Source organism: Atheta coriaria, unplaced genomic scaffold (genome assembly GCF_025399875.1).
Source record: "Atheta coriaria isolate IRGN ID8LTWV9N9 unplaced genomic scaffold, Caltech_Dcor_3.1 hic_scaffold_1_pilon, whole genome shotgun sequence".
NCBI lineage: Eukaryota > Metazoa > Arthropoda > Insecta > Coleoptera > Staphylinidae > Dalotia > Dalotia coriaria.
The window spans coordinates 3,887,410-4,020,618 of record NW_027045443.1 but is presented as its reverse complement, the minus strand read 5'-3'; the positions used below and the strand labels follow the sequence as shown (position 1 = coordinate 4,020,618).

At 42.6% G+C, this 133,209-nt stretch overlaps 17 protein-coding genes and 3 long non-coding RNA genes across 29 annotated transcripts; 11 read left to right on the top strand and 9 right to left on the bottom strand.

Annotated features, from left to right (window-relative positions):
• Positions 1-22,069: 22,069 nt before the first annotated feature.
• Positions 22,070-40,553, bottom strand: LOC135794642 (uncharacterized). The gene is made up of 3 exons (XR_010548928.1): positions 40,361-40,553; positions 33,728-34,022; positions 22,070-22,129 (listed from the first exon to the last, which is right to left on the bottom strand). It is a non-coding gene; the product is annotated as an uncharacterized lncRNA (long non-coding RNA).
• Positions 40,554-44,440: 3,887 nt separating this feature from the next.
• Positions 44,441-53,506, top strand: LOC135793821 (uncharacterized). 2 transcript variants are annotated; one of them, XM_065304963.1, is made up of 5 exons: positions 44,441-44,680; positions 50,078-50,191; positions 51,651-51,750; positions 51,810-52,426; positions 52,682-53,506. In XM_065304963.1, exons 2-5 carry the CDS (start codon positions 50,125-50,127, stop codon positions 52,732-52,734), a joined length of 837 nt encoding a protein of 278 aa, XP_065161035.1. In that variant the 5' UTR covers positions 44,441-44,680; positions 50,078-50,124; the 3' UTR covers positions 52,735-53,506. The 2 variants fall into 2 exon arrangements, with proteins under 2 accessions (XP_065161035.1, XP_065161106.1); XM_065305034.1 differs by lacking the exon at positions 44,441-44,680 and adding an exon at positions 46,860-46,999.
• A 3,095-nt stretch (positions 53,507-56,601) lies between these two features.
• Positions 56,602-58,863, top strand: eIF3d1 (eukaryotic translation initiation factor 3 subunit d1). Its single transcript, XM_065317850.1, has 4 exons — positions 56,602-56,891; positions 56,955-57,442; positions 57,523-57,661; positions 57,907-58,863. The coding sequence occupies exons 1-4, from the start codon at positions 56,687-56,689 to the stop codon at positions 58,764-58,766; spliced, it is 1,692 nt and encodes a 563-aa protein (XP_065173922.1). The 5' UTR covers positions 56,602-56,686; the 3' UTR covers positions 58,767-58,863.
• A 167-nt stretch (positions 58,864-59,030) lies between these two features.
• LOC135804103 (uncharacterized) lies at positions 59,031-61,539 on the bottom strand. The gene is made up of 6 exons (XM_065317863.1): positions 61,162-61,539; positions 60,486-60,560; positions 60,246-60,415; positions 59,929-60,149; positions 59,577-59,710; positions 59,031-59,521 (listed from the first exon to the last, which is right to left on the bottom strand). The coding sequence occupies exons 1-6, from the start codon at positions 61,406-61,408 to the stop codon at positions 59,211-59,213; spliced, it is 1,158 nt and encodes a 385-aa protein (XP_065173935.1). The 5' UTR covers positions 61,409-61,539; the 3' UTR covers positions 59,031-59,210.
• A 4,986-nt stretch (positions 61,540-66,525) lies between these two features.
• Positions 66,526-67,018, top strand: LOC135793696 (uncharacterized). Its single transcript, XM_065304763.1, has 3 exons — positions 66,526-66,539; positions 66,596-66,865; positions 66,973-67,018. The coding sequence occupies exons 1-3, from the start codon at positions 66,526-66,528 to the stop codon at positions 67,016-67,018; spliced, it is 330 nt and encodes a 109-aa protein (XP_065160835.1).
• A 386-nt stretch (positions 67,019-67,404) lies between these two features.
• On the top strand, positions 67,405-73,643 carry LOC135790134 (zinc finger protein with KRAB and SCAN domains 7-like). Of its 3 annotated transcripts, XM_065300308.1 has the most exons (5): positions 68,478-69,743; positions 69,844-70,296; positions 70,588-71,547; positions 71,675-71,785; positions 71,953-73,643. In XM_065300308.1, the coding sequence occupies exons 1-5, from the start codon at positions 69,732-69,734 to the stop codon at positions 71,986-71,988; spliced, it is 1,572 nt and encodes a 523-aa protein (XP_065156380.1). In that variant the 5' UTR covers positions 68,478-69,731; the 3' UTR covers positions 71,989-73,643. The 3 variants fall into 3 exon arrangements, with proteins under 3 accessions (XP_065156465.1, XP_065156380.1, XP_065156300.1); XM_065300393.1 differs by lacking the exon at positions 68,478-69,743 and adding an exon at positions 67,405-67,553 and having other exon boundaries at positions 71,675-73,643; XM_065300228.1 differs by having other exon boundaries at positions 71,675-73,643.
• Positions 73,644-73,650: 7 nt separating this feature from the next.
• On the bottom strand, positions 73,651-75,906 carry Arp8 (Actin-related protein 8). Its single transcript, XM_065300114.1, has 2 exons — positions 74,331-75,906; positions 73,651-74,271 (listed from the first exon to the last, which is right to left on the bottom strand). Exons 1-2 carry the CDS (start codon positions 75,499-75,501, stop codon positions 73,769-73,771), a joined length of 1,674 nt encoding a protein of 557 aa, XP_065156186.1. The 5' UTR covers positions 75,502-75,906; the 3' UTR covers positions 73,651-73,768.
• Positions 75,907-76,586: 680 nt separating this feature from the next.
• LOC135790296 (zinc finger protein 444-like) lies at positions 76,587-78,864 on the top strand. Its single transcript, XM_065300520.1, is given in 3 exon segments — positions 76,587-77,540; positions 77,543-77,962; positions 78,024-78,864. Coding segments are annotated over 3 exon segments (1,251 nt in total). The 5' UTR covers positions 76,587-76,903; the 3' UTR covers positions 78,218-78,864.
• A 2,061-nt stretch (positions 78,865-80,925) lies between these two features.
• On the bottom strand, positions 80,926-84,697 carry Mipp2 (Multiple inositol polyphosphate phosphatase 2). 3 transcript variants are annotated; one of them, XM_065302819.1, is made up of 9 exons: positions 84,606-84,697; positions 83,002-83,281; positions 82,818-82,943; positions 82,576-82,748; positions 82,354-82,479; positions 82,150-82,303; positions 81,679-81,779; positions 81,293-81,591; positions 80,926-81,225 (listed from the first exon to the last, which is right to left on the bottom strand). In XM_065302819.1, the coding sequence occupies exons 2-9, from the start codon at positions 83,150-83,152 to the stop codon at positions 81,057-81,059; spliced, it is 1,299 nt and encodes a 432-aa protein (XP_065158891.1). In that variant the 5' UTR covers positions 83,153-83,281; positions 84,606-84,697; the 3' UTR covers positions 80,926-81,056. The 3 variants fall into 3 exon arrangements, with proteins under 3 accessions (XP_065158891.1, XP_065159023.1, XP_065158964.1); XM_065302951.1 differs by having other exon boundaries at positions 83,002-83,272; positions 84,606-84,687; XM_065302892.1 differs by lacking the exon at positions 84,606-84,697 and adding an exon at positions 84,332-84,502.
• LOC135792526 (uncharacterized) lies at positions 84,460-84,855 on the top strand. The gene is made up of 2 exons (XR_010548383.1): positions 84,460-84,562; positions 84,615-84,855. It is a non-coding gene; the product is annotated as an uncharacterized lncRNA (long non-coding RNA).
• Positions 84,856-85,225: 370 nt separating this feature from the next.
• Positions 85,226-90,237, top strand: LOC135792068 (uncharacterized). Its single transcript, XM_065302721.1, has 4 exons — positions 85,226-85,641; positions 85,847-86,195; positions 86,416-86,620; positions 86,913-90,237. The coding sequence occupies exons 2-4, from the start codon at positions 86,051-86,053 to the stop codon at positions 88,561-88,563; spliced, it is 2,001 nt and encodes a 666-aa protein (XP_065158793.1). The 5' UTR covers positions 85,226-85,641; positions 85,847-86,050; the 3' UTR covers positions 88,564-90,237.
• Positions 90,238-90,367: 130 nt separating this feature from the next.
• LOC135792393 (uncharacterized) lies at positions 90,368-91,566 on the bottom strand. Of its 2 annotated transcripts, none has more exons than XM_065303127.1 (2): positions 90,928-91,566; positions 90,368-90,860 (listed from the first exon to the last, which is right to left on the bottom strand). In XM_065303127.1, the coding sequence occupies exons 1-2, from the start codon at positions 91,391-91,393 to the stop codon at positions 90,847-90,849; spliced, it is 480 nt and encodes a 159-aa protein (XP_065159199.1). In that variant the 5' UTR covers positions 91,394-91,566; the 3' UTR covers positions 90,368-90,846. The 2 variants fall into 2 exon arrangements, with proteins under 2 accessions (XP_065159199.1, XP_065159123.1); XM_065303051.1 differs by having other exon boundaries at positions 90,368-90,836; positions 90,928-91,564.
• A 1,069-nt stretch (positions 91,567-92,635) lies between these two features.
• On the bottom strand, positions 92,636-93,125 carry LOC135792593 (uncharacterized). The gene is made up of 2 exons (XR_010548405.1): positions 92,965-93,125; positions 92,636-92,849 (listed from the first exon to the last, which is right to left on the bottom strand). It is a non-coding gene; the product is annotated as an uncharacterized lncRNA (long non-coding RNA).
• Positions 93,126-95,280: 2,155 nt separating this feature from the next.
• Positions 95,281-99,665, top strand: dor (vacuolar protein sorting-associated protein 18 dor). Of its 2 annotated transcripts, XM_065317603.1 has the most exons (8): positions 95,281-95,474; positions 95,563-95,746; positions 95,816-96,034; positions 96,494-96,558; positions 96,626-96,673; positions 96,744-97,052; positions 97,109-98,879; positions 98,933-99,665. In XM_065317603.1, exons 1-8 carry the CDS (start codon positions 95,403-95,405, stop codon positions 99,172-99,174), a joined length of 2,910 nt encoding a protein of 969 aa, XP_065173675.1. In that variant the 5' UTR covers positions 95,281-95,402; the 3' UTR covers positions 99,175-99,665. The 2 variants fall into 2 exon arrangements, with proteins under 2 accessions (XP_065173675.1, XP_065173685.1); XM_065317613.1 differs by lacking the exon at positions 96,626-96,673.
• Dgkepsilon (diacylglycerol kinase epsilon) lies at positions 96,103-102,236 on the bottom strand. 2 transcript variants are annotated; one of them, XM_065317624.1, is made up of 7 exons: positions 101,781-102,236; positions 101,540-101,708; positions 100,982-101,478; positions 100,610-100,924; positions 100,138-100,443; positions 99,959-100,081; positions 96,103-96,366 (listed from the first exon to the last, which is right to left on the bottom strand). In XM_065317624.1, the coding sequence occupies exons 1-7, from the start codon at positions 101,943-101,945 to the stop codon at positions 96,262-96,264; spliced, it is 1,680 nt and encodes a 559-aa protein (XP_065173696.1). In that variant the 5' UTR covers positions 101,946-102,236; the 3' UTR covers positions 96,103-96,261. The 2 variants fall into 2 exon arrangements, with proteins under 2 accessions (XP_065173696.1, XP_065173705.1); XM_065317633.1 differs by having other exon boundaries at positions 96,103-96,335; positions 101,781-102,234.
• Positions 102,237-102,430: 194 nt separating this feature from the next.
• LOC135793482 (SET domain-containing protein SmydA-8-like) lies at positions 102,431-104,395 on the bottom strand. Its single transcript, XM_065304473.1, has 4 exons — positions 104,240-104,395; positions 103,868-104,178; positions 103,686-103,808; positions 102,431-103,624 (listed from the first exon to the last, which is right to left on the bottom strand). The coding sequence occupies exons 1-4, from the start codon at positions 104,384-104,386 to the stop codon at positions 102,523-102,525; spliced, it is 1,683 nt and encodes a 560-aa protein (XP_065160545.1). The 5' UTR covers positions 104,387-104,395; the 3' UTR covers positions 102,431-102,522.
• A 476-nt stretch (positions 104,396-104,871) lies between these two features.
• LOC135793741 (zinc finger-containing ubiquitin peptidase 1-like) lies at positions 104,872-109,668 on the top strand. The gene is made up of 8 exons (XM_065304851.1): positions 104,872-105,009; positions 105,163-105,557; positions 105,613-105,806; positions 106,026-106,224; positions 106,278-106,844; positions 106,997-107,222; positions 107,275-107,498; positions 107,566-109,668. Exons 2-8 carry the CDS (start codon positions 105,201-105,203, stop codon positions 107,608-107,610), a joined length of 1,812 nt encoding a protein of 603 aa, XP_065160923.1. The 5' UTR covers positions 104,872-105,009; positions 105,163-105,200; the 3' UTR covers positions 107,611-109,668.
• A 530-nt stretch (positions 109,669-110,198) lies between these two features.
• On the top strand, positions 110,199-111,107 carry LOC135793688 (uncharacterized). The gene has a single exon (XM_065304753.1). It carries the CDS (start codon positions 110,199-110,201, stop codon positions 111,105-111,107), a length of 909 nt encoding a protein of 302 aa, XP_065160825.1.
• Positions 111,108-112,826: 1,719 nt separating this feature from the next.
• Positions 112,827-113,735, top strand: LOC135793680 (actin-2, muscle-specific-like). The gene has a single exon (XM_065304741.1). It carries the CDS (start codon positions 112,827-112,829, stop codon positions 113,733-113,735), a length of 909 nt encoding a protein of 302 aa, XP_065160813.1.
• A 470-nt stretch (positions 113,736-114,205) lies between these two features.
• On the bottom strand, positions 114,206-132,744 carry Tk (Tachykinin). 2 transcript variants are annotated; one of them, XM_065303172.1, is made up of 4 exons: positions 132,436-132,744; positions 115,635-115,908; positions 115,123-115,559; positions 114,206-115,065 (listed from the first exon to the last, which is right to left on the bottom strand). In XM_065303172.1, the coding sequence occupies exons 2-3, from the start codon at positions 115,900-115,902 to the stop codon at positions 115,123-115,125; spliced, it is 705 nt and encodes a 234-aa protein (XP_065159244.1). In that variant the 5' UTR covers positions 115,903-115,908; positions 132,436-132,744; the 3' UTR covers positions 114,206-115,065. The 2 variants fall into 2 exon arrangements, with proteins under 2 accessions (XP_065159244.1, XP_065159234.1); XM_065303162.1 differs by lacking the exon at positions 132,436-132,744 and adding an exon at positions 130,681-131,045.
• Positions 132,745-133,209: the final 465 nt, after the last annotated feature.

The window sequence follows — 133,209 nt, the reverse complement described above, 5'->3', positions numbered from 1 at the left end:
AGTAAAAAGACTCGCGGGAGCTTGATGTAATTTACAAGACTTTGCGCTGGGGGGTGGAGGTCTTTAGCGCTGGCACTTGGCACTCGTAGCTCTTTACATCATTCCGGCGGCGGCGGAGGGCGCGCGCGGGGCCGAAAACCGCGCTTTAAGTCGTTACAAATCACAGTTACAAAAGGCGCGCACTTCCAATAAGTTCGAGCGAGCCATTCCTTCTCGTCCTCGTCGTCCGTTCATATGGCCCCCCGCTGCCGCCGCCGCTGGCCGGCACACGCGCGCGCGTTTTTCGCCGCTCGTCTCCCGACTTCTTCGCGTCTTGTTACCGATTCCAACAACGATTTCGGAGCGAAATCCGCCCCTATCTATAACTCTACAAGCCACCATTACAACGTCAATGATGTAATTTACGATCGGTCGATTCGCTTTAACCCGAAACCGATTCGCCGAACTCGCATTCGGTAACTCACAATTGCATAATGCAAAATGCCATTCTTTTCTTACCCGGAGCGCTGGCATTACTTACTTGAATTATAGCAATAATTTTTCTAGTATCACCGATATTTCATTCGATTTGCCGGCGTTTTTGCATGCAATGCATCTACAACACGTCGCCGGCAACATCAAAAGCAGCATCAGACGCTGGAGGATTTAAATTGTACACTAGTAATCATGTTACCGGAATCACAACAACCGGAAGCGCCAAGGGGCTGCAGTTAAGTGGGCGAAATGAAGTAAACCAGCCACCGCCACCGCCGGAAAAAGAGTTGCGAGTGAGTGGCCGGTGGTGTAACGCGCGTCTCGTCTCGTAGTTTATACCCCATCCAATTTCACGTACACCATTTACCTTCGGGAACATCTATGGCGCGCGCGCGCCGTCCGTCCAACAAGCAGATGGCTTCAATATTCGAGATTGGCCACTAGTAAAAGCACGAAAATATATATCGTCGATGCACTCGCTACCCACATACTAGTGCTGTACTTATGCCCCTCGAGCACATACACGCCATCCGCCAAGAAGTGCAAAGCGGGAAAACTACTTCAGATAAAAATATCAGAAAACTCGCAAGCTAACCACTCTAATTGAACCGAATACAATTCGCTCGTAACGAAGTGGAATGGATACCGCAAATCGGCCTCCTAACAAGTTTAACTGAAAAGCCAAGTTTATAATAGTCTCTCGTCGAGCCGGGTTGATGCTCGGATGGTATTAGAAAGATCACGGATGAAAAATATTGGACGGACGCACCAGTGGCGCATATGTGTGTATATAGGGTATACAGAAAGCAGAAGGTAAGAGTCAACGTTATCCTGACGACGACATCGCACGTTTCCTGGGTGGGTGGATGATGCGGGATGTGGATTTCTCGGTATCTGGCAATTTTCTATATTGAAGCGGCCGAGGAGTCCGAAACGAGATTAAGACCGCCGGAAAAAACTTGAAAAACTACACACACTGCCCGAGTATGCACACAGCAATACTAATTCAACATAAAACTCTCTTCAGCAATAACTTATTCGACTTATTTTTTTAGTTTTTAGATTTTTGGATGATGAAATGTGCGCAATTCGCAGGCGGCGAATTCTAGCACTCGGTTCGATATTTTATTATGAAATTTACAGCATTCCACTATCGTTCGGTGCAGTGTTTCGCCGCTTCGCAGTTATGCGCTTATGAACGTTATAAGATTAAACCGAGTCGCATTCGCAATTGCAATACATAATACACCCAACCGTGAAAGTTTGGTCGCTTTGTTGCGTCGTCGCCGGGCGGCTCGTGTGTCTCGCTTTTGTCGGCGGCGGCGGCGTTATCCACGCCGCTTGCACGTCCTCCTCGCGCGACCATACCGATTGTCTCGGTGGTTAATCGAATAAATCTCATAATTAATTCCACGAGTGCGCGCGCGCGCTTTTCGTCCGGAATATTTAATTCCAACTTACAAGCAAACTAGTAAATCTATGCCCGCAAACACACCGCGTGCCATTCGAACGCAAGCGGCTTATTGTTGAGGATACTTTGATCAGGGAGCGACGCGCACCTGAACGGTGGATCACACGAACAATTGGTATGCGTCGGGTCGCAGACAATCGCGCGCAATTGTATTCGGCGCACTTCTACTACTTGTAAACGTACTTATTGCATTTAGCGCGCGCGTATGTGCAAGATGTTGTTCGAAGCATTAATTATCTGGCTCGCGGAAACTTGGGCGCGCCCTGCGCGAGGGACTCCACTGTGCTCGGCATTTTGCGTTTTGCTCTCCCCCGGCTGCTTAGCATCATCGCTATAACTGGGTGTAGGCATGTGTGTCGAGTACGATGCGGAACAAGTGCGTCTAAGTGTTGGGGTGGAGGCGCCGGGCATACAGAGACAAGCAGCGCGAGCTGCAGGTGCGAATTTTGTTATTAATTCGCTAAACTATGTTACCTATAACAGCTTATTAGTGCTCGTAAGTTTGCGCTCCGATGCTCCGTCGCCAAGGAAGCTGTTGTTCACTGGCGGCTGCTTTCAGACGTAAAATATTCGCTGCGCAATTTTATTTAATTTCAAGCGCAGACGGCGCACGTGCGCCCAGCGGCGCGCTCTTGAGACTATTTTAAGTAATTTTTCGCGCCGACATTATCACAAACAAAATTTCATTCGGGATGCATTTTTTTATCGCGACATGATTTTTGACACTCCTGGGCGATGTGTTGTTCTTCGATCGAGCGACCGTCGTCGCAAGTCCGTTGTCGGCTTCAATTTATTCGCGACCATGGCAACGCCATTTATCATCGGATCCATACAGGAGTGATTTATGGTATTGATAAAGCGGCGAGAGATTGCCGCCGCCGGGCGACGCACGAAAGTCGACTCGGGCGGCACGCCGGATAGGCGCGCACGGATTTTACGTGTTTGCGGTCCGGAGGCAGTCGCGACGACACGTTTGTTCTTTTCTGTATCGCCACCCCCGGGCGAAATAATCACACAAGTTTAACACGACGGCGGCGGCGGCGGCGGATAATTTCATTTCTCCGTTTTTCCGGTGATGTTGCCGAAGCATAACGAAGGTAATGATAGAAAATAGACGCTGTTTGTGATTTGCTCGCTTGTTCTGAGCCTGTCGATCCTCCAACGCGTCACATATCAGCGTTGATAAGGGTGCGAGCGGCATGCGTCAGCAACAATATCTACCTAATTCTAATAGACACGTAAAATATGTTTTTACAGCTGCCTGGAGTCGGCGCGGATCCTTTCTCAAACGATTCAAACTTTCTTTTCGGATTATTTATTCAATAGGCAACCAGACAGGCAGATATACTTAATTTTTGATCTCAGAGGGATGCATTAAACTGTTTAAATTATTTATACCTTTCTGTTTTATCAGTTAGAGAATAAAAACTGATGCAGTATGAGATACACGTTAGGTAACATTAAGGATCAGTTTATTTTGTTTGTTCTTTACGTGCCGTTCGCTTATTTTTTTGCACCGATTGCAATCGGGCAGTAAGCCGAAGATCTTTCTCGTTTGTCCGAAATTCCAAACGTAATTAAATCTTTTCACGATTCAATTCGATTTTTTCTCTCCCCCGCGTCAATCCGTAACGACTTGATTTCGGTTGTTGCGATTTCAGTTATGTTTCGCCTCGCGGCAAACTTTTATTGTGTTTATTTCGTTAATTTTCTGCTCGGGGCTCGAAGTCACCACACACTGACTAAACTATCATTTGTGCGTAGCAATCGTCGCGAACTCGAGCGGCACGGATATTAAGTACAATTTCTTCGCCACCGGTTTTCTTCGTTTTCCTTTTTTTTAACGAGGACTTCTTCACCGGCGTGGCTTTTTGTTGATTTCTATGAAGTTTTCCAGTTTTACGCGAATTGAATGAAGTGAAACGAACGGCCACGGGCGGCAAAGATGCCGCCTCGGATGGGGCGGAAAGAGGTCGCCGGAGAGTCGGTAAATTCATTTACCAAATCAAACGACAAAATGAACTTGTCGAACTCGACCGCCTCGGATTCTTGTATTTCTCATTTCGAGCGCGACGAGAAGAAAATCATTCGATTTTCTCTCCGGATTTTTTTCCGTGTCGTGTTTTTCGCTGCCACGCTTTTTCCGCCCAAGCGATGATTGCTTTTTAGTGCCAGCGGTTTTTATTTATTTCTGCAGCGGCGGCGCGATGTTGGCTGCAAGTCTCCGCGCGTGTCAAATTGGAAGATCATTAATCATTTTAAATTCTGCCGCTGTGAGCGCTCGGCTATCATGAATAGTTATCGTGTTATCGAGGAGTGCTTGAGTTAATCTCACAAGCAGTCGTATTATTTCCATGATTCGTTGGTCTTTTGCGGCGGTGGCGGCGGTTTTTGTGCGTGTGCCACCTAAACACACGTTTTTCATTCTTTGCGCTCGTGCGTCTTTTTTTTTTCATTTCCAACAGTGTTGTGTTTAGACGCGTGCGTTTTTAGGACGCAATAAAGCGACGAAAAAAGCGAGCGCCCAATGAAATCCATCCGCTTTTAGCCGTTTGCCTTTGCGTGTGTGTGTGTGCGAATAAAATGAAAGAGTGCCGGGCGTCCAGGAATGGCAGCAGGAACGAGATGAGGGACAAAGTCGAGAAAATAAATCCGCGTTATACGAGTATGTCGCGTGTCTTATGGAGTTTTCGGCGTGCAGTGAAAGAAGTTCTCGACGCGAGCGAGCGCTCGAGTGCCGGCAAGAGGAAGGAATAAAAAGGAAAAGCGGGAAATAAAGAAGTGCAAGGCGGGTGGCGCGCGCGAGAGGTGCGAGCTGGCCGCGAAAGGAATGGAACGAAAATAGTGAGTAAATCCTTTTTTCGGCGAGGGCGACTTTGCATAACCGGAGGCGGGGGTGGCCTGGACCGGAGCCGGGGGGTGTTAACGCCGCTGCCACTGCTGCCGCCTTTTTTCGCACGCGGGCACGCTATTTTCTTATGCAAAATTCAAATACACGCGTTCGCATTGTGCCGCCGGCAATATAAACGAAGAAAGCGGCCCCCGCCGGCGGCGGTTCGCGACGGGCGCCCCGCGACGCACCGCGGAGACGTCGAAAAGACGCGGTTGAGTTATAACCCTTATTATTGCAGCTCCACGAGACCATACAAGATGAATGTCGTTCGAAATGAGCTTTCCACACTCTAATGCGACGCCGCCGCCGCCGCACGTACGCTCCCGCCCGTCTAATATATGTGTGTATAACAGACTTATAGACGATTCCTCGAGACGTCGCCGCGAACTCCTCACGGCCGCCTGCACACAAATCACGCTCCCAAATTGCCCGCCGCATACTCACGCGCACGCCGCCCCCGCACCCCTACGCCGCGAATGTATTAGCTATTAGAAGAGTGTGTCGGCGCAGGGCGCGAATGCCATGAAGGGAATGGATCGGACGATCAATTGACTGACAAGACACTCACTGACTCATTGACTAAAACATTCCAGTACCAGTTAATCTTAATAATCATCGATGGAAACACAGAAGACAAAAAAATCGGTGATGAATTTTTATTTGCTTGAATTCTGAACTTTGTCGCGCCATATTTCGGCGCGGTGGCAACCTTGACACTTCGTGAATTACCCGATAGAAAAAAGGGACTAAAAAAGCTAACAAGAGATTTGAACGGACCCCAAAAGGTTTAGCAAGGGTTTGAAAAATGACGCTTTTTTGGCCTTTCGGCTTTATTTTTGTTTTCTCGACCGCACGCATCAAAAATTTAAAATGAAACGCGAACTATCACAATATTTTTTCAAAAACCCAAAAATATATTCACGATTTGATGAAATTTTTCGCGCCGTGGAAAAATCTTTGACAAGCGCCATTCCTTACACCTACCTATCCAACATATAATATAACCCTTGCAGACCGCACGTAAAGCTCGCCCGATATATTTTTATTTATTTTTTTTACGCGCACGCATTTTCTCCATCTTATTCATCTCACCGATGGTGGTGGTGTTTCGCCGGCGTACTTATGGCCTCGCCAGCACCGTTTTTCACTATTCGTCGTACATATTTCGACGGCAACGCGCGTCCGCGATAAATAAGACGCAACCTTTCGCCGTTTTTTTTTTTTGCTTCTCTACTTGTGAGAGCGTCTGAATACGTCCGGCGTAATGCGTGCGCCGCTGAAAATATATAAAGCACGGAATCGTAAATTTTATTAGAAATATATGTTCGGCGGCGGACGATTCGGCCGGGAATTGGTTTGGTTATGCGCCCACGAAAGCGATGCGAGCGAGCGAAAGGTGCGTCCTAAGAGGCCGGCCCAAAACGCGCGGCGGCGGCGGCGGGCGGACAAGGTGCGAGGAGTAAATTTGAAAAAATGATTTGTTGTTGACTTTTATGATTGAGTTCTCCGCGGCCGGCGTCGGGCGTTTTATTTATACGCAGGTGTTGTCGTCGCTTGCTTCCATCATCGCCCTGGCGCCTCCACCATCGTGAAAAGAATAATTGTTTAATCCGTGAAATTTATAGCCGACAGCATTGAGATTGCGACGACATATAAAAAATCACGTTTATTTTTATCTAATCTGGTATTCATGCATTTAAATGATTGAAGCGTTTCGTTGGGATGCTGGTATAAAATTTCAAATATCATATATCAGATGGTAAATATTGATTAAAGCGACAATAATAATTCCTTTTTTAGTCAAACAGGCAAAGGAAGCGGATATCTCCGAGACGCTCCCGATGCGTCGCACTTCGCAAAAGGCGGAATGCATTGAATGCTTCTAAAAGGCCCGGCATTACACGAGCGGGAGGTAAACCGAATCGCATTTCGTGTATAAAGAGGTGAACAGCGAAATGAAACGGTGCGCATTGCCTTCGCGCGAACTTGCGTCTCGTTTCACTGCGCAATCACATTTCTTCCGATCGAACGACGCTGGTATTCGGCGTTCGTCTTACACGTCGTCCCAAAGCGGCGTCTTTTTGTCGCATAGACCTTGAGCTAAAAAACCAACGCAAGCCTATATTAATTAAGTCCTGATTGGAATCGATGGCGGAATTTGGTTGTGGCAGTCGTGTCGAGTTGGTTGAACTCAATAAAACAAGAAATTCGCGCCGCTGAGAAAAAATTCAAAGCGTGCACACGCCGGCGAGCTGTGTGGATGCCTTCGACTTCGATGCCTCTTTGATCTTTCCAGGACATATACCGTCGGCGCTATGAAAGACGACGCAGTAAGTGACGGCGGCGTCGACGCCGCATCGTGAAGTCATGAAATCGTGAAGTGATGAAGGCAGTAACTTAAAAGTCAATTCTTTCCGGTATCGCGGCGAACTATGGCGCGCGCTGTGACAAAGCCCTGCTCGAGCGAGAACGGATTCCGCCCCGCCCGTCGTTTCGGGATTTCGGACGATAAACTCGACCGCGTAATGATTTTCTAGTCATTTAACGCTTCGATAAGATACGCCGCGCCGCGACAAAAACCGCACCACCAGCCGCAGGAGATGGCAAAAAAGCGAAGACGGCGAAAAAGCCGAAGCTTAATAAGACGGAACACGGAACTTAATTTTATGCAGAGAGCGAACACTTGGGAATATGCACATTGAGCCCGTAGAATATGTGCCTTGTGAAACAAAACGGTCGCGCGAAAGAAAAGATTTCTGCTCGCGCTCGCGCAGAGACAACCGGAGAGACTAATTTGGCACGTTGTAAAAAAATAAGAATCTAAAAAGTAACACGAGCAAAAAGAAGTTACAAAAGGGACCCTGGTGAGAGGGCGCGGCTGGATTGGCCCACGGGAACCCGCGCTGAACAAAATGCAAGAAGTGAAACACTCAACGGCGAAGTCATAAAAACAAAAATTAGCCTGAGCGTCGCTTCATTTTTGTTCGTTCATTAAGATTGTATTTCGAGCGCAGGGAAAAGCTTCTTATTTAAATAATAGCTACTAGTTTTTTTCCTCTGCTTCCACTGTTTAACCAAAGACGAGCGGAGTACAATGTAAAGCTGCGGCAAGAAATATTTGATTTCTGCAATCGTACATTATTACCGCACATAGCTGCTGGTCGAAATCGAAGAGAAAAGTATGCTTGTTGTATTAGGACGCAGTTTAACGTACGTGGGGCGCATACCGTCCGAGCGTTTCAATATAAATCACCAACGAACGAAATTTCCGAGCGCGCTGGATTTTTTCATTTTTCCCTCTCACATATTTGCTATCGAAACCGATCATGTAGGAGTATATACGTGCGGCAACGACGCGCGCTATTGTAGCGCGACGCAGCAGCCTCGAGCTGCAGCAGCAGCAGCAGCAGGAGTACACCCCCAACTATGAAGTCTCGGGAGTAAGTCAAAAACCGTGCCGTCGTTTTTCGCCGGCCAGCCTCGAGCGTTCCACACAATTCAATGGCTTGCGTCGTTTTCGTTTCGTTTGGGATGTGTGTGCGGCTTTGTGCCCACAGTCGCGGCAGCTGTGGCGGCGGCTGGCGGCGGCTGCATCTTCGCGCAGGTCGGCGGCGAAACTTTATGTGCCAGTCGTGTCGTAAGAAGACGCCGCCAGTTTATGAAACACTATTTAACCCTAAGGCGCTTATAATTTCCAACTCAACTATCTGTCGCTGCCGCCGCCCCCGTTTAAATACACATAACCCCGATATCATGCCCGCCCCTTGATCCTGGCGCGTGCGTAAGTGATTTTTGCTGTAAGCCATTGCGATCCAATGTAAATCAGTGCGGCAATAAAGTCGTTAGAATGAATCGCTCCAATCGCGGTCAGAAAAAAAAACTCAAGGTCGATTTGATCATGACTCGTGTCGACGGGAAAATAAACCGGCCGATAAACGGAACGGAAAATAGAATTTTCAGTGTGCTAATGATGTTTTCACACCGCTGCGAGTGTGCATTTATTTTTCTTCCATTTCTTCGCCTTTGTTTCACATTGTTCAGCAAGGCTGATTTTCACTGCGTTGGTGTTTAATGGTGAAACATTTTTTACTTCTCCTCCACAGACGTATTCGATTTCCTGTTCTTTTTTTTTGAAAATTTCGAGGGTAACGCTGATGATCACGAAAACAGATATTGAACGTCGAGTCAAGCGCACACTGAAGGACACGACGTCTGCGCGAGCCGGGTAAAAACTGCACTCGAAAAACCGAACCAAGAAGCGAGATAAGAACGTGATGGCGAACACGTTTCAAATCGGTAACAATTAAGTCGACACAATGCGGCGATTTCTGAGTTTAATCGCTGGTAAGGTCCGCGCGAGAGTTTTCAATCGCCCGGCATTCATTCATTCATTGACCGCTCGGACAAAAAGGCCCAAAGACGTCCGTTTGATTTAATCGCCGGGCGTTTTATTTAATTGCGTCAATTCGACGCGCCGTTTGGGTTTAATGCGGTGATTAATCATCGACGCAAGTGGCAAAAATCACTCACGCACGACGCCCAATCACTCAAAACCTCGTCATACTAGTGCACAAGCTCCGCCCATGTCTCAAAACCCGCCGATTCTATTTACTCCGTGCTGTATGAAACAATAACGACGTGAATAATAAGAAAAATGATGGTATTAGTGGCGTGAAGCGTCTGCTTAGCAACAGCAGTGGCAATGTGCAAATATGGAAATCTGGCGCGAGTGGCGCGGATCTGCAAATCCGCGTGCCGCCCGTGCTGCGTCTTTCTTGACGGCGGCGGCATGCATATGCAGCACCGCGGAAACTTCACGCCAAAGATATATGCGCAGCGCCGTGAGCAGTCGAGACACAAACGTCGCTAACCTCAAGAACCCCAACGAGCACAAGAACTATCATCTCGTGCGCCGGCTTGTGGCGGTCGCGTTGCTGCCTCCGAGCGCTTCCAACTCAACTCGATGTCTTCCCCGACCGTAAGACCGCAAATATTATCAGCCATAAGCATGACTCGTGGAAAATTAAAAGAGTATGATGACGCTCCAACTTCGACAAGTTTAAATCTTGCGCATCAATTCGCTGTGTACACGGCTAATGGAAATCGTGCACGTCGAAGGATTAACGTCGATCTGTCCGGGGGCATGCGTACAACACACGCTGGGATGGCAATCAGTTTGTTTACCATATTACAAACTTGTCCAGAGAAGCAGGAACTAATTAATCAACAAGTGTCTTGGTCAAACTAATTAAGCTAATTAATATTGGCAACGTACTTGCGGGCAACATAGAGACACAAACTAATATGCAATATTTACTTGAATACCGGCGACGGCTGAATGCCGAGACTCGCGCAAAGAGCCGCAACATGTGTAGCTGAATGGCGGGAGCCAGCGAAAGCTTATAAAAGTTTACACCCCCGTTCAATGTTTGCGCCGCGTCGAGTACTATTAGCTAATTAATTAATGCTAGAGTAATTGGGCAAATTTCGAACAACACTAGTGTGCACCAATTGAAGAATCTCGTGTGTTAAACGAGATTGAATGCAGACGTGCAAAATGCACGCCGAGTGAGAACTTAACATTTCAATAAGTGCGCTGATGAACGAAGTCTCTGGAATGTTTAAAGCATGAAAAAAAAAACGCGAAGAGCGAAAATTGCATATTTGAATTAGAAATGAGCATAAAATATTTTTTAAATATTTTTGCGCCGCCAATGGCACGAAAATTGGATTATATTCTGCGAGAGCGTAACATTACGTGATTTCCCATCGCGCTGCCTAGTTTTTTTCATTTAATGTAAGCCTTTAATCTTTCACCTAGCGGTTTTATATTATCGCTGTTGATTCGGCTGTATTCAAGAGTAACTTCCTTAGGCGAAGTGCGCCAGTCGGCGAGTGCAGAGAAGAGAAGGACATCTCTTTATGAAATTTCTAAAACGAGCGATGTTTCTCAACGCTGCGAACTACTTACGCTCGGCTGGCGGCGGCGGCGGCGGCGGCGTACGTGCGCCGCTTATGCGTTTAAACTTTTTTCCTCTCTCTGCCTGCGTTTTTTTTATAACCGCCCGCGGTTTTTGCCGCCAGCGGCGCATCAACTTCAACATCGGTACGCTTCGCGTATGTGACTGAATATAAACAGATAATTTATTTCTGCGCGCGGCACAGAAAAAAAGCTGCACAAGTTTATTTATAAATATGATACCCGGGTGAAAATGCGCAAGGACGCGGACGGGCTGCCGCTGCTGGCAAACGATGAGACTATGGGAAACCGACTGGCGGTAGCAGCGGCGGCGGCGAAAAAGTGTATAGCGCTAGTTACTTCGGCGAGCCGCATAAATTTACATCTCATTCGACTGGGGCTGCTTTGCTGCCGGGGAAAGCCCCACATATATATCTCAATACAAATATTACCATTCAAACCTCAATGCGCGCCCGCGGGGCGCAAACATTTTTATGAAAAATCTTGTTTTCATTGTGCGCCCCGGCTAACTTGTATTCTATTGCGTCGCGCTCGCGGCAGATAAATTGATTTTCGACGTCGGCATCGTTTGCCAAGAAATTATGACTTATGAACGCGTGCCCTGCGCCCACGTCGAACATCAGTGCGTCATTTAAATATAATATACAATAGGTACTTATAGGGGGGAAGCGAAGAATGTGCAAAAAGGGATGAACGCCAACGCGGAAAGTAGCTGCAAAGTGTAGAAAAAGTCGAAAAGTCAAGCCCAAGACGGCGATTTGGCATTTCCAGCGTTTCCAGCGTGCATTTTTATTACACATTGTTGTGCCCGCGCCGGCGGGTACACGCGCGCGGCCCGAAAATGCGCAAATTCCAGCCATCGCTCCTCGCCGCCCCTGCTGCCACCCTTCTGCGTTCTCTCCCCGCGCACACACACGCGCGATTTTTCTTTCTTTCAGCCTCGGCGAAACTTTTCTTCCGCGAAGTCATCTTGTGTAGGTGTAGTTATTGCGGAAAGTGTATAAAAAAAGCCATAACACATATCTTAAGTAGTATGGGAGTATATGAAGTAAACTTTCCTCTTTTATATACGAGCCGCGAGTCGCGCGCGTCGTATATTTTTTCGTCCGGAGCGGAGTTTTTTTTTTTGGCTCGTCATTTTGTTGCAGCGAAATAGCAACTGGTCCCTGGCGAAATCTCGGCCGGGAGCCTAAAGCGTCGTCCGAAGTCATAGACTCAAGGATGCGCCCGAGCCTACATAAACTTGCATAAGTTTTGCGAATACGCGAATATTAATTAACGCCATTATACGCTTGCTTAACATAAAATCTACGCGCTTTATACCGACAGACACCAGCAGCGGGGTCGAGATTGTTGATCCCCTGCGCCGTAAATTAAGTGCTGAAAGCGATTTGTGTTTCTGAAAAGTTTGCGCCGAGTTGTATCGCCGCGGCGACACCAGCGCTATTTTATATTCTTTCCTTCATGTTTATGGACGGCAATAAAGTATCCCGTTAATATGGACATAGATAAGTTGCATAATAAATATTTATAAATTATATTCTTCCACTGGCAGTTGCGACTTTTTGTCGCGGCCGCTCTCTTTAAAACTTTTAAATGTTTTGCATCTATTCGCGTGTCGGCACGCGCGCAAAATAATGAAGCTCGCGCCAAATCACGACAAATGTAAAAGTTTCGCCATTTGTTGCGGCGCGTTGCTGGAAATTAAATTGTGATCCGAAATATGGAAAAGTGCGCGCGGCGCGATGAATTATGGCGAAAACAAACCCTTTTAACCACTTAATGACAAATGAAGGTTTTTGTACAAGTTGCGACGTCGTGCGCCCGACTCGTAATTGTGGTAACTGCCGGTTACCAGTTGGTAATGACAGAGTTGTTGACCGAAGTCAGCGAGGATACTCAAGTGTAATGCCGGCTGAATCCTCGACGTTTCACATAACTTCTTCGGACGCAATGAGTTAGTGCGTTTTTATTCATAAACAGGTTTATTCTGGTGTGATTTTCCGATTTGGTAGCGCGGCGTCGCCTTTCTCAAAATGCTAATTTCGCTTTTATGACGCGATCCGATATACGATCAGTATTTCGTTTGCGAGGCGAGAGGGATGAACGTTTCGTTTACCGACGCGTTTTCAAAAGGAACGCCCGCGCATTGTACCGGGCGTCGACGTCGTCCTTTATAGAGATCAACTTCAATAGTTTTCCACGTTTTCGAGGGGCGGTAAGCACTCGCAACAATGCGGCGCGGAATAAAATGTGCTGAATTATGTGCATTTTGACGTTCCATCTCGCAATATCGACGCGTAATAAATAAGTAGCCACGCTCCACCGGCTGCTGCTGCGCTGCGATGACAAATGAAAACGAAAATCGCGAAATTGAATGCCTGCACGCCCGACCGCATAATCTCAAATTACAAGTTGAATAATTTATTGTATAAATTCAGTTATCGCCGGCGGGGCGCGCGCTTTTTGTCTTTTCATTTTTCATTTAAGGGTTGCGAGCGCGGTTTTTCAACGCGCGCGTTCTACACGACGCTCAATGCTGCTGGTTGCGCATTAAAACGCGGTGCGGCGAGTCAGAGAAAGATGTGATTCGAGGATAATAAATTACCATGAGTCAAAGTTTTCCCAGTTTGCCGTCGTCCCCGTCGCGCGCGCCCGCAGTCCCGATCCGCCGGCACTTTCGGTCGCGATTCAAGAAAACCGCTAAAAAGTTTCAATTATTCGAGCCAGTCCGTGAACCCACTACTGATTCCGCACTACCGGCCCGACCCCAAGGAACTTGATGCCAGGAACGTCGCCGGGGTTGTTCTCGGCTGGTCCGGTTTCTGCTGACTTAACTTCGTCGGCGACTTTGTTTCGCGTACATATGCTTCGAGCAGAAGTTTCGCCGCGTAAACAGACAACCGAACTTCGACTTTCGGACCCGCATCGCTTTCTCCGCAATTAAATAAGACTAATAAATGTAGTATACTGGTTTTTCTTCAGGAATAAGAATGTTTGAGGGAAAAAGTTTTAGCGGAGGTGGAGGCGCCGGGAAGTGGCTTTGAATTCACGTGGAAATTCATAGGGCAATTATTTGAAGATAGCGCAAGCGCGTTGAAAGAGCGTCTTCTAACATATGCGTTCGCAATTCCATTTGCAATTGCAATTGTAGGGCAGTAAAATCCACTCAGAGTGCTAAATGTTCTAAATGGGGGCTAAATGCGCAATAAATGTGCAAAGGAAATGAATGCGAAAGAAGCGGAATACAGAAGTAGCGCGCGCGTGGCGGAACAGCGCAAAATTTCGCTTTGAACTCTCGCGCTGGGCCTGCTGCGAATAATCAGAACTCCAGCGCGTTTGGATGGAAATATATGAAGCATTTCGGGTGTTATGTTTGACTCTATTTTCGAAGGCGTTTTTGGCGACACGCGCCGCATCATGTAATTAATTTTTAATCCGTGCTTTTAACGCAATCATCATACCAACCAAAAATGCGCGCGCAATTTTATTTCCGCCAGCCAATTTCGATCGTTTCCTAGTTTTGCATGCAAACGCCGCTGTGCGCAGCATTCTTTTGCTCTCGTTCGGCAATTTCGTTTATGCACATTGCGCAGTGTGAAAAGGTATTGGCTGAAATATGTGCTCGCCATTAAAGAAATAAGCATTTCGGCGCGACGCCGGCGGTTGGCGCAAATAATCGCGTCAGGATTTGCGCTGGCGAAAGAAGCGGCAAGAAACCTTCCTCATACCCACCACCACCACCACCCCCGCCAACACACAAAGAGCGCATCTATCAACGTGTGCACTTTGCGGCTTTCGTCCATCTAACAGTTTCTGCGAATGCATTACCGGCCTTTGTTCGCAATCGAATGTCCGACACGTCCATTACTCTTATCGGCCCGTTGAGCATAATCGGATACAGCCACCACGCTCACCTTTGTTGTGGTTGATTCAGCTGCAAGTGACATAAGCATTTTTAATCAGCCGCAGTTCAAATATGTATGCATGTTTTCAATTCACGATAATTCTGTCACAAGTAAAGCTACAAAGCGAATATTCACTCAATAACAAAATAGCAGAGATATTCTTCTGACTACGTGATGAACCGACCCGGCTAGAAAACATGCATCCCTCATAATTTGCATTTATTGAGGTATGTTTTGATGTAACAAAATTAATGTCCGAAACGGTCGAAACGCATATTCATTTCCATACATGCTCGATTTGAAAGCGGGGCCGTATCCGAGCCGAATTTAATCCAATCGTGAGTTAATATTCGGAAAATCTATATCATTCTATGATGTGGTTTGATATGTTATGTTATGTGGGGTATTTAATTAAGGGACAGGTCATAACAAAGTCGAAAATCAATTTGTGCTGCGCGTTCGGCGGTTGCGAGTTTGTAAATCAAGCCCCGGTTTGATAATACACAATTTGCCATGTGTTTTAATGGTAATGGCGGGTTGTAAGTGCGTTTCGGTAGCATCTGTCCGACAATGCACCTCGCGCCGTTGTCGGTTAGTTTTCGGCCGACGGGGTGGAAATGTGGGGAAGAACGCCGCGCGAAACTATAGGGCCTTTTATCAGGTGACGGGGATTAACTTTACAAGGCTTTTTATGGCGCGGCATTATCCGGATTTAACCGTACGAATTAATGGCAACGGCGGCGGCAGTGGCGGCGAGCGCTTGGCAATTTCGCGCCGGCTCCCAATTTTAGTGCGGCGTCGGGTCCGGCCGAACGTCCAGCCGTGAAAGAATCACCAACGTATTGGCCTCTATATTCATAGATTAAAAGATTATGCGGGATTTACGTACGACCGACCGACCGAAAGCCGCAACGGATCTTACCGCCCCCCTCTCCGACGGACGTTATTGAGGAAAGTACAAAAAAAATATATATATATATATTCTCCGGCGACGCGACGCGAGGAGTGGATGGACGGGATGTGCTCGCGCCGGAAAAATTAAGTGCAACCGATGCAGTTTTAGCCGATTTACAGGTATACTTACGCCGAATTGCTGGCTTTCGAAGGCAATTCGGGCGAGTTATTGGCCTCGGATTCGTAATTTAATGTCGCTGAGATTAAGAAACTCCTGGCAGAGTTTTTCACCGCCCGGCGAAGGAAGTAAAACACGCGTCCGTACCCTTTTTCAACGTCGTCAGAGCGGCCGATTATCGAGGGGACTAAGAAAATATGCCTGCCGATCGAAATTAATTACTCAATTAGCTAGTGAATTAGTTAATTAAGTTAATTAGTGGAGTATTGGCCGGCGGTCTGATTTGGGGTCGCTTCGGCGGCGGCAGCAACGACTCCCCGCCCACCAGACGCCGTCCGTGACTGGCTAATTGTCTTATTATTTCAAAGTTTGTTTCTTGCACACGGTTATTACAGTCAGTGACGCCTCCCGCCGACCCGACACATGCACACACAAGAGTTTGCTAATTAGTAATTGAAACTTGCGCCCGATTTCCCGATGCGGTGGGGTAGGGGAGGATGAGAAGAAGAAAAAAAACGACGCCGGAGAGATTTGTTTCGACGAGTCGAAACGCGCGGATGGCAAAAAGCGAGGTGATTTGTTCGAAAAGTGCGTTTTCGGGGCGAAATCGGGCTCGGGATCGGAGGGCGGACGCGCGGCGAGGAAGTTTGGCGCGCACGCGAGGGACCGGAAATGGATAAATGAGCGCGCACGCCTGTCCATTGGGCATAGATTAAGCATTGAATTAATTTCCGGATAAAGCGCGCCGACCGGCGGAGTCGTCATCCACTTCGGCCTCGATTCCCGGCGCTGCTCTTTTCGGGCACGCACACAACGCCGACGGAAACGGCAGCGCAGACTCTCCTCGTGGGACCCGCGACCGACCAAATAACCGGGTGGTGTGCCCACCGGGGCGTGAGCGTGTCTTCTTCGGGGCCGACAAACAAACATTTGCGTAAGAAGGAAAACAATTTTAATAAAACTCCAGCGCGTGCAATTCAGGCTCGTACTCGTAAAACTGAGTTTTATTTCATCGATTAGTTTGTGCACGGGGCAGCAATTTGCCGTAATTGTAGCAAATTTGTAGTAAAACTCATATCCATCGTGCAGTACGCTCGTGGCTGTCGTCGCTTTTGTGATGTGTTGAAGGCATTATTTAGCGCTGCTGCGCGAGTAAAATATACCGGCGTCGTTTTATGAAAAATACATAATGAGGAATGATGAACGCTTTACGTCTCTGGGCGCATTATAAAAGTTATGAAAAATATCGCGCAACGCGTCAAGACGCCGGTGTACTTTCAGTGCCGCCACCGATGAGGTATGCGATACGGCGGCGGCGGCGGCGGCGGCGCGGAGATATATGAACTTTGCGAATTTGCACTCGCCTTATTTCATTGCCCGTATTATATCCACTCCGGCCGGGCACGAAGCCGCGAGTAGGTACATGCAGCGTGTGCAGCCAGCCTTCAGCCCTCAAAACCCTTGCCTTCGACTAAATCCCGGCTTTTTCTTACCGGCTTCCACTTCGACTCGCCTTCCACCTTACTGTAAGCGCAAGCAAGAGAGGAGCGATTCAGAACCGAGTCGCAGGACTAAACAGTTTTTGCGCCGCCCGCTAAACGAGACTAGACCAGAGCTAAACGGCGGCGGCGGCGGGCAATTTATTATCTTTAAACCTCATTATTAAAGGCAATAAAAGCCGACGCCAAATAAAAATATGCGCGGAATAATTCGCGTTTGTGGAATATAAAAATTACGCACGCGCCGCCCCCGCACACTAAACGCGATCATAAATATGTACTTTTAATCATAAAGTTTCATTAGGCGCCGAAATTAATTAACGCTTCAGCATCGAAATTCAAGAAATTGAAGACTTTGTTGTTTCGAGTTTGTTTTTGGAAAATTTAATACGATTGAATTATGGCGGGGAGGAGGCCGGCGTGCCGTACATCGCGAGCACGCACACGTTTCGAATATAAATTACATTTTCAGGCGCACGGGCGGGCGCTCTCCTCCTCGCGCGCCGGGCGCGGTAAATTATAAATTTGATTGATTTACTTGCCGCATTATAATATGAACCGCATGCAGGTTCGCGCCACGTATGCAATTACGTTTAGCGAAAAAGCGTCGGTACGTAAATATATTTATGTTTCAGGCGGGGTGGCGCGCGAGATGGATGCGGCGCCGTCGCCGCCGCCCCCGCGTGTCGGGAAATTGAGAAGTTGCCGGCTACCCGAGACGAGCGATGATCATGATGAAGATTAAGAAGACGCAAACGAAGGTGCGGCGTGTGCACGCGTATGTGCCGCCACCAGCGCGTGAAAAATGAAAACGGCGGGCGGAAAAAAAGCGACGGGGTAATGAAAAATGACAACGCAAATAGAACATGCACGCGGCGCAATCAACAGCGAAAAAAAAATTGTTCATTTCTCATCCAGGGTTTTGAGAGGGTGATACAGCCGCCCCTCACCACCGCCTGTTGAAGAGAACGCAGGCGGGTAAGTTGTTTATTCGCGTCTCGGGTTTATTCCTCGGTTTGCTTTTTAAATTATCCGCGTCGCGCGAAATGTATCGGCGGTAACAAGAATCGGCACGCGCTCGAATCCAGATTGCTCGCCGGCGCCTCCACCACCTTCACGCGCAGGTGATATATGTATGTCGATGGTGCACGCGTATTTATATTTATATCGACGCGCGCATTCCTGTGTTTGTGTAATGGGCACACAGCCGGCACATGTGTAAAATACGGCGCGGATTTTCGAAGCGCCGCCGCCGAAAGCAATTTATACGAAATTGAAGCCGGCAATAAAAATGCGCGAAAAACACGAAAACATGAAATAAGAACCATATGTAACAACGGCGCGCCGGCAATCCGCGGCAATTCATGGCAATTCCGATACGATGGTTACGGCCGCCCGCGCGCGCGCGATCTTCCGCCATCCGACACTGTGTTATGCCAATCTATATCGCGCGTATGCGAAATGAGGAGCGAAAACATCTTTGGAATGATCTCAATATTTCTGCCGCACGGTTTCGATCGGCTGCAATTTATTGCCGGATTTATTCCACGCCACAATACATAGTGTATCGCCAGTAAACATTTTTTTCCGAAAAATCATTTACGCATGCAACGCATTAGTTGTTTCATGCGCCATTTGTTGTCGTACGCTCAAAATCGCATTAAAATCCATTCGACCAAAGAAAAAAACCAGCGCGCACACAAACGAAATGTTTAATTTAACGCCCAAAAAGCGAATTAATTGTTAATTGAATATGGACGAGGCGCGCGGCGCACGTGTTTCGCCTGCAATCAATCAGAGCGTATTATGCAAATCGCGTCGACGTTTCGGCGGCGCGCGGCCACGGAATGCACGTGCCACCTGCGCGGCGGCGGCAATTGTTGTGTCTGTTATCGCAATGAATACATCGCAGTCGGACGTCGCATCTACTCGACGACGAAGTACTACTAATCACATGCCAAGTAGTCCCGCACTCCATAAACACCTCCCACTGTCATAAAATACAAAAATCAACGCACAAATAAAATTTAACTATTGTGTGCCGTAAACGTTGTCATTTTTCACAATTGAGCGTTTGATTTGTGCGACCTGGGATTGCTTTCAAATTGATGGATGGCGACGCCCAGTGGATGTGTCGCTGCGCTATCAACATTACTAACGTCAACGTCCAAACATCAGCAGCGTCGCAGATAGGGCGTGCGCATCAGCACACCGCCGCCGCCGCCGCCACCGCACGAAACGACCAGCATTCAACCGAAAAGGTAGTAAATGAGAGATAACAGCCAAACGGTTTCATGCAGGATACGCTTTCAGCCATCGGGCGCAATCCTTGATAAATAGTTCAGTTATTCAAACAAGTCCGGCGCACGCTTTCGCATTTTTCAACCGGTTTTTTGCCGCAAGCGCTTCTTGCGCCGGTGGGGGCTAAATGTTTGTTCCGCATCACATCATATGGTAATGAGCAATGATCAATCAATTCAGACGTATATAACTTGCTACAAACAGATATGATTACAATCGTAACAAAGATACTCAACTGATAGGGGTTAATTTAGTAACAACTGATATGCTACACATGTAATAGACCTATTCACAACTAAAATTTATTAATAATTACCTTGGTTCCTTATTAAACAGGGTGTTCATCGTGAGATTCGTAGGATTAAACGCTTGTTTATCCGAAATTAAAAACTTGAACCTTCATTATTCATCGATAATATGAATATTGAATCGCGTCGACGGACTGGGAGTTGGCGCGACGAAGGCAGTTTGCATGCCGATCGCTGCCGGTCCCTATTAGTCAGTTAATTACTTGATTAAGGAGTCAGAGAGGAAGAAGTTGGCGGGCGGGTGCGAGCGAGCGCGCGACTAAGTAAGCGCGCAAGGACGGCAAAACCGCAGTTGATGCCATTATATGACGACCGAAACTTGTATTAAAAGACAATAACGATATTATAGAAAGTTTGCGGGCTGGGGGTGGCCGGCGCGTCGAGGATAAATTTCGGACTTCGAATTTAATTAAGACTCCCAGTTTTCGCGCTAGTTTTCCCATTTTGAATGCGGCGCCCCCCGGGCGATATTAACGTCAACACTGGCGCAACTTTGCGTCTCGCATCTCGAATGTGCCAATCTGGCCGGTGGCCGGCGCCGCAGAACGCGCACGCAAATTACATAATCGCGCTGTGGATATCGGGCGAGATTGAGCGATAAATAATGATGGGACGAGCGACAACGACGACGACAACGCCCGTCGTTGATTTATTAGCTATTGTGTGTGTATCTTGCGAGTAATTTCATCGGCGCCTCCACCAACGTCACTTGAGTCGTGGGTGGGTTTTTCGATTTGCTGCGTTTCGGGTTTAATTACTCGCGTGGACTGCGTGGTGGTGGTGGTTATGAAGTTCAAAAGAGTAATCGGCGGCGCTGATAAATCGCCGCCGCCGCCGCCGTAATCACTATCGCGTTGATTATGTGCGCGTTTGTCCCCCCGCACGACGACTACTCTGTGTGTGTGTGTGCACGCGGGCCGAGGGCGCGCTTTTAATTACAGTTATTTGTTATTCGGCGGGCGAAAGATAATAAGAGCTTTATTTACATTTTGGCAACCGCACTCTCCCACCCTGCTGCTTTCTTCGTCGTTCTTTCCACTCTTGCCCTCGACACCGCCGCGCAGCTTTATCCGTTAGCATAATCCGAACAACTAATATATGTATAAAGCTTTGCGGTTTTCTTTATGCAAACAGAATTAAAATTCCGAACAATCCAGCCGGCAGCGATACGCGTTCAGCGCTCGTACGCGTGCGCGTTAAAATTTATTTTTCAATCGCCCAACAAATTAGTTTCTCAGCATTAAGTTAACGCGTTTTTTCAACAAAAACGTAAAAAATAAAGATTTACAATAGGAAATCTGGCGAACAAAACTCTGCATGAAATAAAACGTGATCCTGTTAAGTGATCTGAAGGTAAAAGCGTTGTTTATGTTCCCTTCACTTCACTCGTTCTTCATTCATTCAAACCCGTTCGCCGATTCATAATCCACTGCCAGCGCTGTGCGCCGGCGAAAAGCGGGCCTTTAATCTATTAGCGAAAGCGCATTCGTTAAATGGTCCCGAACGTCATAATTGAGAATAATTAATATAAAGGCGGCGTCTCCGACCGCTTCAGCTCGAGCGCGCACCATTTGCGAAAGTACCGACCATCAAATTAATCTTTAACTTCAACTTCTTGTGCGATTCGTTGCGAGCTAAATAATGCATTCAGCGACCGCTTAAATTTCCATTTTATATGTGCATTGCGAGGTTAATATTTGCGCGCGGATTGCAGCCGGATACAATTCGGCGGGTGCGAAGTTGATCAGAAAATTATCGATTCCTTTGCGCGCGTGGTAATCAAGCCGAGAAGTCCAACAATTAAAACCGCTGAAACGTCAAAAGCGTGGAAATAATTCCGACCGAAAAGTTTTCGCGCAATCTTCGCTTCTTCGCGATATCGCTTCGATGTCTAATTGTTGGCAAACTTCCTTATTAAGTCTCTATTAAGTTTCAATTAACTTACTGGCAAAAACCGCTTTAATGTCAACTTCAATATGAGCTTTTTTTTTGTTTGAATTTTATTGTTTCACTGCGCACATATGAACTTCACTCAGTAAATAAAAAGTTGTGAAATAAACGCGTTTGTCGCGACTTTTGAACATTAAATAAAAATGTGCAGTTAGGGTATGATCTAAATTAATATTAGATGCATGCGCCTATAAAATAAAACATTCCCATTACCTATTCTTGTGCGAGAAGATTAAATCTGGTTGCAGTCATCCGTTATTTCTGTCCCATCAACTGAAAACAAAAAATTACAAACAATTTTAATATCGCGCTGCATTCAAACATTCAAACAGTAAATAATGCCCTGCTTCGGCACACAACGCCGCATCAAGTTTGTTGCGCAAAGTGTATAATTAATATTTACGCCGGAGTAAAACTCGCCTTTGTCAAAATTTGTAAATTACACCGATACTTCATTAAATCCATTTAAAGTGTTAACAACTGCCGCGATTGGTTTGTTGTACACGGTGCCCGCGCCACGCTTGCCTTTGTGCAAAGTTTACGCATTAAAATAGTTCGCCGAAGAAGCGAGCATGTGCGCGCCAAACATAAGAAACACAAAGTTTTGTTTCGCCGAGAAAACGTTTACGAGCTCGAGCGGATTTTGCGCCCGGCGCGCACACGCAAACTTTTACATACTCCAGGCACAGCGCGCATTCTTCGGCGCCTCCACCATCGCCGCTGCTGCACATGCATGTTCCGGCGCGTTCGACCTGAATGTGAAAGCGACCGAAAAGCCGCGGCAACGAGCCGGATATCTCGAACGAGCATCGCCGGCCCGGGCGACAATCGAAGCGCAAGTGTCGGGATTTTATTCCACACGCCCGTTGCAATAAGCATCGAGTATCGGTGCCTGCGAATGAGCATTAGCATTTTCTCCAGTCTTAACTGTTGTTGCAAGGGTTTTCTCTTCTCGGTGGTGCTGCGCGCGTTAAATTTCGTTTGAAACATTGCACTATTTCTCAATTCGCTGCAGCATTTTTCGAGCACCGCATTCCGGCGATTATCCTCCCCATTGCGCGCCGTCGAATAGTTCGCCCGATAGTTGGGCGCTCGGCGTCCCATTACGCTTTTAGTTTTCTTTATTGTTGGCTATATTGCGAGCCGGTGCGATCGGCGGCGATACCCCACAGGCGGCGGGTGCATATATGAACTATTTACATGAAACATTTAACTTGTAATCTGCACATTCCTCCACTTTCCACTTTCTTTCCGCCGCCATGTCGCAAATAGCAGCGCGCGCAAAGGAAAGTTTGAATTTCCATAGATAAGTCGAGCGAGAACGGGCGCGCCGGCAGACATGCGAAACTTTTACAATATATGCTCACACATTACCTCTCTCGCCGGGGCTTTGTCGAACCTTTAAAAGCCAGAGCCCCATAAACACGCGCCGAGCGCATTCCGCAGACTGCACTAACGGCAAACGGCAAGCCACTCCTTTTCTGCAACGCGTTTGCGATATTTATGACAGCATTCTCAGCCATATTTTTCATATGCATGAATGCGAATATCTATTTATAAATATTACTAGCGCTTATAGTTGTTACGCGCTTGTTATCCTGTCGGAAAGCGTTTCCAACATTTCCGTCGCTTTGTTAAATTTACAAAAAAAATATATCAAAATTTTACTTAGTTTACATCGTGAAAGTAAATTAGCAGGTGATTTTTTTTTTGCTTTTAATTCTCCTTGGGGGCAGAGACGCGAAAATCAATAAACATGCCGACCGATCGGAGAGCGATAGGGGCGCACCGACCTATCTTCGCTCGCTTGACCCAAAGTGCCCATTACTGAGCTAATAATTGAGCAAATTGAACGCGAGGTTAATAGGAAAATTATCGCGCTGCCATTTTCTTTTTACGGCTTATTGGAAAATAACCAACGACGCACTTGGACGTGATACATTTTGTTCGATTGCCGGCGGCGCGATATCTCAATATCACTGCCGCGCGCGCTATTGCAATGGTTTCAATTTCAAAATAACGATGCCATAACAATAATAGTAACGGCCAATATTGACGGAAATAAAAGATTCGCCCCCTATCAAAGAATTATTAAATGAAAAGGCGCGCACGAAAATTACACAAAAAATTATTCATCACGTCTCGCGCACTTTATCTACGCTCACGCGCAAAATATAAAATTAATATGTTCATTAAGCGATTAATAATTACTATAGTAATTTACGATCTGCAGAGTGATGAAGTGGCGCAAAGAGGCTAGACGCATACCCTTACGAAAGGGGCTTTCAGCAGTGTCGTGCCAAGCATGAAGGACGTTACAGGGTGACCAAACAAACCTCAAAAGACGCCCAGCAACTCAATAAGTCTGCGACCAGAAAACCCTCGGCGATATATTCGCATATATGCCGAACTCAAGTTAAAAGTCTTTGTAATTGTTTGTGGCTGCCGCTGGGGGATGCTTTGTTGTTGGGCGCCTTTCACTGGCAACCCTGTAACCCTACCCCTAGAGGACTAGAAATTTTCGCGCTGGCGTGGTTCAAGCGAGTTGTGAAAGTTCCGACCGAAATCGCCTAAAACCTAAAACGGAGCCGCCGGAGCCGCCGGTTTTAGATGCACACGCGCTTAGATGCGTACACTGCATGTTTAATTCAATGGAGTTTAGTTCCGAGACGAAATTAGCCGCCCGCCGAAAGGTTGGTTTAATGTCGCGCGCAGCTGAAACACGCCCGGGCGCGCGCGATCAAGAAATAAGACCGGATGCGATGCGCTAATATGCAATAACTATATACGACCACCGGGGGCGGGTAATTAGCGCACGTGTGTGTGTGTGTGTGTGTGCACTCATTCGGCGCGTGTCCGCGCGGTATTTAGACGGTCGTGTACGAAAGAACGTCTAACATGTGCATCAATCATCGGATTATCGTCGCTCATCTTCATCATCCGTCTTTATCTATCTTTATTGTTCTAGCCGGGGGTGTACACAATGCGAGCGCCGGCTCGTTTTTCATCGACGCTGCGAGACGGCTAAGCCACCTTCTCGCGCGCAGCTCATTTCTCCGCGCGTTCCTCAGTCGCTTTTTCTCCCGTCTTCCGCACCGACGCAGACGTCGCGGACCGGCCAAGGACGTGTTTATTTTATTTTATACACTGCGCACGGCTAATGGCGTCTAATAACCGCCGACCTAACTCGAGACCTTCCTCTTCGTCTTGTTATACGCCGGGGGATCAGCGCGTTGAGCATGCAGGTGTTTAGCGCGTTTATTAAAGTAAATAAATGGCGAATATCAGCGAGGATGTACGAAGGCGTTCGGGATTAGCGGCGGCGGCATCAACTGCCGTGAAATATCACGAGTACGACGATACACGGAATAAGTAATATCCGCGCCGCTGAAGGACTGTAATCCACCAAAGATAATTTATCATCGACATACTGTGGGTTGTTAAGCCACTGAAAAACACCACCGCATTAAAATTGTCGAAAATCACGCCGTGGTATTAAAAAAAAAACCAAAATGATGTTTATTGCGCTGCATGCATCAGGATATCACGCTCAATTAATTGCCAATGTGCGTGCGCGTCGGAGTTAATTTATTAAAAATTACACTATCGTATTATGTGCGTGACGCGTTAGTCGATATAATGGCGTTTGCGCGCGTTTTGGAATAATAGCGCATCGGTAATAACTGGCTGGGCGGATGAGCGGCGGCGCAACTGTCAGGATACGTGTGCGGCAAATGCAAAATAAACATATGTTGTTATTGTTGTTGATTGTGATGAAAAACTATTACAGAAGTTGCACAACACGAGTTATACCTACATGTTTTACTATGCATAACATCAATTCACGACCTGCATGCCTGTTTATTTTTATTATTTACTCCCACACCAACTAAATGCATAGATTTATTTGTAAAATTTTTTGTTATAGTTGTTATTTTGGTATAACAACGACGCAATTGCATTGGAGTCGCAAGACACGAGTCAAAGACAGTTGTGCACCCGGTTTGTTTGTTGCCATCGCCAATTTACGTTCATATAATCACACGGAGGCTGTTATCAACATTCAACTAATTGGCACTTAGTTGTGTTCTCATGATACAATTTAGAATAATAGAAAGGCGCAGTACGTAAAAATCGGGCGGAATAAATATTTTGTTTCGCTGGAAAAATAGTGAATAATACCTTTTGTCATTTCGCTAATTATTACGTGAAAAGTGGACAGAAGCAAAGAATTTCTGTTTAAATTTCAGTGAAAAATACATCGCATTGCCATCTACGCAGCAGAAATAAGAAATTCGAATGCATACAATAAATATACGCAAAGATACGTTGACGAAGGCCAAGCACCAATAAAATATCTTATCATTTGTGCACGCGCGATAAGAAAAGATTCGAGAATGCGCAACATAAACAATAATACTACGACTGCTAACGCCATAACAAATTTACATCTCTATTTGTGATTCTTTGCGTTCTCACAAGCAATCTATGTGTCTTTGCAGATAAATTTTAACAATGTCTACACTATAATGTGCAGTCAGTCCGAAATCTAATTGAGATGTAAACAGAATGCATGTTTATGCTGTGAGAAGCAAAGTAAACAATAAAAAACAATAAAAAAAATCCAAATCGTCGCGAAACAAGCGCGGAAATTGGATTTTTTGCCACTTAATTAGCTAGTGCAAGTTAATACAATCAATCCGTGCAAACAAGCCGACGGCGGCAAGGAAATTCGAAATCCGAAGCAATACGTAAACAGACACTCGATGCGAAGACTGCCGCCGCCGGCGCGACGCAAAAACACCGGAGAGGCTTTCCAGCGGCAGCGGCGGCGGCGGTGGCGGCTATTACGGCCCGCGCGCAGAACTGTCGCACGTTTCGCGCTTCACTTACCGTCGCACAATCTATTTCGCCGTTTCTATTCCCAATCTATTAGAGCTCGACATGTCTGCGCTGCGCGCCGTCGACGTCTAATATCTTCGACCGGGGCGCCGGGGGACGCGCGCGCGACAATGTATATAATGCAATATCGTTCGATATCGGCGCGATGTTTGCGGTATCACTGTGTGTCTTCCGACGGATTTATTGCGAGCGTTATTAAACTTCGCTGCTCCCTGGGCACTCATTTTTAATCACCGGATCGAGACAAACTCGGATAAGTAACCTTCAGAGCACTCACGGCGATGACACACGAAAAAGAAGAAAAAAATAAAACGTGAAACGGGATGAAAATGTCAGTCGCGATGCGCGTATTGCAAACATATCAATATTCGACGCGTTTTTACAATGGTTAATTACAATTATTCGCGTGAGCGTGTCGAGACTTTTCAGCGATCGGCCATTTGTCTGTTTGAGCTCAAATAATCAGAAAAACACACGAAACACACGCGGCGCGGATTTATGACTGCTTACAGCCGAGAGCTGGATGCGCATCAGCCGACGACGACTCCACGATGCGCTGATGCATCGACGCATCGAATCCTGCATTTCAAGTTTTTTGCACGTTTTTGTATGAATACAAAACGCGCGGCGCAGATAATGGTGAAAAAGCGGACGGCGAATGGGATTTTTGAATAATTGATTTCGAACCGTTTCAGCCGAGGAGAGCGATGACAATAAATTTGAGTTATGAATAGAAAATATTGAAGATATTTATCGTCAATAAAGTCAATAACACATACACCGACGTCAACTACCAGCGTCATTTCACCGCATACCGAATGTCTTTAATATCTTCAACTTAAGACGCGTTTAAAACAAATTTCTATAGAAAAAATCAAAATTTTTGTTTTTTTATCAACAAAAACAATTAAAAACTAAATTTTAGTTGTTATAATGCTAGTTTATGAATAATACTTGTTGGAGAGTTGAATGTTGACTTATTTGATGCACTTGGTATGCTCTGGATCCGGACAAAACAAACCGGTGACGCCGCGGCGCTGCGTCCAATCAATTCAGATAGCACCCTCGTAAATTTTATTATAGTCGAGTTATATTAATTAAGGCAGAGTCCGCGCGCGCGCGCTGCAATTGTTCGGCGTGTCTTCGTCGGTATTAATTAAAACGCCGCTCGGACACTCCTCGAAATTTCAGGCGTGAAGTAACAGCGGCGGCGGCGGCGGTGGTGCCGGTCAGCAATCGCAACAGTCCGCCGGCGATTTATTTGTATGAAAATTTGAGCGTCGCGTGGAAATTGACTTGAATTGAATAATAGGATAAAGCGCATTGTATTTCCCGCCGTATTGTCTCCAGAAGCTGGTCCTGGATTGTTACAGATTTGCGAAAGGTCGCGAGCGTAATTCAGTGGTTTTAATCAGTTGTTAACACTGCCACACACCGCGAGTCTTTTAATTAGAGTGCAGCGTAACAAGTGTTTTAGTCGAATTTTGAATATATGAATAAATGTGTTTGAGAAAATTAATTTTCTTCGATTGCGGACTTCGGAACAAATCGAGGAGAGCGGCTGCTCAAATATTTGCCATTGCGCATTGCGCTCCTGTTTGCCGAACAAATACATGTTGCCGATGTGTACACACTTAAACGTTTTACCAATAACAGGTAATTACCTGGCGCGCACCGCCCATGTCATGTCATGTACGAAATTAAATTTTGATTGATGTCCTCCTACTCCACCTGCCACCGCAGTTGATAGCCGGTATTGTTTTTCTAATATTACAATAATTATTCAAACTTGGGAAAAAATGCAGGGGTATTTTCAGTTTCATGAGGGGTGTGTGAGATGGATTGTTATTTCGAGTTGATGGCGGTGTGTGTTTTTTGCGATTTAGCGCGAAAGTCGAAACGCATCTCGACTAAACTACGAGTTAATCCGTTCACAGCGAAAAATCGAGGCTACTGGAGCTGAGCCAGCATTTCTGCCCCCCTGTCGTGCGCCGCCCGTCTACTTTACGGCCATTCTCTCCTCTCCTCCGGCGGCGGCGCACCCGCATTCGATTCCTACGTGCGATGTGCGCTGCGACTAACGTATAACGTACGAAGACATAAACGTAAGATTATAAGAAAAATATAACATTTTCGGGATGTCCGGCCGGCATGGGAGTGCCGCCCCCGCAGATTCCCATTACTACCCGATACTCCATTACGGCCAACGCCGCACCCGCCGGTCGCGCTTCAGTTGGCTTCGTTACTCCGACTACCTTCCCGCTCGGCGCTGGTAAGGAAGAAGCGGCGGCAGGAAAGAATATACGACGCTCATAAAAGGGGGGCACGTTCCTCGTAAAATTGATAATCACAAGACGATTAAATGGGCCATTTCCGACGAATCGCCTACTGCCGGCATTACGTTTTCTAACGATTTTTCGGCCACCCATTGCTGCGAAGACACCTCCACCAGTATAAAGTCATTCGTATTGAATATACGCCGGCAAATCCTCGTAATAAACTGTGAATCCTATTTATTTATGTCGTAGTTTTTACCTTTTTTTCAATAACAACCCGTAATGGCGCGCACGGTGATGGGATTCGTGGCCTGTTTTATCAATAAGCGTATTCAAAAGCACACCGGGATTGGAGCGATAAATTTAATAAATAGGAAAATGAAGAAATAAATTAGGCGCCGAAAATAAAAATAAAAGGGGGGAAGACATAAAACATAAAGAAGAAAGAAATACGATCTAAAAACATGAGCAGCGCGCTTTTCACACGAGAGCTGCTCCTGCTGCACGAAAAAAAAAACACACGCAGCGAATGTTACAGTCCAACTGCGGATATAAATAAAGAGCTTTAAAATTGTAGTAAAATCGAGATGAAAATTAGCTTCGCTCGCGGATTTACGAGTGTATCAGCAGCGCGCGGCGCCCGAAATGGAATTGGAGTGAAACCCGAACGCGTCTCCGCCAAACCGAAAACTCTACACTTTACACAGTCTACACGTACCCGTCAGCAATAAATTTTTAACTGGGGGGTGCAGATAGAACGCCGCCCGGAAAGTGTTGCAAACTCTCGGCTGGCGAGCAGTCGGCAGATGCACGGCAATCCGCCGATTGTTTTACATCGCGCTTGATGTAGTTAATGGGATTTTTCGCGTCCACCGCCTGGGCGCGTTCCAAACGCGATTTTATTTAAATAAGTGCCTCCTGCATTACTACGCACGTCATGCACGCTGATATATCTCCGACTGTTTCAATGATATCCCAATTACCGAATCGCCGCAGAGAATAGCCGATTTTTTAATTAACTAGCGCGGATAGAGGCATTTTTATAAATCAATCTGCTTGGCGGCTGTGTGTATGGTTTAGGATGACAAGCCTCTGGACAGAACAATGTTCATAAAAACGTATGCACCTCAAAAATGGTAAAAATATCAAAACTGACTTTTATCGGACCCGCGGTGGTAAATGCTGTGTAACTCGCGATTCTGTTGTGTAAATTTGAGTGTAATCCATGTTTTTTCATGACAGATGAGTTAAAATAACTTAAACCCCCGTCAAAGTTTAACATTTACAGTAAAATATTTTTATTTTGCGCTTTGGGTTGTAAAATTTGTTGTATTTTGTTAGTTTTTAGTCAAAATTTGCTAAAATTCTTATTATTTTATTCAAAAATAGTTTTGCTATGAATTAGTCGTCTTTTCTGCTTTTAAACTATGTAGAACAAGGCTAGTTATTCTTTTAAAGTGGTTGTTTAATCAAGTCCGGTGTGTAGTGGATGATACGACTGTCAATCGCCTTGGGAACAACGCGGTGATTCGCGTCAGCTCGTCGATGACGCTAATTTCCACCACAAGCCACGCAATCCGGCCGTAATCGCCATGTGCGTGCGCTGTGCGCTTTGACAATTACTCCACCGACAATAAAATATGAGCTCGCGCCGCGCCGCGCGTAAATTGTTTCATTTCGCAAAACGCGCGCATCGCTTGATTGCAGCGCAGTTCATTTGACGCTTATAAGTTGGCGTTTATGCGCTGGTAAATAAACTGGACATTAAAGCGTTTACTTGGTAACCAATTTAAGTTTATAATCGTGTCCGGTCGTAAAAAATATCCGGCTGGCGAATTAAACGTAGAAACGCAGATAAAACGCGCGCGTCCGCTTTTCGGTGTTTAATTAAAGTCTTCGCGCAAACATAGTGTGCGCGCACGGTTTGCATGTTTTCGCAGAGACGGGCGCACAAAGTCAAAAAGCGAACGTGTGGGCATTTGTGTCCCCGGCGCGCCGCCCCAATAACAAATAATTGCAGCAAGTAAACACTAAACGTTCAGTAATTAATGAACGTTGTACTGATACACGGCGGATGGCCGAACGCCGATTTCGTTGCTAGTAGCACGGAAGGGTGTTACCACCACCGGCCGGATCTGCTCTTGTTCGTTTTCCTAGTTTGTTTACATGCGAGAGCGCAGGTTTTGCATTCGTTTACGCGTAGGTGCATTTCGTCGTGTTTTACAATCTGCGACAGAAATGGCCGGAACTAATTGAACGATATTTGTTTTCACGCAAACACCACGAAATTCACATTCAATAAAAAGCAACTCCCTGAAGATAATTACCCTCGGCCGTTGCATAAAACCGTAAGAAACAAAAAATAATTCTAAAGCGCATTGTTTGGAAAATTCATAATTCCCGAGTCTGTCATTTTCGCAGCAATATTTTCGAACGCGCGTTTAATGTGATTTTTTCCTTGCCGGCTGAGCGGCGTTCATGTTAATTTTATTTTTCATTTAATATATTGTTAATTTCCCAGCGTGTTTTTAAGCTGTCCGGACGCAGCGCTTACAGTTTAGCACGCGTAAAAAATCGACGACCGCGAAGCCATTGTCCTAAGTTTTTAATAAACAAAATGCAATTATGGGCCGCCGGCAAATCTCGACTTTGTGCGTCGCCGAAATGACAGGCGCATGAAACGCATCGAAGAACAAATTGAAGCTGAATAACAAACGAATTTATTCCTCAGTTCAGCGAGCCGTTTTTTTTTGTTTTGCTCGGCCTAGCCAATCAAGAATTGGGGATGATTTTCTGCCCACGCGTGTGTTATTTTTGTGTTTTGTTTCTACGATTGCAATTAGGCTCGTCAGAGAGTTATGGCAGGAAAGCCTTGGCAGATATTTCACGTGCGCATTATTTTTTAATCTCCATTAAAACGCGAAAAATTGCCGGCGTTGGAAAAAATAGTCCGCGCGCGAAGTGAAAAAGGGAAGAAAATTGCGCGCCGCTTTTATCATAATACCGAATGCATTTCGGTAAGCATTTTGCAAGTGAAAACTCGCGAACGTGTGAAACGTATAATGGGAATAAAGCCATTTCGCGGCGTGTCGTGTGCACAAATGTTTAAAATGTTGAAAAAATTCAGCGCGTGGTGAAATGAAACTTCTTATTTTGACATCAGCGTTAAACTACACTCGGCGCCCGCAAACAACCCAACATTTCTGCACGTAGCCAGTGCGAAACCGCAAAAAAATATTCAATACTGTAGTATTCATGCACCTGGACGCGCGTATATCAGCGGTAGGGTGAAGTTACGTGCCCACCGGGCGTTCTTATGATTTCTTTCCAGTTATCCTTTTCGTATTAACCGTAATATAAACGTGCAACACATTGGGCGCGGCGAATGGAATAAAAATGTTTTCATATTCTCACTCGTCTACACTTTTATAGGCTGCGCCGGCTTGTGCGTGTGTGGCGGCGTCGTGCGGGGGAGGAAAAGTGTGAAAAGTTCAACAGTTGGTTCTTTTTGTTATGTGCGGCGGCGGGCAGGCACAACAATCGCGCGCGAGAACACAAGACGCGCGAAGGAAATCCGAACGAATAGAATTCCGTATTCCCCAGTCGTGATTCTCTTCGCGAAAATTTTCGCCACACGATTTCTTTTCTGCTTTGGCGCAGCCACGACTCCTGCGTTTCACCGACAGCCGACATTATAAAGTGTTGTCAATTCCAATGTCAATTATTCTCGAATTTATATTTAGAATACGTGCGGCACTTTTCATCGGCACAGCGAGCGCAATTTCAACTTTACAAATTTCTTCTAGATAGTTTCCAACTTTGTGCAAAACTGCGCACGCAATCCACGAATGCAGCGCAGGGAATCGATTTTGCAGCGAGTATTAATGAATTTTTCAGCGGGCGTAATCGGCACACGCATGTGGGAAAGAAATAAATGTCAAATATGAACATACAGCCAGGCCGTTAAAAACAATTACGCCGATTCGCTGGTGAATTAATCAGTTCGGAACATTTATCGCTCGTCTCACGGTATGTCGAGAGCGTACACATTTTCCGCGTTTTTCTACGTGATTACAACACACCCTTCCATGTGCCACGCCGCCCTCAAACAGATCGCACATCCGGTCACCCTCGCACGCGAACGTAAAAAAAATATGCGAATATGTGTGGCAGAAATCAGCCCCCGAACACACAAGGTAGCCATTGGCGACCGCTCCTCAACTTTTAACCGGCCGCTGTTTCATGTGACACACACACACACATATTTTGTGTGATGTTTGCATGTGTGTGCGTGGGTGAGAGTTCGAACTCGCATCGACAAATATTTGATAGCCGAGCGGAGCGGACTGTGGCCAAACCGATACACGCACGCCGTTTCAACGGTTTTCATGCACGGCTGACCCGACCGATACGTACCATTTCGTTCATTTAACCGCCCCTCGCGCGCGCGCGCGCGCTTTCATGATCCAACGGAAAAATTCATCAGCGTTGCAAACGAATTTGCGCATTCAGAGAGATGGAAAAAATCGCGCATAACGACACACTTATTGATATACGCGCATATTCGTAATTAATCCGGATTTCGGATTGGAATCACAACTAGCTTTTAAACTTCGTCGCTTAGTACCGTTCAACACACTTAACTGAATGCGAATCAGCGCGAAACATCGAGAGGATTTGATGGGCAACTTACCGACTGTGTTGGGGGAGGAACACCGTGCGTGATGAATAAACCGCTAAAAACGTGCATTATGTTTGACTCTTCAATTTACAACTGGCATGCATGAGTAACCCGGGCGGCGGCGGCGGTGGCGGTGGTGTGCTCCGCCAACACGAATTCTTCATGCTGCCGAGGCTGGGCGTTGCTTATTTGGTTCTTCTACGTGGTCGGCTTCGGTCTTCCTGCGCACTGCACTTTTAATTTAAGCATTATTCAATTCGCACAACAACAGCGTCGACGGCTACATTTTCCAGGAATGACAGCACAACTTGAAAGAAAAAACAAAACGCTTATTAAAATTACAAGAGAGTGGTGCGCGCGCGGAGCAGCGTCGAATACCTGCGTATATTAGACATGCTCGATCGGTTAAAAATAGCGCGCTATCTCGCGTCGGCGGCGGAATGCCGAAAGACGCCGCCGTCGCCACGCGCCGGCACGGTACACGTAGCCTTTAGAATTAAAATTAATTATATTTCGAAATTAATTCCGCTCGAATGTACGTGTATAAATTCAATAGCGCAAATTTATTATGTTTGTACTACGTGCGCGAGGCGGCCGAGACTAATGTACGACGGCTGGGGGTGGCAACGGCGGCGGTGGAGGAGCGTTTTGGTGACTCGCATTCGTTGCCGTAGTTTGCGCGAATCTTATCTCGTCAGCAATTCATCAATACGCCTAATCGCATAAAGCCGCTGCGAACCGACGCAAATTGTAAGTACAAACTTGTGTAATGTACACAAACAGAAAAAAAAAATTGCGTATGTCTTACATATCACATAATTACATACACACCAATAAATAATAGTTTTGATAAATTATTTTCCCCTTGAGAAATGGACAAAATAAGTTTTCCTATGCTTTGAGTTGCGGTATAAGTACCGAACACTATTTTTTTTTGTTGTTTTGATGAAAATTTGAACAAAAGTATGTAAATAAAAACATTTACACGAACAAATGTTTAATTTGATTGATTCGTGCACAAACACACGCCGGCAAGTTATGATTCCTGATGCGCAATTCTAAAAACCAAACAAATTGATATTTAATTAAAAATGTTTAAATATAGAACCGGAATTGTAACTGCGCCTATTTACTCAATGCACACAAGATGTGCCAAACGCACGGCATGTCGTTGTAATTGAAATTTTGATTAATTCCATTCGTGCGTCGAAAAACTCATTTTTTCGGCTCCAAAATTATTATTGTAACCGCACAAAACGCATAAATGAAATATTTACCTATCAATATCGGCTTGCGCGTACAAAAAGCGCAAAACTACGCGCTGCTTTCGCCGCACACGAACCTTTAGTTTTCGGGGGCTTTGATTAGGTTTGGTTAACTTGGCAAAACCGATTCGCGAGCGGCAACAAATATAATTTAAATACAGTTCGACAAAGCGTTGCAATCCGTACGCGCAATGTGCTAATTGTTGCTTTAAATGAATTGCTTTTAATTGAAATTGATAATTGACGCATCCGAACGATGCGTGCCGCACGCCCGATTCGCGTTACATATGGTGCACTCGATGCGCATTATTCACTCCGTGGGCAAATATAATGAGGAGTTTATTGAAGAGGTGCGTTGGCCGGGCCTTTCATAAATATGAAATTTTAATGGAAACCGAACCCGCGCTGCCTAGTCGCTCGTAAAACAAATCGCAAAATAAACACCGCCGCCGAACATCGCATTCATCGGTTTATTTCGCGATTCGGTATTAATTATATTTGTTAAATGTGAGCGCCATCGATGAAAGTCGTTGATTTTACGCGCCGGCGAGCAATATTCGCTGTGTATATTAGTGCGCAGCTAGAAAAGGTAATTGGATTGAGTTTTCGTACAAGCGGCGAATTTAAAAACGCGCACACGCACAGGAAAAGAAACAGCCGTCAATTTGATTAGACGCGGCAAATTTCGGGCGTCTGGCGGTAAATTGACTGCCAAATATGATTACGCCACCGACGCCCGAATTATGATAGCTGTGAGCTGATAGCTAGCGTTACGCGCGCTGCGGCGGCGCTAGATAATAGTTGGAAACACAAAGCAAAATTGGCACTTAAACTTCGTTTGACGTCGACGCGCGCGCGGGGGGCGGTAGAAGTAGTAGCAAAAGCGGGACGGATGTCTCGGCGCACCGGGGGGCGGCAGCGGCAGTGGCACAACTTTGACGATATGCACGGGCCGCACCGCTGAAACCGTTCGACGTCGAGGGCACTTAGTTAAAGGCTCCTCCGCCGTCGACGATCCTTTAATATATTAACCTCGTTCAACATAATTAGCGATATATTGGGAACGGTGTAAAACCGACATCTGCGACGGCTTTTAACCCACTCCGCATTAACGTCTGCGCGCGCGGTAAATACCCCGTGGAGCCATGAATAATAGTTATCAAGATGCGCCCCTTTTAATAAAAAATCAGGCGAATCTCCAGCGCCAGCTCACGCTTAATGAAACTTTACATCCGAACACCTTCCGCCCTAGTTCTGCATCGCGTCTCGCGCCAATTTATATCGAGAGTAAAACTTAAAGAGAGCTTTAAAAAGCGTACGCTTATCCCGACGCCCGAGCGTCGTCCGCGCGACCGCTAATAGCGCGAAACAAAGACGGCGGCGGCAGCGAAGGCGGACAAAGGCGAAACTAGCACTGGTGGCGTGCGAAGCGCCCGGGAAAAACTGTAAACGGTAAACAGTAAACGAGAAAAACCAAATTAAGTTTACTATTTTATGCCTCGAGGGTTTGCTTTCCTCAAAGACCTTCTTTTAGATTACCGAACGACGTCCGCGCCACCGCAGCCGAGGCGAGCGTCCCGAATACCTACGTGTAGATTGTGGACGAAAGCTGTTTGTGCGCGTCGTAAAAATAAGAAATTGCCGTTTTGTTTTGCAAAAAAGCAACCGGCGAGCATGCAGATGCCGAGTGCAAGAAGCAAAACAAAAATAATATCATCAGAAGAGCAGCATACTGCGAACTGTTGATGCGAAATACAATTTTCCGGCGTACCTAATTATTTTTTCCTGTTTGCTGCAATTGTGGCGAACACAGGTTGGCGCCGATGTTTACAGAGCAAACAGAGTATATTTTGTTAAGAGGCCGCCAATGGACCCGGCCGTGTTATGCCAAAGTCCGCAACGGGCGGCGGCGGCGGCGGCGGCTGCGATGAGTGCCCTCTTAACCCACTAACAGCGCGATCGTTTCGGCAAACAATTGATGCAAATGCGGTTGTAACTTGTAGCGAACAATCTGCATCTGTGCGACAGCGGGGGCGGCGCGCACCGTACACACAATCGTACCGGAAACTTCCACCTTGATGTCGCAGACGTATTGAATCATCTCGCACAATAATCGCGCACATATGATTGACAGAGTGTTTGTTTTCGTATCTCGCGCATACAAAGTGTTCAACGTTGAAACGCAAATCTTTCAGACGCCATAACTTCACTTCCTGTTGACCGAATTTCATAGTTTTTGTATACATACATAGTATTGACCATAAACTATGTCATACTGAAGTAAAAATTTGAAAATATTTTTTATTTTCTTCAAAAATTAAAAAATAAACTTTTTTTGATCAATTTTTTTGATTTATTTGATTATTTACGTTTGTGTGTTGTAAATAATACATAATTTTACACACTGTATAATTTTGATCCAAACAATAGTGTTATGATTAAATTAGAAGGAAGTGGCGGATGAGAAAAAATTTATTTACTCCCGATGTGTCGACGCGCGCCGTATTAATATTGATATTGGCGTCCGTGGTGGTTGTGTTTGTGTTTTAATTAGCGTGAATTATATTGCGGCACCGGTTCATCCCTTACGTCGCAATAACTCTTGATAACGCTCAATCTCGTACATCGGCGTTACGCAAACGTGAACCTAGTCTCTCGTTCGTGCCGAATTTCCACTGCATACACCCACACACACACATTTTACGCCGCAAATCGCATACAGCGCGTCCGAACTAATTGCAACCAAAACAATCAACATTTACTTAAAATCTTAATCAACCCCCGCGAATGCATATCGAATACAATCCGCGTACAAAACACGCATTTCTTACGATTTGATGGTGAAATTTTGGTTTGCGGCCAACTGGAAAGTTTTTCGCTATTTGTATACTTTGGGTTCGAGCGCCGGGGGATTGAAGTTGGCACACGCGCTGTATAATCAAATATATTTTGATACCGCAGCGGAAAGGTCGTGTGCGCTCGCAGAGTATATCCACGTAACGTACATTGCGAAAACCGCACGACCTCAGATTCCCGCACTGGGGTGAGTCTTACGTTGACGCGCGCGCGCCGAGATTCCCGGCGACAATCTTTATGCCTACGCCGATCGACAAATTAGATCGAACTCATTAGCATATCACTATTATTTCGCCCACACGACTTCCGCGTGCATTATCCCAGCGCCTAATTAATGCACAATGTGATTTTCACGAATTTCGCGCGCAGACGAGTTGAGAAACAATAAAAAACGTGCACGTCGATGCAGGCGCACGCTCCCCCTGAACAGACCATAACGTTTTATTTCGTCAAACAGCTTTATTTCGCTTATTTTACTCGCAGACCACTTCCGTGCGTCCAATCCGCCGGTTTTTATATCCACGTTTATGTCTTATTCCACCTTTCGCCGCGCTGGCCATCGATAAACGAACATAAGTATTATGGTTACGTGTGTGTGTGAGGTATTTATGTTGGCGGCTAACAAAATACTTAAATAATACGCGCCAAATTGGAAAATTGGAGATGAAAATAAACGCGTCCGGCGCGCAAATTGAAACTGCACATTTCGCCCATCTGCGAAATAATGATAACAAAGTGCACCGGTGCGGGAATTAGGACGTATTAAAATTTACACAAAAAATAACGCGTACGCATGTTTGAGGAGATTAGAACGCCGGCGATGTTCTAAGTGGCTAATTAGCATTTCGTTCCGATGTTCTGTTTTTTTTTTGTCTGTGTGTGTTTATGAAGAGAATCCGCGTGCGGAATGCTACGCGGCCGCCTCCAGGCGTCGGTTTGGCTTGGGGACTTGCCTGGATTAGGATTAACACTCGTGAAGGCAGATAAAACAGCCGGCGCTCACAGTTAGGTGCTTATTATTTACTCGGCGTCGATACTTCCGCCTGTGGTGATTCTCTATGGTGACGCGTGTGATGAAGATGATGCGCGCACGCGTTTTGATGATGTGCAAACTTCGCAGCGAGGAAATTAAAACGAGGGTCTGTCATAAAGTTTTCGCAGCGCGTTGTATTTTTTTCTTTTTTCGTGTAAAAAAGCGCGCCGGCGGCGTTTTTCGTTCTTCGCTTTTCACTTTGTCGCTTCCACCCTTTCGAGCCGCATTACGCGATACGCACCGAGTGTTCCAACTTGCGGGTTATCTTAAAGAAGTTCGCACTACCTGTGGGTATCCAGGCGCAAGTTTCAAGAGCGCGCGAATTAAGCCACGCTCGAGTTGCGCTTTTGTTTGCGCGCGTATTTCCATTTTTTTACATTCATTCGCGAATCGAATTATCATAAGTTATAATGGCGAATTTATCATTCGGTGACGATGATGAGAATCAAGTGAGACGAGCCGTCAGCTAAAGATAAAAGGCGGCTATAATACGTAAGAGATCTTTGCGTCGCGATACGTGCGGGGTGCTTTCATACTCATAAAAATCGCATCAGTCAAGCTGCACACTTCGGCGCGTTCTAATGTTGCCCGGCTGGCAGATTCCAGTTGAGATTATCAACCGGCTGCTCTGTTTTCGATTCGCACCGACATTTTTATTGCCCAACGCGCAGGCCAAAATTTCTAATTCGATTATCCGTCGCCGCGCCTCCGGCCGGTGAACTTCATGCCGACATGTGTATGAACGCCGACATGTTACACATAAACCAAATCCACCCGGACATTACAAAGATTGGCAGGAAAAAGCCGCTATGGTATCGGGTAGGTAGAAAGTTGCCGAAAGTTTTCGCCGTTGATTGATTGATAAATTGTTTAGAAAAGTGCCGGACGCAATGTCTCCGCAGCCGGGGCCCCGGAGTTTACCCTGAATTTCTTGTTATACTTGTTTGTACTTTTTTGTTCGCAAATAAATCTAAGTCTAAGCGCAGGGCGAGAAAAAAAAACGCGGAGAATTTTAATAGGGAAAACACACTGCATGAAAGACACCGAAAAAAATAATCAAAGAACAAATTCTTCACGCGAGCGAATATGGAAGATACTAAGTTGCAGGCGAGTCGATGAAAGAATAGAACTGATAGAAAGAAGTAAAAAGTAAAAAAGTTTATGTTTGCCATTGGGATACAAGAATACATACACACACAGTCGCCGTCTTCGCATTCTCTCAAATTTTTTGCGCGTGCGGTTTTTTTTCCGTCCTTGTATTATCTTTCATTCATTTTTTCCGGCGATTTTTTGGCCGTGGTTCTTGGCCTGTGGACGCTTTTTGTGCGAGGGGACAAAGCTTTATCTATTCCTGTTTGAGCGATTTTTTCTCGCCGCGTGAAAAAATCGCCAGTGGCGCAAACAAATCGCGCTTAATAAGGATACGTGTCGAAAAACACGACACAGCAAGGAATCGAACGCAAGACATTAAGTGCAAACATTAATTTTTACCATTCGCTAGCGCTACCAATCCCAAGAGCGGCCACAACATTCGCTAACTTCGATTAACGCCAGCCCGACATGACTGCTGATAATCCACAGAGTACATATGAAAATCACCGGACACTAGCGGGGCACTCGCCGGGCGGTTTCGCGATCGCACGAGGACGAGGACGAGCAGGAGACCGACGTGACGCCCGACACAGCTGGCTGCAAGAACTGACGGCAGAACGCGCTCGCCGCCCGCCACGCGCCGCCGGTGGAAAACTTCGGGGGTAGTGGAAAAGCGCGCGCGACGCCGCCTCCAACCGCTGCCGCCCAAGAGCACGGAATCTCAGCGCCACCGCGCGACAACTTCATCAACTGACCAAACAAGTGTAATCCACATCGTTTTTCAATCAAAAAATTATTATAACAATGTTTAACGGATTATTTTGTACATGGGAGCTCCGCCCATAAGTCACACTACGCATGCGCGTGTACTATACTATAGTAAACCTATGAATACATATTTAGTTTATTAAATAACTAACATTTTAATCTCCGCACGAATCGAAACGTTAATTAGTAAATTTATGGACTGCGCTGTGATTAAAACGCTGACAAACAATGACAAAAGTATTATTGCAAAACTGATAATAATAATAACGAAATGAATTTGGGTATAGAGTCAAAAACACGCAATTATCGCCGTCGGGGCGTTATGGAAGTGCGGATTAAAAGTTGCCGGCATGAAAACACCGATTTGCGTCGCGACATGATTGATTTTGGGGGTGAGTGCTATATTATTAGCTGAGTGGCGAGCCGAGAAAACAGCCATCCAATTTGCGCACTAAAATTTTACATCATAATATTAGCTCGCGCATTATTAATAAGCGGCCGAAGTGGCTCTCGGCGCAGCACAACGCGCCCGACCGGACTCTTCCCTTCTTCATCAGCAACAATAGCAACAATAGATTCAACTTGAGCGCCGGACATTGGATGGACGTCAGTCAGTCGACGTGAACGCGCAGCAGAATGTTTAACAATAACGGGGCGGGTGTTACAGACGCTCCGCTGGCGCAGCATAATAATTTCCATTAAATTTCACTAAGCAAGCCGAAATTGCGAATTTAAGTTGGGGGGGGGGGCCACATTTGTTTCCGAGCTGATTTTAATTATAATTAGGAGTGTGTGTAATACGCGATGAATTGATGTGCTGGCGTATGCAGTTCGGTGGAATCCTAAAGGACCCACATGCAAATCGAGTGCGAATGGAAATGAGCGTGTTGATATTTGCGCAAGCGCGCAAAACAAAGCAATTTTATACAGTTATTAATTAATATTCATTACGTTATTGGTATTGCAGAATTGCAAATGGAAAATGATGAATAATGAATGCGAGTATGGTAATTCAAGCGCGTAACAAATGCGCGGCTAATGTGGATACTTAAACACATTAACAAAGTGCAATTGTGTTATACACACGCATGCAATCAACAACAACAACATCTTCGCGACGTTCGCGCGCGCGTAAAAATCGTGATAGAGGAAAGATTCCTGCGGTAATGAAAGGACGCCGCCGCCACTGGAACGCACCCCTTGGGAGTTAGCTTTATGGATGGTTAAACGCACGCTGACGGCGGAAAAACCACCGCGCGGCTGAAATAAATTACAACAAAAGCGTAAACAAAACGAAATATTATCGTTTGACGTCGACACTCGGGCGGCGGCACAGTGCGCAATCTCAGCGTGTTGATAATGCGCTTATTTTCACTGTTTTCGCAATGAAATTCGCGCTGAAATTCATACCGTTTATTATCATCATCATATCGCGCATTGTTTTCGCCGTCGTCGAGTGTTTGGTGGTGGTGGCGGCGGCGATGACTATTTTGCAACAATCGGAACGCGGTCGTCCGGATTACATTGCGCAAGGGCGGTAGTTGGTTATGACGCGGAGATGAGTATTTTTTTGAGTATCCTCGCGAAGAATGTGGCGCAACATAGGTTAACGCAACATTGCCGAGTGTAATCTGCGGCAGGCGGAAGCGTCGCCGCCACCACCGCCGCCGTCGTCGCTCACTCTCGTAAGTGCGTCTTAGCGCCGAATCACGATCTTCCATCTCGCAGATTATTGTCATCTTTTTATCTTTGTCGGCGATGTGCGCGCGGTGTTATATTTTATACGAGTTTTTGCTTATTTACTAGTGTAACTACGTTTGTTACGTTGATTACGTCGTACATTAAACGCTTTTTATTGTCGCATCTTGCGAAGGACTCATTTAGTTTGGGAAAATCTAAACTTCAGGGTGATATAAACTGTGGAACTACACAAAATTTGTTATTCGTTCAACTTTCATCAAGATACAGCGCAGTTTTAGGGATAAAAATCTTAATTTGAGCACATGAGTAGAAAAATGTCTCCATGTGAACATTTTAGAATAAAATTAGTAAACACCCTGTATAGCCTACAAAATAGCGTAATTTGATATTTGCTCATTTTTAGAACTAGAAAACCGTGAAAATATGTTTTTTTTTGTAAAAAACGTATAAAAAACACCCTGTATTATTTAGAAAGACAACAATATGGCATTTTTCATTGTCACTTTGTATTTCCAGAGCTCCTTTATATTTCCACTTCTCATTTGCACGCTCTGAAGCATTACAAACAACCCTACAATACCAAAAGTTGGTAATTAATTCAAATTTCTTTATAATTAACCTAGAAACTTTAATTTTTCAATTTTAAGAAAGAATAATTTTTAATTGGCTCTATAATCACTTTTCAAAATCTTGAGGATGTAAATTTACAGTCAAATATTGACAGATAGATATATAAACAGGATAAAAGTTGTTTTCTCATAGATCTCAGGAAAATATTTCTTGAAATAGTAAAATATTCATTAATTTGTTGCTTAAATATATGATTTCAGCGCTGGATACAATATATTTGCAATTTTTCCAAGCAAAATAGGTCTTATTTCGTTGATTCCCTGATAAAAATTGGTTTTACGAGAGCAAGTACAAATTGCCCTCGGTTTTGTTAGCTGTGAACGGCAGGTGAAAGGATTTCGTATTCCACTCAAAGAACTGAATATGCGAGCGAACATTGTTTGCATCACAGCCACCAGCTTCCAGCTCCCGAATCAGCAACGCGCCAAACAAGGTATCCTGATCTAGGATTCACCCTCGGATTGGAAGAGATGAGGTATAAAATCTTAAACCCGTCTCGACCCACTACCGCGATACCTGCTCCTAACCAGATCTACGGGTATGCACGCGTTGCATCGGAAATAAGCCGAAAATCCGCGCGGAAAAAACTCTCGCAACAATCCTGTGCGCGAAAAAGCCGAGTAAATTCGCCGCAGCGTAGAACTGGTTGACTACAGTCACGCGACTTCGAGGAGTTTTTCAAATACATTCCATGGTCGATTAGCAAGACGCGACCTTGTGCGCTTCCTTGGCTTCCTTGTGCGATCAATTTTTACTCGATGTATATGGTAATATCCTCGACAAGGTGACTTCTGGTAATTTAAGGTCACATCATCCAGAAACAACAAAAATGTCAATAAAATCAAGCCAAAAGTCAAAAAGAAGAAAATTTTTAATTTAAAAATTTGATTGTTTATTATTCTCGATGTTTTGAGAGACGTCGACAGGACGCAAACGTCCGGGTCTATTCATAGTTCGCGGTAAAATGTATTTATTTATAATGTCGGCGCACCGGCGAACGCGAACAAGGTGACGTCACCTTCGAAACAAGGCAAGAGAGGCACAAATCGCGGCACATGTGAGTCGCGAAATCGTAAAATGTAGTAATCGCAAGCAAAATCCAAGTCGCGCTGAATACCACGCAGCAAAAATGAAAGCCGCGCGTGAATCCGACCGAAATTACACACTGAGTGTCACCTAAACATTCTAAAACCAACACAAATCCAAGAAAATGACAAAATAATTCACTTGCTTGACTTTGAACTCTGAAAAAGGCGCGCAAAGTGAAAGTCTGCGTCTGTTAACGCTCAATGTTAATGGCAATACTAATAAACTATGAACTACTGATTGAAGCCACATAAACATCCAGTAGATACATTTATGAGCGGCGCTTCGTCGACGCGTTGATTTCGCAGCTAGTGCTCAGTGTCCACCACGCGAGTTGGTTTATTCGCTTCCACTCCTCGCTGCACGCCGAGGCGAAGTCAAGTGCGGTGCCAGAGCCAGTTTTCGGGTGCCAGGCGCGTCAAGAAGAGACCATCGAGACCATTGCCGAGCCGTTTGTTAATTGTGCTGTGTCATAAACTGGTGCCAAAGTTGGATTAAAATCCGTGTGCTTTTATTTTTATATAACCTCTCAAGGTAAATATCAACTAAATACCTGCAGTGGTAATCAATTGGTTTTTATGATTATGTAAAGTTGTGTAATGCACAAAAATCGTGGTTAGGCGAAAACGTGATCGGCAAGATACAAACGAAGCAATCAAGGTCAGCGCAGCTGGTATCGATTTTTGTACGAAACAAATGCAGGAGTGTCTTTACTTTACGTTTACTCTGCGTTAGAATAACTAGCGATGTTCTCATTTATATCACGAGTACTTCAAGGAAATATTTTTGCAATATGCAATCTGTATCAATGTTTATTTTGCAATGATGAGTACTGCAGTGATTTCTAAATAAACAAACAAGTCCAACGTGAATATAATTACGTCGTTATTGAAATCGCGATGATAAAACATGCGCGGCTTGTTTTCCAACTGATGAGTCGTCCGTCAGACTAAAGGTTATCGTTATCATTTGAATGATGAACAAATACATATATTATTTAAAAGAATACGGTGCTTTGAACATTAGTGATTGTGACTATATTTAGATATTGATTTTCAAAAGTTGAGAAAACACGACTTTATCCTCATCATTCCAGTGGAAATTTCTACATGTTTCGACGTATTTAATGCTTGGAAATGTTGAAAATTGATATTTCGTAGAGTGCAACAGTTTGCGAGATAGTTTATCACTGGAAATCATCGAATTTCATATCGGTGGAGGCGAGAACAATGCCCATTCCGATTCAAATGTGTTCGAATTTAAATACGTGCGCGGCGGGCGAATTTCTATTGTTGTAACCGTCATAAAGTTGGCGAAACATTGCGACTTGCGCCCATTGTGCCGCGCGCCCGCACTTATTTGCGCATTTGTTTGCGTTCGCGGCGTCTGCACTCCGTGTGCGCCCTTCGTCGGCGGCGGCGCCGTGTTTGTTTATTTGTTTATATGGCCTGTGCCCCGTGCGCTACAAGTGCGTACATGTGTTTAATGTTTATATTAAAAACAATGAAATTGACAATGGGCGGCGAATCCCGTCGTGTTGACTTTAAGGCGAAAGTACGAGTAGCGCGAGCAAGCAATTCAACAAGTTCTAACCAAACTTGCTATATATTTATTTATTTAATTATTAATAATTCACGAATGAAAAATTATGGTTTTACTTAAAAGGAATGAATATGCTGTGCGATTAATGATGTCGACATGCGAAGTTTTGTTTGCTCGCTGATGATTGCGGCGTGAATCAATCTCGTGTGTACTCTCGTTGCACGGGCTTGTTAATTTGCCGTCGCCGTTTCGCTCCGGTCGATTGTGATAGCGATTGTGATCGGGACGACTGTGAACTTTCATCTGAATGCGCTTTAGCCAACGCAAACTTGTCAAATGGCTTCCAACTAACGCTTTGATTTGCGTTTGCTCACCGACGCCAATTTATTGTCGCACACGTTAGTTGAAGTTATGAATTCGGATGATTCCCGGCGTAATTAATTCATGATAAAATTCGCGACAAACTTCCCAACCGCAAATACCGCATTTCGGCGAAATGTTTGAATGATTAAATGATTAAAATTAATTTTTTACATTGTTGCGGCCCGAAATATTTATAGTCGCGGGAATATTTTGTTGTGTTCAGCGAAAATATTTGTGCGCCAAATGCGTAAATCACTTTTATTGTGCAATACGTCACTGAATCTGGCTTACAGATCATTAAAACGTCCTGCATGTGACCTTTAAATCGAATAGATTAGTACAACTAGCGAATAATAACGCAATGGATAAGAAAATGTTGTTGCGCGTTGAATCTATTGAGATTTATAGCGATAATTTGTTGATAATGGCTGTGAAATTGCTTGTATATGAATAAAAACCAATTTTAAAAGATACACAGCCGGAAAATATGAAAGTGTTACATGAAACACAATAAAACAAAAATATTTTACGATGTTTATGAATACAAACTCAAAATGGCCGCGTGCTAATTAATTGGCAAGCCGCCAGACTCCTCCAACAAATTGAGGTGTTTAATTAGCTCGAGGATGATTAGTTCGCGCTGAATAAGTGGAATTTAATTCTTAAATTCAAAATAAATCAATCATACACGCTCATGCGCGCTGGAAACTCGCCTAGTTAATACCACCACGTTATTTTGAGTGCGTGTGCAAGTAGTACACTTCCTACCTCGTGCTCACTTTGATGTACTTTGGCGTACTTGCCCGCAATAGTCGGTAGTAAACCGAACGATGGCAGTTGTACGATAGGAAAACAAACAACAATGAACCGATAAAATTACCATTTGTTTGCTGTGCGTCATTTCTGGATTGGACGTTGTACTTTAAAGTTTATACAAGGAACTTCAAGGTAATTAATTAATTAATTAACTAATTATGATATTTTGACCTTATAGGCGGGGGAATTGTATTTTTTAGTTTTTTTATAAAGAAAAAACAAGAATTTTTGGTGAAATTTATGATAAATGTTTGAAAAACTAAACTTTTTTCATTAATTACTCGTAGATTACTGCGAATTTACTTACGGAGACAGTTTTTTGATTAATTATTGCAATGGATGTATAAATATCGATTTGATATTGATGCATATTTGTCAACCTACGTTTTGTACTATTTCGGTCCGGCTTAAGCGTAATTACACGGCGTCCTTGACTCGATTGCTTCGGTTATAATTAACAATGCTTAAAATGTCCGGCCCACGGTGGAAAAACCTAATTGTTTTAAGCAAATTGTGCGAATTGGTTACGAAATACGCTTGCCTTGGCAAAGAGACATAAATTGGCGACAGTGAGCCGCAAACAAATAAAAAAATCGTTTTAAATCCGCGCAATATTTCATTCCGCGCCCGAAAATAATAAACTAAACGGTCGGCGGCGGCGGTGGCGGCGGCGCGTTATTGGCGTTTCTTAATGTAGCACGGCGCAGTACATTAAAATAAAATGAAGTTTTTATTAAGGAAGGTAGCGTTTTCTTTTTCGTTTTCTTGTTTGTGCGACGTCGGCGGCGTTTCCATATTCGCGAGTTAATGGGTGGCACCAATTTGGCGGCGGTCCAATGCCGCCGCGGCTCTCAATGGGAGACAGAAGGGAAGCGGAACATGTTCGCGCGCCGCCGAAAAAATAATGCTGAAATAAAATCGCTCTAGGTATGACGGGCGGCAGCGCGCCGAAGAAAACAATGAGACAATAGCGGCAGAGACAAAAGTTTAGAGCGCACAATGGGATAGGAAATTGCGGGCGGGCGGGCGGCACAATGCCGCCGCCGCCGCCACCGCGCTCGCAAAAATCGCTACCTTTTTTCTTGCGTCCGAAAAATTAGAGCAAACTTTTCAAAATTAAAGCCAACTTCCGAAAATAGACGGCGAATAGTCAGAAAAATGTATGCGGCACGCTCAATGACAAATATAAGTTATTTTTGAAAGGTAATATTCATGCATGTGAACGTTTTATTTCGCGCAAAGTCAATATTTACCTAATGCATGCTATTTAATACTCTCCCAAACGAAGAAAAAATGCACGTATTCACGCTGTAATGAATGTTTCAAGTGAATTATTTGCACGTCAAAGCGAAAACTCAAATGTTTGTCATTCGGCTATTAATTAAATGTTAACGTTAATGAAACAATGCGACCCGGAAAAAAATTCACTAAAGTGATGTTTTTTTTTTATTTCTTTCGAGTTCTTATTGACCAATAAAGCAAATTACCACCGGCACGCGTCCGATGGTTGATGCTCACCGATAGTTGATAGTTAATGACGCGCGCTAATTAATTGACTCTAACTTGGGGGAAATATCAGTGCACATCGGGCGGTTTTATAGTGCGTTGTTAAATAGCGAAACGCATCGCGCATCAATTTCAATCCAATCGTCATCAAAGCGGCATTAAATCCAAACTCTGCTCGGCAAATTTTAATGCCGCATCTTGTTTGTGCCCACAATGTAAACAGCATTCATTCCGGAGGAAATTTTACTGTTTCTAACCTCATATAGAGCTATCAAATTATAACAAACAACAAAGTTGAATTTTACGCGTATGTGGCGCACATTTTCAAGTATTCATCGACGCAATAAATTTGATATTTTCGAATTATTTTAAGCGCGCAGAGAACATTAAATCACATCTCAGTTAGGGGTGCGAGACGTGCAGCATGCAGTGCAGTGCTTTCATTGTGTTGATTATGAATATGAATGAAGGCGCTCTCTTTGAGCCCAGCGCAAGTCGGAAGTATGCCGCGGCGGCAGAATCCAGCTTCGTATTTTAAATGTGCTGCTGGTGTTTTATGCGGCGTTGGAAATTAGTCGCAAACTTCGCACTTAACAGCGCTGATGGAGTGATTGCCGGCGTAAAGTAGTGTGTATCGAGTGGAGTGCCGTAAATTGTTTGTGCTAAACGCGTTAATTGCGCTATTTTGTGACTTATGAATGTTGCCATTTAGAAATATCAATTGAAGTGTTTCTTTTGCTTTTCTATATATATAAAAATGAATTGCTGTTCGTTGGTCTCGCTAAAACTCGAGAATGGCTGAACGGATTGCTCTTATCTTGGTCTTGAATTATTCGTGGAGGTCTAGGGAAGGTTTAAAAGGTGAGAAAAATTCGAATAATTGCCGGGAAAATCCTCAAAACAGCTCTTTTCTATAGAATAAAATTTGACATTGAGATTCAATCATAGTTATAGTTAAATAGTTGAATTCGAGATGGCGCGCTGAAGTGCATTATTGACAAAACTTTATATGCATAATTTCTTTAAATTAAAATTGCTAATCTTATTGATACAATTGACTCTTACTAGGAGTATGTTTAGAACAAGAGAGTAAAAACGAATGACATTTTTATTAAACACTGCCGGAACGAAGTCGCGGGCAACAGCTAGTATTTAATAAAGAATTAAATTCCATTTGTTATTTCTCTTATTTTTGATGTTTAAAATATGATTTTTGTGCGCCACATGTAAAATGCAACATTTTTCGACGGGGAACACAAAATTTTGGCATAAAATGAATGTTTACATTGTTGCCACTGCATACGATTACAATTAAACCATAAACTGTGCGTTTTTCAAACATGATGCACACATGCGACTGGTTGCATCTTGTTATTCGCATAATTTCATCCGAACCCACTTTGTACTTTTCAATAAATCACGAATCAATAACATTGTTTCTCCTCATGAGCGAGCCGTGCAATTAATTAACAAACCAAGCACCAGGCGCGCGCGCGGAGCAAACATTCGGCGCGCAACACATGCGGCGGCCATTAGAAATTAATTGGAATTAAAACATCGATGAATGTCAATCAGCATCGCGCGCACATAATTAAACCACAGTTAAACAGCGCAATGCGTAATTAATCACATGGCGCGAACGCGCGATTTTCGCCGATTTTCGCGGAGAGAGTTTGAAACGTTTTTGTTTTTACTTGATTGCAGATACCTAATTGACAATTGATTGTTGCTGGTGGTGATAGGACGCCACAATGACGTCGCAATTGGTGATTGTGCTCGTTCTGGTGCTGATGACGTACTCAGCGCATGGATTTTCTAGTAAGTATAACAACTGCAACAATAAAAACTCCGCTATGCATCATTGTGTTAATCATGCCGGTGATATGCAACAGTTCTCTCTTAGGTCATGCGATATGATGACGCTCGCTGATGATATTGGCGTGTTCGTGTAATGATAGCCGTGTTTTTTCTTCATTACGCGCGAAAAATATGCGCTTGCAATCTGTAGGTACATCACACGAACATTTCCCGATGTTATGCTCGATGTTTTTGGCGCGCGCGCAATTTTTCCCTCGTTTTTGCATTTTGCGCACTGTTTGGCGTGTACAATTTTTTAATTACACGCGTCGCATACGTTTATTTATATTTCAAAGTACAATTCGAACCGGGGGCCTCACCCCGCATGCGAGAACATACAATTTGTTCAAACAAGCACATCGGAACTACTCAACTACCTTAATGTGCAAAGAAAACAAACAAAACACATGGCGACACTAATAAAAGCAGTCGAAGTGTGTCTACGCGTGGATTTTTTATTTCTCTCCGTGCGGGGTTGTTTTGTATTGATTCGGTTGACTGCTTCATCACATGGTATGCAAATATTTGCGCACACAAAAGGCCGTGTGTTTTAATAGAGATGCACTTTCGGAATATTGTAACATTCGTCGTAATTTCAATTTGAAATGCTCAATTTATTTCAATGCACGATTGCGTTTTGCGCTGGGGGTGGCGGTGGGGTGCGCTCATGTGGCTGGCCGCGGACACCTTTCAGGGTGTGATTCGATGCGGTTCAATCTGCGCGTGTATACAAAACGGCAAATTTCGTTTGCGTTCGCATAATAAAAAGACTCGGACTGCATCACAGCACCAGCACCAGTCGATAATTAGTGAAATCCATATTTTTGTGTGTGTGGGCGAAAAAAAGCGCACTTTGGAATAAAATTCGGTTTAGCCATTGCCATGCGATTGGAATTTAATCAATCGTGCTATTCAATTTGATTGTGGTGTGGTGTTTTTCACGTTTTTAACTAACAGTAAATGCGGTGTTATTGAACACACATACTTTTAATTAAAGGATCAACACACACGGACTTAGTTGAACATTTTTATTAATTGTCGTGCTATTATCGCGTGGCATTTTGCAAATCCGTTTAATTTTAATTTCTCATTTAATTTAATGTATTATTATGCAATAATGGGGCAATTTCATTGTGTACTTTTTGCTTCTTTCAGTTAATCGAGACTGGATAATTATAACTTTCAATAATATGTTGGTAAAACATATTATTTAAAAAAAACTGCAATTTTTTGGATTAATAAAATATTAGACATTCTTTTAGAATGTCCTTCATTTGACCTTGAAAAGTCGGCGTGTTATGTTTCCTGTTTTATCGACAAATATTTTTGTTGTGTTGAACATCATGCAATTTCTCAATTATAATTGATGTTACTCATCCTCACATTACACCTGTAAATAATTAGTTGTTATTTTGACCAGAATATGGCAGAACCTGTGCGGATATTGGATGTCCCCCATCAGAAACCTGTGTCATGGCAGAAGATCCCTGCTCGTATGGCAGAAGAGACGAATGTGGAATGTAAGAAATCCCAAACAATTTATAACAAACCTTTTAATTCCACTTATTCCTTTTCTTAGGTATCCAACTTGCCAACGCCGAGCAAACGTAGCTAAAACCTGCGATACCTTCGTCTGTCCTCCAACCATGTATTGTCGACTTGATGGTGACACCCCCAAGTGCATACCTGATAATGGTCCCCTTGGTGGACGAAATGGCAATCCCAACGCCAATGTCGACCCACATAATGTCCACAATAACAACAACAACAATGATGACCACCATCCCAGCGCACCTCTATACCCTCAGATTCCTCCACGTGGTCAGACCACTACCCGTGCTCCTATCTACCGCCCGAATGGTAATGGCGGTGGTGGGTACCAAGGAGGTTCCATTGGTTCCGGGTATCCAGGTCAAGCCGGAAATGGCGGTGGTGGATACGGGGGTGGGTCCATTGGCGGTGGATACCCAGGTGGATACTCTGGATATCCTGGTACCAACAACAATCAAAATCGCTATCCAGGTTATCCAGGCTACAGCAACTCTGGGTACCCCAGCAGCGGCCACAATGGATACTCCAACACTAACTATCCTTACAACAACAATCCTTACTACACACCCAACAACAACCAACAGCGGTATGGTCACAGTGGGGCTACCACCTCCAATCCACTGTATGACACCCTGAAGAGTCTAGGTAAAAAATTGCTCAAGGATGCTATAGGGAATATTAAATTTTAAGAAAATAACAGGGTACCCATTGAAGGTACCCTAGGGTACCACCTTCTAAATACTCATATTTTTCATACCAAATTAGAATTAAGACGTGGAGAAGCAAAAATTGATTTTGATCAAACTTTAAACATTTGTAAACTTGAAGGTACCTCATAATGACGCTATTTTAATTAATTCTCGAACAAAATGTATACGTAATGTGTAATTTGTGTTCCAGGCATTTTCTGCTTCCTGTTGCATTCGTTAGTAGCCCGCATGCGACAAGTTTGAACCAGTATTTCACCACTTTTACAACACTTAAAATTACTATTTAAAAAGTACCTCAGCTGATGCGCAAGAGATAATTATACTGTAAAAAAACATCACAAAAACCAATGATGCGATGTGTGAACGAAGGTATTTTTGATACTTAATGGTTGTTATTCTATTGTTACCAAAATGAAAAGGAAAATATGCCATAATTTGAATCGCAAGCGCGATTTTCACGTCCAATGGTGTTAAATGTGTCCTTAAGACCGTCAATTTTTAAGTCGTACTAACACGATTAACCGTCTTTTAGATTTGTGTCCAATGTTGTCATTTTTATCAATAGCCAACGGGTATTTATTTAATTTTTACATCCACGAAAATTTAGCCAAGTGGATTTGTTCAGATTGTTGAATTTTGTACATACATAAATATACTTTAACCAAATTAAACTAAACTAAGGAGATAAATATGACTTGTTATACTTTAAGAATGAAATAAATAATTAACTAAAGTCATTTTTGAGGTAAAAAAAATGTTAATTAAGTGTAAGTATACAAGTTGCTTTGATTTTTTTCATTGTTTATTTTGCTTTGTTTTTATGATTAACTTTTTGTTGGTTTTTGGTTTTTCTTTTATTTCTGGTTGATGGTGATTTGCTGGTTCTTACTTTATGTGTGCTTGTAAAATTTATCAGTTTGCACTTGTAGCCGAAAATATCTAACACAGCTTTATTTTAAATTTTAAGTGTGTCGACGTCAAAAATAATAAAAAACCGAAACAATTCTTGCCCAAACACACATTGATTACTTTTCCTTTCTATGCGTTTGTGAATTTTATTTGCAAAACGCAAGCGCAGCTCCATGTCCACAACGCCGAAACACTATTTGTCATCCGGGCAAGCGGCGGCGGCGACCGCGGCCCGCTGCAATGTTGATTAGATAGATCGACAGATAGATAGGGTGTTGGGGGCGCGCATAGATGGATGCCGCGTACACATGTAATATATGGTGCGGTGCCGCCGAAAAGCCGCCGCCGCCGCCGCTGCGAATGGAAATGCGCGCGCGGTAGGTACGTGCATATCCCGCGACCTCACTTTTATTAGACGCTTTACGATCGTTTTATATCCGAGGACGGCAGATCGCCAATAAAATCCAAAACTCTATTAGCCAGTTAATCAATTATTACTTGTAGCGGCCGCCTCCGTCGCTGCCACGCTCGCGAGTGATTCAATTACGCATTACTTAGTTGTGAATTATGATTCGCAATTATGCCCCCGGGGGTTCAAACTCGTAATTGGTAATTTTGACGCGCGATTTTCTACTCTTTTTGTGGATTTTTGAGTGGAGTAATACTTGAGATTACTAAATTGAAAATTACAAGCTGATAACTTGAATGAATAATGAAATTTTTCGTTTTTTTGTTCGGGGGTAAGTGTTTGGCATTCTTGACCAACGCTATAATTTTGCGCATTTTCGCGCGGGTTTGATTAAAACCGAAGCACTCAGTCGCAGCAACATTTTCGCCCTCTCGATAGACTTGTAAAAAAAGCGCTCGCAAGGCAGACGCGGCTCGCCGGGGATTTTTACAGCCGTCGCAAGAGGAAGAACCTCATTGTCTTCCCGCCGACAATGTGACAGTGTCTGCAGCACTTCAGGACCGTCCCCGATGCTCCTAAAACAAACGCATCGCACGCCGGAGCGCCGCGCAGCGCCGAATTCTTATCTATAGTTAAGATTTCGCATTTATGGCGCTTTCTTGTCACGAAGGTTTACGCCGCTTTTTACGACGTCACAACTCGCACAATTCGTTACGTTGCGCCCAGATCGCCGAATCACCCGAACCAGCGTCCTTTCTTTTTTCCCCTTCGCTTCGGACGCGTGTTGTGTTTCATTTATTTTCGCTCGCGCACGCGAATATTAATATTTTACAAAAGGCGGGTTAATTAAGATCGCGCGCTTGTGACAAATGGGATTTGCAGAGTGGCTGGGATGAGCGCCCGGGATGAAAAATGCGATATCGAATGGCAGTTTTATTATCGAACGGAAGACGGCGGAATAGTCTCGTCTCGTTGCGTGCCGAGGGTGGGAAAATAAAAGCATTAAAATGTGCGCGATTGCGACGCGCCGGAAACGCTTCGCTCGCGCTTTCGTGCCGCCGGTGACACTTGAGTGATCAATTCCTTATTTCAAACGCGCGAGATTTATTTTACTTTTCCTTCGATTCCCGCGATTCCTGGGGCTCATATTCTCCGCGCGCTTTATGACGCTGCTCGGGATTTATAGTTTATTTATTGTCGCGCATGTAACGCGCCGCCAAAAAATCCGCCAGCGCGACTTGAGGGGGTGGATAATTTTCGAAAACGCGTCGTGAATCAATCTTGTCGTAAAATAATAAAACAGCTGACACACGTGCGACTGTCCCACCGGCTATAATTGAAGGCATCAATGTCGTCGACCAGCCGACTATAAAACACACCCCTATTTTGCTCGCAGCGTTCATGAACGGCAAAGAAAGAAAAAAATAAGAAGAAGAAAATGCACAACAAAGCACATTGACGCAGGAAGAAAACAGATAAATAATTCATAGTTGTTTTGAATCGGGCGCTGGCGGCGAACTTTGAAACTTTGTGATTTCGTAGCGGCGCGAAACTGACACCCTCGAAGATATCACCCCACAGCGTCGGATGATAATTAAAATTCACTACAACTTTTACACGGGCGAATGCGCAAAAAGCAATGAAACTTTTCGGCCGGCCGCCGCGGCGCGCAAGAAAGCACATTACGCAAAGAAAGCGTAAGAACAATAAGCAACTTAGCGAAGTTGCACCTTTTCCGGGCGCGCTCGCCCTTCGCTTGATGGCAATTAGCATGGAAAGTGGTTAGTTTGTGCGAAATTGAAAATTACAGCCAGTTAACGACCGCTATCCGCCATGCGCTTCCGCCGCCATTCTTGACTAGTGACCCTTTACTTCCGCAACACTCTAACCTATAAAATTTGAAATTTTGCGTTTTTTAATTCCAATTCAATTAGAGTGAGCGTTCGTGTTTTGTTTTGATGTCGCGATGTCCGTACGTAGAGTGTTTTTTCTTCGGCGAGAATGAATGTTGTAAAGTTAAGGGTTGGACATCAATTGGCCGAACAAAACGGCACGCCGTAAAAGTGTCACCGAGCGTGTATGCCGCGCGCGCGAACCTACCACGCACATGTTCGACGTTTCCTTTCGGTTTTCGGCCGTTTGCTGCCCGGAGGCGGCGGCGTTGTTATGTATGATTTACGCTATACCGGAAGCTGGCATTCTGCTGACGACATAAAATACTCAATAAACCCGTTCGTCGGCACATAACTATAAAACTATCAAAGAGGGTACGGGCGTGTTTGGTGATTTGGGGGCACTCGTATTTCCACCCGAAATTATAACGCGTAACACATGGGCGGCTAACTTTGCGGACTATCATAAACTACGCCTGTCTGTTAATCAAACTTACAGCGCTTTTCTAACCGTTTTTTATCAACTTTAACAATTTAAACAATGTTGAATTCTTACCATTTAAACCACTCCGCACCGGCATTGAACACGATATGCGTTAGTTTTTCAAAAGTTACGCGTGCCGGTCACTGACCTGTGTTGCTGACGGTGGTACACGATAGGCAACCCAACATACACCGTAAAGAAATAATGATCAAATAGGTAAATTATTTGTTTGACAGATAATTGTTTTCAGTTTTTACTACCTTCTACAAGCATCACGTCTTGTGCGAACTATATTTTCTAAATTTTATCGTTTTTTACACATAAAACGAAATCAGCGAGTCACAGTTTTTGAATCCAGTGCATTGACGCAACATTACGCTACGGAGTGGATTTCTGCGCAAAGATGGAGGGTAATTTCCGCTTGTTACTTGCTGCGTGTTCTCCGGCAGAGCAAGACGCGTTGCTTGTGTTTTCATATTTTCAGACGATTCTGTTCTGAATATGACGCTCGCCGAAAACGGCACGACCGCTGTGAAGCCTCCGAGCTTCACCGCACCGATCATCCAAGACAATCCGATGGGATGGGGCCCATGCGAGATGCCCGACCAGTTTCGTGACATGCCGTACCAGCCATTCAGCAAGGGCGATCGCCTAGGCAAAATCAGCGACTGGACCGGCGCCGCCTTCCAGGATAAGAAGTATGCTAGTAAGTATTTACTTCTACTACTCTTTCAACACATATATTAACTGATTACTTGTGCATAACCAGGTAAATATGCATCGCAATTCGGCTCCGGCAGCCACTATGCATATTACCATGATGAAGATGAAAGTACCTTCCATCTGGTGGACACGACCCGCGTGCAGAAGCCGCCGTACCAACGCGGACGTTTCCGCCAGAACCAGAAGAACATGCGTGGCCGTGGCGGTCGTGGTGGTAGCAACTCCAGCCACGTCATGCAACAGCTGGGCAAGGGCGTGAAGAATCGCGACAAAGATCGCAAAGGGATGAATAAGAAGTGGGGCCAGGGTCGACCGCAGATTAAGATCCGCGATGCCTCCGTGACGGTGAAACCCGATTGGGTTACCATCGAGGAAATGGACTTTCCGCGGCTCGGCAAGTTGTCGCTGCCTAACATCAAGGATGGCGAGGATATTGTCAATTGTGGTGAACTTGAGTATTATGACAAGACGTACGATCGCGTCAACGTCAAGAATGAGAAATCATTGCAGAGTGTAAACAGGATTTTCCATACAGTAAGTTTAGATCTGCTTGTGTGCTTAATGCAAAGATATGTAAGCAAAGATTTCATTAATTGTTTGTATTTTAAACTTAGGTTACTACTACTGATGATCCTATCATCCGTAAACTGTCGAAAAGTGAAGGCAATGTTTACGCAACGGACGCTATTCTGGCAACAATTATGTGTTGCACGCGTTCCAACTACTCTTGGGATATTGTCATTGAAAAGATTGGTATGTTGTCGTTTTTATTAACATTTTTAACCTTTTTGGGACTCCATTGAACTGATTTTGTTTGTAATATAAGAAAATAAGTCATATAAAAGTCAATAAGTGAATGTTTTTTAGTCAAATCGTCAAAATATTGTCAATGCATGCATAAAAACTACTTTCACATCTCTATTTGAGTCCCATTTATTCATTTTAATGTTAAAATACTTGTTTTTTTTTATGATTTTAACTGGAATTTGTGTAACCAGGTGATAAACTGTTCTTGGATAAACGTGACAACACCGAGTTTGATCTTCTGACCGTGAACGAGACATCCGTGGAGCCCCCGCAAGACGACGGCAACTCTCTGAACTCCCCACGCAACTTGGCCCTGGAAGCCACTTTTATCAACCATAACTTCTCTCAACAGGTACTCCGCAGTGGCGAGAAGGAGCCGCGCTACAAGTTCGACCAACCGAACCCCTTCAAGACCGAAGACGAAGAAGGTGAAGTCGCCAGCGTGGCGTATCGCTACCGCAAGTGGGATCTTGGCAACGGCATCGTCCTCGTAGCTCGCTGTGAGCACGACGCCGTCGTGCAATCCCCCAACGGTGAGCTGCAGTATCTCACCATCAAGGCGCTCAACGAATGGGACTCGAAGCTGGCGAACGGCGTCGAGTGGCGTCAGAAGCTCGACTCGCAGCGTGGTGCTGTGCTTGCAAACGAACTGCGCAACAACGCGTGCAAGTTGGCCAAGTGGACCATTCAGGCACTGCTTGCCGGCAGCGACCAGATCAAGTTCGGATATGTATCGCGATCGCACGTGCGCGACAACAGCAAGCATGTCATTTTAGGCACGCAGCAGTACAAGCCGCATGAATTCGCGACGCAGATCACGCTGAATATGGACAATGCCTGGGGTATCCTGCGTTGTATTGTTGATATTGTCATGAAGCAAAAGGACGGGAAATACTTGATCATGAAGGATCCCAACAAGCCGATGATTCGCTTGTACGACATTCCGGATAATACTTTCGAGTCGGACGGAGAGACGGAATCCGAGGACGAGGTGGGCGATGCGTCCGCCTTCCAGACGCTTTATCCCTATAACAATACGGTTAAGCGCTAAACGCCACACTGTCGCTACATTGATTCGTTTTTTTATTGTAGGTCTATTATATCTACTACTCGAGTGAAGAAGATTAATCAATAAATCGAGAAATGGATCCGGCTGCGTATTAGGCATCCTGTTCTCCTACCTGTTGTTCCCTGTTGGTGCAAACACACCGGAAGTTTGCGTGTTTTACATATACTTGTCGATATATTTATCAATATATATTTTATTCTAGTGATTCACTCAACACGCGCGAAATATTTACAAAAACAAGCAATATTTTTGTTTTGTTTTATATTTAAAGTTATAATACAATAGCATCTCAAAGCACATCGTCCGCAACATCATTATTCTCAAAGGAATCAACAAAATATATAATAAATTCGCGTTAATTGTAAATAGTACATAACATTAAAAAATAACTTGTAATACTTTAGAAACCGACGTGATTGTAGACAATCACTGCTGGTCGATGATCTGGACGAGCTTGCTGCGCGCGTGGAACTCAAGAATAGTCAGCTCTAGTTTACGAATGACCATTTCAACGTCTTCGTCGGTGATCTCCCAGTACATGACGAAACGGCAGCAGCCCGCGTCACGACTTGCTGCTTTGATGCTCACGCGATACGTGTCTGTTTCCTTGACGTCCGCGAGACGCTGGAGGAACTCTTGCGCGTTGACGCGTCTTTCATCGACGTGCACCATCAGAATATTGGTCTGTACTGACTTGAGGTCGACTCGCACCAAGTCCGAATTCATATTATTAATAGCTGTGAACATAAGTTATGGTTTTCATTGAAAATTTTAGGTTTTTTATATGTTTACCTTTGGCAATGCGCATAGTTTTATCGTGGTCAAGCTGAAGACGTTCCAAATTCTGAATTGCAACAATCCCAGCAGCTGCCAGGAAGCCACACTGACGCATTCCACCCCCAAGTGCTTTGCGATAACGCCGCGCGCTGAAACATGCAATAATTTGTTAATAATTATAATTAATGTGTTGATATGCATTGACCCGTGCTTATCACACGGTCAAAATGTCAAATCGCTGATGATAAAAGATGCCGATCTGTTGTATTGTTATCAGTCACATTACTCAATTGGCAACTAACCGAAATTCACATCTAATCTAATCTAATGTGCTACTTTTTATTATTAATTATTAATATATACTCACAGCGTGCAGAATTGTTGACTGCCAGCGAGGACTGACCCCACGGGGGCGGCAAGACCCTTGCTCAAACAAAAGCACACAGAATCAACATCACGGCAGATACGTGCCGGTGGCGTCTTGCTGGCGACGGCGGCGTTCATCAATCGTGCGCCGTCCATGTGCACAGGCAGGTTGTGACGCTTGGCGATCGTCGCCAGTTCGTCGATCCATTCCAAGGGCAGTACCTACAATCACCAGAGACACGGTTGATTAGAGGATGTGCTCTATTACCGCGGTCCGCCACCGTCAAAAGCCAATGAATCAATGTTGATTGTTATTACCCGCCCGCCGCACATGTTGTGCGTGTTTTCGATGATGATGAGCGACGTAATCGGCTCATGGATGTCGCCGATCGACCGAATACGCTCCTGCATCTCTTTTAGATCGAAGGTGCCATCATCCAGGTTTGTCAGGCAGTTTTGTGAGACTCCTGCGATGAATGACGGGCCTCCTATAGCGACAAACACCATGTTTGTTGTGAATAGTTTTGTGATTTGTTTATTGTCAATATTTATGCGTACCTTGCTCAAATCGGAATGTGTGGCCGCGATTTCCGCAAATTATTTCACTGCCACGCTTCTGGCAGTGCACCATAACTGGAAAAATTAAGTTTTTAGAAAACCAGTCAATATTTGTTGACATAACATGATTCTTAACGAAAAACTCATATTTTTCTGTTTATTTTAGATGAAAATACTAATCATAAATTGATTTGGTGCCAAAATACGAGCGTCGACATCAGGTGATAGATCGCAGCATCATTTGCAGTGTAATATGCACACATTTTGGTAACTCTTCAAGGATGTTCGGGTCGCGCCAGCTGCAAACACGCGCAAACTTGAAACTTGCGTCCATGTATTATGAAATTGGTGAAAAACGAATCTTTTGTTGTGACATTTGAGCACATCGCGTGTTTCGGTTATTTTTGCTGATCCTCTACACTTTGACGTAGTTTTGATGCGTTTCGCGTGCGATTTATTGCGAAACTTTGCCAAAATTTTAATTATATACGTATATCACACGCGTGTTACTTAATTTCGCGCGTTAATTCGCTGCCAAAACGCTTTTAAAACTCATTAACGCATCGCATCTGGTTCATTGAACTGCGCGTTGATCTAGATTCAAAGGATTCAAAGAAGCGCAATATCTCTCCTTAACCGAGGCTGTCTGGGTCCATATAAAGAAAAGACTACTCACTGGCAAGCAGGTTGGCCATGGTACCCGATGGTACGAAGACGGCGTCCTCTTTGCCAACCAGCTCGGCGGAGCGGCGCTCCAACTCGTTGACGCTGGGATCTTCACCGTAGACGGAGTCGCCCACCTGTGCGGTGTACATGGAATCGCGCATTGCTTGTGTTGGCTTGGAGATGGTGTCACTTCGCAGGTCCACGAAGTGCACATCGTCGAAACCGTTGGTGTAACCGGTGATGAACTCGTACGGCATGTTTTTGAACGGTTTGGCTTGAAATTTGAAAAGTTTTTCTTGTGATTTTCGCGTAGTTTTCTAATCGCAGACTTGCAAACTATTGTAGTTTTTTAAAACTTCGCGTTTGCGAACTAGATTAGCGGCGAGACGCATCGCGATGGGCTTTTATACGCGACGTCGTCGGTCTATCCCCCTGTCCGCCAACCAATCGCAGTCGCGCGCGGCGCGTGGTGTGTTTTTTGGCTTGGTAATGATAATGCCGCATCGCGCGTAATTACACGCGTCGCGGCTCGCGTTTCACCGCGCCGCGCTTTGATTCGATTCAATTTCGCACCCGACAAACAAACAATCAACCAGAAGTCGCATGGTAATCAGAGTTCTTCTACATGCGTAACACACGCATTAAATAATCATGTCAAGTTTAGTAGTTACAAATTTAGGACTGATATTTCTACGTCTTAGTTTTTATTAAGATATCGCGAAGGGAAAGAAGCGCAATTTTACTGGAGAGTGGAAAAAAGGCAAAAATTGAAGTTGCTTTCATTCAGCAGACGATTTTTAACTTACTAGAAGCTATTTTGTTGCTTTTAAATTCACTAATCATTAATATAGTTAATTATCTCCTTTTTATAACTTAAATAATTAATTTTAGTTCATTTGTTATACTTTAGTGGCATTTTTAAAGAGTTGAAACACCGCATATTGAAATTGATTAATTTGATTATTTTTTGCTTAAGAAATGCAAAAAAAATGCAATTTTCCGGGAAAAACTAACATTAACTATCGTAGATTTTATTGAAACTTCTACTCCTGGGTCAAATTTACTAGAAAATTTAATTACTTACCTTGCATTATTGAAGAATGTTAATAAAATGCAACACAATTAAAAAAAATATCTGAAGCAGATTGAATTACGATATTACTTGCAACTCACGTATAGAATACTGTGACTGACGACAAGCGCATACAAAATTCTTTTCAAACTTTTTCTGATAAGAGTAGGACAAATATTTGAGTGTAAATATTGACTGAGATCTTAACAGATTTTGCTACATAAGCTGAGTGAATTAGATTGCTTAAATCGCTGATTTGAGAAATTGCAATTTACTCACAGCATCTTTTGCTGATAACTCCGAAACTACTGATCAGAATTGATTCAAATTTTTTTAGGTTTATTTATTATCATAATACACAAGTTGAATAAGAAGAAATTTTAATTTTTTAACATTTTTGGGGAAAGTAAATTAAATTTTAATATAATTTAGGGTTTTTGAAGGATTTTTGGGAAAACTTAATCTTTTTTTAGGAAATATTTAAGTTACACTTGTAAATCAGTCGGAAATTTTTATTAAACCAATTTTTACATTCATTTTACTTGGGTTATTGTTAAAATCAAAGACTCATTTACTTAAATTTTCCAAAATATTTACAATTTGCTAAATATTACATTAATCGTAGTTTGATTATCGAATTTAATTGCAAAATATTGATGTCGGTTAAAAATATACATTTTTAAGAAAATTAAATCAAATTTTGTTATAATTTTGAGTTTTTAAAGTTTTTTTGGGACAAATAAATACATTTTTCAGTAAATGTACGAAAAAACAAATAATTTGCAACGAATTTTTGTTAAAATCAAGATCTACATTCGGAAAAATTCACTGAAAATGTAAAAAATACAGATTCTGATAAAAATTGCAGCAATTTCAGCCGAAAAAAGTTTTCATTCGGTTTTTTCTATTAATTTTATGAACAAAAACATATTTTTTTGTAAAAATTTAAAAATTTTAAAACATTTTCGACTCTTTTGATGTTTTGTTTACTGTATCAATTGTTTTTGTTTATGTCTTGCACACAATTGCCACCGTTTGAAGCCCCCAAACAAAATCGAAAGCGTTTACGCGCGATTTACTACACGAGTGCATAATTCCAGCGCTGATTAAATGAACAAAATCAGCCACATCCACCTTGCGTCATCTCGGCGTTTGCGCCACTGAAGTGACGTCGAACGTATCAATTACCGGGCTCCAGCGCGATGAGGCAATATCACGCTACAATTCGCCGATTACTAGCGGGCGTTTATCGCCCCCTGTCAAAACAATCATAACAATATCATCTATCATGCGGTGGCGGCTCGCTTTACCGCCTTAACATTGACCTCGCCGCTCAGGTTGTGTGATGAAGTGCAATGCATCCACACACACGAAGTACTTTTGACCCACACTTGTCATTGTTGTTTTTAATCAATTTTCGGATTAGATAGAACATGACGTGATGTTATATTTCGGTCATTTGTTAGCCGCAAGTAGCAACAACAACAAACTGATGAAATACAGTTATGAAACTGATCGATGCGCTTCAACGACTTGAAAATACGAAAAATTTCGAGATTTGTGAATATATTCCGTGGTGTATGTAATGCACAATGTTATGTTTATGTTTGATATAATTTATCACCTCCCCGGCAACAACGGCGAGCAAATATGACGACGCAATGCTAATATTCTAATGTTTTCTTGCGTGCAGTTTTTCGGCGCCCAAGGAAAACTGCGTTTTCCCGCAGTCTGCGTCTACGTCTACGACGCACCTCTTACTTTGGTTGGTAATTTAATTTCACATTTGAGTGCAGCGTGTGGCATGTCAGGCGCGCAAATATTTAATAAACCCTGAAGCACTGCGCTTGCAACCCGAGTTGCTTATTATTTGATCGCAAAAGTACAAACAGTCGACTTTATTGTAGGAAACAGAAAAAAACATGCATTTACTGTGTGCTTAGTTATTTAAAGCGCGTGCCGATGCATTGCTTGGATTAGTAATTTGTAAATTTGTAATCATACTGCTTTGGCTGTTATTATTTATGCTTGGCGAGCGTGCGTCAGGTAATTTTCTTCGTTTTCTTTGCGTTCGGGGCCATAATTAGTATTTATTATTCAGTCTGGACTAGTTTCACTGAAAATATCATCGTGGAATGAATGAAATAAATAATTAATTAGTGGAAATTTGAATTTTTTATGTGAAAACTTCTTTGGAATCGAATTCTTTAGAAATAATATAATATAATGAAATTGTAAATTAATTTGATTTAGGGTAAAACTTATTCGTTATTAAGACGCTGTGACTCATCAAATTTACGGCATAAGAGCAGGAAAGCTGAGTATACCCTTTCCCCTTCTTTTGCTTCTTGTTGCGACTAATCACATAGCAGCGACTTACCCCCACCACTTTTTGCGGGTCACCCGCAGGTATAAAAGGGCAGCGCGCAGTGACTACGGTGCTTTATTTTGTGTTTTTTTTCGTTTACAACCCAACTACGGTGCTCAGTCGTGCCAGAGTCCTCCAGCAGTCCAGTCGCAGGTCTCTTGGGTCTCCTCTCTTCTCTTAGGCTTATTCGTAATTCGGTCCTGGTGGTTTAAATAGATCAAGCGGTCAAATTTGAATTTTTTAGTATGCTGTGTGTATAAATACTAAAAAAATCTATTTATACAGATTTTCCATCTTGATGGTTCTTAAATATATGATTAATGTGTTTTACATTAAGTATATTTTGTAAATATTGACTTTTTGGTATGGATATTGAGAGAGTTGACTGTAGTATATTGATGAATTTTGATATTAAAAACGCGTCACACTTGCATAGAAAAACTGTTTTTTGCAGTTGCAGTCGAAAAACTTTCGCATTTTTGCAAAAACATACAAACAAACATAAAATTCAATAATTTACGTAATTTACGTATTATTGTTGCACAGATTGATGATTAATTTGTTTTATGTTTATTGCATTTTGTTTATAAATTTATTTCGTGTTTATATTGATTGATATTGCTGGAATTGACGTAAGTTGATGAATCTGCAATGTCAAAGTTGATATTTGTTTACTAAAAGAACACAATACATAGACAAATGTGATTGTCATCTTTGTTTTTAAACAACTGTGCTTATAACACAATTTTTTGTCGAAATTTTCTTCTTTTCCTTCTCCATCACGCAGAAATTCTTCTTGAATCATCTGCAACAAGATTTATTTCATGAAATTTGTAACATCATTGCATGCGGTTTTCTTCAAGTCGTTAAAACCACTCGGGAAACTTTTCAAGAACTCAAAAAGTACATATTTAGCCTAATTACTCATCTTGCCACACATGTTACTCATATATCACTCCGATTTTTGTTAATATTTACTCTTCGAAATGTAATTATTATGATTTAATATTTATGTGCACGTTTTCAAGTGCACCGAATGGAATAATTTGCGGGCAATCGCAACTTATGTTTAGAATTAAGTTGTTTGATACGTATGTTGTAGTTTTCTGCAGTTTTAGCAAAATAATAACAACACGTGTTGGTATTGAATGACAAAAACAAATCGATCAGCCAAAGTTAGCAATATTTCGGATAGGAATTGTTTTATGCACGATGTGTGATTGGTCAAGTCTTAATCGCCAATGTTATTGCTATTGGTGAAGTTCCAGTGTTTATTTCTTTTCCCTTTCCTTTTTAATATTTTGTATCCACACGTAACTCTTATATTTTTATGGGCAGTCAAACATCGTATTTTGTAATGGAAACATAACTAAAATACAAGTTTTAGGGTTATTTTTTAGACATTATTGAAAAGATAACTTACGTTATTGAAAATAATTCCTTCTTGTGCTTTATATTAGCTAATAACAATGATAATACGTATATTTTTACAATTGTATTGCGTTTTTAAAAATGTCTGTGCCATATTTTTAGTCGAATGTCGTGTACGTCGCGCCATCTACAAGCAATACTTTCAACAATTGCTTTTGTATGCAGCAAGCAGCTGTCACCAAATCAAATTTCTGTATTGCTACGACTTACAGCAAATCCTCCGCACGATTCTCTACTTCTTTACAAAGTTGTACGTGCACGACAGGCACATCGGGTGCTTTGTCCATGCAAGAGGTTTATTTAGGGCCGAGTCATCTAGAAAATCATCACATCGTGTTATCAAATACACCCTGTCGAAACGAATCTCTGGTTTTAATCAGCTGTAAGCTGAAGATCTGTCTCGACAAGTTTACCAACCTCGTGTGCGATTGTAAACAATTGTAAACACATTCTACATTTAAAGAAAATGTTCTAAGAGGACAAAATCATCACAAATATTAACAATGACACCAAACAGGTACTGTATCATAAATTTATTCATTCTGTAAATGAAATTACAATGAATTTTCATAGAAAACGCGGCCGTCACAGCCTAGAAGATGAGACTGAATTCATGCCATTGTCAAAACGAATCAACAACCTTCACATCAACTCAAATCTGCTCTTGGAGCATCAAAAAACCGCACCGGAGTCCTGGGGATTAGGTGTGAATTGTCCGGACTCACCACCACTGTCTGTTCATAGTGTTGAGTGGAATCAGCTGAGCGCAGCTCCCTACAATCCTGAACTGAATGAGAGTCAGAATCCATATTATTATAATAATAACAAGTTGCTCTATGAGATGTATGTTGCAAGGCAGGAGCGCAGCAACCAATAACAGTTGCCTGGACTCTAGTGAATATTTATCGAGTTTATTTTGCAAGTGAATTTTATAATCATTGATTTTACAGTTGGGTTTTAAGTAATAATGAACAATCACAAGAGGAACTTATTTAACTTTTGAACTTGGTGTGTAAAATGATGTACCTGATGATCTACCAAGATTATTTGATGTATGTATGCATATTTAGAAATATTTTCGCTAACTGAGTGCTAATTGACTTGGTATGACACCACAACTATATGCATGACAAATAAAAGTGTGATTTTAAAATGAGTCAGTGCCTGTTTATAAAACAAAAGATAGGCAAGAATTGTTTGCGATAAACAGTTGTGGGAAGCGTGATTGAGCGCGTGTTATCGCGTATTGGTAAAGTTATCTCGTGGAAAATGACAGAAGTCGGTTTCGTGATGGAAAACCGAGTCGAGTTTCGAATTTCGCGCGCTCGCTGGATAACCAACTGCGATGCGCGGCACGAAAGTCCCTAGCGCGCGGACCTTGGGCAACGAATACCATCCAGGCATTCGCTGGCGTTGTGCGCGTCCCAAGCAATTGTGCGTCCGCCAGCGACATTATCGTTCACAACAGTGAGGCGTGTGCAGCAGTGTCGTGACCCACACGGAGCAGCGTCCGCCGCCGCCGCCGCAGCAGGTGAGTGTGGCAAAGAAACGCGCGCGTGCCGCAGGTGATAAGGGCCGCGGCGCGGCGCGTCCGATCCAGACGGTTTTCTCGTATCTTTTCGCGGCTCGCGGGTGTTTTGGGGTAGGGAGCTTCGTCGCTCTGGTGCCGACGAAATTGTGGAAGGGGTGTTCGTCGCGCGTACGCTGGTAGGATATATTCATCCCCACAATCTTCCTAAAAACCACCACCACGACCACCGCTTCCCTTCCACCACGTACCGGGCACGACGTCACCGTCGGTGGCGGTGCGCGTCGCGCCCACGGCCGTCCACTAGGTAGAGAGCGATGCGCGCTCTCGTTTCGCCCCAAGGTCGGGCGTGCGGGACGTGAGCGCGAGCAACTCCTCGCGAAACGCCCGCGGCCGCCGCCTGCACAATGGCGCCGCGGTCTGTTTTAACCGCACGGCTTTATTTAATCGCCGTCGCCAACTCATGCATGCATCCGCGCTACCGCTACCGATCTAGTGCATTCGTCCGTTGTTCCATCTTCGCTGATTGCTTGCCACATCATCAGCTACATCATGGCACGCCGCCTGCTGGCACAACGCGAACAACGATTCCGACAAAAAAAAAAACGCATTATTACTTGCGCATACATTGCATACAACGCCGTACGTTATTACGCATTATATTCCCATCCCATCCGTCGCTCCGTCGGCATCAATGGAGAACGAACGCGCCGAGCGAACATTACCTGTGTGCGTTGAAAGCGATTAATCAGGGCCGCATTTCAACTCGGCAATTATTCCACCATATCGACACGACATATATTTACGCGCGATATGAAATTCTAATTTCATGGGAAATAGCTTATCAATTGTGCGGTTCAACAATGGAATACCACTGTGTACTTCCAACCAGTATACAAACGGCGATAAAACGTTGATAACCGCTGCGGGGGCCGTGATCAGCTTACAAATTTTCAAATTGCGCGCATTATAATTCCCAGAAGGATCTAGTAGAACCATCTCTGATACGTCGCGCGGTTAAATGCGTCGGTATCCCCGCTTGAATGGTCGTGACAGAGGGACAGCTGCGTTTCGGTGCGCGCCGCGTGTTTCCAAGCCTCTCGTTATTGCGCTGCTGGTGACTGCTTGGTGGGTACGGGCACGATGAACCGCCGTGCGCCGGGTACGCAAGAGTTTATTCACCCTTCCTCCACGCTCGCGCGCTCTTGCAACTCTTGCACGCGTCGAGCAGCGACTAGAAACACGCTAGAAGAGATGCGGACGGAGTACCCATGGTATATAAACATTTCGAGCGACAATTGTGATTGAGGCCGGTAGGGTTTTTTCGAGTCGTTTGATTTGTCGGTTTATTGCCCCCGTGGTATTGTTTCTCTTTCTGTTTTGTTTCGGGCACACAGCGACCGACAAAATGGTGTGCGCTGGCCGCGGCAGTCGATCATAACGGTAATTGGGTAATGCCGTCCGTGAACAAAGAACCTGTTTGTGGTTCTCTTCCCTGCATAACAATCTAACTGTATACGGTTGCGCACCATGAGCTGCAAATTCAAAATTCAACAAGTGCGCCGCTGAAACGACGCCGAAAACTTTCGTTTTCCGATCTTTGTATGCACGTACATCTGCTTGGTTCAATTCCCGGCGAGTGCATGCATGTGCGGTGAACGTACGCGGCCTGTATCCTCGAGGTTGCTAACGCGCTAGATGTAAAAATGATTCGTTCGAGCGAGGTGAAAGTAGGTTAAAGTAGGTAAATGGGTCCTTCTACTCGCGTGGATTTCTCTTCAAATCGCGCTGCCAGCGCCTGCGTCCACCGGTACAGTTAGATTTCTCTTCGCGCGGCGCTTTGTGCACCTCTCGCTTCCGCTGGCGGTATGCGTTCTTCGGTGGAAGCGAGCAGGTAGATGGCCGCAACGGTCGGCTGGTTTGGAGGTCACGTGGTGTGCGGCGTACCATCAGGGGCCCCACTTTCCAATCGCTACCTACCTTCTTGCGCCACACTACCTCGCTCAATACCACTCCGTGGCATGTACGCTCGCGACGCGCGTTCTTCCACTCTTCACGCGCTTTTCATCCCCTCTGCGTGATTTTCGGGGGTATCCCCAAGGACGCGAGTGTCAAAAAAGGTGGCCGTGTGCCGTTCGCGCCCTCGGCGCCGCCATCAGCTGTGATTCGTTAGTGATTTTAATGCATAACCAGGTACTACATACGTACTGCATTCTGGATTATTTATTGCATTTAATTTACGCCATGTGTTCTCCTTGCGGCTGAAATGTTAATTTATTGTGCGTGATTGCAGATAAGCGAAACCGATATGAATTTCACGCCGTTTGGGGTGGGTGTGCCGATCTCGGCGGTGCCGGTGGCGACGCAATTCTCCGGCAAGCTGACGCAGAACGTCACCACCGCCAATGGACAAGTGGTTGGTGTGCTACAAGGCGGCGAGAATGGCGTCCACTATATTCGACCGCTGGATGCGGCGTCGTTCGCGCCGGCTCAGCAACAGCAGCAGCCGACGCAAACCGTCATCACGCTACCCATTACAATGCCGGGCGCCAAGCCCGGCGATCCACAGCAGACCGTGCAGATCCAGGTGGTTAATCCGGTGCCGCCGATAACGACGATGACGGCGCCGGTCACCAGCTCATCATCGCCCAAGTACCAAATATCGCAGATACCTATTCAAACCTTCGGCCAGGGCGCCACTGTTTTAACGGTTGCCTACAACTCGAATCAGGAGGGTATACAAATTGTAAGTGCTTCGAATTTTCACTTTTAACACTTTTATTTACTATGAAACTAACTGATCATAATTATGCCTGAAGTTAATCAAATCTACTACGAGTAAATAGTAGCTCTTTCTGGTAATTTTTCATGCATGTATCAAGTAAAGAAGTTTCAAGATGGGCTGTGATTTTGCTGAGAATTCATTAATGCCTGTAGCACTGAGAGACTACTAGTATTCTGTCATCTAGTTAGTGAAGTTTGAGGTGTGTTGCGCGCTTGCCAGTGACAGGATAGGAGATTAATTGTGTGGTTTTAGGTTGACGGACAAAACATTCCCGACGGCATGACCGTGATCGCTGCATTGCAACCCGCCGACATCCAAATGCTGCAGCAGCAAGGCATTGCCTCCACGGAGGATTCAAAGAAAGATATTCAAATGACGCCGGTTAGTATTATTAAGACGGAGGAGAAAGAAGAGCCGGATACCATCGAGGGCACCACTGTGACGACAATACCCGCCAACTACATCCAAACCACCACCAGCGTGCAGGAGTACCTGCAGCGCATCCAGGCGCAAGGCCTCACGCAGTTCCTCAAGTTCAACGACATCAAACGCGAGCAGATCACCGAAGACGGCGTCATTGAAACCGTCCAGGTTGTAGACCAGGATGGTATCCACACAGAGGAGTATGTTATGCAGGAGACTGAGGAACAACTGCCGGAACCGGAGGAAGTTGTCGAGGAGGATGATAAGAAGAAAAAGAAGAAGTACAAGAAGAAGCCGCCCAAGCCGAAGAAGCCCAAACCCGGCCAGGTGCATATCGCTACGGCGCTGGACGGCACAACACTCTTCTGTTGTCCAGAGTGTCATATGGCCTATCCGGAGAAGGAGCTGTTGGAGCAGCATCTTGTCGGGCACAAGATCGAGCGGCGGTTTATCTGCGACATATGCGGCGCGGGGCTCAAGCGCAAGGAGCACCTGGAGCGTCATAAACTCGGGCATAATCCCGAACGGCCCTATGTGTGCAGCGTGTGCACGAAAGGCTTCAAACGGAAAGAGCATCTGAATCTACACTATGTCATTCACTCCGGGCAAAAGACGGAGGTGTGTCAGGAATGCGGGAAGGGTTTCTACCGTAAGGATCACTTGCGGAAACATGCGCGGTCGCATGTCACGCGGCGCGCGAAGGAGCAGCAAGCACAGGCGCAGGCGGCGGAAGCGCTTGCGAAGCAACAAGCTCTGGAGAACTCCCAACATGTCACCATACAGGTAAAAGTTTAGTATCGGCCAAGTCACAGGAAGCTGATGGTGAGCTTCCCCCCCACTACTTACTAGAGTTTTTTTTAAGTGTCTCCCTCTGTCGGCGATACTACACATCTTTGCTTGCTGTGGCTTGTTGCAGGTGCCGTCATCACAGACGCCGATACACATACCGGTGCAGATCCAAGTGCCGCAGCAGCAGCAACAGCAGCAACAACTACAGGTGGCGAACGCCGACGGTGAGATGAGCCAAGTAAGTACAGTCGTGTTGCCGACGTCGCCGGACACCATCACCATATTGCCCGACTAGAACCAACCCACCAACCGCCCACCACGCACGCAACACACACCATGCACCACACGTACCTTGCATTCTCAAGTCTCTGTCAGCAATCGCAAACTTGTGTTGACCTGTTGTAGTTGAGCGCAGCGGAGGGGCCGGCGCGCGCCAGCTAGCCGCCCGCCCGGCGGGCACGGCGCGTCGCAACGTCACGATGACACTTTTGTAAATAGCGCATAGATAATATTATATTTATACAAACGACGAGTGCGGCGAGAGGACGTCGATGGCGATGAGCGCGAACATGTAAAGAGAGTGTATATACCGCGCTGCGATCGTTTTGATTTTAACAAACAAAACAGAAAAACAGAAAAACTTAAGTTTATTATTCACACGCGCCCCGCATAGCAATTGTTTTCGGGGGCGGCGATTTTCGAATGATGAGGAGAGTGGGAGTTGCATTACTTCACGATTGCAAGCTGATTCTAAATGCGAACCTTTGAGTTTAATTTACAAGAAGTAGAAATCGATAAGGTGCTATTTCCAATCTAAACGTATAAATATCTAAGATTAAATATAAATCGATGCGCTTGATGCGGCGGCCAGAGGGCGCTGTTGATGATGCACTGCTGCATCAGACGCGTAGAAAATATATTCGTATATTTAACTAGACGATAGGAAGTAACATTTAAATTAAGCAATTAACGATTAACGCCGAGGAGGAGGAGATGTTGCGCATCATGAGCAGCAAGCAGCTTGCGGACTTTTCTTCCGGTTTTCCTTCACATTTCGTTTGAAATTCTTAACCGGCTTGAATGAAATTCAACATATTTGTCTCTTTACAACTTGTTATATTATACATTTGTTATGCACTGTTTATAGTAATATATCCTAATCGTGTGAGGACGAAACCTTTCTGTTTGTAAACTCCGCTGGGCAGCAATCGACGCCTGTGACAATTCGATTGCTATCGAGTGGAGTGTGAAAATGTTTTCGATATGCATATATGCGTGGTTTCATATACGTAATTCAAGCCGATTGTAAGCGAAGTGAAAAACGATAAGCAATCCGACAGCAGGAGACGCAGAAGAACTCTGCGTGCGCTGATTTTACCGACAAAGAATTGATTAGATTAGCGTCTGAGTCGTTGGATTGCGAGCAGCGACGAAATCATTGTATTGTTAATTATTAGATATGTGAAGTAAACGCAACGCGCGGAGCACAAGCGTAGGAATCGAGAAAATATTTACTTTATTTTTATTTTATACACATGCAGACATTACAACGCGATTACTCTGAATCAATTACGGTCGAGAATGTTTTGATTTATTTTAACACAAAAGATTTTTTACTAGAGTGATGAGGAGGAGGGGATTATTGTTCTTATAATCTGAGGTGACTGAGGAGTACTGCCACTGAAATGTGCTGGCTGGTTTAATAACAACGGTGCGCCCGATAAGGATGATGATGATGATGATGAAGAATGATCGAAAAATATAAACAAACACACTATTTGGACCAAATCTAGTACTAAACGGTATGCGATGGTACGCGATATATGAAGCTTTGTTGTTTATGAAATGATACGCGAGTCCAGAAGAGCGAGCAGCGACGTGTTGCATTTGATCATGGAATTTATCCGGCCCCGCTGGCAGCGGGTGCGCGAATCACGAGGACACTTCTGGAGTTTCTTTCTGTTTAAGAATTAATTCAATAATTAATTAAAGAATAATATATGTATGTAGTAGGACAAGCAAAGTACTTTTTTATACAATGTTGAACAGGTTATTTTTCATTATTAAAAAGATTAAAAAATAAAACAAAAACGTAATGGGGGCTTCTGTTAAAAAATATACTTCTGTACAACTTGTTCATTTTTGTTTTTGACGAGATTACGCGCCGTACACAAAACTAACCTTATTTTGAATGTTAAATTACAATGTCTGTAAGAAAATATCACCATGTAAACGGTGCACGTTCGCGGAGAACTTTCACGCCCATCTTCTCCCACTCGGCGGGCGTGATCCAGAGCTCCTGGGCGGTCTCCAGGCAGGACATAATGGCGGCGCCCTTCCACGCCACCATGGCGGGATCCATGTCACGTGGATTCGTGATGATGTCGAGCTGCTCAGCGCGATAGTGGTACGGAATCTGCAAACTGATGCGGTTTTGCAACCACATACCAATACCAGCAAATTTCATCCCGCCGCCCACGACGAGGATACACCCATACATCTTGCGTTTTAAATCATCACTGGGACACCTATCTATGCTTTGCAACACTGCTTGGTCCAATCCAAGGATTTGCCCAGGATTCACAACGAAATCTTTGTCGGTCATCGTGGGGACCGTATCAATGGCGTCCACGACAATATCATCTTCGTTATTACTCTGTTGACTTTGCGTTTGCTCCAGGTAAGCTTCGTTTTCATTCTGGATTTCTAAATTATCCTTAAAACCTTTCAAAACAATGAAGATTGATTAAAAAAAATAAATTTTCTAATGTAGAATTTATTACCTTTACGGCGAATATCGCGTAGATAATTTTCATCATGTGGATCTTCAGGATCACCCATATTCCGCTTCTGGGTGTGTACCAGTTTGGACCCCGTCACTCCCAGGAGTTCAGGAGTAAATAAACTCAACGCGGCAACAATACACTCATCGCCCACTTGAATCGTATAATGCTGCACAACTTGATCCGGTTGTTGGAGAGTAAAAGTCTTCTCTTGCGAGCCGCAAATGTCCAAGTTCACATGACACAATTGCTCCTTCAGTTGTCTCAATAATACCGTATCTAATTTATTTTTCTCGCTGCATGCTTTGTACGGAAACGCGCATTTCTGCAACAACCAGAAAAACGTCTGCGTGATATCCGCCCCGCCGTAATCCAACCGTACGCGTGTATTTGGATGACAAATGCCATCCTCCACGCAGGAAACCGACGTTTTCTGGTCGCCCACGTCCACTACGCACGCGTAACTCAACCCGGACCCAAAGGTTGCCGCGACGTGATCCTGCACAACGAAACAACCCCCGAATCCGATCTTTAACAGCAGCATATTCGATAATTCTCGGAGATATGTCCGATTGTATACGTCGGGAATGATTAGTACTACTTTATAATACGGATAGTCTTTTGGGTTGATGGCGAATTGGGTTTCAAGGATGTGGGTCCAGATGGCTTGCAGGTTGGCAATCACTGCTGTGAGGGATCCACCTGGACCAGCATGGATGTTCAGATCACCTCTCCTAAAAGGGAAGTGTATATTAAAGTCCTCCTCGGGGTTTAATCGCAGCACGTCGTTGCCTACAACGATGTCACCTTTGGTCTCCACCCATTTGTCCGGTGATGTGGTGAGGGCTTCAGGTTGGCTTCTTCTGTTGAAGGCGGCGATTTGTTGTGGGGGTGTTGCATAGCGTCGCCTGCCATCAGATTGTAGGCAGGATTGTAGAGTGTGGGAGACGCTGAGACGTGCCTCTTCGATTTCCTGCGCGTTTTGTAGTTCTACTCGTGGAGGTAGAAAAGGGTCGATGTGTTTTGGGCCGCCCGGAAGTCTTTTACGGGCAATTGCGTGAAGAACATTGATTGGGTTGAGGTCTGCAGCGCGGCCCATTCGTAGATTCAGTGAGCCAGGGTGGATTACGATCGTCAGCTTGGAATGCGACACCTCCGAGGGTGTTTCCATGATGATTTCCGGTTTGTTTCACTTTTGTTTTACCGGAGAATTCGGTTTGTTTACGTCGCTAAGGAAGTAGGGTTACAGGAACGTAAACAAAGTTATTTTAATGAAAATATGGACAAGAGATGGCGCTGCGTGTTTCAGCGTAACATTTGTTGGTAATTTGCGATTAGTTTAGCGCAGTTTGAAGACGTTGAAAGATTTTGTTCACGTAAAAATGAAAACGTGCACTGGAAAAAACCTGTTAGGGGTTGGAAGTCTAGAAAAATCGTTTTGTTTCTCACGTCTGCATACGCAAAGTACTTGTTTCATTGAAATATTGCGATATGCAAATTGATTTCGCTGGGTTTTTAAACCAGGATTGGATTGAATTTAATTCCGTTCGCACCCTTTGCTGTAAAAAGATAAGTTTTTATTTGAAGATAAAAACAGTGCGGGTCTGCGGCAGGGTTGGCATCTCCCATCCCTCCGGCGCGATTTGATTTTCTTCGCTTTTGTCTTCGCTGCTTTTATTTTTCACCCGTTGACCAAGCGCGCCGAAAAAGAGGGTGCAGGGGCGAGGGGCGATGCGCGCACGTTTTGCGAATTGTTACGAATCGCCGGCGCCAAACCTGTTCGGCGACAACAATACGCGATCGCGAACCAGCGCGCCGACGACCAGGGGTGTCGTCGTCCTCCCGTGGTGTGTGTGTGTCTTCTTCGCATTCGCACGCGCCGCGTCCAGTTTCGCAACCCTTTCGCGCGGCGTCGGGGCGCGCGCGCCGCTTGTCTTCCCCCCTGGAGCCGGGCGAATCACGCGCGCAGCCCCAACCCCACCGCGGCCGGAACGCGTACTGCGCGCCCGTGCTGCTCCTTCGCTGATAATGCGCCGCGCGAGCCGAATCGCAGTCTCTGAAACGCGAAATGGCGAGCAGGTAAACACAGTCGCAGTGCGTGTTATCGTGTAGCGGAAGGACGTCGACGTTGAGAAAATCGTGCGTGTTTCTGTCTCTGTGCGCGCCAGTGGAGTAGACGGGGCGGCTGCAGGAAAAGCGCGGACTTGCGAGGATTTTAAATATGGTAAGCTGGCGTTTTGCAAATGGAAAATCAATAGTTTTGTGCGGTTAAGTGCTTTGGGGATAGTCGCCGCAGGAATGCCTGCTTCTTTAATTGCCTCGCGGCGATCAAGGATATCATGCATGTGTCCTGTCGATGGGCGCGATCATTTTTCCACAGCGTGGAAATTCATTGCTCCTTCCACTTTTTTTATGCGAGAGTGTGAAAATTTGTTTGTCAGTTGAAGGTCATCTTTGTGAGTCATTCAAGGTCATGAAAATGTTGAACTTTCTGCTGCGCTCGTGAATCATTCAAGCTGGATGTTGGTGTTTGGGGCTGTTGCAGGCAATAATTTGACTCCGCGCTCTCCATCATGAATTTCTCGCCATTCGGCGGGCACTTCTCGACGACGATACCGACCATTCATCAGTTCGCGGCGAAGTTCACGCACGACACGTCCGCCAACAATGCTCTATGCAATCAGGAAACGAATAGCAATAGGTACACGGCGAACGGGGTGCCGTCGTTCACGCAGCACCATCCGGCAACGCCGTCGCAGCAGCACATGGTCAACAACAAGTACCAGGCGGCGAACTATCTCAATCAGGCGGTGTACTCGCATCAGAACGTGCGCCAGCAGGACAAACGCTATGATCATCAGGAACTAGCGCAGGAACTATGCGCTGCTATGCAGAATCAGCCGGATAAGGCGGGTGGTGATAAAGGTGCCAAGGAGGAGGCACGGGGACACCAGCTGACGCAGCAGAACGCCATGCCTTCCACGTGGCAATCTCTTGCGACGCCTGGATCCACTGTTGCTGATTATCTGTCACATCTGCCCGCCTCCACGCTGCCGCTCAGCCTACACCACTTCCTCAAGTACTCCGCGGAGACTATCAAAAAGGAGAGCTCCAGCGCGCAGCAACAACTCAGCGTGCCCAATGACATCAACCTGCTGCATGCCAACAGCAACGCGTTGAGTAACACGCTCGCCAGCCCCCCGAATGGGCTGCTGGGGCGCAGTCCATCAACACGCTGGGCACGCTCGGCAACCTGAATCCGGCGCCGGCGCCACCTGCCGCCGCCACCACTGCCAAGAAAAAGAAAAAGAAGAAGGTGGAGAAGGAGAAGAAGCCGCGCCCGAAACCGGGTGAGATTCGGCTGACGACGGCGCTCGATGGCAGCACTCTGTACTGCTGTCCGGAGTGCCATATGGCGTACCCCGAGAAGGAACTGCTGGAACAGCATCTTGTCGGGCATACGCTCGAGCGTCGATTCGTGTGCGATATTTGCGGCGCCGGCCTCAAGCGGAAGGACCATCTCACGCGGCACAAGCAGTCGCACAATCCGGAGCGGCCCTATGTCTGCACCGTGTGCCTCAAGGCCTTCAAACGAAAGGAGCAGTTGACTCTGCATTTCGTCATACACTCAGGTACCCATAACCAGCGCTAATTTAAAATGATGATTTCTATAAAATTCAAATTAATTTCCAGGTGAAAAACGGCACATTTGTGCTGAATGCGGCAAAGGATTCTATCGAAAGGATCATCTGCGGAAGCACACGCGTTCGCACATCGCGCGCCGTGTCAAGGCCGAACTTTCCCAGCAGGGCACGTCGAGTACGCCCACCCTGCAATTGCAAGTTGCCGCTCCGACGACAACAAACAATTCATCAGGTATACTTTAAACCAATCCGAAGCAAATGACACTAATAATACACTAACTAACTAACCCCCGGCGAGAACGACGAGCTGATTTACACACCGATCGAAACGCAATAAGTCCACACATTTCTGCAAATTATACAAAAAAAATACATACACAGAAACAAAACAAAACAAAAAAAACGCAAGAATTTCGGTGCATTATGAACAAAATCAACTGCCTGTGAACGACAAAATGATCTAAATTGATGTTTTGGTATGACTTTATTATGTTTTCAAAATTTATATTGCGCTAGCTTTAGGAAAAACGAGAAGTGAAATTATTGATTGCATATTTATGGAGATTTGATTGAGACTTATGAGAAAATTTGAATTTAATGAGAAATGAAATTGTTGTCTACGAACGTTGCCCGATTGCGATTTATCTGAACCTGAAAGGTTCACCTTTATTACACTATTATTACGTCTATTTGCGTGTAAGTAAAGTTTGTTTATTCTTATTGCTAAGGTTTTCATGTAACTTCTCTTAACTTTTAACGGTACGGATAATGGATAATGATAGACATAACTAACAATAAATAGTTTAATACTTAATTTTAAGCAGAGACTAGCGAACACAAAAGACGACGCAGTGCGACAACCAAAACAAAGAAGTAACAAACAAAACAAAACTAGAAACAAAGACATTTATAGCGGTCAAGTACAAACGATAAAGATATTTTTGATTCTACGATATTTACGCGAACATCCAAGCCCACACTCATCCGGAATACCGATGCGTCAGATTCTTCCCCGACCCAAACACACACACACACACACACACACACCCACCTGGAAGGCGTTCAGTTCTGACCTATAGAGTTACGTGTTTATAATTTTAGAGGAGTCCCCAAGAAATGTGAATGTGAGTAAATTGAAGAAGAAAACATATGCTATGAACAATTATTTAACAAACTTTTATTGATGCTGGGAGGATGGGCCGTTAAAACAGATTTTAATGTGCATCATAACAAAGTATTGCTTGTAGAACAAGTGTATTTAAGAGTTTAGAAGAGATGTTTGATAAATTTGCAATTAAATTGCATTCAGGACGTGTAAAAAGTGTGAAATTTGCTTTTTTACTTTAAAAAGTTCATATCTATGGAATATTTGAGAAGTAATTATTATTTTCGCGTTTGGTTTGAACATTTTTTACCCAGAATTTAAAAAAAATCACTTTAAACAATTAGATTTTTGTTGTTTATGGTTTTAATGGGTATAAACTGTGATATGAGCCCATACATGTATAAATTTTGATTTAAATGGTAATCAATTCTCAGAATTATGTTTTAATTTTATTTTTGCGGTGAAATTATTCGGTTTAAGTTAAAATTGAAATCAAAAATTGTATTTTGTGCTTAAAAAAAAGTTTCAATGCGCCCGCCCGGCATCAAAGAAATGTCTAAAACGCAAAACCAGCGAAACCGGAGTCATGTAACGCTTCAAACACGAAACTAATAAGATAAAAATAGTACAAAACACTAACATGCCATTGATTTATTGTGTAAAGAACATTTATTGTACGAGTGTGCGATTAACTTAAAGTGTAAGCCTTAAAGTCAAAACCGATGTAACACAAAACGACAAACAAAGACACGAAATTCCAAATCGCGGGCGGTTTCCGCCACCTATAACATTTTCGGCGTTAAAAATGAGAAAAAAAAACATCAACAACAACAACAACCAACTCGACAAACAATTACTACAATACCTATAAAATAATAATTATAATGTGAAATATAGATTATTCAAGTATAGTTGTTCAAGTACCAATGTCGATCGCATTCGTTCTATCTCTCGGACAATCTCTCTTTCCAAGCGACCCAGCTAAATCTAATTTTGTCAGGTATCATCGCTCCGCGCGACTGTGCAAAAAATGATAAACCAAAGGTAAACAAACAAACAAACAAAACGAAACAAATACAAATGATATAGAGATATATTTAGCTATTTATAACTACTTAGACACACACGCGCGTAGCTGGTGGTTTCTTCGGCGTGCGTGTGAATTATTTGATTGCTGAAATATTTACGAATCGATACGATACGACATGACGATGATGATAATAATAACTGTTAAGACTGTAATATTACTAAAACTAGGAGTTACTATTTAAACGCGAGGAAAGTATTTAAACAAAAACAAATGGAAGGCCACTCTCGCGATGCCGATCGACTGTTGGTACGAGTTCTTGTATAGGGAGAAATGACATATTCGGCTTGTAGACAAGCGCTTCCCTTACTATAAACATGCTTTACGATGATATTATGATTATAATGACGATATGAAATGAAAACTATAATAAACAGCACAATTTATAAAATTGCTCTGTACTCATTTCTTTCAGGCGCGCGCGCGCGCGACGCGATGAATCGACGAAATCTCTGATGATTGCTTTCTATTCGGCAAAGTTCACGCACACCGTTAGCTAGCCCAAATCTTTTCGACTTTCAAAATCATTTACTGCTTTATTTGGGCATCATCGGATGCTGCGCACGCGATTCAACTCAATCTTTAGGTTCTTATACACGTGTCTTGCGAGTACGATGACTCTTTCATGTTTTATCCTCCTACGCATGACCTGTTGTACCTACATGGGAATTGCAACAAACATAAACATGTTTATTTTGTTAAGGAATTAATTTATTTTGAATGAATTTTGTGATTTTTTTGGGTTTTTTGATTAAAAAATTGTTTGATTACGAATTGAGCGCCACCCTCGACAGGAAGGCACACGGTTTTATTCATGTATACGGTAAAATACAGGGTGAGTACATAGCAAAATAAGTTAATAAATAAATACGTCTCGATCTCCTCCCGGATTAATATTTCTGGTTGGTTTCACAGAAGTCCTCGAAGTTGCACTGGTCGAGACTCTCGGTGAAGACCTCCTTGATGCGCGACAGATCACAGAGATCGGTATCGGGGCAGAATGGGAAGCGTACAATACGCTCCTGGTGCAACAGCAACACCTTTTTACCTGTCTTACATCTATCACAAAAATAACAACGAATATTCTCAGTAGTTTTAAGTTGATTTGAATTTGAAAAAAACTCACTTAAAACCAACAAAAGCCAAATTCGTGCCGAACGAGTCAATCTTGCTGACCTTCCACTGACGATTCTCATTCATATTATCGGCGAGCAGCGGCTCCTCGTCGCGATAGAGCCCGAGGTGTGCGATCATCTTGAGCAGCGTGCCCGAGTGGGTGAAGTACAGCACGGCGCGCGGATACGGTTCGGGGTCATCGAGATGGTTGAACATGTCGCCAAAAGCGGGGCACGCCTGGCGATAGGTGATGTTGTAACCGTAGCCGTCGATCCAGTAGTACTTCAGGTCTTCCGCATACTCCAAGTACTGAAATGTGAAAGCATTCGAACATAAATTACGGGCGGCCACACAGCCGGAAAGCGCAATTAGATTTGTTATTTCGTCTTTTTTTACCCTAGATGTTTCTAGGTCGATAACAGTACACCATGGCGATTTTTTCTTGCGGCTCCACGCCGTCTCGAACGCGCACGTGATGAACATGTACTGGATGTCATCTGGAATTGGAAATGATTAGCGTAAGTTATTCGGCATAGATGCATGCGGCCGCGATTTATTCATTCAAGCGCCGCGCTGCTGCCTAAATTTCTGATCTGGCAGCACCGTTGTTTTAATGGTGCGGCACGTTCCGGTTTTAGGACCGTCTCGAATTTATGTGACCTCAAGCCACCGCTGAGACAATGAGAGGAATTCTGTGCAAATGCGCCGTTAGCCGCGGTATTATTTCTTATTGCAACTGCTACATTGTATATTTCATAGAAATTTACTGTTTTCTATGCGCAAATATCATCCATGCATAAAAAAACAACATGCCACTTCCGGTAGGTGAATTATTTTTATATTTATTGTAATATTTTGTAGACTTACCAAAAGTCAGCGCGTTTTCTTTCAGGCCGAGTTTCTTCTCCATGTTGGCGACGATAATACCGGCGATTTCGCTGTCTTTGAACTTCTTCAACTCTGCGAGGGAATCGGGATTCTTCTTGACGGTTTTCCGCCATTTGTTGCACAATTTGTAAAACTAAATTTCATGCATTAATTTGTCAAATAATTAATATGAAAATAACTTACTCTTAAAATAGGATCTCTCGTCGATGGTTCCGGAAACCAGACGTCCTTCGCGGTGAGTTTGCCGAAGAGCCCGATGGCGAAGTAGTGCGCGCTGCTCTTGGCGCGTTTGGTGTGCGTGAATTTAAACTGCGCAAGCGAAACAAATCTCACATGCATTACATTACATTACATTACATATAATAAGGGTATTGTATAATCACCGCGCGCGCGACTGTAATTTACCTGATAAGATGTGTTGCTGTACACGTTCGACAAGATGTCGGGGAAGCGCGCCTGCATGCGCTCGGCGAGCAGCACCATTTCGTTGGCGCCCTCCGTCGTCAGCAGCTTCTCGTCGTCGTTTTCTAAATTGACCTTCCACTTCTCGAACAATTGCAAATCGGAGTTGATGAGCTCTGTTGTGGCATGCAAAAAACGAAAGTGTTACAAATAACTGCGCGGACGCGTGCGGGCGGCGTTGTTACCATTGTCACTTTCCAGGACGGCGCGCTTCAACTCCGAGAGGCGGCCCTTCATCACATCGATGTATTCACGGCTGGGATTACGCGTGCCATGTCTGCTCAACATCCAAATTTTTTGCGGCACACAACCTGCTCACAAAAATTTAATTTTTTGCAAATTATTTTATGGAAAAACAGGAATAAATACCTGAATATTCAATCCGATTGTGATTTAAATTGCCGACGACGCGATAGGGTGTCTTGGTACCAAGATGATTATCGATGACATCGTTGCATTCTTCAGCTCCGACGACAACGATGGCAAGCGCGAACAGGATAATAAATCCGTGCGGTCGCATTGTGGCTGGAATTTCGAGGAACTTTCAGGGCTCAGTGTGCGCGATGCCATGCGAGGCGCTCGACTGATCGGCGACGTGTGCCGCACGGTGTCTTTCAGCGGCGTGGTACTGCTATCCCACCTGCACACGCTGGGAAAAGACAAGTTATGCAATGCATCCTCCTACCATCTCCAACCGCCTCCTCCTGCCCGCCAGCATCTATCTCCTCTCATCATTAATGCGGCGCGGCGCGTTGTGCTGCATTTCCACGTCGCGCTTCTTCTGCCACAACGAGGTTTCGAGGTTATCCTTGAGCTGACATTGACTTCGAATGCCGCCGCGAGTTATCTAAACACCTTAATTGAGCTAAACGGCTTCGCTAGAAAACGAACCGGGTTAAGGATTGTCTTAACGCGTTATGCTATCGAATTATCGCGAATCGCGCATAATTACGCCGGCGAGCGGCGCGAATCAGCCGCGGATTGACATCAAAAGCTTTTCTAGAAAGCAGCAGACACGGAGTTCGTGAAGTAATGTATGCGCGCGGTCGCTACAGCAAGGCGCGCATATTATTTAAATAAGCGATGTTGATTTTATGCACTCCAACTAATGACGAACTTCCTGGAATAAATTGGTTTCGATTGAATGGCAAACAATTTCGCGACTGATTCCGACAACCTTTTTTGTTTGCCTCCTTCGTATAATTGCATCTGACGCGGAAAAATGCGCTTTGTGTTGAATACATTTGATGCCAAGGCCAACAGGATAAATATATTTATTCTAACTAGTTTTCCGGCGGTTTTAGTAAGTTTAAGAGTTCTTCTTTCACAATTCATGCATTAAACTTGCTTAAAATCAGTAAAAACCTTCGAAAATTGTTTCTGAAAATTTTCAACTTTAAACACGAAATTTTGCACTAAACAAAGTGAATTTGCCTTTGAAATTAACCTAAATTCAATTTTTCTTAGCTACAATTACCATAGGAAAGTTTTTATAAAATATATAGACCTGCATAGTCTTTAAAACTTATTAAAAGATCGCAAAACAGCGCGCAACAAGAAGTTTTTACAACTTCTCAAAACAAATTTGACAAAAACGCTCCAATTTCGCAAAACACGCACCCAATATTAACTATTTCGTGATTATTCTTAATCAACAACTTCCTCTTTATCTAAAAAAACATACTTTCTTTGTAATTACCTCGCAAATAATAAAAAAATGCCTTCCGGGCGACTTGCAAACTTTCAAATATCAGCAAACTAATTCACACTTCACTATAGGCAACCAAGTGTACACTTTCAAGGTTGCGTCCACCCACACACACCCGCAAACCATGTGTTTGATAAATCAGTCATTGTTCGCAAAATACGATCGTAATATCACAACAAATTTCGAAATATAATTGCAAGGTGGTAATTAATAAATAAACAGGTAAAATAATTGACACGATATAAAATTAAATCCAAAAACGTACCGTTTTCAGGGACAGAAACTTGACGATATAAGTGTCGTGGGTGTGTGACGGTGTAGAACTGTATTTACAATGCGATTATTCCAGCAAAACTTCCGCTTTCAATCATAGTTATTTCTACGTCACAATAATGCGACTGTTGCGACATTTTCGCACTTAAACAAATTGAATGTACACAAACCGTATTGATTGCGATTTGTTTTTCTGCATTTTTACGCTATGAGTTGATGTTTAATTATAGAGTTATTGGCCATTCGCTTTGTGTTTCTGGTTTTAATTGTGTCCTTCATCTTTTACGAATCACTAACAAGAGAGGAAAACACCGCGGTTATCAGTTATTAAACAAACGCGGATTTGTTTCTAAGTGCGTGATTGTTGTACGAGTAGTTGCCTATGCATGAAAGTGTCGAAACAATGCCTGAAATATTTTAACTTTTGTGCCTCAATTGTGAATTTTAATTAGTTCGCCTTGGATTTTTATCGTCGCTGAGCGTAAATCATAATTTTAATCAGGTTTAACTCTTACATAAGCGATAATAATAGTTGTTTGCAGCCAATTCAAATACGTACGCAGCGCGCGTGCGCAGCAAACGTGAGACGTAAAATCTTGACATCTGAGCGAGTTTTTTGACAAACAGTCGCAGCACCCCCGATGGTGTAATCGGTGTAATCACCACTCCGAGTGTTCGAGTGCGTTCATCGCGGGCTGATTAGGTGTTGCTCGCGGCGGCTCTCGCACCGCGAAAACCGCCAGCAAAGCCAGCGTCTCGGTCGCGCGCGCCAGTGCAGCATGCACATCGCCGTCGGTGTCGTCGGCGATTTGTAGGGCGCAGCGCTCACGTTCACGTCCTCGATTCGCGTGCGCGCGACCAGCGCATAATATTAGCACTCGCTGCAGCGTCCCGGAGCGACCGCTTTCGACGCCGTCACCGTCGCCGTTGCATCATTGGAGGGTATGCCGTGTTGAACGCGCGCGTGCGTGCGGTTTGGGTCTTCCAGCATCCAGCCGCCACCCGCCAGCACACCACACCACCAGCAGGTATGACTAATACTCGCCAACTTGGTTTTTTCTGCCTTGAAATTCACATCTTTTACATTTGACAACCCTTAAACATAACACCAAGTCCTATAAATTAAACCAAAACAGTATATTTTTCATTATTATCACTAGTATTATGAAAGTGACAACTCCCTGTTGGGTTTTTTTTATTAGATTGGATTGTTGACATCTTGTATTGTTGCAGATGAGTCAATGTTGTTGGAGGTGGTGACGCTCCTCGCACGTGACGAACACAAACGACGCCGTCCAGGGTGACTGCGACGCTCACCGCCCGGGCCGGTGTTGCTGCGCAACCGGGTGACATCCGGTTGTTGATTCGCCACTCACGTGCAGCTATCCTTACTGTAGTCAGTCCAATTTTTAGCGTAATTTATTGCGCGCGAAAAAGATGTCCGAGGATGGTCAATCCGATCCCCTAGACGATCCGCCGATGGAGGTGACCGTCGAAACACTCACCGGCACTGTGTTTGATGTACGCGTCTACCCCACGGAGACCATTCTCGACATCAAGAACAAAATTCAACGTGTAGAAGGTAAATACAACAAATCTGCATTTAATCTATACACTTTTGTGCCAAAAATCTGCAAGTCTATCATATTTAATGCATTTTAACACAATTTATCTATTTAATCATAAAAAATAAAATAATGCCTGTAATTATATGAAGTAATGCATGAAAATGTAATGTCAGTGATGACATTTCGTGAATTTGTAATAAAAAACCATAGAAATTTACGCAATGAAACTTTCAGGTATTCCAGTTCACCATCAGAACATTCTGTATCAAATGAAAGTGATGAATGACTATGCAATACTGAATGATCACGGCATCAAAGATGGAAGCACTCTGAAACTAGTGCTGTCAATCCGCGGTGGGCCGATTTCCACGCGTCGTTTTGTGTCCTGTGACCACCACGTCGTCCGCAGGGACCTCAAGGAGCTCATTGAAAATGTCCAGTAAGTTCTGACACGCACATTAAATTTTAAACAACCGTGAGTTTATTACTTGTCACGATGCCTAAGCATTTTTCAAGTTTATTCAATGTCATAAAATGTAGCGTTTCTATTTCTATGGTTACTACATTTTTTCTGTTTTTAAACGTGTCAATAATAGTGACAAATGATCTAAAAAAAATTCAGGGTCTCTGCTAGTAAAAATTTCCGTGATAATTGAATTTGTAGTTTAATTCTGTGCCATCCGATGCGCGTTTTGTTAATGTTATATAAGTGACAATATTATTACCAACAGGACGGAGGGGTTGGAACCTGGCTCGAAGGTGTTGGTGCTTTTGTATAAAGACGCCGAGGGGCTGAACGTGCTACGTGTGATTGAGAACGAGGACGGCAGCTACTCGCCATACCCGCCCGATATGTCCTCGCAGTCAGATTCGACGACATCCACTCCAACCACTTCAAAGGCTACAACCAAGGTTGAAAAAGCAGTCGGCAGGAGCGCTTCACTTAGCGAAACAGCACAGCCTGAATCAGTGGATAATGCAGTTCAGACTGATTATTGTACCTGCTCTTGCGCTGAACAGGACGATGTACCGCATGTTCCTCTTGCTTGGTCGACGGATAGAATAACGCGTGAGGATCCCCAGCAAACCGAGACGATGTTCGCCAAGATGGCCGAGGATGTCGAGATGGCCAATAAGTTGCAATTGTTGAAGCGACGCATGCGCCATCTGCGCGCATTGCGTCAAGCGAAGGGTGACCCGCCGACGAAACACGCCAGTACGGCGGTTGAGAGCACGATTGATATGGGGCTGGGCGAGTGGGCACTCAAAGAGAAGCACCGCTCGCGTAGCACTCGCCCATCCGGCAGCTACCTGCATAATCTGCACGTGTTTGATCCACAGGTCGAGGAGAGCACGCAAACGCCTCACCATCTACTGCGCATGGCACGAGTCGGGCTGTATATGCAGGAGCAAGAGCAAGACTTAGCGCATGAAGAGGCGCATCAGGCGGAATTATCCGCTGCGTGCTCGCCTGCGCCGTGTAAGGTTGGTTTGTATCAGCGACGAGCGAGTCTTGACTACGACGGCGCAGATTTTGGCCTCGGGCCTATGATTGAGCCTGTCCCTGATGATCCAGAGGATATTTTTTACCGTCTGCCTGCAATTCCGCGGTATGCAGCTGCGCATACGCATGCGCACTCCCACACACCGTTCCAGCCTCCGCCGCCATGTGTGACAGCACGTAGTCCGCTCTACGGCCGCCTGTCGCGCAACTCCAATGACAACTTCCTCACGCCGCTGGCGCAGTCTCCATCGCCAGAGGTGCCCGAACGCAACTCTTGCAATATTGAACGCGTGCAGAACGACTACATCGACTACGATGATCTTGAGCAGGATGTTTTTGGCTACTATAATGCTGAATTTGATAAGTATATCTCTTCCGGTAACCCACCTCCTGCGAGTATTGTCTCTGGCAGTAGTGGATTGGACCTCACGGGGAATTATTTTCGTGGTGTAGAGGACGAGTTTGAAGAGGAGGAAGAATCTCTGGAAGTCGGTAGTCTCGCCACGGATATAAAAAAGTTAACGCTGCGTACTGATTTCCAAGCGCAGGTATCCTCCGATGTGCCGCCTCCGCCGATCACACCCAGCGTCGCCTGCTCCACTAGCACCACAAGTACCACCACCAGCAGTAGTAACACCGGCGCCATGATCAAACGCGACCTGCCCGCCGTGGTGACCAAGAAGCGCATGCGCTGCGGGCAGTGCAATAAGCGTCTGAACATTACCAACATCTACAACTGTCGCTGTGGGCTGATATTCTGTGCGCAGCACCGCTACTCCGAGTCGCACGACTGTAAGTACGACTATAAAGCCGAGGGACGCAAGCTCATCGAGCAGCAGAATCCGCTCGTCACCGCGTCGAAGCTTACCAAGTTTTAATCGAAGACAAAAAAAAAACCCCGCATCCTTTCGTGCGCGCACACTGCATGTGTTTACAGCCCCCCACACACCAACATTTACATAGGATCGAATTATTTGTTTCTTACGCGTGTTTCGCACCCCGCGCCGCCTAACAACACTTCGCTCGATGTCTTTTCATTTGGGTAAGAAAAAAAATAGAGTGCAGCGGGCACACGCGACCCATCCGGGCCGGAATCCTCGATTTGTTGTTGCGATTGACGAAAATTAATTATGCCTGGTGGGTCTCCATTAAACTACATTTTTGCATACTGCGTTGTTACTTCGTTTTATTTAAATCGTATACAGAGATCGTTAACAAGAATACCGCCAACATCGTAGGATAAAGCAACAAAAACTTCAGCGTTGGTGGTACTTCTGCTGGAAATCATCATATTGCCATTTCTATTTAAGTCCAACTTTATTCTAAGATTAGTTGTGTTTTCGGAGACGGATGAGTAAGGAATTTTGTCATTTTGTGAAGGGATGCAAACATGCGTATAACGAGTGTGTGACTGATGCGAATGCGTGCTTAGCTTTGTGATAATTTGCTCAAATTTATATAGTAGTTATATTGTCCTCACGTTATTATCATACGAAGTCACCGTCGGTGGGTGAGAAGACGCCACGCGCACGGTGAAGCAAACAGTAATCGAGCAAGTATTGAGTAACCGCGCGTGCGTCACTCTTCTTGACTGACTCACCTGTCAAACACACATGTACAACACTTGAACTCATCGGAAGTCGCACTGATCGCACGGTATATTTTATTTATACGCGCGGACGTGGAAACAAAGTTTAGTTGTATGACAATAATTAGTTAAGATAGGCGATCTGTGCGATTTTATACACATTATCATCATTATTATACTATCACCCCGCGATTATAGATTTGTACGTTGTGTACATATACTTCGAAAGGTCAATTATCACATTTCTATTCGATTTCTGATAGGAATTGTATACATAATCAGGAACTAGTTTGTAACGAGACGTTTCGAGTGCGTGGTGGAAAAAAAAAGCGTTTGTTTCTTTGCCACGCGGCCATTCAATAGCCATGTGTGTTTTCGCTCATCTTTCATTGACGGACTGCGCTATCAATTTCAATCAAATTCATTCTAATCTTTATTCGGGACACGTTAACATTGGCGGTTTCAATTTTTGATTGTTCTGATTGCTAATACACGAAGAAAAAAATCAAAACGAAAAAAAAATCATACACAAAACGGATTGATGTTCCTAACCGATTAATGAAACCATTTCTTATTATTACTCACTGAGTTTTGTGTTATTGTGAATAATAATAATAATAATCGAGAACCGTCCATACGAGAAACAAGCAAACTATGAGAATAACGAGAGAACTACTTGTTAGTTTGTTAAATGTTAAGATGAAATACTGAAAAACAAAGAACTATTCTTTTAAATTCGTATGTTTTGATGTTGGCGCGCGCTCGCGTTGAAGATGTTATTTATTATATTTTATTACCTTACGTCGTGTTCGAGGCAAACGGATGCTTTAACCAGAATATTGTTTAATTTGTCTCTTGGAACACTGTACTAGTTTTTAAAAGAATTGTAAATCGCAAACCTTGTAAAAATGGTCGAGAAAGGGGATGTGTTTTTAACTAAAAATGTTTCAAGTGAAACGACAAATGTGCTTACCTTTTTTTTTTCTCGACGTTTGTTGATAATTAATAGTTTCACTATTTTTCAGTGTTTGCTGCGGGATGAAGACAAATGGCGACTGGTGAAGTCGTCGAAGTTGAATTGATAAATATCGAAATTAAACACTATTCATTTATTGTGCAAATATTTACAGCAATGCAAGCACGAATGCTACAGTTAAAAAAAAACAAAACAAGAGTGAAAGCGAGCGCGGGACACACAAATGACAAACGGCACCACCTATATAATGTTACATATGTGTTACACCGACTACATACAGTGGCGAGATTCGTGTCCAATTTGTTTATCGGTTTGGAGTTTCCAACGTGGAATCGCTAACATTGATCACACGCAGTTACTCAATGAAAAGATTGGTTTTTTTTTTATTATTATCGCTACGGAAACGTGAATGTGATTGAAAACGTTTGTCTCTTACCCGGCGACTCCATATAACATTTTGCGCATTGTTTATGTATGCGTATTTTGTTTTTTTCTAGTCTAGCCGCAGCGGCGGACGTGTAATCTTCCAGTCGCGGTCGCCGGCGGCGCAAAACGACTCCTTCCTCAGCAGCTCCTTTCGCGTATGCCTTAAAACAGTCAAATCGGCCAAGCTACAGCGGCGCGTCAACGCGGGCCTCTTTCTACTAGCGTGCAAATCGTTAGCGTTCGTCAACTCACTTTTCGCCTTGCAGAAGTCCACCAGCGTGGCGCCGAGCGACATCAGCAGCAGCGCGACGGCGACGTAGACGACCATCACGCTCTTCGGCTCCGGTTGGCGACCGCTGGCAGCGCGTGGTGGTGGCGGGCGGTGTTTCGCCTCGTTGTCGATGTCCGTCGGCCAGCAGCCGCCGGCGGAGATAACGTAATCGTCGAGCATCGCCGGTAGAAGGTGTGTGAGTTGGTAAGCGGCCGGCGTCGTCGGCGGTTTGGGTGGTGCGACGCGCCGTTTGATTACGGGCGGTGGTGGAGGCGCGTCGATTGGCGGTGCCGGTGGGCCGCTTGCTGGTATTGCCTGGTCAGCCACATCGTTCGAACCGATCAGGTATGTGGAGAGATAGAGCAGTAGGCACACGCCGAACGAGACGTAGAAGATTGCGTTCGAGTTGTTGACGTTTTGCCGATTTGCGGCGCTGGCGCCGTCCATTTTAGCCGCTCCCGGGTGGAAACTGTGGCGGGTTTTGTACTCCGGCGCGTTTTGCGGTTGAGAATGGGGGTTGCGTCTGGTTGGGCCGATTGTTGTTACATTTTGTGCGTGCGGCCGACGAATGTGTTACGGCGCGGCGCAGGTAAATGGGTCGGTCGAGTCCTGCAATCGATATTACCGCCACTCGCAGGAACACGAAATTTTTGCGATTGCGCAACGTGCGTGCCCTATAACACAATGCAACTGATAATGAAGCATTCAAATATAAATCTAAATCAAACAAATTGAATATAAGATAAGAATAGTTTATTTTGAGGTAATTTTGATTGATTATAAAGTTTGTTTGAAAAAGTTTGCGAATAATTTGAAGAAAAGTTTGAAACTTTTTCGCGTAACACGCCATCTGTACGAAATATAGGTAACTGGGTAAAATTTAAAAAGTTTAATGGCCGTTCTTTACTTTTAGAGTTTTTGTAGCGGCATTAAAATCACCCTTAATGCGTGACGAAACATGCTTAGTCATGTTGGTCATGTTTCTCGACACTTGCCACAATAAAAAGGGGAAACTGCGGTGATGACGTCAGATAACAAATCTGATGACGAACAAAAATTGCGGTTGTTATCCTAAGCTAATTGGCATTTGTTATCCACAGCCATCTTGATTAACTATCATAATCAATTATATGAATTTTCATCCTTTAAATTAACACCCTTTTCGGAATTTTTGTATCAATGTATTAAATGAGCCGCTTATTTTGAAAGTGGCCGAACTCCATTTATCTTCAAATCGAGATATTGAAAGTTTTGCGTTTCAATGAATTTAAAAATATACGTATAAGATACTAAGGAGTCATACTGCTTAAGCGTTTCTAAGGATGTTAAATTTAAAGCTCCTGTTAAAATAGTGGCAATTATTAAGTAAATAACGTGCGTTTCCTTATCAAGAATGGAGTTGGGCCACTTTCAAAATTAACAGCCAGATTCATTATAAAATTTGAAGATGCCCAAGTCCATTCAACATAATTTAAGATGTTTCAAATTGAAAAAAAATCGTCTTGGTTTCACAGACAGCTTCGTGAAGTAATACATTTTGTTTGCTAAAATCTGCCAATCCCCAAAACTTCTCAAAAATATTCTTTCTTTCTTCTTCATTATAATTTTTTGTGCACGCATTCCGACTACCACAATCTTTGTTTTCGATTTTTTTTTCATGATCAATACTTCCGGTTTGACTGCAATATCTTTTTCCTGAATTCCGTTTAATCTTTCGCACTTTTTGGATATATGGTGCATCTATCTTTTCTCCATTGTTATTTGAATCTTCATCCTCTGACGAGGAATATTGTTCTATAACTCTTTTTCTTATTCGCTTTTTTTTAATTATTAATTACTATTTCTTCTTCACTATCTGAACTAAGTGGTCTTCTCCAGTTCTTCCTCATGGGTGCAATAATTTCTATAATTTAATATTAAATTTTAAGTTTTATATTAATTAAACGTACAGGTTAATTAACTAACGCAATTGTCCCAAAAATGAGGTGAACTTGTAAATACTAATTAATTGAAATTACCTTCATCGCTGCTTTCCGACATTATCAATAGTAAATATCTTGATGTAACTATAAATGGAGTTAGGCCACTTTCAAACTACACGTCTCAGTTATTCAATTAATTCGGAAAACTTATGTGTAAAAAATGTACCGTATTTTCTCTGAATATAAGCAATCTGAAATGCGTCACTGATAAATAACATGAAGTTGTACTTGTAACCATGGTAACCGGTAAAAAATTGAAAAACGGAGTTAGGTCACTTTCAAAATAAACGGCTCAAATATTAAGGAAGATAGCCGTATTTTGCAGTTTTTTGCACAAAAAATAATTCTCTTAATAAAATAAACAAATTCATTTGTATTTGATATTCAATAGTTCAAGTTTCATGAAATAAATAAATATATTATTTAGTGATATTTAGTTACAGTCATAGTAGGCGCTGCATTTGTTAAAAATTAAAATGCGTGTTACTAAGCGTTTGCGATCAAGAATGCCGTGGAAACCTTTCAAAAATCTCGCGATCAAGAGTGCTATGAATGTTTTCTTTCAACTGTTTATACCGAAACAATTGAAGAAATCTTCTGTTAATCTAGAGTGCGTTGACAGCCTATAAATCCCCGCTGCTTTTTCAAATCTGCACAGTGTTCTTCAGTGCCTTCAAGTGACCAGTCTAAAATGGATTTAATATATCCTAAAACTCCTTCATCCTTATACGGTGATTGCAATGACTGCGAAGATCAAATCAACTTTATTCTAAAGCCTGATGTACGTCTACTTGAATATTCCACTCAACGATGGTGGGACGTTGATGATAAAATTTTCGTATACCGAAAAAATGTCAGGTCTCCAATAAGATCCAAAGAGGCTGAGGAAAAGAATCTTCTGCCTCGGGAGGATTGTCCGTTGTTTGGCTACATGCCAAAAATGAGAGAATTAGTTTTGGTTGAGTGTGATAAGTGTGGTAAATTGTTGATGCCTTGCGCTTTCAATGACCATTATTACGATCCGAAGCATCCGAAGAGCAAATCAAAAGAGGTTCAACCTGTTGCCAAACCGAAACAGCGCAAGCAAATCAAAAATAAAAAATTTGATAAAAAACAAACTTCTGCTGTTGCAAAAGGAGTCGTCGGTAAAAAAGGATCGAAGAAGGCGGCTTCCAAACTGGCGCCTATACCCGAAAATGTGTTTGCCGTTCCGGCTCTTCCTCCATGGCGCGCCAAGCATAGAAAGCGCTCCAGGAAACACAAGAAAAACAAAAGAATAGAAGAAGAAGATGAAGAAATTGAAATTCCATCGCCACCTTATGAGGTACATCCATCTCCGGATGACGCTCCTGAACCTCAACCTGTACCTGTACCTGAACCTGAACCCCTGATACCTAAGATGAAAGGATTAAGCATGTCTGATGATCCGCCAAAACCAATCCCGAAAAAAAAACGCTTACCAAGGGAAACTCCTGAACATCTCATTCTTTATTATACCAAAACTGAAGATACTGCGCTTGAATTTGACGAGCTTGTCAAACAATTTCTGCCCTTGGATGATTTGCCCAGTAATCCCGATGGCGAAGGACAGCAGAAACCATTTCAGAAGCATGAACATCTTATCCTTTGTTATTCCAAGGCGGCAACTACAAATGGCGAATATGAAGAGCTTCTTAATGCATTTTTACCGTTGGAAGGGGCAGACGAGTCTGGCGACCAGGAGGTACAACCGACTACGATGGACTCCCATGAATCTAATCCTGATTTTATTGTCAAGTCGCCTGAAGAACAGGAATTTGATACCCTCACGCAAGAAATATGGACTCTGGACATATCGGACACGACTCCGTTCGAAATCAAATCCCCGGAGAATAAGGATAATTAAGATAAAATAAGATATTATATTGACTCGAAAATATGTTATAATTATTTATTAATATAAAGAATCTATTTATTTGGGATTTTTAAATGAAAATTTTAAAATATTAGTTTGTTTATATGTTTGTTGTTGTTTTTGGTAAACTGGTGAGCTGTGGAAACGCGTATTTGTCAACAAGACTTAAAAACAATGATATTGTCCTTTTGGATCTTTCGATAATAAATTACGTAGTTTAATTTTGTGCTTGTCATTGTCATTGTCATTGTTGAAACAAATGACGAACGACTAAGAAAAGATGCGCGTTTTTTTTTCTTCGTTTTTTAGTGCCGCCATCTTAATTTAAAACGCGTTATGAAGTTAGAAACCATTGTTAATTGTTAATAATATATTTATTCTTCCTAAGACAAATTTTTGAAACAAATATTTGAAATATTCTTAGTTCTCATTATTGCCGCTAGGAGTTTGACATCCCAGCTGATTGTACTGAGAATCATGTTTACGCCACCCAAAAAACAAAAACTAATCAGTGTAGTTTAGTGATAATATTTTAAGTGATACTAATTAGGGCCGTGACTAGTTTAACAACCCCTTCAAGATGAATATGTTCGATCAGTTTGAGCAGGCTTCCCAGAAGTCCAAAACAACAAAAGTTTCAACTGCTGAAATGGTACATGGCACAACTTTTGATGTTCACAACTTTTACTAAATAGATATCTAATTATGATATTTATAATTAACTTTATTATAACTTTCAGAGTACATCTGGCTATATCCAAATGAGTATGGAACCCGATTTGCCGATTTTCACCAAGTCCAAGAAAGATTTCAGCCCTCCAGATCTTATCACACATGCAGCAATCTCCAACAAGTTTCTGGTTGTTGCCATGACCAATGGTATTCTGTTTCGGATGAATTTGAGTAATCCAAGTCAAAATGATGGTTGGTAAAATATTTATTTAATGGGGAGCAACTTTATCTGTGTGTTAATTATTTGTGTTTTGGTTTTAGAAACTATATTACCAAAAGGAACTAAGCTTAGCTTATTATCACTGGATCCTTTTGCAAATCACATGCTGTTGGCATTTGGACAGGACCTGTATTACATGTCAAGAAAATTAAACTCAAAATTGCGTTCATTGACTGCTAAGTTTGGGAGTTATGAAGTCACTGCTGTTGGATGGAATATTGGCAATGAATATGACACTAAAACTGGTCCTATTTTACTTGGTAAGTGATTTTTTTGTTAGGCATGCTCTGTGGAAACACTTAAAATAAGTAAAATAATTACAATTGGGTTTCCAAATAATAATTTTCGATGTTTTTGCATTAGTTCCCTAGCCACAATATTAGAGGATACATTAATTTAAGACATAGTTGGTATAAAAGATTTCACAATGAATAAAAATTTTTCTCGCTTCTTGTTATCGGTCGTTCTTCATCATTTTGCTTGGTCGTTAGTTTTCTTGGTTCGTTGTTTGTTTGTTTCTTATTTTTGTGCAGACGGTTTGGATAAAAAATTGTAAATTCTCTAAAAAAGTTGATTCCATATTCCATGTAAACTATGTAATGCAACAGAGCATGTTAAAATATCTCTACAGATTTTAAAATGTTACCATTAATCCTCTAATATTAAAAAAGTAATAATTATAGTTGAGAAAATAAAATTTCTATTTTATATTTTGTTAGGAACGTCAAAAGGAATTCTGCTTGAAGCTGACATCATGTTGGATGGCGAAAAGCAATGGAAACAGGTAATTACTCACGAATAAAACACAAAAATACATCATTTTATACATCTTTGTGTCATCTCTTTGCAAGCTACCGAATTATTTACCCCTGTATGGTAACAAAGACTCTGAAGGCGTAGTATGTTCAAAAACTTTCTCATATTTACAAAATAACATTCTGGATTCCTTAATAATCGGAGTTATTTTAGGTCTTTGACATTGGGAAGGGAACTAACACCCCGATAACGGGTATACACTTCTGCAACGTAATCGGCACGGAGAAATATCACATTTTTGCGACCACCGCAAACCGTCTGTACTTTTTCTCGGGCACAGCGAGCTCCAAAGTCAAAGGCCCACTCCTCCAGCAAGTTTTCACCAGATATCTAGCAATCCCCGAGCGGGAAACCTTCACTGAAGTGACTAGCACTTTCTCAGAGATTAAATTCTGGTCGGAGAATTCCATAACGCCGAATAGTTTCGCGTGGTTGACGAGTCACGGTGTTTATTTCGCACAGGTAACGAATACGTTTAATTTTTTATTCAAATTAAAACTTTAGGTTGGATTTTGTAGTTTGATGTGGATGTTATTGATGATATAAAGTCAATCAAGTCGCAGATGAGTTTGATTGAGTGTCCAAGTAGTGAAAGTGGGCCATTTACGTTAGCTCTGACTGAATTCCACGCACTAGTAGCGTATCGCGATAGAATTAAAGGTATTTCACTGTTGAATTCCGAGTTGGTGTATGAGGATAATTACAATGAAGCGTTTGGGAAGTTGATTACTGTTGTTAAGGACCACGTCACCGCCACGATCTGGGCTGTGACCGAGAAGAATCTCTTTCGGTTTCGTATAACGAACGAAGACCGCAACTTGTGGCAGATTTACTCAGATCGCGGTCAGTTTGATCTCGCGAAAAAGTACGCCAAGTCTAACGAGGTGTACTACAATCAAGTGTTACTACGCGAGGCAAACATGCACTTCGATAAAGGGGAGTTTCACCTGGCTGCGTTGCGTTTTGCAGAAACGCAAACCAGTTTTGAGGAGATCTGCCTGAAGTTTATCAGTATCGAGAAACAAGACGCGCTTAAAATATTCCTACGTAAAAAGTTAACCACTCTCAAGCCACAAGACAAAACACAGATAACAATGATTACGTTCTGGCTGATTGAGTTGTACTCAACTCAAATGGAAGAATTACGTTTAAAAGGTTTAGAACAGTCCAATGCATACTTCGAAGTGCAGAAAGAATTCGAGCAGTTTTTATCGTTGCCAATGTTGACAGACTGCACGAAGAAGAACAAAGGTGCCATTTATGACCTGCTCGCCAGTCATGGCGACAAAGCCAACGCTATTAAACTAACAAAACTGAATAAAGATTACGAGCAACTCATTCGGCAACATATTTATAAGAATAGTTTTCACGACGCGTTGGAAGTCCTGAAGAGTCAGAATAATCGTGAGTTGTTCTATCAATTCGCACCGATCCTCATGCAGGAGATTCCCAAGCTGGTTATCAAGGCACTCATCGATCAACGCATGAATCTGCAACCTGCTAAACTGTTGCCGGCGCTGGTAAGCTGCGATGGTGAGGTACACTGCGTGGAAGTCATCAAATACCTCGAGTTTTGTATCAATAATCTGAAATGTCCCGACAAGGCCGTGCACAATTTATTGTTATCACTGTACGCGAAATATAATCCCGACATGTTGTTGGAGTATTTATCCCAGCAGGGGCAGGATATGATGTGTATAAATTACGATGTTTATTTTGCGCTGCGGTTATGCCAGGAGAAGAAATTAACCAAAGCATGCGTGCAATTGTCCAGTTTATTAGGCCAGTGGGAGAGCGCGGTGGATATGGCGCTGACATTCGATAAAGAATTAGCCATTCGGATCGCAAATCAAGCGCCTGAGCATGATTTGGAACTGCGGAAGAAATTATGGCTGAAGGTGGCGCGGCATGTGATCAGCGGGAAGGATGACATTCAGATGGCGATTGAATTCTTGCAGAAGTGCGATAATTTGATCCGGATCGAGGATATCCTGCCGTTCTTCTCCGATTTCGTCACGATTGATCACTTCAGAGACGCTATCTGCAACTCCCTGAAGAAATACAATCATGACATTGAGGAATTGAAGAAGGAAATGGATGAAGCGACGGTGTCGGCGGAAACGGTGCGCAAGGAGATTCAGAGTTTCCGCAATCGTTACACATACATCAAACCAACGGATTGCTGTGATATTTGTAATGTGTGTCTACTAGTGCGGCCATTTTATTTGTTTCCCTGCAAGCATCGCTTTCACACCGACTGTCTCCTCAAAGAACTCACACCCATGTTAGGTAATAATATATTTATTCGATTTAACTTATGATATACACTCATCAAATTCTAGGCCCTGCGAAACGAAATAAATTAACAGACCTGCAACGACAGTTAAACATCCTCAACACACAGACGATTGATAATATAAGCACAGGCTCCACAGGGCTGTCGTCGCGCGACATCGTGCGTAACGATATCGACAACATCGTCGCCTCCGAGTGCCTGTTTTGCGGCGAGAATATGATACGCAACATCGAGACGCCCTTCTACACCGAGCACGAGTATGATCAGATTTTGAAGGATTGGGAGTGATGGGTAAACACAAAGCGACGATCATTATTTAAACACACAAGTCGTTATTCATTTGAAACAATTGTCATCGACATTAAATGCACATTCAACCAGCCACAATTTAAGTTATGTCCACATCCGATATATAATACAACAAGTTAACAAAATGTGTAACAAATGGAAACAAAGTGTCCACAAGAAAATTAAAGCAGAAACAGAAACGTAAAGTAATCAATACGTGCATCAATACAATAATAAAAATATCAAAATAAAAACAAAGATTCAACGCGATTCGTACTCACAAGCAAAATAAACGTGTGTGTTTGCCATCAATACTTTAGATCTGATAACGACTGACATACATTCGGAAATGTAATTAATGTTAAACACTTAATTTCGTAGAATTTGTTATCAGTGTCGCAAGCTTCTCTTTCGATGAATGGCTTCATGTGAATGACTACGCCATGAATGGGCGTTTGAAAATACTTGAAATATTATCTTCGTAAACAATATTCGTTAAATACTATTGTTATTAACATTTATAAATGCGGATTTTCGTGCTCGCTCGTCAAATGAGTACTTATACAGTATTTTTTAGTATGTTAATAAGTCGAGGAAGATACCCGTTGCAAACTATCGCTAGTAATTTGGTGAAATGAGTAGGTTAAGTACGCCCGTCGCTAGTTAATAGCTAGATAAATGCATGTACACATTTGGAAAGACTTGGAAACAGTGGGCGCAATTATAGAGAATTGCCGACGAAGAATTAATGCGCGAGCTTGCTCGGTGAAGTTGTGGCACTTACCGTTCCGCGCTGTCTGTTTACCAACACCGGGGCCTGGTCGACGAGGGAGATGCGGATGTTCGCAGGACGCTGCCGCCACGGCTCGCCGTCAGCTTGCACCGGCGCCATCGCATTTAATCGAATCTTGGAGATACGAGAAACGAGTGTAAACATTAAATTGTTTTGCTTTGTTGTTTTACCTCGACTGTTTTGGCTTGCCCGATGCGATGTGGCGAGGAGAGCCCCACTTGCAGCTGGGCGATGTGGAAGGAGCTGTAGATGCCGATCACCTCGAGAATGCCGTCCTTGAAGCTCTGCGAAGACGCATCTTCGATCATCGACCAGAGGTCGACGCCGGCGCCCCATGACGGGATGTTCAATACGACAACGGATTCTAGTTGGGGAAGGTCGACGCGTTTGCCGTCCAGGAACAGTTCCATATGTTTGTTAATGTTCTTGCATTCGGCCCACACCACTTGGTTGGTGCCAAAAAACATGTACAGGATCTGGAAACACACAAACAAACAATTTTGCATCTGTTTAACAAAAATCATTTTCATGCATGAAATTTTCACAATTGGATAAAAACAATTAGATTACGATATAATGCACGAGATTAAAGTAAAATAACGTAATGCATGTTTATTTTTAAATGAATTTGATGACATTTACCTTGTTAAAGACACGGCTACTAAACCAATAGAATTTGCTCCCTCGCGTGCGATGAAAATCGAGTGCCACTTGCGCGTCCACACCGACACTGAAATAATTGTACATAAATTGTGTCTTTGTAGGCAGAGAAATACCCAGATGCCGCGACGGCGTGATTTCGACCTTCCATCGGTCGATTTCCGACAGTTTTGCCTCCTGGATCTTCTCTATGATATACGTCGGGTCCATTTCGCTCGGGGTTTCCTTACCCCATCCCAACACTCTGGACAAATCGTTGCCTGTTCCTTGCGGCAAAATCATAATCGCCGGCTGCGGCTAAAAACAATAATCTCAATCATCTGGATATCTACATGTTAAATAATTTGCGTATACCTCTAGATCCATTTTGTGTGATGTTGTCAACAGCCATGAGACAGTCCCATCTCCGCCAGCGACAAGTAATCGTATGGGTTTCGGCGCACAGAGTACGCTCCATTGTAGAGCCGCAGCTGGAGGCCTATCAGCCAGGTCTATCACTTGTGCCGGGTTGAGAATGCGCCGGAATTCGGAGAGAATCGCGTCTCCGTCGTTGTTGCCAGAGCGGCGGTTCGCGACGACTATCAGGGGCGACCAATCCGGCCAGCCGGGGTCCTTCACGCCGCGGAGTAGTAGGTGGCGGTGGATGCTGCTCTTCATGCGTGCCGTTTGCACGCACCACGGTGGCACAATGAGTGGGCGATAGGGACCGAAGTCGCACTCTGTTGACATCAATTTGATGCACTGCTGATGGACGGCCCGTTGACACCAACAGCACTGATAATCGACGAGTCCCAGCTGCTGAGAACATTCTTCCCCACAGATTGTGCAAGTCGCGCCAATTGGTAAGTTTCCTAAAAATTCATAGATTTTACTTTTTTTAGTTATTAGACAAAAGAATATTCAATAAGTTACCTTTTACCCAGTGGTGATTCAGGGAGTCTACTTTGCTTGTTATAATTTTGCATGGAAGGGTTCTATTGGCTTGCTTTATACAATTTGGATCAGCACAAACCCCACAGCAATCACAGTAGACACCTATCTCACTGATCAACAAGGTTTCACATATAGAGCAATACCATGGCTGAAAATAGTCAAATCAATTGTTGTGCTCTGTGTTGAATGAATCAGCAAATTGATTGTTGTATTCACTTACTCGTGAGGAAAGCTTGATGGGCTTCCAGCTGTGTACCTTGGAGTCCCTGAGAGGTACCTGCTTTGCGCGGTTCTGCAAATATTTCACAACGTAGTAGGACACCAGGCAGACGGTAATGGTGCCCAACACCGGCGCGAAAATGCACATCGTCAGATACAACATCATTGTCGCGGCGTTTTCAATCTCATTCTGTGTTGTTCTGGGGCGTTTAATATCGTTTGGGCCACGGGCGCCGCGACCTCGACCGTTGAAATCAAGCAGCGAGAAGTACCGCTAATTTGTGGGCGATCAGGCAAATGTTGACATCGGTAAAATGCTGAATAATGATTGCATTTTTGGATGCAGTTGTTTGTTGTTATTGTTATTGACAACAAAACAGCAAGACGCGTTACGAGGTGACGACCTATTCCACGAATCTGGAATGATTGTACGTCGGTTTGGTTGCCTAGTTCTTCCTAAAATAAGAATCAGCTGTCGTTCATTAATTTAAAACATCATTTAGTGCGGGTTTTACTTGATGCACATAATTAAAACACAGGAAATGACAATTTGTTTAAACATTTTGTAATAACAAAATGTGTATTGTGGGTTGCCCTGCGTAAAATCTTCTGTTGGGAAGTTAAGGTGTTTGATTGGATGCCTAACAATACTTTTTTTGTTTTAATTCTTTATTTATTTCTTTAATAATAACAAATTTAGGACATTAATAGAAAACCAACCACTCATTAAAATCAAAATATTATTAGTAGTCTGACGCCACATCAATTTTGTATCTTGTAATCCACTTGTCGAATTCCTTAAAGGAAGTTTCAACCAACTGTAGCAACTTCTCACCAGACGGTGAAGTTTTCTCATACAAAAGGACATCTTTCGACTTTCCTAGACATTCCTTTGCTTCTCGAATTAATAGAATCAAGTCTTTTTTGATTCCAACGTCCCACTTGCGCTTAACATAAGTCATATTTGCCAGATATAGCTCATGATACAAAACACCTGAATAAAGACAAAGTCTTGCATTTCCAGGGTCAATCTTCTCTGTAGTATCAATTAACTGGCGACAAATTTTTGCCTTTTCTTTAAGCAACTCATCACTGATCTGATTTGGCATGTATCCTTGCTGGTATCCGTACAATTGCACTAGAGAATGCTTCACAGAATAGACGTGATAGTGATTTGGGTGTAGGAAGGTAGCCATTTTGTTTAGTAATCCATCCAAGTCTTTAATACTTGGATTCGTCACTTGAATAACATCCACCTCCTCACCAATTTGATTTACAAGATAAGCAACATCTGAAGGTGCAAGACGCACCGGACATTTGTTGCATGCCCACTCAGTTTTGTCATCAAGCGGATTCAAAGGAAGTTGGATCCCATTACAGGGTTCATTCTCAGTACCCATGCAACGCAATGCGCTTAGATAAGTTCCCAATTCAGTAGGATCTGCACAACGCTTGCATTCACATGAAAAGTATTTCGTTTCTTTCAAATGCTCTCGACGTGCTTGTGTTCCCCAAAGTGCGTGGGTGTACATGGTGGTAATATGTTCGCCTTTTTTGATAGGCAGCGAGGCGCGTACGGTAATCTTGTAGTGTTGTTCCGCCGGGGCGAAAGTATGCACGGTATTGCTCAAACAGTTATGTTCCATCAAATAGGCATTCGGATAAAGCGCTGAGAGTTCGCCATCTTGGTTGATCTCCAGCGCGTTTACGTCGATGATTCCGCACACTTTGTGAATGGTTTCCGGGGAGATGTCAGGGAGGACCACGTTTTTGGTGGCCACCTCAAGTGCTTTGAGTTTTTCGATGAATTCAAAAAGATATTTTACAACTCTTTCATCCACATCCCTTTGAAAAATTAAAACAATTAAATTAATAATCTGAAAAGGGTAAAAATGCGAAATATTACTTGTAAATTTGAGTTCCTTTGTCGCGCTTGTCAAAATGCGATTCCATCTCCAAAAACTTCATCCATTTCTTGAGACCCTGCCGTTGAAGCAACAAACAACGCACAGCCAAGAGCACATCTTGTCTACAGGATTAGAAACGTAATTATTTTTCGTAAATTGTAAAATTTTGACATTCAATCACCTGTAATATTCATGTAGTCCTTCAAGAGCTCGATGGGCCCTAAGCCCAACAATAAAACACTCATATCCATGCCTTCTGGGATCCCTGAGCCCATCACACAAGGTGTTGCACACTGGCCAATCACATCCTTCGCATCTCGGAGCTTTGCTTGCATAGATCAATCGACAGCAACCCGGACACGGAACAGGACCTTTTTCTATCATGTGTGGCCGTGGTCCATACACCATGGGTTCCTCCGAGAGTATCAAATCCCCCTTTTTCAGGTCTCTGGTTGCAATTAAACAGCGTCCACGACCCGGGACATCTTTGACCTATAGGAAGTTTGAATCATTACTAAAACCAAGGGGAATTTATTTTTAAATTGATGATTACTTCATAGGGCCGACAGGTAATTTTGTGTGTCTTCCAGTGGGCTTTCTGATGTTCCTTGGAACAGTATGCGACGAGCCTGCAGGCCGTGCATCGCAGCGTGGCGGGTTTCTTGCATTCGGCGCACGTTTTCAGATCGTCTTCCGGCATGATCGACGGTTGGCGTGTGACTATCCATAGAAACCCTGCTTGGTATGCGCGTTTTGAGATATTTTTAGCTGCCGGTTGATCTAATATTACAGGATTACTTCGTCGTTGGACATGTGCCAAGCATGCAATACATTGGTAAATATTTGGTGTTTTATAAGGAACGATTTAAAATCCAGTTTCAACCTAATTATTTGGAATATTTTGAAATATAACAAACAAACTATAATTAGTAAATGTATTTTTTGAAGATAAATAGCAGTATTTTATGTTGTAATACATTTTCCGTGCGGTTTTTGCTTTTTTTTGGAAAAAATAAAGAAAAGTTGGTTCTGCGACGCGTTGTCATGACAATATCAAACAAATCAAATTACTTCAAGAGCCACCGCACGTATTTTCCACAATTTCTGCGTGCTGTGTAACTAAGTTCACATTTGAATCCTTTGTATTCATCTCCCCGCACGGCGCTTCCGCGCAGGACGAAACGCGGAAGAAGCAAGCGGGTTGCGTGCGCGCCGGTCGTTGAATGAAACAGCTGTCAAATTCAAAAGTAGGTCACCGATGTCCGAATGGAGGAGTACAATCGAATTGATCTCGCTTTAGGTTTAGTTTTACATTAGTTTTAGGTAACTATTAACGATCGTCCACCATTCGTAAATAATCTATAAAGTTAAACGTGCCCCATCAATCATTCACCGCCGCTTGCCATCGCCATCGAACGCCGCCGCCGGAACACGGAAGTGAAGCGCATTGCAGTGTTGGTCTGTTTTTTGTTGTAGGTTTGTTATAATTCTAAGTCCAAAGAAGCGGCGCGAAGATGGCCAGCAACGTACCTGACGTCACCTACTGCTGCGAGATCTGCGGCTTGGAGAGCCTCTCCGAGGACGAGTTCCGCGTCCACACTCACACAGCACATGTTGATGGGCATGCAGTGTGTCCATTCTGTCAATTAGGCTCCATCTCACCCTCCGAGCTGCTGCTGCATGTGAACCAGGCGCATCTCGACTTCCTCACGCCGGAGTCGGAGATGAATATGTCTTTTATTGATGACACCAGTCCAGATTACAATGGGGAATGCAGTGCGGGTGCAGTGTGGAATGACAATGTTGTGCAGAATGGGACTACCAATGGGTCATTGGGACACAACATTAATAATATCAACATAGCACCAAAGGTAGTCATATATTCCACAACAATCAACTTGTATTTCTATAGTGATCAATTTCTAGCATAATCTTGTCAATGGTGGAGGAGAGTTAAGTCCAATGAGTCCGTCAACAAATGGACATGGCCATCATGGTCATGGTTCACCTTTGAGAACAAGTTTAAATTTGAAATTGAAGAATGCAGCACCTACTTTGCAATGTCCAATGTGTAATTATACTAGTAACAGTCCAAATGAGCTTGAGGGGCATATAAACAGGTAAATAATTTGATTTCTTGTTAACTAGATGTGAATTTTAAGTCATGCATGCCTGAAGAAATGTGAGAAATGTGTTTTTGGTTGTAATCTAAGAGAATGTTTATTGTTTTCAAAATTTTCAATGTGTGTCAGTTGCTTACTTACAATTTCCATAGTAATGGCGAATTGTCTTTCAATATTTATTGCGAGATTATTAAAAAAAATTATGTTGCCTACCAGGCAACATTTCGACTTAACTTCGCCGTCCGTGGGTGGTTCGACCAGCGAGGTGTTCGCGTGCCCGATCTGCACGAAGGCGTTCAACTCCGCTCCTGACCTCGAGCTGCACGTGAACATTGAGCACAAAGACGTCCTGTCTCCGGCGTCTACTTCGAGCTTTTCCTGTCCAGTGTGCGGCATCACCCTGGACGATGACAACGTACGTATTATTTTCTTCCTATGTGAATTATTGCTTATGATTTGGTATTCAAGGGTGAGGGCGCCAGTCGCCACGTGGAGAACCACTTCCCGGCCACATCTCCAGCGCCCGCCGAACGCGAGGCACTCCGCAAGCGAGAGCAGCGTGAGTTTGAACTGCTGCGCGCTCAGTATGGCATGGATGACCAGGGCAACTTCCGTGAGCAATCCGTGACGAATATGCAGCGCGCTGTGTACGCTGGAGAGATGAGTGTCGCTGATTATTATGAGCGCACGCTGGATTTGCGCGCGGCGGAGAGCTGCGGTGTTGACGATGGCAGCTCGGTGACCCGCACCATTGTGCCACGAGTCAAGGCGATGAGCTGCAACGCGACGAATGTGGCGCGCACGCTCACCTGTTCTTGCGTGGACCATTACGCGTCTTCGTACGGGGATCGTGGTTGGGGCTGTGGTTATCGCAACACGCAGATGCTCTTCTCCAGTCTGCTCACGCACACCGGCTTCAACGAGCGTCTCTACAAGATCTGGAAGGATCACAAACCGCCGCGTAGCTCTGTTCCCAGCATATCAAGGTTGCAAAGTCTCATTGAACAAGCATGGGCACAAGGATTTGATGTACAGGTATTTACTTCTTCTATTCTTTTATTTAGTTTTTCATAATTTATTTTCTTTGTGTGCGATCCTTGTTCACTGGACATCCTCCATAATTTCTTTAATTTTTATCTAATTTAGTTGCTGTTTCGTAGATGCAAGCGCCCGTGTTTTGTGTTTAGGGTTCCGAGCAGTTGGGTAGTAAACTGGTCAATACGAGGAAATGGATTGGGGCTACCGAAGTCGTCACTCTTCTGTCTTCTTTACGCATACGTTGTCAATTGGTCGACTTCCATCGGCCAACGGGCCCCAACGGCGCGCACCTGGAACTCTTCAACTGGGTGTTGAAGTACTTCGAAGGCTTCGATAACGGCGATTTCATCGCGCCATTGTATCTGCAGCATCAAGGTTTGTAATCAAATGCCAGTAATCAAATATTTATGCCGTGTTATTCCTGTAGGACACAGCCGAACAATAATGGGCATTGAAGCACAGAAAGACGGTTCGCTGATGCTGCTTGTTCTTGATCCGAGCCACTCGCCACAACAAATGGCACAATTTGGTGATACGAGTTCAGCGGCCGGGGCGCTCCGGTTGCTGCGAAAGAGTGAAGCTGCCATGAAGGCCAAACAGTACCAAATTGTAGCCATCATTGGCACCATCGATTCTGAGGAGCAATATCAAGTAACCTAACAAACAAACAAACATTATTAACATGATTTGCGTTACATTTACACGTTATTTTTTTTAGCAAAGTAAAGTTCTCAGAGGTCTGCGTATACCGCAAGAACGGTGAGTGAAAACGGCACAGGAATAAAAAATCCACTTCGACCGCGGGCTACACATGAACGACATCGGAATGCATTAGAGCAAATCTTTACATTTAGTGTGTAAACAGGGATACTGAAATTTTAAACATGTAATACCAAACTAAAATCAACACCACCTTTTGCTGTTCAAAAAAGATAACAAACAACTACTATATATCTATCCGACGCATTCAGACTTGCAGTCGGACGTTACCAGAATTTGTTGTTGACTACTCTTAAACGAACCGACAGCGCGCTTTCCTTTCGCCCTACGTTCGCCTGACGAACGTCAGCGCAACCTGTTATTATGTTGGTCTTGTCCTTGTTAATTGAATCTATTATATTACTTAATTAATGTTAACCATTTTTGGACGCCACGCCGAAACCAAGGTGATTACGCTTCTTCCGCAAATGTGACGGAAAGAATTCTATTTGCTTGTTAAATTTAAAGAAAAAATGAAAAAAACCCACATTAATTGGGAGTTAAGTACGAGCACCTTTAACGACACACGTTTACATTCGGTAATCGATCACAAATCATAGAAGCCATTTCCAAAGTAATGTAATTTTAAAAGTTGAATCATTGGCGCCCAGTACAACAAATACTGTTAATGCAACTGATCTAAACGTGTTAAGAATGTGTGGAAAGCACTTTAAATCATCGTTTACTATTGCAATGGAGCTTATTTTGAACTGAATTATGCTGTGTTTAATTTATTTAGTTAAGTTTTGAAATGTAACGGTTAGTGTTAAGCAGGACTTCAAACCGTTTAATTTAAGTAATGGTAAAATTTAAAAACTATCTCATTGTTTAAGTTTAGTTCATATTGAATCAAAGCACGACAAAATATCGATACAAGGTTTGAGGAACTGCTGTTAAGTACATTGTGCAAATTACTCCGCCCTTGTTGATTTGTAAACATTAAATGTTGGCAATTCTACTCTCTAGCAATAACTAATAGAAGGTTTTAACAATGACTTACAAAATTCTACCGTTTAGACTTCACCATTTGTGTAGGTGTGCAGTCCGTGGGTAATTTGCATAATTGTTAATATCTATGTAGATGATATTTGTTTACGAGCACCACGGTTGTGAAACGTTTTCTGACCTGTGCTTTCCAGCATTCAGCAGAAATCAATGCGAATCCATCGAATGTAAAGAGGGAGTTTTAGTGGGACAATAAGAAGTAGCCGGCAGGAATTGTTTATTGTTTGGATGCGTTGTTGCGACGTTGCTTGCTTTCAACTTTTTACTTGAACTCATTCGCTCAGTGATACTATTGGATTAACGTGTGCTCTACATACCTATGCAAATCCTTTTCAATTGGTGAATTTACAATTACAATGAATTGCAATTCATGTATACACACACACACACATACACACACAATTAACACAATCACCAAACACGAATGTAACGAGTAATGACACACAAGAGATTGTAAATTTTAATAACGCGAACGCTTTTTACAATTTTGAAGTTGCCTTTTCATCCGCGTGAAAAGTAAACTCACCGCTTTTTAAATTCGAAATTTAAGAAGGTCAGATCGATAAAGAATCATTTAACTATAATGAAATGAAAATGCCTATAAAAAAAAACAAATTACATTAACGTTTAGAGTGATTAAATTTTAACAGAACAGAGAATTTGAAAAATTAACTTAAAATATATGGAGCAAACGATGAGCATAAATTATAACAAGAGGATAAATACTATTATATTTAAAGATACAGAGATATTAAACTATTAACTATGTTAAGGCAGAGTCATAATTTTCTAGTCAACTATGAATCAAATCAAATAAACTACTTACTAAAATACGAAGAGGAACGTTCGATCGGCGGAAAGTATCTACGAATCTAACAAATTACGCTGTTACAAATTACCAGAGAAGTTGAACATTATTGACACAAATGCATTCTTGGTAATTATAAGTGATAATTATCATTCAAATTATACTATTAATTCTAAGTAATGTATACTGTATTGTTTTCATGAATGAATTGCATCACACCAAGATAACGAATAAAGAAACTCTCAAGAAGCAGGGCTGTTTTGTTGAAATCATCAGCTCAGTACTGATCTGTAATGTAGTTTATTAAAGGCTTAAAGCTATAAGATTCGGCAGAAAAAATGGCACAATACGTTTATAGGAAAATGAATATTTTTATTCATAAAAGTGATCACGTTTGTTAATACACAAACGCCAAAATCAAAGTTTTACAATTAATTAAATGGGGATTTTTTTGTCACTAAAAAGAACAAACAATGCGATAAGATAATCATTACTCATTGACTTTAATGTCTTATCTTCCATCATAATAATATTTTATGATCTATTCAGTTTGCGTTGAAATTCACGTTAGTTCAGTCTAGTCCAATATTTTTGCAATGACTACGTCTGTAGTGCTCGACACCGGGTCCCACACAATAAAGGCCGGATTTTCCAAAGAAGGTAAACCCAAGTATATACCTTGCCTGCTCGGAAACCCGCGTCAATCATCAGTGTGTTCTGTTTGCAAAATTCACGTTGACTGTTGCGGGCACCCAGCCGAATTTGTGGGGGCCACCGCCATGCATTATCGAGGAATACTTCGTTTACGCCGCCCGCTCAAGCATGGTGTGGTCCAGAACTGGGACGATATTGAAGATGTCTGGCACGACGTTTATACCAACCATTTAAAGGTACCCGCCGCAAATCTACCGCTTCTATTGACAGAAACACCTGGAAATCCATTACGATCTAGAGAAAAGATGATTGAGATTGCTATAGAAGGGCTTGGGGTACCTGAAACCTGCCTGGAAAACACCGGCAAATTGGCGTTGTTATCTCGTGATATCTATACCGGCGTGGCGTTGGATATAGGTGATGGTGTGACTACTGCAGTGCCGATTTACGAAGGTCGGACTTTGCGTAACGCAATTCAACGCAATGAAGATCTCATTGACCGCATGCACAACAGCATTGAAGCCCTGCTGACAGACCGAGATCAGTTATTCAGACAATCTGCAACAGGCAATATCACACGGGACATCAAAGAGAACTATCTCAGGGTAGGCACGGCGGATCCGGAAGTGTACGTGATGCCAGACGGATCTATGATGGTCATCGGTGTGACTCAAGTCGCCAAGTGTACTAATCACCTCTTCGGTGCTGGTATTGGAAACGGCGACGATGGCCTAGACGTAATGATCTGCAAATGCATTGCCAAGTGCGATGAGCAGATACGTGATGTGCTCCGTGCGAATATTGTTGTTTGCGGTGGTACCAGCTTATTACCTGGGTTGGTAGAACGTTTGAAGAAGGAGCTCCAAGCTAAAAATAAACTATTTAACGTTACAAGTGTAGATACATCAGATCGACTAGATCAATCTTGGATTGGTGGTGCTAAGATGTGTCGAAGCTTTTCAAGATCGAGTTGGATAAATCGCGATCTTTACACTGAGCATGGATCTAATATAGTGCATCGATATTGTTTCTAGCTATATATTATTATCGTGATTATATTAAGGTAGCATTAGTATGCGGTACCTACTCGATTCTAGTTATTCAATGAATCAGAACAATTATCTCAAATATATCTTTCAGTGAAGCGCAATTTAATTGAACAGTTTTTAAAACAAGTTTTGCCATGATTCATGTACTCTTACAACATTTTGCTTATCAAAATCATATGTATCATCCATTTATTATGAGTTGAAGTGCACACTTTAAACTTTGAGCTGTTTATTGAATTTCGTATTTTGTCGTACCAAATTTGCAATGCGCACCTTTACATTGATCACTAAAAGTATGTATCAGCTTGGATATTGATATATAATAATGACTATTAATCAATAAAATATTTGCGCACTTTGCTTACGCCCTCAACCTTGTCATCTGTCCTTGGGTCCGGCAGTCTTTTTTAGTTGTGCTGCCTTAGTGCATTAATTTACATAGTAAATAATATATTATTACCATATTATATCTTATTTTTGTTATCTTTATATTTAGGGGCTATAAAGTTTTAGTTAATTTAGCGAATTAAAAATGAAGTAAAGTCACAAATCTCAGCGCATCTGATTTGTATTTGTTTTTAGATGTCAAAGAGTTGAACGTGACCTCGGTGTACAATCGAGCCCGCATTCAACTGTATTGAAATTCTTATCATTTTCATATCTGCTTTGTTCACGTAGCCTGCTATATCTTTTCGAAAAACGTACTCGTATATGTTGAAACGTAATGACTATGGAAAAACGAGTGAATTTTTACAAGAATACAATTATTTATTCTCAAACTTACTAGAAAATGACTGCAGGTTATATCCAGTTGCAATTCCCAGTATCGAATTAAGTCAATTGCTGTCAGACTACACACGCACAAATGAAGACACGAGTTTTATAATCATTTCACGCACAAACTATCGTTAGCACTTTACACGTCGAAAGTCATTAGGCGTCGTCGATTACCGATAAGATTTAATGCAATTTATTTAAATGAAATGGACGCAAGGTGACGAACAGCGCGTATACAACAAGAGACTGAAACGTCCGCGGCCTGTACGCTGTAGCGCGAGCGCAGCATGCTTATACACAAACACTGATAAGCGGCACAAGCAAAACACATCCTTATGGACATTCAAGGCGCGAAATTTTAAAAAAATTGCAAAGACTACATATATTATCAAATAATACTAGCGCAAGGAAATCAGCTCAGTATTAAGCTGTAACATCGTTTATTGAAGGCTCAAAGCTATAAGATTCGGCAAAGAGAATCAAAATGGTGTAATACATTTATAGGAAAAAGAATTTTTTTTTCAACAAAGTGATCACGTTAGTAAGTACACAAACGGCGAAATCACTGTTTTGCTATTAATTAAATGTGGGCTTTTTCTCACTAAAAATTACAAATAATACGATAAGATTATCATCACTCATTGACTTAAATGTCTTATCATCCATCACAAAATATTCCATTATCTATTCACTTTGCGTTGAAGTTCACGCTAGTTCAGTCTAGTCCAACATCGCGGTTTTGCAATGACTACGTCTGTTGTGCTCGACACCGGGTCATACACAATAAAAGCCGGATTTTCCAATGAAGGTAAACCTAAGTATATACCTTGCCTGCTCGGAAACCCGCGTCAATCGTCAGTGTGTTCTGTTTGCACAATTCACGTTGGCTGTCGCGGACACCAAGCCGAATATGTGGGGGACATCGCCATGCAATATCGAGGAATACTTCGTTTACGCCGCCCGCTCAAGCATGGCGTGGTCCAGAACTGGGACGACATTGAAGATGTCTGGCACGACGTTTATACCAACCATTTAAAGGTACCCGCAGCAAATCAACCGCTCCTATTAACGGAAACACCTAGAAATCCATTACAATCTCGAGAAAAAATGATTGAGATTGCTATAGAAGGCCTGGACGCATCTGAAGCTTACCTGGAAAACTCCGGCAAACTAGCGTTGTTATCGCATGATATCTATACCGGCGTGGCGTTGGATATAGGTGATGGTGTGAGTACCGCAGTACCGATATACGAAGGTCAAACTTTGCATTACGCAATTCTGCGCAATGAAGATCTCATTGACCGGATGCACAATTGCATTGAAGCCCTGCTCACGGACAGAGATCAATTATTCCGACAGTCTGCGACAGGCAATATAACACGCGACATCAAAGAGAACTATCTCAGGGTAGGTACGGTCAAACCGCAAGAGTACGAAATGCCCGACGGATCTATTATGGTCATCACTGAAAATGAAGTCACCAAGTGTACTAATCACCTATTCGGTGCTGGTATTGGAGATGGTGACGATGGCCTAGACGTAATGATCTGCAAATGCATTGACAAGTGCGATGAGCAAATACGTGATGTGCTCCGCGCGAATATTGTGGTTTGTGGTGGTACCAGCTTAATACCAGGGTTGGTGGAACGTTTGAAGAAAGAACTCCATGCGAAAAATGAACTATTTAACGTGACAAGTGTAGATACATCGGATCGACTAGATCAACCTTGGATTGGTGGTGCTAAGTTGTGTCGCAGCTTTTCAAGATCGAATTGGATCAACCGCGCTCTTTACACTGAGCATGGATCTAATATAGTGCACCGATACTGTTTTTAGCTAGATGTTATTATCATCGTCATTATATTAAGTTAACATTGCTATACGGTACCTACTCGTTTCTAGTTAATCGATTAATCAAAAAGCTTTACTTATTTTTAATTTTTGAAACTAAGTTTAAGCATTAAAAATAATCTCAAATATATCTAGAAGTAAGTCGCGGTTTAATAGAGCAGTTTTTTTATGACAAGTTAGGCATGATTGAAGTACTCCTACAACATATATCTTATCATAATTATATGTAGGTATCATCAATTTATAACGAGTTGAAGTGCACACTTTAAGATTGTAACTATTCCTTGAATTTCGTAATTTGTTTCTAAAATTTTGTAATGAATATTGTAATAAAACTGGATACAAAATGACACAAAATTCCTGGAGCAACAAGTACCTGATTTGAGTATCTTTTTGACCTATATTTCCTGTCACTGTGTGTGTAAAACAAAATACATGAGCAAAATAAGATTGACTTTTAGTCACGTAACGATATCTATATTTTCACAAATTAGAGGAAACAAACAAATACATCTATTGACCATATGGGAGACATTCATTTAGTTTTATATATTTGAAATTTCTTGTTTCTTGAATATGTCCTTAATGCTTACTTAGGTAGTAATTGCCATATGATACTTTTAATTTTGCATATGATATATACTTGTAGTTCTTGATAATTTTTACAAAGGGTTCTCATTATTTTGATATGCGTTTATAATATTATCATCATTACCACTCTCTTGCAAGTTTTGACATTTATTTTAGCCAACATTCTTTGAAGATTCAAGATAACAGTGAAATAGTCTTTGAAACTTTGCAGGACACGCACGAATGCTGAATAGCGATTACAATTTGTTGCGTTTGGTAAAAGTTGTCGCAGGACGGAAAACGATGAACAGAAAATTAGGATTAGTCGCAACACGAATGAATGTAATGCTAGAGATTCGTGGGAAGTTGTCTTTGCAAGGGAGCTTTTCAAACATCCAGCCTATGTCTAAAAACCCCCGCAATGCAAAAATATATGAGCTGTAATAATTAAACCCAATTTCCTTCCAGTAAGATTCCGTTTCTTCATACAGTCCGAGTGGAATTTGTCTTACGCCTTTGTTTTTTTTTACTTATGTACACGAAAACTGGGTTGAATTATGGCTAGCTCCGTAATGTATATTTGTTTTCTTTTTCAGTGAGATTAAGTTAGCATCAAGTTAATTATTAAGTCATTAGTTTACTATCTACTTGATATTAGTTTTCCGCCTCACAAAATTGTGTCTAGCTATCTAGTAGGTATTTTTGTCTCCTCTTGCGGTAAGGGGTTAACTGTAGTCACAAATATCTGAAACATAATTAAGATATACTGACTGATACAAGCGGAATATGTCTACATTCATACCTAATTATTAATATTGTTGAAATATTGATAGACATTATCGGGATTATTGTACGGTTCGTTCTCAGTCAGCAGTAACATCAGCTGATTGATGTCCAAGTCTTTGCCGACTTGCTGCATCACCTCGGTGTAGTCTTTGCTTGCCTCCTCAGATGCCTTCTTGCCACGCACCCCGACAAACTTGCCTCGGAACTCGTACGGATACTTCTTGCCACGCATGCCAAAGAAGCTGGCCCGCGTGGGTTCCTTCTTGCCGCGGACGCCAAAGAATCCAGCCGCCGGCGCACGTTTTAACTCGTCGTCCAACATTTCGTTGTCTTTCTTGCCACGCATTCCCAGGAACCCTGAGGGGGCGCGTTTCTCCAGGTGACCGTACGGATCAAACTCTTTTTTGCCACGCATGCCTAGAAATCCGCTGGGTGCTCGTTTGTCGAAGTCATCTTTAAGCAAAAAAAAAACAACAGATTATTAGATATTCAATTCATAAATGAAGTGATTTATGAGTGAAGACCTACTCTCTGAATCCTTTTTGCCCCGTACACCTAGAAAACCGGATGCCGGGACGCGTTTTTCAGCCCAGCCATCGAATGGTTTCTGTTGATCGCCGAAGAAGCCGGCGGACACTCGCTTCTCCGCCGGGTATTCAACATTTGCATACTCGCTGTCGGTGATGGACTTCTTGCCTCTCACGCCGGTGAATCCCGATGGCGCTCGTTTGTGCGAATCGCTCCCGGTCACAAGACACACGGTCGCCAGCAGTAGGGTAATGTGAGGAATTCGCATTACGCCCTGTAACAATAAATAAAATTGTTTATCAACTGCCATTACGTACGAAGTAATTCAAAGGGATGCAGTGTTCAAGTAAATTCATCAGTTTTCAAGGTTGGATGCTTTCATGAAAGTACTTGTCAAGCACCATTTTACACTGCTGTCTCAAGTAAGACGGTATGTGTTAGGAGTCGAGGCATATGATGAAACTTGTAGAAATGAGAGACCGCAATTTGCTCCAACGCATCTAATTTCAACTTTGGCTCGTGTCTGCGACTCGGGCGGCAACTATTCTTTTCTCCGCTTTTAGCGTATCCTATTCATGTTTATTGTAACACGAATATTTCGAAATTCCCCGTTGAATCGCACATAAAAGCATTATAACATGATGTATCTGATCAAATAACATACAATGTGTTTTGTCCCGCGCCCGTTGACAAATACCAGTATTTCGGCAGGATACGAGACTGGTCTGCGCTGACAAATCATTTGTCCATGTTCCCTGCGTGCGAGACACCACAACCGTACTTGTAAGCAGGTATTTCGAGGGTTTTCATTTGAACTATTTATCAAAACCCGTTATATATAGATGTATAAGCAACATAAGACACTGAAGTAAATAAAATGGGGTACACGTAAGGCGCGAGTACGCGACATAAGAGTGCAGAAGAAAAATAAGGCACATGCGAGAGATAAAGTTTTCCGGGCGAGGTAAAAAAAGAAAGACAAGCCGTACGTGGAAACATGGAAGACAAATATTGTGGTAAAAAATAACAACAAAAGTGTCGTGTTGATGGTTTGCTTATTTTCGCAATGTTTCAAGTCGCACGGCATGCGGGGGAATAAATGTTGTCCGGAATAATCCGCAAAAATTGCTTTTTTAAATACAACCCCATTTAGAACTAAATAACAAACAATTCAGGTGATGTTACGTTATTTATTGTATTAGTGAGAAATATTTTTGTATTTTTTGCAATTGAAAGTTTATTTTACGTACTTAATTGTGAGTAATAGTTGTTATTTAAGTTGGTTAAGTTTTTTTTTCTAAAATGTCTCAGCTAATGTTAAAGTTGTAAGTTTAAAGACAATATACCTACGAGTACATCAACACATTAGGTAGAAGTTGTTTCCTCTATTGCTACAACTCTAAGTGTAATGGAAAAGATAAAGAAACAGAGAAGTTTCCTACATCACAAAGTGTACACTTATTTAGTGTTCTTTAGATAATAGCAAAAGTTGCGTAATGAACACTAAAAAAATACTTGTAATTCATATAAAATATATGACAAAAAATAACTTGTAATTCCAATTTAACAATTTAATTTAATATAATTTTTTATTTTTAAATTGTGTACGAATTTTTACACTCCACATTCATCGCCGACAAGGATTTTCAGGCTTATGAGTGACTAGAGTGGCACAAAATATAAGAGCAACATATTAGCGTTCATCTTTTTCAATTTGAATAACGGCGCAACACCCCGAACGTGAAGGACGCATCATTTCAACGTGCGTGCAAATGACGAGCAAGTGTTAATCCGATATTATTGCGCGAGTAACGGCGTTCAGATTAATTTTCACGAATTTTTTATCTGCGAAAATCTGCAGAAAATATCAGCACAAATGTTTGTATGGATTTTGCAAGACTTAAATCATCAAGAGGCGCGTTTTACAGTAAATACGTACTTGTATGTAATAATAGCATTCTATTGCAAATCAAAAAAGCAGCGTGATGGAGAAATGCGTGTAAAAGAAAATTTACATATTTCAATTTCATGGAATTATTGATTGCGATCAATGCAATTCAGTTCATGTCCGCGTTTCAATACCTTACAAGCGCTTAAAAAGGCAAAAAACGGATTTTGGATCCACTTATATGGAAAATGTTAGAAATTTTTAAAAATAGAACAGAATTATTATTTTATGTTCTGTATCTTTTGTTAGAGTTTTGATTATTTATGTTTTGATTTAAATAATATGATTATAATATGTGTTTTAATGTGAAAATGAAAACAAAACATCATTAATAAATAAATAAAGTTGATAGTAACTAGCGAATTCGTAATAATATATTGTTTGGATGTTACGTTACAACAATTGCTATTCCAAATATATAATTTAATCCTAATTAATTTGCATATTTATGATCAGCAAAAAAAAACTCCTGTAGGTTAATTAATTTAAACTTATGCTGAAAGTCAATTAAGGTATACGCATTAATCGCCAATTCCTTTTCTTTTACGCATAAATTCTAAGTATATATTTTTAAAAATTTTAATTAAATAATTAATTAACTACCAAACATGATCCTGATACCCCGTGTTAATTAGTGGCACCGCAAGATTAAACATCATCGATGCGTATTGTTTGCATTGCACATCGGTAATTAATACCACGCATAAATCTGCATTTCCCTAATTTAACGACCGGCGCCATTACAACACTAATCAGATATAGGAACACATATTTACAGAATTGATGCGTGGGTGTACCTTGGCGTGAATCCAGGTAAATAAATTTTACGTCAATTTTGCGCTCGTGTTTTTGCCGGGAAATTTAGCGATTTTCTGATGGTGATAATTTGCAGCGATCCTTTTGGGGAATATTGACCCATTTTGCTTCGAGTTAAATTATAACGAAGCAAGGGAGCCAACTGGAATTCAGTTCGGGCGAAACCCTCCCTCTTCAATCTTCAATCTTAAACATTTTAATACTAGAGTAGCACAGCGTCGAACTTAATGGCCAAATCTCATACGAGTTTATAGACAACGCGACGGCGTAATAGTATATGTGGAATTAGTATTAGCGACAGAATTAGGATGTGTATTAGCATTCAAAAGTGTACGTCGAGGTCGGAGGCGCACGGATGCTCCGGTGCGAATTAGTATGGGGAGTTGGAGAGAAAATATCGTGTGTGGCAGGCAAAGGCGATTGACACGGTCGTTGTTACCAGAAATAAATAGGGAAACGGATAGTTTCAGTTTCAAAATTAAAATATTTTGACCAAAATTATGTACAAATTAAAATTTTGTTGCAAAATTATTATTCTCAATAAAAAATTAATTAATTATTAACGCAAGCACGTTCATCTGCTAACACATAACAAACAGCCAAATGACGTAAATTTATAATGATAGGTAACTCATGGAATTAGTACGCATGGCTTTATTTCAAACGTAATGAATGGTATTGTTTGACAATGTCTATCGAAATAAAATTTGCTTTAATGCCAAATCCTTTGAAAATCGGGAAAATCAATTTATAACCCAAACATGTACCGAAGATTAAAATTAGAAGAATATTATTTCATTCATGCGTATATTTGCATGAGGAATTTTTACGCTGTGATGCCAATAACTTGTAATTACAGACGATTGCAATAAAACTCACTTGATCTTTGAATTGGCGTAATGTGCAATCGCATATTGCTTTTGGAAATAGTTGCTAATGAAGTGTTCTGCTCTAATTGGCTTTAATGAGTATTGGCGGTGGTATAATAAATTTAGATTGTTAGCAATTATAAAGGCTTAATTATAGCAAGAGTAATAAATTCAAATTGAATTAACAATCTACGCGGAGAATCTAATATTAAAATAAATCTACATTTTCTTTGCGTAATTGAAAGCGGTATTAAGAATTTTAAACTTTTGTGGACTTTCATTTTTTTCGGTGTGGGTTTGTGCAGATTTTGCGCACATGTTGAATTTTTAAAACCTAATGATTTGTGTGCTTTTTACCATGAATATCCTTGGCTCTTGTTTGTTCGTTAATAATGTATACGATTCAATTCACGCAAATCTCGGCGAATTAATAAATTAATCAAGGATTGCGCCACAGCGCGGCAGAATTTGCACCACTCGTAATCCATCACTTCCCGGCGCCTCCACATTCAAGCTCCGCACGCAGTCGACGTCGACGACGATCCGTTGCTAATTACCTGGCCACCCGCGAACTATTTGTTCCCATGTTGAGCCATTCTGATAATATTTACTTAGCATCGCATAACAGATTTATCAGCCAGAAAAATATTTGTTTCATCAATGCATTACATTTGTATTCTTGGAAAATCAAAAAAATTCATCATGCATGACAAGAATTTTTATATTTCATATATTTATATATCATGCATGAAGTTATAACAACTTTTCAATAGCTGCAACAATGTTTACAAATTGATGGCCGAGTTTTCCCGGTAAATTTTCATTATTAATCTGAACGGTTGATGAAAAAACTTTACACCTTTCACAAAAAAATAAAAATGCTGATGAATTAATTTTTTGCGCAAATCAGGCGCGCTTCGTTTCAAAACAAGCTGCAAGTAAACATAATATTGAACCAGCACAACACGCCGAGAGACATGCGCGACGCACGTCACTGCAGCAAGTGATTTAATTAAAATTCTTTTAATCAAATTGCGTCGCGCCAGATATCGGTCGCTATCAAAAGTCGAACGCAATACGTAATATCAATTAACAATAAAATCTGTATCGACGGGCCGCGGTCGGCGGTTCGCGGGAAAACTCAATTTCAAACTTTCATTTGTGTGGTTTGCGTTTTCATATTCCGTCGTATTGGACCCATCGACATGGAAAACTTTTTCACTGAAACAATATTCAATGGGTAGCAAAATTACAATTGATTCAAATGGTTTCAAAAAACAAGGAGAACTGAATGTGTAATAAGAGTAATGTTGGTGTAATTTCACGCCGACATTTGAACATTGTAGGCATTGTATCTAGCTCGTAGAGTTATTTCTCTGGTGTAGTGTAAATTAGAATTGCGCTAGCGCGTTTAGATATTATCGGGATTTCCATATTATCCCATTATTCCCATCCACATTGGAGGCTGTAATTTGCTAGTGCTTTCAGGCGCTTATTTAGTAACTCCAGACTAACTTAGTAATCACATAAAAAGTGTAATGTAATAAAATTTGTGTAAATATGACTTCTGTATTTTAAATTTTAAAGCAAGAAAGTAAAACGCAGCATATTCAATTGGGTTCCGCTGTAGTGTAAATAAAATGTTGATGCATTTTTGAACGCATTCAACAATTGTTGAATTATGTCTCGCAAACAATGTGCATTTACTAACGACTTGTGTTACGTGAAGCGTAAGAAAGTGGAGCCGTGAAGAGATGATGGCAAATGCCAAGTGGGTAGATGTGAAAATAGTCGGTATGCAAACAGGGTGCGCGTCTCGAGGCGTCGGAAAAGGAAATGAAATAAGACTGCGTGGCCTGATGGGGAGCTGGAGAAAGTGGCGGAACCGAAGAGCGGATACGGGAACGTGTTTAAACGCTTAAAGCAGACGGATTAACCGTTTAACGGTGATTTTGCGGTTTGTTGTACATTTACTAAACCTTTCTCGGTACGAATTACTTTAGAAAACATCAACGGCGCTTTTTTCCAAAAATTTAATTCAAAATTCAAAATTCACCTGCAATTTATCCTAAAAATAGTATCATTTTTAAAGTCATAAACTCAAATTGTCATTTCGTACTGTTTGCACGGTGTATTGCAATAATTTCCAAGTAAAATTCCAAGTTTTACATCGCTGTTTGACTTGCTTCACGATATTCTTATCTTTTGTAATCCGGCACTTTCTCTTCTGCAACTTTCGGAATATCCGTAGGCGTTCCCCATTCCTGTTTTTGTTCGATGATATTCCTTGCATTTATAGTCCGTAATGTGCAACTTAATTCTACCCTCACGAAACTTTAAAGTCTTGATTATTGCAGGATACCAGTCTGCAAATATTGCTCATAATGTGATTACTCTTAAATGATTAATGGAACTGAGGAAGGTAATGACATTACAAGTTGCTTCCGGCGCGCCCGCTTTTTAATCGATTTGTCTTTTCCCGACAAAAGCGTCCCATGACGCTGCCGCAGTCTTGTTTATTATTGCATTTGCGTACCGCGAAGAAGTGCAATGTGTCTCGGACAATTATAATTTCATTTCATGCTGGCGAGCGTAACCGGTGATAAGTTTGAAAAAAATGTGTTTGTGACGTAACTTTTAACTTAACAAAACTTAATTTATTAATTCAAAAGGTTACAGAAGAGATTATCAATTCGAGCATTGCTTAAATATTTATATTTTAATTTATTTGCTGCTTTTTTATGTTTTTAATCTCTGGATGTTCAAATGTTGAGTATTAACGCGTGATGAATTCTTTTGTACGTTGATTCGAATGTCTACCTTTTCGCAATTTGTAACTCAATCCTTTCGCTAAATAATTTCCAATAAATTGCACAACGACAAGTCTCGAGTTGCTATGATTTTCTACTTGTTAACAAACACATAAACGTTATTGTCCTAAGCAGAAACGCAAAATCGGACTGTAACTTCGATTTTTGACACTTTTTACTTCGGCTTTGTTTCCGAAATAATAAACGTGTTTGCTTGTTCCTTTTGTAAGCGATATTTTTGCGCGCTTTCAATTACAATTATTATCACAAAATTAAATCTGGCCAAGTAAAACACGCGATGCTTCAGCAAGCGGACAATAGTCACAAAACAATAAATGTCCTTTCAAGAACGGCGATTTTCGTTGCAAATTATTTGTGCGAATTTAATGTTTCACATCTCTGACATTTGCATCGCACAATTTACAATTATTACTCGTTCGCCGGTTTTAATTGCATAATTAAAATATAATTTTATTTTGACCGGCAGGTGTATCTCGACCTTCCCACTCGGAGTATTTGCCATGTAGGCAGCGCAAAAAATACAGCGCACCTCTAATTATTAACTGAAAAAAACCAGCTTTAGAAAAAATGTATGAATGAATAATATTTTCTATGCTCATATCTCAATTTGGCTTTATATCAAAAATTTTTAATCATTAGTTTTATTTTTTGAACCATTGATATATTGACCTTCACTTGTTTAATTAAAATAAATTTCTATTCTTTTGGTTGATAAAAAGTAAAAAAAAAACAAACTTTCAGCCATTTTTGTTCAAGTGGAAAAATTGGCAAACAGAAAGTATTTCAATTGTTTGTTCTTTTTAAGCGACTAAAGACGATATTAAGTTAAAACTTCTTGAATTTTTTTCCACGCGCCACCCATAAATCTCGCATAATATAATTGTAAATTTCGTCGAATTTAGTTCGCCGCAATCTAATAAAAATCAAATTTAAAATTCCACACTTTCGAGTTATCCAAAGCGGTTGTGTTGAATAACTGCCGCTAAATAATATATGAAGCCGCATGCACGCACGGATGTTTTCTGTTTTGATTCCCGACGGACAGCTAACAAAATATTTCATCGTGCAAAGTTGACACGATGTGGCAAGCAGCAAAGTACAGTGTTGCACGTTACACGCGTCTTCATAATTTTTTTTTCTGCACCCACTACAAAAATAAATGCGCAAATATCACTTGGTATATACGGTGTTACAATGGAGAAAACTTGGAGATGCGCGTTTATTGAAGAATTTCATTGATATTACCACTATTGTCACAAAACAACTAAAACCTCAAGCAGCGTATACGTGCACAGTACAAAAACGATAAACCGCGAAGAAGACACAGGAGATATAATGACAAGAAACGTTATTCGTTGCAGCCGACGCGACTCCACCTCGCATACAGAACATATTCAAAGCATTCAAACATTTTGACTACATATTAAACATATTCTCCACTGAATGTTTCCAGGTTTTCACCTCGAAGAACATTTAATAAATTCTCAACCTATTACAAACTCAAATATACAATTGACACAAAAATTTAATAAAATTTGATTGAATCTAAGTGAATTTCTGTATTAATGATTCTTGTAGAATATTACTTATGATTTCATTTTTGCCAACCCTGTGTGTAACAATATAAATTTAGAATTGTGCAGTCATTTGAATACAGCACGCTCTTCACAATAGCAAACCGACGTACAAGTGAGTAATACACTTACGTGTGTTTTGTGCGTCGTGCTGTATGTTATGAAATGCCTATATTCGCGCGTTTCGCGAAGCGAGTGCCATTCTCAGCCGTGCATCATTTGCACTTTTGTTGTCTTCTTTTGTCCCGCGCATTACATTTCTAACGTCGTGGCTATGAGCGCGCTTGCAAGCGATTTCATTTATTGGCGCGCAGGTGTGCAGCGCGCGCGCAGGCACAATGAGTGGAATGGACCAAAACTGCAGCAGGACTTAGATTGCCATTGGCGTTTGCGTCTCAAAAGTTGTTACGTTTATTGTTTCACTAAACCAGATCCCCAAATGCTTAAAACACTCAACGTTAATGGCCAAGTTCAAATGATATCTGTTGCATAATTAAAAAAAAATTCAAATTTTACTTTTATAGACAAATATTCCAACAGGTAAATGAAAGAAAACTTTAACGATTAAAATCTTTATCAATTTTCTTGAATATTTTGTTGATATGACAATAATAATCAAACAATTCTAGCAAAAAAATAATTTTTACTTGTTTAAAATTACAGTTTTGTATTTAAAAAAGTGTTTGTAATTATTTTTCCATAAATAAACATCAAACGATTTAAAAATACGTCTTATGCATAAGTTTATATGAGTAAAAATTGAATGTGTAACCTATCCGCTCCTGAATTTCAGTCCTTCTGATGAAATAGGCAGGACATAAAGAAAAACTGATACGTCGTTGTGGAGAGACATCCTTTGGGATTTATCCTTACCCAGATATCATTTCACCGTCCGCCTCTCATCTCTCTTTATTTCTAATAACTTGAATTGAATTTTTAACGAAAACCCCCGCCGGAAAAATCGCAATTATCACTTTTTCTTGTTTTGTTTTCTTTTGCCCGCCAGAGTACTTCCTGGACAATCGAATGTGTCTAAGAATAAAACGCGCCCACGTAACACAAATTACCACACGAACATTTACTTAGCGCAATTTCCATTAAACGCAGTTGAAAGGTTCGCGCAAATTCGATACGCTTTCAAACCGCCTGCGCGTGTTCCCATTGATCAGTTTTTCTTAACTAAACGAAAGTAAACGGATATCCAGCGCGAACTAATCGTCGTTTATCGAACAAGCATCCTTCTTGCACGCTCCGCGCGGATGTCCAGCGCCATCATAACAACCGCAAAGTGGATCGGCGATTATCTTTTATTCATGTTCTTACACATGTTGCTGCGCAAACTCGCTGGTCGTGTGTCTTCAAAAGGACGAGTTTCGGGTTAATTGCAAAGGTTGCCCCCTTGTGCGGGTCCGCGCCGCGTAACACGAAACGCGATTCGTGGAGAAAGTTCATCCAACTTGAGTTGGGAAAACTGATTAGTTGTGCATCAAATCGCACAAAACAAACTATAACCGCTGTGTTATAAAAATTAATAATATTGCTGCAGAACGCGTGGTAAAGTGTGAAGAAAAGCGGAAAATACGAAGCGGACGATTAGATTTTACGTGTTTGGTGAGCTTGACAAGCTCACAAATGAAAAGTTGTGTATTTCTCCGCATAGAAACACGTAAATTTATTTTTTACTTTTTAATTTCAATTGCTAATAGAAATATAATTTACACAAATGTAAAATTTCACTTTATTTCTCTGATGATATTAAATGCAAGAACGCGACTAGTAAGTTCCATCTGGGTCTAAAACTTGGACGTTAGAACTATCTTTAAAATTAGCTCTAAACTTTTTACCCACGAAGTGCTCCAGTCAAGTACATTTCTGATCAAAAATTTATACGTAAACTTACAGCGTGACGTCAATATTTGATTGCGTGCACAAGGCTCATTTCTATTAAGCCGGCATGAAAAGCGAGCAGTTAAAAAATTGTATTATTGGTTTTGTTCATATAGAAGCATGTTTCATTTGAATAATGTATTACGAGAATAGTACCAACATAAAAATTTAAGCAATCAAATAAAACTCCAAGTTTTTCAGTTGCAACATAAACAATTAAGTAAAATTCATCAATTTTGAATAAATATGAATTTTGCACAATATAAAAGTCAAAATTAAGTAAACATGAGTTATTCCTAGCTGCTGAATTTGTTTAGAGTCTGATTTTTATCTGTCTGTCAATTTATCTTGTCATGATGCATTGAAGCTGTTACAACTCGGTTTGACTAATAGGTTTAAGTTGTTCTTATGGTTAGGTAGTTATCCTTGCGGGATCAGGACATGAGTAGAAAATAACGCAAAGGTCGCACTCGGCGAGCATGTTTATTACTGCGGGGAATGCGTGTGGGCGCGATGGTTGACGAAAGATTGAGACACAACTTGAAAACGCCACACTGCAAGAAACCACAAAGTTCCCTTGCTTCACATGTGTGTCTTTCGGTGGTAAACCTATGACATATTACATTTCTACATCAAAATATTTAATAATTCTGTCACAAGTATAATAAATTTGATTTACCTACTTGAAACACGTGCAGTATTTTTTTTAAGAAAAAGAGTTTATTTCGTGTTTTGTTTTGTGTTTCATGATAGATTTAGCTCCTTTCTGATTATTATATTTGTCCTGGATGTGTGTTTAGGCTGATAGCATTATTTGCTTTGTTATGTTTTCCTTTTTTCCAAGTTCCTCTACTTTTCGATTTCATTCATGCCGTCGTCGCGACTTATTCCTGAGTTCAGTCGGCGCACAACTGAGCGGCTAAATCGAATACACAAAGCCGGGTGTTTTGCATAAATCGGAATAAATCTTTGTTTAGGTGTGGTTTTCTTTTAGCGCTCCCGACGCGCCCGCCGCGAAATCCGCACGCGTGTTTAAGTTGAAGAGGTAACCCTTAACAGGTTTCGCCAAATATGCACCGGAATTGTAGCACGTGCCGCACTACTGTGCGCCATTCAAATGTTTACGCCGCCTTTTCTTTCTTTGGACAAAGCTTGCGCGAAACCAAAAAACGAACACGAAAACGAAACGCCATCGTCGCAGAGGCGGCCGTGGAGAATTCTCCAAATAAAGAGTATTGTGCAGGAATAAAAAGCGAAAATATGTGCGTTATGTTGACGGAGCACCGGGCGCATTTTTACACGTGTAGAAAAACATCCCACATGCGAAATACCTTGTTAGGGACACACAGCTGAGACATTTAAAAATTTCTACTTTAATTTCGTACATTACGCCAACTTAAACATTCCAGTTTATGTAACCAGGAGCATGCGGCTTATATTGTTATTTTTAACTCAAAATTTCATTCAATTTTTTTACTCTGTTTCATGAAGAATAACGCAAAATAACGCAAAAATGCGAAATCAACATGACAGCTACATGACAAATTATTGTTTAATACATATTTTCAGACAACGTAGGCACACTTTCACATATTTTTATGAAAAGTAATTTGATTGTTTAGTTGACAAGAATATAGCGGTCTTAAAAAATTGCAAAATTGAAATGTCCTTTCAGCCCACCCTGTCGCATTGTTTATGTAGAATTTTTACAGACGCTCATCTGCTACTCGAGGTCTATAAATACATCAAATTAAATCGAAGCTTAATCTTTCTGGGATGATTTACGCTCATCTGCTGTTGTGGGCGAGCTTTTGTTGGTTTATTTTTAAACATCACTGCTATTTTTTCGCCCAGGTTTGAATGTCAGTTATATTCAATTGTACTGATTTTCCTAGTTTGAAATTACAACAAAATTTCTATTCCCAAACCTACCGGCGTGATATCTCATGAAATATTTGAGCAAAACCAATGTCAATGTGGACTTTTCATTGGACTTCCGCCGTAGAACTAATTAAACATTCATCTGGGAATTAATATAAATCTAACATTCTAGTTTCACGCAGGTATTTCAAAAGATTGCAAATTAATTTCGTGTTTTTAGCTGGAGATGTAAAACCTTGACTTGTTGATTTTTGCCCGGCATTTAGAAACAAAAATACATATAGCGACATCGAAGAAAACTTATTAATTATTAATTAATCCGCCAGCGGGTGGACAGAAGGGCGAAAAGTAATCTGGAAAGTCAAATATTAGAAAAGTTGACGAAATCGAAGAAAATATCAAACGAAATCCGATTGAATTATGATGCTATTAATATTTCGTAATAAATTCACTGAATGTTTAACTTTCGATCAATTTTATTTAAAGCTGTAAAATGAAAAAAAAATAAAATTTATTCCTCGTGATTCACACGGTGGGAGAAGTTGTGTTACCGTTTCGTAATTTGAATGCAAGCCTTTTAACACGCGCGTATTAAACTTCTCACCGCCAACAAATTATCATAATAATTTCCCATTGGGATGAACAGATTTCACGCGAGCGTGTGCGGATAAACATCAATTATTTATGCTCGTTGATATGTCGCCGTGCTGCATTTTGCGTGCACGAAACGTTTGTGATGTGTGCGCCGGATAAGAACAAAATTTCCAACGGGACATGTTTATCTGCTGCGCTGCTGTGCGCTGCGGGTGAAAATCAATGAACACCTGTTTGATTTCATTTCTATCTGCTGCCGTCGAAATGTGGGTGGATACAAAAGGCAGGTATTTGTCGCGGAGAAGTTGATTAATGTTTCCTCAGTGGGATTCGTGTAGGCAGCGGAATGCGTGCTGTTTTACATAAGGTTTTCCACGTTCTTTAACACGTTGAGGACGGCGCGGTTTTTGGGTGTCTGTCGCATCGGGCGGCGTTTGAGCATTTTCAACTCCGTCTAATTAATTCAGCTGTGCGCCACTGGTGGTTATGCATTGCTGTATCAAAAAGCGATTGTTTTTGCAGTTGCGTCGCCATTTATTTATTTTCTTTGTAATGAATGCCTTTATCTTTAGAGTCCGACCGAAACTATGTGCGAACTGAGATGGCAAGTGACGACCACGACTTAGCCGCGAGTTAGCCGAACGACGCACGATAATTCACGAACACTGAGTTTCGGTTCTGCCAAAAGTTTCAGCCAATTTTTGGCCGAAACCAAATTTGAAGCCAAAACTGAAACTTTGGTCGGTCACTATTTATTATAATATGTAATCTGAGTGACACATTTGATGACAAAGATGCAAGGCCCTGATTGTATAGGTGAAACGAGGAGAAGATATAACCTAACCAGTGGCGTAGTCAAAAATGAATAAGTCTCGTTTCAAATGAGCCGTGTTCCACCGGTGGTACACGCCGTCCCACAGACCAGACGCGTGTGTACCACCGGTGGTACACGCCGTCCTTAACGTGTTAAACTCAACGTTGGTCTGAACGATACGTATGTTCAATAAAATAAAAAATTGTTGCTTTCTTTATCGGCGAGGAGGTTAAAAATAGCGGTTTGGGCTGATATCGAAGGGAAGGCGTTTAAAGTGGCAAGAAATCGGCAAACCACTGAGTTGTTAGCCGGATAACTGTTGTTGACGTGTCGCACCTTTGATGTTGCAGCCAATTTTCGTCCACTAAACACTAGCTACCTGCATCAAACGCAAATTGGTTTAAAACTACTTTGCTAAGATTTACATCTACGCATATTTTTTTTCTTCTACAGGCTGTCAATTTGCGAAATTCATTAACCTGATCAAGACAAAACTTTTTTTGCATTCGATTTGTACAAAATCGAATTGTGGTTGTTCTTGTATGATACATCGAAAGTTTCCAGAAGTTCTTAATTAGGTTATGCCCGTGTTAGTGGTCTTGCGGGGAAAGATGTTAACTTGTTAACCTTTTCAGACCGAATCGATGACCATAGACAAAGCGCGCGTGTAAATTGTAAAATTTATTTGCGACTTCTGTAAACAAGCGCACAATTACGCCGGCCGCGTACGCGCCTCTCCAATCAACTAAATTAATTATCTTGCCTTTTGCCAGTTGCGCGTCCTTTACAGACCCTTCTTATCGATCACCGGACCTAAGTCGGAGAGTGGTCATTGTCAACCACCCAACTACTTTCGCTTCGGTGTAGCACAAGTTGAAATTTAGTGTTTTTTGTGATGATTTCAAGCGTAAAATTTAATTTATAAATTTTTACATGTAAAATAAACTTTCACCGCCATGGGGAACTAATATTTAAACTTTATTTATCAAAAGAATCCGGTTTTCTGCTTGAATTCAAACAAATTCTATTTGTAATCAAAAGATCAAAAACATGTAAATTTCTGCTACTCAAAAACTGTCTGCTGCGAGCAGACAATGCTTTGAGAATTTATTTTTCACCCCAGGTTCACTATAAACCCTTATGCTTGCACATTTGTTAGTTGCAAGTTAATGCATTCATTTGTGTTCCAAACTATCTGTCGACGTGGGCGCGTGGGGGCACTTGAAGTGTTTTTATGAGGGTGGCAATGCTGCCGCCGCCGCCGCCGGACCAAAACCAGCGGCGGTGCAATTAAGAGGGTGCGCTGCGCGTTTGCTACATGCTTCCGCTGCGGGCCGCCAACCGAGAACCTAAAAAACAAACCGCATCCTGCCTGGTTCCTCACCGCCACGTCCGTCGCTCGCCGCGCACGTAAGGCAAATGGAAATTATTCATGTTGCCAGCGTTCGGCTGCATCTTCATGAGGACACCAGGTGTATTTTTTACGACTGCTAACGAACGCAGCGGCTTACACATGCATTGTTTGGTTAATAACGCGAAGGAAAACATCTCGATGTTATTTAAAAACAAGTAAATTCTTAGGATGAGAAAATGCACCAACCAAGGACAAAAATAGGTAAATAATGACAAAGTTTGCGAGTTGCATTAACGTTTAAAGCATGCGAGGCTTAAATAAATCTTAAATCTTAATAAATAAATAAATTTTGCGCTGTGCATTGTACAAAACACACCTGTGACCTAATAAATAAAGATTGAATAAGCTGCAGCGTGTAATTTTTCAGAAATCGCCGAGTTTAAACTCTCGTCAGTTAACGACGTTTGCCAATACTTACGCGATCCCAATTTGCTGGGAAAAATCCTCGCATCCTTCCGTCGCCTGCCGGCCGTCAGCGTGTGATGTGGTGGTGCAAAACCCGCAACTAATTAGTTGTTCACCCGCGCGCAATTACAACCTCATTACCGAATGGAAAGCGTCGAATGTATTCGCGACTATATTATTTGTCTTTAGTGAAGTTGCGACATTTTCACCTTCAAGTTCACGCACAATTATTTCATATTTTAGTTTAAAGTAAATAATTGCTTGCGTTGCAACATGTTTATGCTCGACTGCACTTGTTCAACTGCCGGTTTGTTTGTTGTTGTCATTGCAATACAGAATACGTATTGTGTGATAGTTTATCTTTTATTCTATGCCCCTATCACCTTTGTAAAGTAGATTTTTGTTCCATTACAGTATATTTCACGTAGGAAGTTGGAAGAATCATAACTGGAAACTGCCAACTGCCAACCACAATGTTATTACCGTAAATAAACTAATAAACGAGTTAAAAAAGGAAAATAAGTTTTTCCGCGCGCCGGTTATGGCCTTGCGTTGTTTATATTCACGCACTTGACTTATTTACAACTCTAAGTTTGCATCACTTTGCATACAGTGGGTCCACATCGAAAAAAAATTGATTAAAAAAACGAATTTTGATAAAAATGTAATTTTTTCAGCTTGTGTGTTAATTTGTTCACTAAAGTATTCTTTTCGTGCAGCAGCGGCGCATGAAGAAGGTCGACATATTCCGTTAAAACTTTGTCCGTCGTTTCTCGCAGATGTAAAATAAATTTGATTAAATTTACGCGCAAAAAAGCGTTTCCTCGAAAAGTCTAAGAGGCTAAGCCGTGCGCGCTGCGGACTTGTTGCAGACTCATTGTACATGAAAGCCGTAAAAATTTCCTACTTTTAGTTGGATACATTTTACTGCATTGCCTATAAAGTGTCATAACTGCCGGGTGGTGCGCCAACCGTGCGCGTATTCTTATTTAAACAAAGACTACGAGTTATCGCACGTCTCAATCGAAGGTTGAAAGTTATTTCGCGTGTTGGAGGGCGTATCGGGGTAGTCACTTCGTCTGATATCAGTCCGAAGACCTGCGAACACTCTGATCATTCCCATCTTTTATCACGATGTGAAAAAAAAGTTCATAAAACTCGTCTTTGACCGCGTTATGAATGCATGTTGTAAAATAATAGATATTAAATGAAAATGTTTAATCGCGATAACAAGTTTAAGTGGAGATCGTGTTGCGGATAAAAAATTTCGTCGTTGCAGTCGACGATAGAAAATTTAATATCGATGTAATTTTACGACAAGCGACAAAATTAAGGAAATTGAATTCGGTTCTTAATATTGTGTGGTGTTTTATTGCTCGTCGAAGAAAATATTGTGTTACCGCGTCGAATATTTATGCAAAACCGTTGATTTGGTTAGCAAAATAAAATTTAAACACGCTGACGTTTTTTTTCTTCTTCAAAAATTTGTCTAATGTTTCAATAAGGAGGAAAAGTTTGCCTAGGCGAACTTGAATCTTGACTGAAACGCTTCCACTGCGCGGAACAATTTCGTTTTGTGCTAACATCATTTGCGTTAAAGTAAAAGTTGAACTTTTCAAAATTAACCCTTGCCTCCAAGAGGAGTTAAACGCGGAATTAAAAAAGTTTCAAAAAAGTGCCTTAAATAAAACGTAGGTAATCACATTTTTTAAACATATTTTATATAAACTAGTTACGAAGTAGTGGAGAATAAATTTTTCGGACTTACTTGACTATTAGAGTGCAGAACGTGGACGATTGCAGCAACAAGTTTCTTCGAAAACTGTTGAATAATGGCGAACGGATTCTTTCCGGCGGCGCCGATTGATTGTAACTTTTTTGCGAGCCAAAATCGACACTTTGTGGATTGTTGAAGAGTTGCGCAAGTTCGAAATAAATGCGCTCACGAGTGCAGTTGGTGCAGAAGCGCTCCGCAGCTGGATAACACTGTTTCTGGTCGGTCTGTGGCGGTGGTGGCGGCGGCGTTTGTGGCGTTGTGTGCGCTCGTGCGGCTCCTCGACGGACTGTGTGCGGGCCCGTCGTGTATGGCGTGTCGAGCCGCGCGGCGCGGCGCCTATATAGCCGCCTTTCACTTGGTGTCGGCGGCGGCGGCGGCGACGTCATCCTCGGCGACGCTGCGTCCGACCGTCCGCCAATCATCGTAGTGCGTTGGTATCACAGGTAAAAACAAACAATTTCGGCACATACGCAATACTCTAATGAATGAAATCAAAAATTTCGACGTAAAACATCGAAAAATTTAATTTTTGGCTATTTTGATATAAAAATAATAAAAAAAAACATAAAAAATGATTGAAATACAATTCAGTTTGTTTATTTTATGTTGATATTTGGTATGATAATAACGAAAAGCTGTTGATTTGAGACGAGAATCAAAACGGCACGTCTCAAGAATTTGCATTCTTAATACAAGAAGGGGCCGCGCGAAATGAAATTACAGCGATGCCATCATACGTTCGCCGCCGCTGTTCGTGCCTAATGC

Coding starts and splice junctions, on each gene's coding strand:
- LOC135793821 (XM_065304963.1), top strand. CDS start 50,125: ATGACGTCGCAATTGGTGATTGTGCTCGTTCTGGTGCTGATGACGTAC. Junction 51,751..51,809: donor AGAAGAGACGAATGTGGAAT/GTAAGAAATCCC, acceptor TCCTTTTCTTAG/GTATCCAACTTGCCAACGCC. Junction 52,427..52,681: donor TGACACCCTGAAGAGTCTAG/GTAAAAAATTGC, acceptor TTTGTGTTCCAG/GCATTTTCTGCTTCCTGTTG.
- eIF3d1 (XM_065317850.1), top strand. CDS start 56,687: ATGACGCTCGCCGAAAACGGCACGACCGCTGTGAAGCCTCCGAGCTTC. Junction 56,892..56,954: donor CCAGGATAAGAAGTATGCTA/GTAAGTATTTAC, acceptor GTGCATAACCAG/GTAAATATGCATCGCAATTC. Junction 57,662..57,906: donor TATTGTCATTGAAAAGATTG/GTATGTTGTCGT, acceptor TTGTGTAACCAG/GTGATAAACTGTTCTTGGAT.
- LOC135804103 (XM_065317863.1), bottom strand. CDS start 61,408: ATGCCGTACGAGTTCATCACCGGTTACACCAACGGTTTCGACGATGTG. Junction 60,561..61,161: donor CATGGCCAACCTGCTTGCCA/GTGAGTAGTCTT, acceptor TAATTTTTCCAG/TTATGGTGCACTGCCAGAAG. Junction 60,416..60,485: donor CACATTCCGATTTGAGCAAG/GTACGCATAAAT, acceptor TTGTCGCTATAG/GAGGCCCGTCATTCATCGCA.
- LOC135793696 (XM_065304763.1), top strand. Junction 66,866..66,972: donor AACAAGTTGCTCTATGAGAT/GTATGTTGCAAG, acceptor TTGATTTTACAG/TTGGGTTTTAAGTAATAATG.
- LOC135790134 (XM_065300228.1), top strand. Junction 70,297..70,587: donor ATCAGGAGGGTATACAAATT/GTAAGTGCTTCG, acceptor GTGTGGTTTTAG/GTTGACGGACAAAACATTCC. Junction 71,548..71,674: donor ATGTCACCATACAGGTAAAA/GTTTAGTATCGG, acceptor GGCTTGTTGCAG/GTGCCGTCATCACAGACGCC.
- Arp8 (XM_065300114.1), bottom strand. CDS start 75,501: ATGGAAACACCCTCGGAGGTGTCGCATTCCAAGCTGACGATCGTAATC. Junction 74,272..74,330: donor ACGCGATATTCGCCGTAAAG/GTAATAAATTCT, acceptor TTGTTTTGAAAG/GTTTTAAGGATAATTTAGAA.
- Mipp2 (XM_065302819.1), bottom strand. CDS start 83,152: ATGCGACCGCACGGATTTATTATCCTGTTCGCGCTTGCCATCGTTGTC. Junction 82,304..82,353: donor CGAGAGATCCTATTTTAAGA/GTAAGTTATTTT, acceptor CATGAAATTTAG/TTTTACAAATTGTGCAACAA. Junction 81,226..81,292: donor TTGGCTTTTGTTGGTTTTAA/GTGAGTTTTTTT, acceptor TTTTTGTGATAG/ATGTAAGACAGGTAAAAAGG.
- LOC135792068 (XM_065302721.1), top strand. CDS start 86,051: ATGTCCGAGGATGGTCAATCCGATCCCCTAGACGATCCGCCGATGGAG. Junction 86,196..86,415: donor CAAAATTCAACGTGTAGAAG/GTAAATACAACA, acceptor TGAAACTTTCAG/GTATTCCAGTTCACCATCAG. Junction 86,621..86,912: donor GAGCTCATTGAAAATGTCCA/GTAAGTTCTGAC, acceptor TATTACCAACAG/GACGGAGGGGTTGGAACCTG.
- LOC135792393 (XM_065303051.1), bottom strand. CDS start 91,393: ATGGACGGCGCCAGCGCCGCAAATCGGCAAAACGTCAACAACTCGAAC. Junction 90,837..90,927: donor GGACTTCTGCAAGGCGAAAA/GTGAGTTGACGA, acceptor GACTGTTTTAAG/GCATACGCGAAAGGAGCTGC.
- dor (XM_065317603.1), top strand. CDS start 95,403: ATGAATATGTTCGATCAGTTTGAGCAGGCTTCCCAGAAGTCCAAAACA. Junction 95,747..95,815: donor TAATCCAAGTCAAAATGATG/GTTGGTAAAATA, acceptor TTTTGGTTTTAG/AAACTATATTACCAAAAGGA. Junction 97,053..97,108: donor ACGGTGTTTATTTCGCACAG/GTAACGAATACG, acceptor TGGATTTTGTAG/TTTGATGTGGATGTTATTGA.
- Dgkepsilon (XM_065317624.1), bottom strand. CDS start 101,945: ATGATGTTGTATCTGACGATGTGCATTTTCGCGCCGGTGTTGGGCACC. Junction 101,709..101,780: donor CCATCAAGCTTTCCTCACGA/GTAAGTGAATAC, acceptor GACTATTTTCAG/CCATGGTATTGCTCTATATG. Junction 101,479..101,539: donor GAATCACCACTGGGTAAAAG/GTAACTTATTGA, acceptor ATGAATTTTTAG/GAAACTTACCAATTGGCGCG.
- LOC135793482 (XM_065304473.1), bottom strand. CDS start 104,386: ATGCCGGAAGACGATCTGAAAACGTGCGCCGAATGCAAGAAACCCGCC. Junction 104,179..104,239: donor TTACCTGTCGGCCCTATGAA/GTAATCATCAAT, acceptor AACTTCCTATAG/GTCAAAGATGTCCCGGGTCG. Junction 103,625..103,685: donor AAAGGAACTCAAATTTACAA/GTAATATTTCGC, acceptor AATTTTTCAAAG/GGATGTGGATGAAAGAGTTG.
- LOC135793741 (XM_065304851.1), top strand. CDS start 105,201: ATGGCCAGCAACGTACCTGACGTCACCTACTGCTGCGAGATCTGCGGC. Junction 105,558..105,612: donor ATATCAACATAGCACCAAAG/GTAGTCATATAT, acceptor ATCAATTTCTAG/CATAATCTTGTCAATGGTGG. Junction 106,845..106,996: donor CACAAGGATTTGATGTACAG/GTATTTACTTCT, acceptor TTTTGTGTTTAG/GGTTCCGAGCAGTTGGGTAG.
- LOC135793688 (XM_065304753.1), top strand. CDS start 110,199: ATGCATTATCGAGGAATACTTCGTTTACGCCGCCCGCTCAAGCATGGT.
- LOC135793680 (XM_065304741.1), top strand. CDS start 112,827: ATGCAATATCGAGGAATACTTCGTTTACGCCGCCCGCTCAAGCATGGC.
- Tk (XM_065303162.1), bottom strand. CDS start 130,713: ATGCGAGGATTTTTCCCAGCAAATTGGGATCGC. Junction 115,909..130,680: donor TCCCAGCAAATTGGGATCGC/GTAAGTATTGGC, acceptor TTATTGTTACAG/GGCGTAATGCGAATTCCTCA. Junction 115,560..115,634: donor GGGCAAAAAGGATTCAGAGA/GTAGGTCTTCAC, acceptor TTTTGCTTAAAG/ATGACTTCGACAAACGAGCA.